Source organism: Cyclopterus lumpus, chromosome 4, assembly GCF_009769545.1.
Source record: "Cyclopterus lumpus isolate fCycLum1 chromosome 4, fCycLum1.pri, whole genome shotgun sequence".
Classification (NCBI taxonomy): domain Eukaryota; kingdom Metazoa; phylum Chordata; class Actinopteri; order Perciformes; family Cyclopteridae; genus Cyclopterus; species Cyclopterus lumpus.
In genome coordinates, this window is record NC_046969.1 from 10,774,250 (window position 1) to 10,918,428 (window position 144,179).

The window sequence follows — 144,179 nt, forward strand, 5'->3', positions numbered from 1 at the left end:
TTATTTCCTATATGCTTTCACTTTTGCCAACACCATCGAACAAGTTAATTGCCACTGGAGTATGTTGTGAGTTCTCTATGATTATCTTCCTCTGACTCATCACTGGAGCCAACTTGTAGGTACCGTGGACTGCAGACAAAAAAAAAAGATAGACAACATAGTTGTATTAGTTCTATCGTTTGTACAAAAGGACAAGATAAACTCTTCCACACAGAGAGCTAGAAAAGCCTGGCGTACTTACAATACTTAATTCAGAAGTTACTCATAATGGATGAAGTTTAACAATCAGAATAAAGGCAATTACAGACCTGGAAGCGTTAACAAAATCAGGTAATCAAACCATTGCAGCGTAATAAGTCTTTTTTTCCGAGCTATTAAGCAACTGCAGACATGAAAGTATCGAGAAAGAGGAAAAACATCTTAAGAGACTGAAGATAGTGAGTCGTTACTATCTGCTGCGATGCAAACGTTATGAACACACAAAGGCAGAACGGGTATAGTCCTGTGCTGTATCCAATGTTCTTGTGAGTTGGCTGTAAATTCTCAAGCTGACTGCCATTCAGGCATTATTAATACAACGCATGAACAAACCAGAAATCCAATGCTCGTGCACTGTTTCCACGCATGAAACAAATCTCATCTCTGTCAAAACTGTATTGCTGCCGTCCAGATGGTAATCACTCTACAGCAGGCAGGCGGGGGCCTTTTGAATTCATTTTTGTTTTCAATGGCTGCTGAATATGTCATCGTTCTCAGAGTCTGTTTTGACAGCCACATCGGTGATTAATACTGTTGTCAGTTTGCAGATGAAATGACATGAAGTGACCTATCCACGTTCACATCTGTGGAGAGCAAAAATGCTGGGTGGGGGGGGGGGGGGTCGGGTCGAGAAGGAAATCTCCGGCGTATTCATCATGTTTTGGTGCAGTCGCGTGACGTTTGACTCTCTTGTCTTCATAAAATACATTATCAAGAAGGCCTGATCTCACTCTGGGGCACAGTCTTTCATCTCAGCGCTGAGCAGATTACCAGTTGTGAAACAACAGCAGGCCCCTCCCTCTGCCTTCAGCCCAAACCTCTGGTCACGCGTGTGCCCCCACATCCCGAGGATTACCAGTCTGCAGCCCTGCCTTGTTTTTCGGTGATTTTTATTTGTCATCCCCCTTGGAGCCGTGCTCACGATGACAGAAGTCACCGTATTTAGTTGTTTGCTTCCAACACGTTTTACTGCTGACATGTCCTACAGGACCATGTGTTCGTGTTTGTCTCACACCACTGCTCCCCACTGCTGGGATGGCCCAAACACTTTCATTTATGAACGTTCAAACATTTAATTTTCCTTTTATCGGAGAGTATTGAGATCAACTGGGGTGGTGTCAGTGGTTTAGAGGCGTAATTCGTTGTAAATAGATGTCCGTGGTTTCAGCGCTGGCTCTGGGGGTTTAACGAAGAGTGAGCCGAAAAGCTCATGTTGAATGCCACCTAATGAATGTCATGCAGGTAAAACAAAAGCTATCAACCCAGAGAGGCTTCCTAATACATTACGTAACTTTTAGCTACGTATCTACTTTGCGTCATGTTTTCTTTTTTCTTCTTCTTTCTAACAAGATTAGATGTGGCTTTTTACATGTTCCCGTGTCGGTGTTTGTGAAAAGACAATGAAGGACGTCTTGTATTTAAACGATGACGCGTTGGTTTGAGCAGAATTCTAACACCACAGAGAGGATATCTCGGGAACACGACGGATGTGAGTTTTATCCACATTGCTGCATGAAATACGATCGTTTATTGTTTAATCATGCACTATATAATGAGATTAATGCAAGATGAGGTGCTTCAAGAGTTCATGGAGAAAACTGTGTTTGATGTTAGTTTTCTGAAGTGCTTATTACAAGTAAAATCCACCCTGAATCAAGCCCCGAGAAGAGAGCAACATTTGACTAAATCCTGTGAGAGTTTTCTATTTGTGTAGGTGAACTAGACTCGTATACAAAGAAACAAAGACATTCACGTTTGGGCAAGTGAATACACATTCAGTGCTGAATCTCTGGGCTCATTTTCTATTTCAAGGCTAAATTAGATTTTTTTTAAATCCTTTTTATTGAAAGTAGGAAGTTTTGACATGATGCTTTTAAAATGTTTCTCATTTAGTTGTTGTTTCTAAAGGGTCGCATGTTACACAACAAAATCACCAAGCTTCCAATGAAAGTCACATTTTTGGCACAAAAAAACTATTTTACAGACATTTCTTGCGCTAATTCGCTGCAGACTTTTTAAAGATCAAATATTTCCCTTTATACATTAGCTGTGTCCCAATTCCATACTACAGTGCATACTAAAGTTTTTATATATTAAATGTGTCAGTATATTTAACAACGACAAAAAATAGCAGTTTTACTGGCATGCATCGGTGCATCTATTCAGTGTTACTCACCAAAACCTATTATGAAATAATCATCTTTTATCTCTAACAAGCATGTTGACTGTGATTTTCCTTATAAAACACAGTACATTTGTTTATTTGTTTGTTTGTTTACTTGCCACCAGTCTTCTTCTTCTTCTTCTTCTTCTTCTTCTTCTTCTTCTTTACCTTTTGCTGGTGTAGTAATGTAAAACCATTAGCACATGTGAATCACATGACCCATGTGCATGTGACGCTTGCATGTGACGAGAGAACCACCACTCATAAAAACATAAATCCATGGTGCTACTGGGGGCTTTGACCACCAATCTGATTTGAGACCCTTTAAAATGATCACAATCTGTTTTGGTTTTACTGAGCGACTTGCAGATCAAGCTCGGCCCTCCTCCAGTCAAAAAGGAGGTGGTAACGAAGCTCAAGCTGTTTAGTAACTGCCAACAGCTGGAAGAAGAACAGCTTCTGCAGTTTAGTCACAACAATACTCGTTAAACTGGTGTTAGCTAACAACCATCCACACATAATGAGTGAGACAACCACCTTCTCCAGAGTTGGTTTGAACAATCTGATTAAATGGTTCTCGGACTCATTTACACTCGGACAGGGTGGTGTCACCAGGGTCATTGTCTTTTGGAAAAATTAATGTGACTTTAACTTGCAAACCAGAGGCTCCTCCCACTTCACATCTCAATATAATATTGGTTTGGGACACAGCTACTGCATTGTTTTAAGGTGGGTTTCTTCTTTTAAAGGAACGATCCACCTATGAAAGTCTTCTTTCAGGTTTCTCTATGTGTAATGCGTGTTGTGTGGAAACTGGCTGCTCTAAAAAAGGTTTGCCTATATATCTGTGACCACAGTCTCCTTTCCTTTGCAAAAACTCATGCGTTCTGGTCTGCTGGGATTACGATCAATGGGGACCACTATGATACTACGATGAATTCCTCATTGTTGAATGGCGGTACAAACGGCAGCTGCAGACAAAAGCCCTCGCTTGGGACCGACACCTGACATTTACTGCCGATGTTTTAGATAGAGAACTCTATTCAGACTCCATTGTAACTGTGATTTAAAAAAAAGATATCAACATGATGTCCCATTATGTTTGGCTTATCAACCACTCTTAACGGGATAAATATACCAATATACAAGAAAATAGGCCGAGAAATAAAAGGTGTGTCACCAGAAGGACCCGTGCATTCTTTAGGGTGGATTTATCTTTTAATTGCCGTTTTTATTCTGAAGAACTGGACGGACTCAGCTGCTTCTCTCCTGTTGCTTTGGTGTAATGGATACCGTAGGTGAGGTTGGAGATGAGAGGGGGAAAAAGTGAAAGGGAATAGGTAATGGAAGGAGCCAGAGGAGAAGGAAAGTGTAAAAGAAGAAGAGAGAAAGAGGAGGGGTGGATGGGCGAGCGGCAAAGCTTGACACTGGTGTATGAATAAAAATGAGCCTGGGTGTGGAGAGATTACTCTTTCTTTTTGTCTCACTCTCTCTCCCCGCTCTACCCGGCTGTCCTCTTTCTTCTCCGAAAGCCCACAACCTCTCTGTACAACTCAATCTGCTGCAGTCTGCATCTCCACAGTTTTAAAGGCGAGCAAGTTCATCACTCGTTGTATTCGCTGATCAACTATTCGCAGACATGTTGTCTTTTAACTTTTAAGGGTGTGTTGACGAGTAACACTTTTACTCACACAACAAACAATGCAATGTGTTGTTGGTTTTCAGAAATAATCTAAATAATAATAATAATAATTACTATAAAAGTAAAGGTCTTCATCTCATTTTAGCTCTTGATCCATGTTTCATCAAACTACCCCGAACACAAACAGTCTGGCTGTAAACTGTAAATGCAAAAACGTGTTTGTTTTTTTTCCTCCTTTTTATTATTATTTAATTTAGAATTATTTCTTTCATTTTCTATTGCTCGCCATACTTTCTGTATGTAATGTATATTGGTTTCTCTTGAAAAAAAAAAAACAGCTCAGTGACCAGCTGTAGTTTGCCTTTCTCTGTTTACCTACAATACTGTTATAGGTGTTACTGCTCATATAGTCAGAACATCCCTCTGTAATGTATTATAATGCTGTAATATAATGTGAGTATGCGCACGCCTGTGCATCTTTTGTGTGTGCGCGTGTGTATGTGTGTGTAATATAATGTGTGTGTGTGTGTGTGTGTGCTGTTCATCGTGCAGTTAAATGTGTGTACATTGTGCGTGTGTGAATTTGTAGCTGTTAACTTTCTGAGTCTTCAATTTACAATGCACTGTTTGTCAATAAAGAAGACAAATCAATCACATTGATCAGCTGTGGTAATCGAAGTGTTTATGCTATAAGTTAACCGGCTGCTTTGGTAGCTTCATATTTAACGTTCAGAAAAGAGAGACGTATCGATCATCGAAAATCTCGGCAGGAAATCGAGTAAACATATTTCCTGAAGGGTCAAACTGTTTCTTTGATAACTCCTGAGACATAATTATCATTGTTAGAGGTGTGTGGCGTCTCAGTGTCGCACTAAAACTTCAAATACATTGGACAGTTTGTTCTTAAGCAGTCTATCAGGGTGACACATAGTTAACTGGGTAGGTCAGATTGTTAATAATGCTAATAAAAATGTATAACAGGGCAATTCAATATTCTTTGCTTCTGGAGGCAACATTCACTCTATACCTCACTCACTAGACAACATATTCCTTAGTAGATTATAGAGGACAACTGCATTCTGAAAAGCAATAAAAAAAAGGTAATAAAACTCTATAATGACTTTCACTCGTATGCCAGAAGACTAAATTAATCATTGATGGAAGTGAGAGTCTGTTTTGTTAAATGTGCGAGTATCATGTTTTTGACTATAACTCTTTGTTTATAAATGGTAAAGTTTACCACCTGGGAGGACGACTTTGAATGATCCACTTTAGTTCTTCAGAGCGTTATAGAAGCATTTAACACATCTGAGCCGAGATTTACAAAAGCTCAAAAACCCACACGGCAGGCTAAATTGAATCACATTTAAAGTTAGATTCACTTATGAAAGAAATCTATTACCTGACAGCCTGTGGAGTCTGCTGCAGTGTATTATTCAGAGCAGTGAGAGCCCCATCAATTCATACGGAAAAGATTAACAGCACAGGAACTATTGAAAATTGCTAATGAGTACCATAAATACACGTTAGGAGTGTAATTGACATAAAGCCGTTAACTGTAGCTAAGTGACGGCAAATTAAATTTGATTACAATAAAATGTGGCCTATGAGTTAAAAGTATTAAATACATTCTCCATTTATTTCACTGAAGCACTGAATTGAAAATGCAAGTCAAACGTCCCGATCCGCGACATCATATGAACCTGCCCTCCAAAACAACTCATAAAAGCTTTAAATTATCTGCCACCTATCATTAAAGGATCAGACACTGTCAACACATATCAGTAACGGATCAAAACCAACAATAAACAGTCTATTTTTTCTTCAAAAAAACTAATAAAAATGCAAGAATGAGACGGACCATTGCACTTGGCAACATGAGCATTTATTTTGTATTAATCCGAAACTGAAAATAATCCCCAACAAATATGCTAATTTGTTAGTCCTTTGTGGTGAAAGGAAACCCATGTTTACTGGTTTTAGAAAAAGGGATGCAAACAGCTGTTTTAGACTTGTATTGATGTAATTCAAAACTTCATCCAGAGTTGCATCTTCATCCGGAGGTAATTATTCACATATTTCCTGCCTGTATCTCATTGTCTTCTTCAGTTAAGAAAAACGGGACAGAGCTCATATTTTATGGATGATACTGTGTGTCTTGCACCAACACCCTATTTCAAGGGGTAATGGGTTTCAGTAGTATAGCATGTTAGGGGGGAGGGGGGGCACACCCCACGGGGTGTGGTGGCATGACTTCATCGCCCGATGGAAAGAGTGAGTGGCAAAAGGAGGTGAAGAGATGGGAGGAAAAGAAAGAAGGTATTCTTCATGGTGTGTGTGTGTGTGTGTGTGTGTGTGTGTGTGTGTGTGTGTCATCTTCACACAACCTCACCAACACATTTCTGTCTTTGCTCTCCTCCCCCAACAACCCCCTGGATACATCATTGACTCTCTCCCACCCCACACTGGTCCACTGGCGTGAGGCATTTTGCTCTCCCGACTTTGTACTTGGAGATGTCCTCTCTGGCTTCATTCGCCTCTATCTTTCCCTCACAGAGCTCTCTGCAGGAAAATGATGAATAGTGAGTGCTTTTTTTCCTCCCTTTTTTTTAAATTTTTTTTTTTAAAGGAATGAACGGTTATCTATTATTGAGCAGCAGTCAGCAGCAGCTATCTCTATCTACTAGGCTGCTAAAATAAATATGACACTGCACTGGAGGGATTTGCACAGATCTGAACTGAGCCCTCTCGTGCTCTTGAGTTACACGTTCACCAGCAAACCAAAGCTCAAAGCAACTAAGAAATAAAATTGTATTTTTTTGTGTCAGTGGCAACATTACAAATGGAGAAAATAAAGACATGCTTTGCTTGTCTCATATTTGGATAAAACCCTCTTGCTAAGTGAGTGAATGTTAACACCACGGTGAACCAGGCGGTTTTATTTCAATTTCTTTAGATTTACGCGTTGATGCAGTATTTCACTTGAACCAGACTTCTCCTAAATCCCCTGTTTCCATTTTACCTAACTCTTCCAGTCAACTGCCCCTAATGAGCTTCCTGCCTTCATTTACCTGATTAGTATGCAGGCCCCTTGTTACTCAACTACCGCAGTATAACCAGCATCCTCTCCAGTGGAGACTCCAGCCTTCTTCCCTGTGTTGCCTGTTTTAGTTGTTTTTGACCACTTTCTTGATGCTTTTACCCCTTTTTCTGATGAGTTTGTTCATTCTGTCTGCTGACAACTGGGAATGTCAATTAAGACTGTTCAATGAAATAAAAGATGATTTTGCGACATTGGATTTTCATAAATACACCTCTGACTGGTTGATGAGACAACCTTGTTCAGGATAGAAACGCAGAGGCACAAGAGTGCTACTTGCAGGTGAAAAGCCAGGCAGAATCACTACCTTGTGGAGTTGCCATCTGCGAGGTTCAGAGACGGGATCAGGAACAGATTCAAGCATTGTGGGAATTGGCAGTGGAAAGGCAAGAACGTGTAATGTCACCTCTCTGGGCATCAGAGGCTCGAGCTGGTGTGCGAGGCTGAGTTTAACATGAATGTGCAGTTGTTGGATTAGCACGATGCCGTGTTGGCTTCAAGGACAATCTCAGAGGGTGAATTCAAATATACACGTACTCCTCTGCACTTGCAGAGTTGTTGAGTTAAAGTACGTCTATGAGTCTGTGAGCTTTTCTGCATATGAATAATATAATTTCCTGGCTCCAGAGAGAGCTGCGCTAATTCTGATAAATGTCATCAAGTGATGTCACTTAGCCCTGACCGGCCAACCACAAATGATCACACACCTGTCATTCCCTAAAAACACTCAAGCTGTTACGCGTAAGCGGGAATCAAGTGATATTAAGAGAGACCTTCTAAAAGTTTCCATTATAAAATAACCCCCCAGGGCCTTCAGCAAAGAAATTTAGCCCTCTGGACCTTTTCTACTGCCACTATTTCACACGGATCTTAAATATTGCATGTTTAAATGTTTTTGTGTCATCGATTATTTGTCCAGTGCAGCCCTGGATACCGCTAATAACCCCCCCCCCCCCCCCCCCACCCCCACCCCCCACCCCCAACCCACGGCATCGTTGCGTTGGGTTCCTCCACATGTTTGCTCTGTCATTATTATTGTCGGCACCACTAGCAACCTGTAAAAAAGCATTAAATGAGTTTTGTTTGAAGTCCGGTCTCATGAAGCGTTTTATCCGCTCACAGCCCGGCAGCCTTGTGGACTTGATATGATGACACTGAGCACTGAGTCACTGTACTCATGACCACATTTTTGATTGCACTGTAACTTTTTAACTTCCTGAACTGTGTGCCAAGATGCATCACCCCTGCAAGCTTTGTCAAAGTCAGACCTGCAGTGTCTCGAGTGATCACGTCTGAGGTAAAGATGTTGACCTTTAATTATTGCACCCCATTAGGCTAATCACTTTAATTTGTAATGAATACAAAATGAATACAGAAAGCTCAAAGTCAACCACATTCACAGTGTTGGAGTGTGGGGCCTTCACAGTTTAACAATTTAAAATTACAGTCTGTGATTTTGCAGCAACTATAGGGGCGATGTCAGGAGCAATAATCTTTTGATAACAAATAAGCATTATTTTGCTAAACAATGTAGTTCTTCAGCAGCATTTAGCTGGATGGTTTCCGAACAACACACAGACACAGTGGAAAGCCTGCTCAAACATTGGGGTGATTATTGATATGTATCTGGATATTGCCATTAACTGCGCAATCGTTGAAGTTGTGTTCAATCATGTCGGCACTCTTTGCTGGTACAGGGGTGTTTTACCCTGGACAGGTGCGTTTTAATTCCCTCCACAGACTCTCTAGTATACCTAACTTGAGATGAAAGGAGAGAAAAGCTCTCATCATGTTGCCTTACCACATATGAATCTGCTCACTTTCCCCCGAGCTGTTGTCACTTACCAGCATTTTTGTTTCATAGCCCTGTCCCTTTGCTGAGTAACCAAGCTACAATATAACAAAAGGTATTTCACGAGCAATTGACAACATAGCTATAGAAACGTGAGTGTAATAGATTACAAATAAAACATGCAAGCCAGCTAAAGTTATATAGTTGACATTTGGAAAATAAATAAGACTTGTTGAGTGGGAGGAGGGGAGAGGGGGGGGGGGACAGCAACAACAACAACAGGTGTTTCTCTGGTGTAGCGACCATTTGCTCAAACATTAAATCCCCAAAACCCTGTTTTCTTTAACCGTCACCTTTTTGTTTGTGTGTGTTCATTGAATGACAGCGTAGACCGTCCGGGTGGATGATCAACTCTCTGTTCTTGACCTTTAATTTCAGTCGTCTGCATTCAGTTTTTTTATTTGACTCCTCATCCCTCTCCGTCTCGTCCAACCACTGACCCAGTAAATCAAAATTCGCAACAAATTCGGACGTTTTGTAATAATTAGTTTGACGCAGTAATACTGGTGTGAATGCGGCTCGGCCAATCGTAACAAAGAACCGAAACCATCTGTTTCGTAATCAGTTTCTTTAAAGACGGAAAAAAAATGTAACGATGTATCATCATCACACCAGCTCTAATATATATTAAACATAATGACAAACAGTTAAGGAAATCCCAGAAACAGCATCAGCAACAGTGCTATGCATTTCTGTTCAGAGTGGCCCTCGAAGCAGGAAGTAAACACCTTGCTTTCCTGTGGTTTATGGCATTCCTGCCTCTTTGAACCGCGACCTGCCTTGTGATGTAAATCGTTTCTGACCTCATCATGTCACAGCTGAACAGAAAGGGCTTCCAGTGATGCACCGCCGGGTCGGATGACATTACTGAGGGTTTGTATAATTAGAGTTTGGTTTGGTATACAATGTCTTCAAATCAAATCTTCTCTTGAATTATTTGTGTTTGCATTGCATTGTTTTCTCCACAAGCGTTGTGATTTCTTGTCAATGTAAAAAAAGAGACGTAGAAATAATGTTTGGACCGTAATGGTATCTAAATTTGTTCCAGAGACATCTGGAAAAAGTCCATAGTTTTTGGAAAGTCTCAAAGGGTGCTTTGTGCCAGAGGATGAATAATTTATATTCAGTGCACGACTGAGCAATTCATTACTAAATTATCCTTGCTTTGCAGTGTGCTATTAATGAATCCAGTATTGTTTTTTTGCATTTTGACTAGATTCGCCTTATTACCACATCCAGATGTAATTATCAACTTTTTCAGGGACTCGCTCTCAGCACCTTCATTTGAGAAATTTGGGTCAAATGTAAGTTTGATGCTCAACTCTCTCAACTTCATCTAAAGTCAGTATTCTCGTAAGTCTTCCCTGAAGTTGACGCAGAGGTAAGACAAACAACTTTGTCTTCAACGTGGTTCAATGCCGACAGAGATTTATCTAAAATTAAGATTGTATTAATATTGAATGTACTTACCTGTTTATAGTCAATAGCACTATGAATGTGTAGTGCGTCAAGTAAAACCTAGAGTCTAAATCAGTGTCAAAGGTCAAAAGGTCACCATGCTATCTACTATCTGTCTGCATATTCACACTTCTCTTTTCCTCTTCGATCCTCTCCATCTCTTCCTTCCTTCCACCACATCCCCCCTTTACCTTCCTCTCCCATCTCTCTTTCCTGCGTCCCATTGTTCGTCTCTACCCTGAAGCCTCTGAAGTTTAAATTTAGCCAATGATTCTTCTGGCGGGATCAGTATTTGTTTTGCTTTCTGAGGACACACTCATTGTTTGCAGGAAGTAGTTTAGTCTAATCTTATTTTTACGGTGTGAGTCTTCTGCAGAGAATATTTTAAAGTATGAATACGACCAAACCAAATCCTGCTTTAAAACTAACACTAGCACAGTCCAAGTACAGGCAACTCACTCACTAAAGGTTTGAATTTAACTTTTTTATTTAATTGTATTCGTTAGTAAGAGTATATCTTGTTATTTCTCTGGGTGTCTCGTGGGCATAAGTTGACCTGGAGCCTCATTTATAAAACTGTGTATATAATTCACAACAGAAGGTTGCTTACTGGCCAAACAAAAAGTGCTTACACCCGTAAATATTCAAAATGTACAACAGTGTGTACCCAGGCCCCACGCCGAATCCCCTTTATACATCCCATCAACTTAAAATTGCCGCACAAGAGCGAGCTTCTTGCCCCACCCTTTTAGTATGTCCATAAAAAGTAAAACGCCCCCAAATAATTATTAATCGATACCGACTACATGCAGAGGAGGATGACGAATTCAGAGCAAAATGGGTGTAACAGGAATGTCACCCAGAGTGAGATTGAAGTACTTGTTGGGAAGGTAGAGGCAAGAGAAATGTATTGTTTGGTGGACCCAAATGCCAAAAAGGTTACAGAGTGGCAGCAGCATGTGACGGAGTGAATAGCCTACTGCCAGATCAGAAGGTCTAGGAAAGTGGTCCAACATAAAGGTCTAATTTAAAAGAGTGTTTGTGCCACGGTGGAGTTCAACTCCCTTGATGAGCGACTGGGTGGGGTAGTGAGGGAGGGGGAGGGGTGGGGAGAGGGGGAGGGGGATATGCAAGAAGCAGCAAATAATAAACCCACATAGATAATTTTAAATTAAATTTAAATACATTTTAATAGATAAACCATAAGGTTTTCCGACTGCAGCAGCAGCAGCAGTCGTGGTGGTGGTGGTGGTGGTGCGAGGAGGTCCCCAAACATGATATCAAACGGGTCTGATTCATTCAGGCTCCCTCATTGTCACCAGATAACAATAACAACAACAATAACACCACACACACACTTACACCCTGCAGTTTGCCCGCCTCTGTGTTCACTTCAGACTGCACTCACATGTTGATTTGATGATCTGACCAGAAGAAGGAGAGAGCGAGAGAGAGAGAGAGACAAAAAAAGTGTATCGCCATAGCAACAAGGTCGGTAGAGAAATCTGGTTCTCGCTTTTAATCTTTTTAAATCATCTTTGAAGAGATGGCTCAGTCACAGTGTGAGAGAGAGAGAGTGAGAGAGAGAGAGAAATACTCTGAGTATGAGAATGAATCTCTACCGTCATTGTGGCCTCTTTCCACACCTTCTCACACTCACACACCCCTTCACTTCCTCCTCTTTTGTCAGGGTACATATCTCTCTTTCTCCCTGCACAACGCCACGTTTCAGAGTAGCAATCAGCCGGCCTCATTTGGCCCCAATCTCCTCGCGTACCCTGAAGAGGTCCAGGCATCCCTTCACAGGCTAAATTAAATATCTAAGTAGTGGGTGCTTTGTTGCAACTCGGGTGGTGAAAAGTCGAGATTAAAAACAAAAATTCTTACAAACACGGCAAAGTTGAATTGATTGCTGGCGGATTGAAATCCAGTGTGCATCCTTTGTTGCATTTCATATCCTCTTCTCTCCTACTCACCCATATCTCCATCTTTGTTTCCCCCTGGTTCCCATTCTCCAGTAAACAAATGTCAAGTCGTCTCTGTTCGCAGCGATTGAAAAAGCCGACAGCTTTGCTGATATGAGCATCATTGTAACTTCTCAAGGGCCTTTGTGCAACATGAAGAATGAGTCGGTGCCTTCTGGTTTGCTAATACGACCGATATATGATTCGGAAGAATATTAAAAACAGAAGACGTGCATATATTAGCAGTGTAGTCTGCATATTTTTCTCTGTGTGTGTCTCCATTGCAGGATCGTTGCATCATGTTGGAGTTCATCTTAGTGCTGAGTTCAGACTGACTCACAAGCAGAAAGCTACTTAAAATGATAATCTGTTTGCAATTAGTCATTGATTACCTGCTTAACACTTTAGTCAGCACAGGAAGGAATCTATCAGATCGCTCCGCTCAACCATGAATCATCGAATAAGGATTCGCAGATTTTCTTTCTTTGAATTTCGATCACTTTTAGCTTCTGGAGCTTCAGAAAGCATCATTTTCGCCTGTGGCTTCCCTTATTTTATTTATATTCTTCCTCTTTAGAACAAAGTCTCTTTCTTATGCCGTCTCTGTGCTGACGTTAGGCAGAGGCCGTGCAGCCCCCGTACGGTCCCCGGCCTTGTTAATATTTCACGTGGTTAGAAGCAAGAGCAGACGGCTGGTTTTCTCCCAAAAGGAAAGTCTTCTCCTCATTTAACCTCCGGCAACAAATCTCCATACTAACCAGCCCAGCCAAAGGCGTGACTATTGACACACTGATTGTTGCAGTGTGGCTCCCCTGTTGTTTTCTTCAGCACTGTGCCACACCTCGTTGCCATGCAAGATAACAAAGACTTTAAAGGTGCAAGACCCGAGATCAGGAGCATTTGAATTGCCTCTCAACGGCTATCACTCATAGCTAAGGGTGCAAAATGTGGCCATCGTGCTGACGGAGCTGCCACTGTTTACCTGAGAGAGAACTGGAGGCTGTGCTTCCACAACAACAGTCAGCTGTATTTCGTTGTCTGAGAGGCGGCCAGTGGAGCACACGCTCATGTGTTGTGGTTCTCTGTTCAGCTGCAATTTCTATTAAAAATAGCCCAAATTGTGAGTTGGATGTCATTTATACATTTACACGTAGAAATCGTGCCTCTTGTTGAACATAATTCATCACCTCATTCAAAATGCAGTTTTTTTTTCTTTCTAGATCACTGATCGGCTTTTATTTTTTTAAATGTCAGACCAGTTTAATAACTCTGGAAAAAGTGCAAGCATGTTCAAAGTGTAATGAATAACAAGTCTGCAGCGATGAAAGGTAATATAAAAAGACTCAACTTGTCAAGACCGAACAAAGATCAGAACCCAAATGCAAGACTCAAAGCAAAGTAACAAAAAAAATCTCAGTTTTAATTAACTGGAAACAAACCAACAGAAAATCCACATGAACACAAGTAACATAAAATCGTGACCTGGATACTAAGGAATTCCATGGACATGGCTGGTACTCTTGGAACAAGAAACAAGATGAACTGGCCCAGGACAAAGGGAGACGCAGACAATAGATACATAGGGTGAGGGCACAGGTGGAAACAATCAGGAGCGAGGCAGCCAATCAGACCAGAGGAGAAACACACAGGGGAAGGAACAAGTTGCCTGAAACAAGAGGAGAGCTGACCTTCAAAATAAAACAGGAAATCACGAGACAACATGGACACAAGACAAAAAACCTTTCCTGGACATGACACAACTTAAATGTGTTATAAACTAAAGAGCTGATTACTGCATTACGGTCGAGACGATTTTTAAATGTATTGTGAAGAGTTTTTCTATTATTAAAAGGTCTTGGCAGAAGTGCTTCTCTCCTGCTTAACCAAACACACTGTTTATGTTTGATTGACAGCCACGGGGGCAAACTGAATCCCAGCAGGGGAACAGGAGACAAAGTAAATACATTTACAGAAAATGTACTTTACAATGAAAACAACGTAGACGGAGAGCCAGCAGCTTTCCGACTGGTTAATGCAAAAACATATATAAATATAAATGGCTTTTTTCTTTCTGATCTATTCTCAAAGGACAACACAGGATATGTGATTTACAGATCTCTTGAGTTTAAAGTATTTATGCTGCTGTGAGACGTGAAGCTTTTCACTGCATTAGTACACCCAAGTAGCCAGAAAGGCCCAAAACAACAGCAGTTAAAACCCTGCATGCCTGGTTTCTTCACAGGTTCATTGGTCCTGTTCCAGATGTTGACACCATGCTGGAGCTCTTTCTCAGCCCAACTCTACATCCCAACATCTTAGCCAAATCTGGTAGCCAAATATGGGCCAGACGTGGCTAATATGTGGTTGTTTGATGCCAGAACACAGATGAGTGCACCCACTCTGAGCTGATGACAGGTTCAGGAAGACTGTCAGACTATATCGGACGCAAGCCTACATTTGCCGGGTTAATTTGCCGAGCTGTACTTCATGCTTTATGACACAAACCAGGAAGAGATTAATGTTTCTTCATGCACAAACATAACTAACGCCTCAGTTTCTCACAAAGGCAGATGGTAAGAGGAGTGAAAGACAGATGGAAAATTCCCCTTTCTATCCGTTTATCCTCTTCAGTAAAGTAAGAAAGAAAATATTTTCCTGAAAAGACAATATTGTCTTTATTGTGATGAGGTGTTGTTTCACATTGAAAAAATTTAAAATGTACAATTTTTTGGGAAATATGGCCTAATAGAATAGAGAAACAGTGAGAGCATCAATGGTTGATAGACTCAGATTACCAATCGTCTGGGCCATCTAGCACATTGTTTTGATGTCGCTCAACAGAGTTATTTTAAGCCCAATCAGGATGATTTTGATTGTCCTTAATCTAAATAGGTGGTTTTGTTGCCTAAACCTAACTTTTGTTTTGCAGCGTAATCTCGTCACGAAAAATAAGCATGAAACCAACAAATTGCATTTTGTGATTTATTTTACAAACTGCCATGAGAAGAAAGAAGAAACAATTTAATGTTCATGCTCACCACTTCTCAGAAAGAGAGTAGGGGATATAGGATGAAACATGGCAATTCACTTTGAAAAAGATAGTTATTAGTTATTCTTAATGCTGCTCTTCCAGCAGTATAATGACGACTCCAGGGATATTGTGGCCTCAAAGGTAGAATAAGGGTCAAAGGTCATAAGAAACAGCTTATCATGATAATAATCTTACTTTACTATTCTGATTTCTGGGATGGGTGTGTGAAAGTGAAAAACGTTTCCTCCATGGACAATCAACTGAGCATGTTGAGCTTTGTGACAGGTTTGAGTCTCGGGCAGGCACCAAAGAGGGCAACACAATCATGAGGGCAGTAACAGGTTTTATTTGTTTCGATTACGCTTCTGGTAGCGAACGATCCAGGCATCCGCTACCCTCTCTTCTCCCCCCTCTCCAGCTACTCCTGCTCTTATATGGAAGACAAACACACATACACAATTGATCCCAGCTGAGGCTGATTTATACATCACGACACCGTTCCCTGAATCCCCCCCCCCCCCCCCCCCCGCTCCACCCACTCTGCAGCTGAGCCTAACCACACCCCGCTGCCTCAAGCTTCTTGCTGCATTCACATGGAGACAAAGACCTTTTTCTTTTTTTTACAGGTTTAAAAAAATGAATATTATTATTATTTTTTCTGTCAACTGCATATATGCAGTTACTACACTAGCTACTATGAATGGGCAATATAGCCAGACCCTTATAATCATTACCTTTTAAATATATTAATTTAAAAAAAGTGGGACTTCTTAAATTAATGATTCTGTTTTTTTCAGGTCAGCCTTATTTTGATTTCTAAATGAACCTTTTGTTCTTTATATTGAATCAACACACACAATTGATTATGTTACTGAGATTAATACACTAGTAGTTGTGGACACACACATTAACCTCTGCAGAAATAATCATCTGTCACCAGAAATATGGCAGAAATATATGTGGCTTCGTGGAGGATTTATGGTAGTCATTTAGGGAGAGGTTTACTGTTGCAGGAGCCAGGGAGGAAAAGCATGGCTGATGAAAAATAGTCTGTCAATCCGTCCGCCCTGTGTAGAATCTCAAACCTAGAAATCTGATGGTAAGAATGAAATATTATGGGAAGTGTGAAGTATTTCAGTGTTTAGCTATTCTGCTCTGTCTGTCCTCATTATCTCTGTCTGTCTGTCTGTCTACCTCATTCTTTTGTCTCACTTTCTACTTTTCTCTCCACTGACTGCTGTCTTCATCTCTCTGCCCTCCCAGTCTCTCTTTGTCCCACTTTTCACAACTAAAGAGGAAAGGAAGAGAGGAGAGGGTAAGGCGATGGTGAAAGGGCATTACCCATCTGTATTTTTTCTCTTTCCTTTACGTCAAAATTTACGAATGTTCAAATTATTTATGAAGATAAAAAGCTAAGTAGCTTAATTGAGAAAAGGGTTGTGAAAGTCTCACTCAACTCAACATACTGCGTTATATATAACGACTCAAGAATCATTTAGGTGCTTTAACATGGTCAGAACAAACACTGGCATGAACATTATAAGGCGGTGAATAGCAGGGAACCTAATTAATTTGATTTGACTTTAACTGAAATTAAACTAGAGCGTTTAATTTGATTTAATTTGTATGGCAGAAAGCGGGAATGATTTCTAACACAAACTATTAAGCAATTAAGCTTGAGATACAAAAGATTCAAATCAAAGTTGACAGAAAGAACAGCACGGGGTGCATTTAGTCTGCTATACATTCCACCTAATTTGATTTGCTAAAGTTTGATAACTAGGAAAGAAATTGGAAATGTACAATCTTTTTTTTTTACAGAGAAACCGTAGGTCTTATAAAGCATTACATTCCTCAATAAAAGGCATCACAGAACTCGTAAATTCAAGTGGAAAAAGTGTTACATGTTTTCTCTTGCCTGCTGTAGCCAGTAATCTGATATAACATTTAATAATGTTTTTTATCTGATTGCAGGCTGTCGAGAGGCGTAATACCTATAAACTAAACAATTGTTTAAAACGATTGTTTTTAAAGTGGACAAATTGTGCTGAAATCCTTTTTTGTGGAGTGTCAGTCAGCACCATTTACTCGTAATAAGCAAAATTTCAGCAAAAACTTAAATAAACAACATCATAATTTTTCATTGATGAATGCGTCAAAATTCATGGCAAGTTAATTTGATTAATCATATGGTTAAAGCTGAGAAATGCTGAAAAAGACATGACTTTATATTTTCCCTCGTGGTTTTAGTTGTGACTCGTTGTGAAACAGGTATTCTCTGAAACTCTACGTGGTTTTAAATGTCTTACATTTAACTTAGTGAACTCTGCAGAACCTGTTAGAGTTTGAATCACTGAGTGTATCATGAAATGAAAGAAATCTGAATTTTGAAAAAAAGCTCAAACAGAATACAAGTAAAGAAATGTATTAACATACTTCACAATTCAATTTAGGCTGAAAGTAGAAAACCAGAACAAAATAGCAAAGCATGCATTTTCAATGTAATTTCATAGAGCTGCTGTATGCCTTCAACAGCATACAACGTTTTGATTGAAATGCAAGTTTAATATATATTTAACACATTTTCAAAATCCTTTCATTTTGACACGTCAACACATCGCAGCTTGACTCCGGTTCGACTCACTGAGCTATTGTTATCGTCCTTCTACAACTGACAACCTCCTGAGTTGCCTCCACTCGTCTACATCAGCACCGGTGTTCTTTCCCCTTGTCCTTCTCCCTGTACACCAACAGCTGCACCTCCAGTCACCAGTCCGTCAAGCCCCTGAAGTTTGCGGGTGACACCACCCTCATTGGACTCATTCCTAGTGAGGATGAGTCCGCCTACATGGGGGAGACCACCACCTGGTGACCTGGTGCGGACTGAACTACTTAGAGCTCAACGCTCTGAAGACAGTGGAGATGGTTGTGGACTTCAGGAAGAACGCAGCCTCACCCGCCCCCATCCCCCTCCCCCGTCACCCTGTGTGACGCCCCCCGTCGACGCTGTGGAGTCCTTCCGTTTCCTGGGCTGCATCATGACCCAGCTCCATCACTAAGAAGGCGCAGCAGAGGATGTTCTTCCAAGACCATGATGGTGCACTTCTACACCTCCACCATCGAGTCCATCCTCTGCTCCTCCATCAGTGTCTGGTACGCTGCAGCCACTGCCGAGGACCAGGGCAGATTGCAGCGCATCATCCGCTCTGCTGAGAGGGGGACTGGCTGCAATCAGCCATCTCTCCAGGACTTGTTCGCTTCAAGGACCCTGAAGCGAGCAAGAAAGATTGTAACCGACTGCTCCCACTCTGGACACAAACTGTTTGAGTCCCTTCCATCTGGCAGGAGGTTGCGGTCCATCAGGACCAAAACCTCACGCCACTCAAACAGCTTCTTCCTGTCGACAGTCGGGCTCATGAACAGAGCCAAGGTCCCCCGCTGACTGACTGTCATCCCCAGGACCATCACCTACCAGTTGCTCCCCTGCACATCCCTTCATACTTAAAATACAGTTGACACTTTTCACATACACTCACAAAGTATTATTTATCATTTACATGTGCACTTTATTTAAATGTTATATTCTGTCTTTTATATATATATATATATTCTGTAAATTGAACATACTCATATTTCTTGCACTGTGTTTATATTGTATCATTTGTCTTCATTGTCTTATTGTCCAATGTCATGCACCACCCGGCAAGACAAATTCCTTGTATGTCCAACATACTTGGCAATAAATGGTTCTGGTTCTGATTGTGATTGTGATTCTTATTGTGATTCTGATTGTGATTCTGATTGTGATTGTGATGGACTAATTGGTTAAACATCAGGTGAACTCAGTGATGAGACCTGAAGTCATGGTGCAGTGTGCAAGGGGTTGTCCGTGGTGCTCATCAGACGCCGCTGTCCGTGGTGCTGACAGCATCGAAGCGACGCTTGACTGCCTTCATCCAGGTGCAGCACTCGCAAAAGCACTTTTTAACACCTCCTGCAAGCTTTTTTGCTGATGTAATTGATCGTGTCATCTCTTTTCTCCCGGGGTGAACCCCATCCCACTCTCCAAGACACAAGCCCTGTGCCTGCCAGCCTGATAGACAGTCATGCCACATACAGAGTTAATTCAAAAGCCTGCTCCTGAACGAGATGAAAGATTGTGTTTGTGCCAGTGACTTGAACCGATTCCCTTGATGCTGTGACACTTGATGCCTTCTTTGTTGCAGGAATTTTAGTCGGAAATTTGATTTTCCGCAGGTTTCAGCTCACCGGAAAGCACCAGAAAGTGGAACTTTTTGAGAGACACACATTTTGTGAAACACACACCCACACATGAACACACACAACAACATGCCTCTTTCCCTCCCTCCCTTCCTCTACCACACACTCATCCACGTGTGCATGAGCCTGCACACAAAGTAACACTGACGGAATAATGAAAATACCTCTGCACTCATGCTGAGATGAGAGCTTGCAAGTGGAAAATAATGACATCTATTGGGAGTCAAGAATCTTTCTGTGCAACACACACACACACACACACACACACACACTCACTCAATAATGCACACAGAAGTTGATAAATACACTAATTCTCTTGTGCATTTTATGCATATTGGATTGAAACAGTTCTACCAGTCTTTTCAGTCCAAGTTGATTCAGTGTGTGTTTGGCCTTCATCGAAGTGTTGCTGCTGTGGAAATGAACGTGACGTCTCTGTGTCACCTGTGGTACCTGAGGTGCTGCCATGGCAGAAGCTTTTCTTGGCTCAGGAGTCCAGTGCTGCTAGTGTTGTGCCAGTTTTTCTGAGTCATGCCAACAAAATAAATGAACCTGCTGAATGTTATTGTAGCTAACTCGGGTGTACTGGAGAGTCATCCGTTAATATAGAGTTCCAGTAGGTTTCCCGTCTATTTTTAAATTTGATAGGTTTTTTTCTTTTATTACGTGACCAAGTCTCCTCTCTTACTGGAGCTTTCACAACAACGGGAACCATAATCCCGACTGCAACACAGAGATAAGGATAGGGGATAATCTCCAGATACTGTGTTGTGTAGCAGCGAGATGTGCAGTACAGGTAGCATGTGATAGTCGTTTGAAAGTCCTATTACCTGGCAGGTCGACAACCTTAGTACCGTGGGATTTTCCAAATTATGTCACCAATAGCTCTACCCTGAGTGAGTCACTATGACATTTGAAGGCAGAAACCGACCAGAATAGTGAGTTGGAGGGGCTACGTTTGTACATGTTTTGATCCCAGCTGGTAAACAAGAGGAGAAATTAGCTGCTTGTGGTATAGAATTGGTAATAAATGCATCTCAGTGGTACATGTTTGGAGCTCGCTGGCTTTTAATCTTGTTCTGGTAATTGCATTTTGCAAAGAGTATAAAAAGACCAGACAATCTACGTGCTATCAGACCAGTACATTCTTGACCTTATTGGAGACCGCAGTTGAGAAAACAACAACATCTATTTATCAGCTGTTCTGGAGCTTTTGATCATATGATCTTCATCAGCAGATGCAATTTGGCTAGTTGTCCTTTAAACAATTAAGATATTCATATGAATCTGCTCATGTCCGAACAGTGCAAGAGACATGGTGAGACAATAAGGGAAGATTTACTGTTTTACAAATGTTACCTCACCAAAATAAATCTTGCTAAAATAATGGTATGGATATGCCTAGTATGGGTCAAGCTCCAAAAGTTATGGATCCAATTCTTCATTTTCAAAAAACGAGGTCAGACCTTATTTCTTTTGGAGAGCCAGAGGATGTCGGTAAAGAATACACAAGATGATTTGGCAAAAAAATTTAACCTGGCTCCACTTTCGCCACAATGCATTTCGACTTCATTAAACAAGGCATTGCATTGGCCAATCACATACTTATACATGCAGAGTTTCCTGGCAGATAAACTACAATTTACCTCACTATCGTCACGCCAAAAGAAACTTATTGCATCCGTGGTAGCTGTCCAGGGTTGTGATATTCTGTCTTTCAGTATCATGAATCGCTGGACAGGGTTTGACTGTCTGATAGGCCTTTAAACTCACAGATCTGTTCCTGTTAATTTGAACTTCCTGGATTGTATCCCACCAGTGCTTGAAACAGCAACAGATATCTCCAAATGTGATATAGAGTAAGCACTGTGTCATAATGCAAAGCTGCAGGACAAAGCAGGAAATGAGCAAAATGTTCAATCATGCTCGAGCTATGCTTTGACATTGACCTTAATGATGGATGCAGCCATTCTCCAAGCATCATTTTATATCTGTAGCCTTTCAAATCAAAGTCGTAGAGAACTGGGAAGCTTTGAATGGTTGTAATCAGCTTCTCGTCCATTTTTTCACCCACCATTGTTCATGGAACAAAATTATAGTGATGGGGTTACAGCGAAGTGTGAGAATGTGATTGGCTGTTGACGGCCCATTGATTCAGAGAAGTTCAATTGTGGTCAACTTTTCGTCTTTAGGAGGGTTTGTGTGACATCCACACGACGGCCAAGTTTGGTTTCTCAGCTCTAAAGGAAATTTGTAGTTTTTCCAGTGACTTGCTGATTATGGTACCTGCCGTGTGAATGCAGGGTTAGGAAGGAATAGGACATTTTTCACAGTTTTTCACAGCAGTAAAAGGAAGCAAGTGTGTGTTGTATGAATACTAAAACTAACACACAAGCCACAATAAACACAATGAACGAAGTAAACAAATGAAGTAAAAAAAATGAACAAACCAAGCAAAAGACGTATGTCACTCCGTCTTTATAGAATGTGCGGTTCTCTTTATCACTCTTAATCAGTCTATTAGTGAGAATTTACCGTTCCATTAAGTGTTTTAAAACCTTGTTAATGTCCCACTGTAGAGAGTGTTTGGGTGTGTTTTGGAGTAGGAATGTTAGGGTTGTGTGGTGTGGAGGACCCAAACGCACGCTCACGCAGCAGTTTGCAAAACTCAAAGTGAGGATCTTTATTTTCCTAATGAGTCGGGGGGAAAAAACAGCAAAGAATAAAACAAACAAAACAATGATCAGAATAGTCCAGCGGATCCAGAAGTGAGTCTTCCTTCGCTGGAGACGGGAGGGCAACTCAACCGAACTCTAGTCCTTGGTACGAACGGGATCGGTAGAAACCTGGTGTTCCCAACATGCAGTAAGGAACCAGACCGGTGACCAGAATGATCTGACAACCCGCCAGGGAATGCCATGGTCCTTAAAACAGCTGGCAGCACTTAGGGCAAGGAGACCCAGCTGAGCCAAAGGAGAGGGGCGTGGTAGTGGGCGGAAACCTGAGGTGGAGACTGTAGAATCAGACAGGGATCCTAACAAGGAAGGCACAGACTGTGCTCTGACTCAGCAGACAAGAGTGGAGCTGCATGTTAAAATGACTAAATGCTAAATGCCAGCTCAGTAATGAGAAACTGTCTGAAGCTGTCAGATGGAGCCTGGACCGAATGCTCCACTTTGATTAAGACACCTATCGTCTGTGTCCCGCCAACACAAAACTGACTGCTCTAAAAAGGTCAGGTTTTCAGAAAGTGTGAAACATTTGTTAATTTACCTGGTGACATCTATGCATTCCTCAACGTGTGTGTTATTATTAACAAGTCAAAGTTTCAAGAAGTTGGAGTGCGAGTGCTTTTCTGAACATTGAACGGCCTCATTATGCAGCGGACGATTACAATCTGTATTTCTCTGAGAAACAGGAGGGTTTGTATTCAGTTTTTTTTTTTATCAAACTCTTCTCAAACTATGACTCCAGAATTGACAACTTTTTCCAGTGTCGCATACTGGCATTTTAAATCTTATCTTTGGAAACATTAAGGTTGTATTCCTTCAGATTTCAGTATGGGTTAATTTGGCAACACCCATTCTATCAAACAAACACATTACTTCAATAATTAAATAATTAATCTCACGTAGATTTAAGTTGGGTTACCTTGCTCAAAAAATTAAGTTTTGCATGTTGGTGGACGCACTTTTGATGAACATCATTGACATTTATTTGTCATAGTGTGTATGTAAGCATATGTTTGAGTAAGCATATTATGTTTTCTTCTTTTGTATATGACTGTGAATATGTGTATGGGATATATATATATATATATATATATATATATATATATATAATTTGATTATACTGTATGTTATTGTTTCCTTCCTTCCTTCCTTCCTTTGTTTTGTTGTTGTCTTTGTTTAAAAAATAGACTCCACCTTGATAGTTTCTGGGCCAATAGAAAGTACCCGGACAAAAACTAGACCCGGACGACAGCGGTCAAGTTCTTGAGTTTCTGAAAATGTTTACTGGAAAGGTTCCTGCAGTGAAAGGTGGCCATTTAATTAGTGTGTTTGAATGTGCAATGTTTCTATTGTGCACACTGGTTATTTGAGGTTTTGCTGTCCTCCCAAGACAAAAGCTCTTATTTATTTTAGCCTCAAAATGACATATAACCACAAAGGTGTTTATATTCCTTTACCAAGCCAATCCTTAAATGTCCCCTGTGGACTTCTTATGTGTACAAAGACAATTGTGTGTATCTTTGACGTCTAAGAAACGTGTTGAATGAATGAAAATATATATTTGAAATCCTGCATTGTTTTCCGTCCACAGTTGTCTTATTCTTCCCTGGTTTTGTTTTTGCATAGCTGCATATTTATTATCTTCCTTTTTCGTACCGTTCCTTCAACACAGCATTCTCACAACAAAGAACAGATTTCTTTTGTCTGTCATTTGATTTGTGACAGTTTTGGGAAGCACAGACAAATGATGTTGACCTGCTGCATCAGATCAGTAAACAAACTAATTGTATTCGGGTTGATTGTATTTCATAGTATATATCTAATCTTACTGTATTATGTTAGATAATATTGCTTCGTCTATCATTTGCCTTCAACCAGCAATTCAGTCTTTCCATGAGCTCCATATAAAACCTGAGCTCATTCTATTTTTTGGTCATTGATGTTCATGTTTAATTGATGTTCATTCAGACCAGAACACATATTGGTTCATCATTGGAAGATTCTCCGACCCGGGTCGGCATCAGCCTCTCTTATCAAAGCCGGGAAAGCTCTTTGATTGAGCAGGCAACACAGAGTCAGTAATGATGTTCTCAGTGGAGCATCCCCTCTGGAGTGATTGCAGGCTATGTTTGTTGGTGTTGTTTAGATGCATCAATCTCACCGCTCGATGGAGTGGACTCCTGCTGCCACTGTTCAGCATTCAAATTATCTTCCAGTCAATTATTCACAAAGTTGAAAAGAAAAACTGATGTCGTTTTTTTTATTTTTTGTTATTCCAAAGAAGTGACACGTAATCTGTGAACAAAAAGCAGAAAGTCACCGGAGCAGACAAAGATCAAACTTCCCTGCTGTTATGCACAGAAATGGAGTGTATTTTAAATTTCAAATTGGGATATCTTAGGGGACTTTTACTTTTTTTTAAAGAATGTATGAACACACACACACACACACGCGCGCGCGCCCTCTCACATATATACATATACCCCTCACACACTGACAAGTATAGAAAAACCTCATTAAGATCAAAGACTTTCTGTTCATTACTCTGTTGCTTGTCTTATCCTTCCCTTCATTCACACTTACACACACACACACACACACACACACACACACACACACACAGCAAAGTAGAAAAATAATTACACTGTGGTTATTTTTAGAGTGCTTTCTGTGTACATCATTATTACTTGCTATATCAATGCATTTCTAAGCTTGTCATATGACCTAATGGTCGATCATGATGATAGATATTAACTAATTTACAAGTACTGTACTTAATTAGACTTTATAACTTGAGAGTTTCTGTTTCATGCAACTTTATGTTATGTAACTTTAGTACAGCTCAGTAATTTGGTGCTGCCAAAAAAGCTAGAGGATCCCAACCAAAAAACAATGGTATGAAAAAAACATTATGGAGCCATAACTCACTGTTTGCTGGGCTTTATGACTCAATAATCTACAACATACTGTAGTTGTAAGAAGCAGCGAAAGAGTTTAACCTCGAAGGCCTCGAAAATTAGAAAATACTCAATGTAAATGTTCCTTGATTTCTGTGAAATATGGATGTTTTGTTTTGGTTTTGTTTTACTTGTCAACCCACTCAAATGGCTCTATTTAGATTGTTTGTACATATACTGTTCTAACTATCTAAAATAGTGTAGTTACGACAATAACAATACATTACACATGTCATTTTATTGTTGTAACTAAACTATTTTAGTTAGTTAGAGCAGTATATGTTGTTATTTCATGGCTTCATTACTTTCCAGATTCTTTTAATTTTTACATTTTATGAAATACATGACATTATTAAATATCAGTTGAATCTTTAAAAAACTGCAGCAGGATATATATATATATATATATATATATATATATATATATATATATATATATATTCCTGTGTGCTTAATTTTTCCCTAGCTATTAGCAATGTAGTTTTAAGCGGGAAGCTTTTTAACATTATATGTTTTTATTCATTTGGGCTTTTCTGTGTGCTCGGGACCCCTCCTTTATAACTGGTTGCCCACATTCTGATCAACAGGGTTCATAATTTATAGGGTTTATAATTGACTCTATGTTGAAAGTTGTATGAGACATTGGTGGAGTGACCTACAGTGGGGCCTAAGCCAAGAGTCCCACGACCAAATCAACCTCAGCAGGAGGATAATCAGGGAGACGGGGCTGCAGGGACTAACCTGAAAGATCCTGAAGGTTCATCGATGCCAGATGGTGTGAACACTTCATGCTGCAGCAGTACCTCCAGTTACAGAGGGAGCTCCTAACTAGGAGGGGAATTAATCAATTAAGCAATAACAGAGTTGGCATCTGCTGTCCAACGTCTTCAGTAATGTGATAATATTGAACAGCACCTGACAACAATTGAGTGCATTGTGGCAGCATACCTATGGCCAGAGTGATTATTTACCCTACTTGGTGTTCCTATGTGGACATGGCAGTTATGGACACCTTAGATTACCAGAGGATAAAAGAAGCCATTCTCGTCAAATATGAAATACAGGATGATATATACATATATTCAGAGATGCATAGAACTGGATAACAGACAGAATGAAACAATCTTCTTTTTGAACTGTTTGGCCTGAGGCAAAGAGCAAGGAACAAATTGCAGAGATCTTAATTCTGAATCAGTTTGACAGATGTCTGTCACCAGAGGTCCGAGTGTGGGTACAGGAGCCGGGACCAGAGTCCGCCCAAAAAGCAGAGGGGCACTCAAGACCTACGGCCAAGGAGCCCAACCCAGGACCACAGTAGCCCGGTGTCAATGTGTCGGCGTGTGTGGTAGCCATTCAGGGTCAGGTAGGTCTAAACCAACCTGTTATATATAATATTGTGTTTATTTATTTAAAAAATGGACAATAGACATTAATCAACACTCAAACAAATATAAATATCCCTGAGTTGGCTGAACGGCTATTTTTCATTGGTCAGTCCTTTTGCGTAATGTTGTTTGGCATCCTATAATAATAAAACAATCCAGTACGTAAATAAGTGTGAAGACATTAAAAGCATGTTACCTTAAGCTGTATTTCCTTGGACCTTGATGGTACATTGCAAAGAACAAATATATTCTCGTGCTCTGTGACTATGTGACGAGGTACCCGTGGACTTTCCCTTCTGAGGGATACCTCTGTTCGACACATGGCCTCCGCTCTCCTACAGCTCATTTCTAGAATTGGTATTCTTTCAGATTTCTTTTCAGATCAAAGCCTGTAATCTCTTGTCTAACACGGGTGAAGATATTGCTGGAGATTTGGAGAATTCTGACAACCCCCTACCATTCAAAGACCAAATGTTGAGCATTTCAACCAAACCCTGAAGAGCATGCTTAACAATCTACTAATGTGATATTATTTCCACAGGGGAAAGTTTTCTGCAATATAAGTACCTTTACTTGTGATACTTTAAGCACATTTAGTTGACATGCATTCTGTACTTTAGGTATTGTCCTTTTTTTTTTTAATGTAAAGGATTTGAGTCCTTCTTCCACCATATGTGTTGTATTTGAAAGATTTTCTGCTGTGTTATTCTTCTTTTATGTGGTCCTGCAATGCAAGATAAACTGTGGATTAAAAAACATCATACGCTTCTTTTTGGCGATCACATTTGAGCGACCAAACCCAAAAAACTACGGTATTTGATATTGTTTGGATAGAATAGTTACAATTATAATCATTACTATAACCTTAGAGTTCATCCATAAGACATTTGATATTGATTTTGATTTGAGATCAGCAGTATCTATTTGAGAAAATAACCACGCATTTTTGTCAAACTTTTTGGCTCATTGCAACATCCAAAACAAGACATGCAAGCTGAGGTTTGGAACAGTGACAACTGACTGCAGCTTTTGGCTCACTTGCACATAGTTTCAAGGCACCTTTTGCATGCGTGTGTAAAATCCATCTTTTCATGTGAAATACAATTATGTCGTGCCACTGGGAGGGGAAATCGTGTCAGCTCGGGTCTTTCACACATGAGTAGTGAGAGTTGAGACAAGTCAATGCTCTTCCCTGATGACTTGCGTCTGACAACCACGTGGGTTTTTTAAGCTTGCTTTCTTTTGCTCATTAAATCATCAGTAACCTTAGATGTGTGAATATGATTATGCTTTATCAAAAACAGTCCCTTCACACCAAAACTCCAATGTGTATGTTCTTTGTACCTGCCAACAAAGGGTTACGTCTTACTCTTCTTCACCAACACGGTGTGTGTGTGTGTGTGTGTGTGTGTGTGTGTGTGTGTGTGTGTGTGTGTGTGTGTGTGTGTGTGTGTGTGTGTGTGTGTGTGTGTGTGTGTGTGTGTGTGTGTGTGTGTGGCATGTAAATAGCATGTAGATGGCACACCTGCCATTTCAACACTTCAAAGCTCTAGCCAGATGTGAAAGCAAAGGGACTGGCTCCACAGGGACCCACAGTGGGAGGTAACCAAACAGTTGACTGTCATTATTCACTATAATTATACATGCAGAAACATAATGGCCTGAGCCCAAATGCTTTAAATCATGTACCAGCCCCATGTCTTCACATGTGGTCACACTTTGATGGTACAACCTGCATCAGCCATGTACTGTGCAGGTGGTGTTGTTTCAGTACTTCTGTTACAAATATGTGTGTCACAACCGTCACTAGACGGTAGTGCTTTTATTTTTGTTGTCTTGTCACTTCCTGTTTTACTTTGAAATCATCCTCCTGTGTCATGTCTGCTGTCTTTACTTCCTCATATGTGATTACCTCTCCCTGCCCTGATGTGTTTCACCTGTGTCTCGTTAACTCCCCTCCCAGTGTGTATATATACTCTGTGCTTCACTTGTCTCGTTGCCAGTTCGTTTTTCTTCACCTGTGAGTCAACTTACCAGCGTTTTTCCTGACCTGATATCCTGTTCTGATTCCGACGTCCCTTCGTTTCCGAGTAAGCCCGATCCCTGCCTGTACCTCTGCCGAGTTTGACTGCCTTCCTGTGAATGACCCTGGACTGTTTACGTTGACGATTCTACTCTCCCCTGAGTGAGACAGCTGCTCTCACCACAGCGGGTCAGAGCCTTGCCGACCGGCCTCAGTCCCTCCCCAGTTACATCGGGAGAACCTTCAGCGGTCCTTCTCCAGAGACTCTATCCTGTTGCAATATTACCTTTATCAATAAAGGAATCCTTGTGAACTTTACTCTCTGCCTCGGGTCGTGCATTTGGGTTCTTTCATTAGTGCTCCGGCGTGACAGTGTGTCAGGTTTGAACACTTGTTAGACATAGACATGTACAAAAATATGAAGAAATTAAAGTCATATTTCACTTTGCCAGAATACGTTTTATAGGAGGTCAATATCTAGCCTCTTGTACCTGCAGTCAAAGTCAAAACCAAACTTATATTTTTCGTATTTCATAATGTTGTTTTTATAGATTAGCAAAGTGGGTTGTTTTGATAGACACTTTTACGAGACTCACACATCCGCAGCGTTCACGGTCATGAAACACTCGCAGATGAATCATCAACAAAAACGATGAACAGATGTTTCAGAAAATATCTGGTTCTTTGGAGAAATGTCAAAGATACAAACCTAAGTACAAGAAAATGTTGGTGCGGTGTTCCAAAAGTTGAACTATTGTTATCTCGGGGCGCAGCCATCGCACCCTGAACAGTAGGCGCTTGGAAATTCTCGCACGTGTCGCTCACCACGTGTCTACATTGACAGACATTGGTTTCAGGCTGTTCTATTTGAGATTGTATGGATCAATTCAGCAACAATTATGCACTCACATGCTTTCTAATTGCAACAAAATAGCGTTTCTGAATTTGCAGCAGCTCTGGTTGCGCTTGTCATCTTATCCCGATAGCAACTCATGGACTGAGTCCGAAATCAATCTCTATTAACTTTATAGTGCGTTACAATGGTTTTAATTCAACGTGTGACACTATTGCACTACATATAAGGCCAACTGTCAATTTTCTATACTATACTACTATATTCTATAAGTATGTATTCTAGTATATACGGAATAGTGAATGAGTGAACAAGATACTGACTTTGGACACAGTTATGTTTTATCAACAAAGGTGAAATAATTTTAACTCGTCAATATATTACCACTTAATTATCAAGAAGACTCTTGTATTTCTATGGTGATAAACATTGAGGATAATATTTAAAAGGAAAACGCCAGGCTGGTATGTTTATGAACTCTTTCGGATGTAGAAAAGCATTTATTTTATTGGAGGATGTGAAGTACTTGATGTTGAAGCGCTCTTCTGGTTGGCATGTTGTGTATTGCTTGTCATTATATACGTTTCCTCTTTTAGTGATAGTCAACTCACTACTTTCTCTATGTTTGGCATCAGCCAAAGGGAGGCTCATCTCAGAAACAGAATCATGTTACATGGATTACAGGGCCCCTGTTCGCCTAAAAGACTATCCTTTCGGCTCTCTTCCTCCTGACCAACACCCTATCTCCCTCCACTTGCTTGGCACGGTCACATATTCCTTTTTAATACCACAAACCGCTTCCCATTTCAGGGTTGATAAAACTGCAGAACTGTTCCTCTCAGAAGCCACTGAAGTGTGTGTGTGTGTGTGTGTGTGTGTGTGTGTTTATATTATCCATTAATGCTTAATATCATTGGCAGAGAGCACAACTCTCCATTTCCTCTCCTACAGCATTTAAGGGTTGAAATGACTATCATCATGTCTCCTGCATGCGGCTCATGTGCATCCTGACTTTGGACAACCACTTCAGCAATATCATGGCAGGAGTGCACACACGCCTTAAAATGGATTTCATGTTTGGCTCTGAAATGCCTCGTGCAAATGTCACACTTAAATTTAAGTGTGTTCTATATTTGGAGTGTGTGTGTGTGTGTGTGCGAGCGAGCGACCGAGCTTGTGCAATTTGATGGAAGTTGACACATATTTATAGCAACCCTTTTTAAAATAAAACAATAAGGTTCAAAGTGTTCATGCCATGCCATGAATTATAACACTGTCAGGCTGATGGTCTTATCCATTCAAGTGAAGATAATCAGACAGGTAGAAAACTGGGGAGAGTGGAGAATGACATGTAATACACACTCACGCAGACGTAATTCCACACATACAACCGCATGTTACACACACTCACACACACGCACACACACACACACACACACACACACACACAAACACACACACACACTGAGAGAGAGAAAGAGGCAGCCATGCAGAGTGATAGTCAGACAGAGACAGACTTTCTGGGTGTGGTGCCACGATGTGCATTTGTATTGTACCCTAACCGGTCATCTTTATTTAAACATTAAACCAGGATCAATCCAGCTGAAGTGAAGGAAAGGTGAAATTCAGGTGAAGTGAGCTATGTTCTTAAATACTGGTGACATGCTAGGTTTTTGTTTTATCTGCAAAACTAGAAATCTTTAACTCAATAATTTGTTCTAGCTGGAATAAAATTGTAAGATTTAAGGAGCAACCTTGTGGCAGAGCACCAGCTGAAAATGTACATTTTGCTGACGTAAGGGCCTCACAGTCTCCAAAAACCTTTCATTGTGTCCTCGCCGCATTTTCATTGAAGACTAGAATAGTTGAAACCACATCACCCAAATTCACAAAATAAAAAATGTTGTCGAACTAAAATCCCTCTATGACAACAAATGCAACACATGCATGGTATATAAGTTGAATCTTAGTTAAATTGAAAATGTGCAGAACAGGACAGTGTACAGTCTCCTGCTCAGCTGTACGCTGCTGCAAGACACAAAACAGCATGAAAAACGATTCAATATTTGATAGACATTAAAGAGAGAAAAAATTGCTTAGTGATTTTCAAAGACTGGGCTGGGACTAAGGTGGGTAGTGGTAAGATTAAAAGATTACTCCAAAGAAAGTGAAAGCAAAAGATAATTGAAATGGCGATGTGCCAAGTAGCCAAGTACAGTCTGAGAAATACAATGTAGGCTTCAGATCAGCGGCTTGTTGACAGAAAACACACAGGTACAGTCTCTCTATTCAACAATCTGACAAATTGCAGTTCAGGCTTAGACTTCAAGAGGAATTCTTTTTTGTTTTTTAAACCGAGATGCAAAAATGTCCTGGCAGAATTTAAATGTGTGAAAGCTGATTAAAACATCTCACCCCAAAAACAAAGACTGCAGACGTTCAGACTTCGGAGCAGATGGACATAAAAGGGAGGAGAGGTGTAAAGTCTAGAAATATCAAAGTTTAAAAAATGGTTAGTCATCAAGAAGCTAAACGCGGATGGCGAGCGTGCACGTACGCACGTACATGCGCGCACATGTGCACATATTCTTACACATACACACGCTGGCTGAGACATCCAGAGCATCCTCTGTGTGCCAGGCTCTATCCTCCAGGGTGAGTTAGTGGTGCTTTTAAGTGCCGACATCAAAGAGGCTTGTATGGGTGTAGAAATAGGCTTCAGGGCTGAAAAAGTTTTAGTTGTCATGAGTTTAATACCCAGTCGGTTAGACAAGGTTATGCATTGACTCAGTGACTTCTCCCTAACCCCTCTCTTTCTTATACGCACACGAGCACACACAGAGGAAAGAGTACATGGATTAAAACACAAACGCCTTCAAACACCATCGTAAACACATGCATTCTAACACATGTGAGCAGATACACACCTGAAACAGAGCGGGTACCGGTGAAGACCTTTCCCAAACAGCCACAAATAAACTGCCAAATAATTATTTCATTTGCCAGCGTAACTGGTTCTGACGTCCAGCCGGCAGTGGGCAGCAGGTGACTGGTCTCCAAACGTCTTAGAGTTGGCCGAGGAGTTAAAATGAGGAGTGGGAAATGCATCACGTGGGCCAGACTCTGGAGTACCACACAGGGTACTTCAATCACATTCAGTGATTGAGCCGGTCTCTCACACTGTGCGTCATCATCCCGGCTCTGGGTCTCTATAATACGCCCTGACATGACTATGTTCCTCCGTATTTTCTCTCTGCGACTGCAACTGTGCTTCCTCCATCATTTAATGGCGATGCAATGCATCTTTGCTCCATGTGTTTTTCAAGTCTATTTTTTTCTCACTCTAAATTGTATGACAGAACATTCTGTGAAGGATTGGGTCCCATACAATCAAATCTGCATCACTTAATACTTTTTTTTATTTAACATGGAATCAAATGAACACGTGTGAAAGAGGGTTACTCAAAGTGACAAAACCACAGAGGATAATCACCTAATTATACGACCTCTTTTAGCTCATTGTTTTTGACTTTACAGCACATTCACGTATAACATGGTGTCCTTGTTCTCAGCAAACACATTCCCATAACACCGCTGTGGAGAGAATCTAACATCTAGCCACTTAAGACGGCCCAGTGTACTGGATGATTGTCACATGTCCTCCAACGCCAGCCTTTAGTGGTGTTATAAGCAGTGTGCCCTCCTGTAAATGCTTATTGGCGGATTGTAAAGGTGTGCAGGTCGGACTGGTGGGTGGTTGAGTAACAATTCTGCCTTCATTGCGTGTGACTGATGTTTCTGTTCTATCACACATATGCAATTGAAATAGCCATGATATCGCATGAGGAATATTTCTATATTTGGTACAGGTTTAAAGTGTTGGCACTCATTCTAAGGGTTTCGCAGAATTCCCAAAGAGAAAAGACAAAATAGTAGCCGCAGCCTGTAGATTTAAATACAATATAATGTAAGTGGAGGAAAAATAAGTAACTAACATACAGGGATTTTTTTATTATGGAAAGTAATATAAGGAAATGTGGGAAAATAGCTCCAGGTCCTTGAAACTGTGCTGTTTTTAACAACCAAACCCAAAAAACTATTTGATATTGTTTGGATAGAATAGTTACAATTATAATCATAACTATAACCTTAGAGTTCATCCATAAGAAATGTGGATTTTCATTTGATTTGATTTTGATCAGCAGTATCTGTGAAAGTTTAGTTAGTTCACATTGCAACACATGATGTTCGGAAGCATCCTTGGTGGCCTCAACTGTTTAAGTCAAATAACCATAATATGTTCAAATAAAAAAATATCCTAAATAAATACAAATAAAAACATTAAATAAAGCTAAATTGTACATTAAAGTGCAACAGGTTAACACTGTAGTATTGTTTTGTCTCTCCTCTTGTTGAGCATACAGCAGCAACATGAAACTCCTTGTTTTACAACTCCTGTTTCAGTGCAGGTGTCCTGCTCTCATCTACTTCCTGTGGCTTCAGAAAGAGAAGCTGAATACATGACGGGGAAATTAAGAGTCTAAAGCTGACTACTTTATCCTGATGAAATGACAGGGATTTGTGACCCCTGCTGCAGAGAATGCCAAGCAACTGTGAAAGCTTTGTTAACGTGAGCTCAAAGCTTGACCAATTACAGTGAAATGTAACGGGTTTAGCATCAATGTCCATGTTTTGGCCACAACAGTGTAGGAAGCAGCTTCTCCAGGGGAGAAAAAGTTTGAAACCAATTAAAGGGAATTATCCCTCTTCCTGCTCTCTCTCAATCCTAATGTCCTCCCTTCCCTGTGCAGACTGTGACCAATAAGATGAGAAAAAAATCCCAGCAGCATCTTGTGAAAAAAACAAAAACAGTGAACAGAGAAAGAGAGCAACGGGAAGACAAAGGCAAATAGTGTGTGTGTGTGTGTGTGTGTGTGCGTGCGTGTATGTGCGTGCGTGTGTGTGTGAATGAAAGTATGCAAGATGGAGATAAGGAGGATAATTTGCAAAATATAAAGGCAGGCTCCCATCTTGTAATGTTGGTCTATTCATTCATGCATATATGTGAAAGGTGAGCAAAGTAATGATAAAAGGCAACATGTAAACACTCAGACTGAGAAACCCAGGTGATTAGAAAGAGAAAGTGGAGAAAAAAAGGGGGCTTATTTAGTTCTTAAATATGCAGTGCAGTAAAGAAGCAATTATTTCCCTCTCCTACTGGCAGGTGATGTTACACATGAGGTGATTTCTGCCAGTATTTCAACCCAGAAATGTTGCTCTTGTTGGCAAGGTGTGAATGTCTGTGATACCTCATTTAAACCGAAATTCTCCACTGAAAACAATCCTAATGAACTTCCCTGAAACCGCATTTGGACCTTTACTCGTATAGTGTCAGAGTGAAACTGACACTGCTAATAACTCCAATGAAAACCTTTGGAAAAAGGTATTTTGGACCACATCAAACAGAAACGTCCTGTCCTCCTCTCACCCCCCGCGGGCCCATGCCTGCAGCATGTCGAACAGCAGCAGCCCCATCGTATCTGCGCCTGGGCATCACGACAGCGCAGCATCTCTCCGCAGCGAGCAGAAGGGGAGATTACTCTGCGCTCGCATCAAAGGAGGTTTGTCTAACTTGGGTCTGGCGTTGTGCTGCTCGAGCGAGTCCTCGGAGCGGCCTCGTGGTTCTTATCTCTCCCCCACAGACTCCTTCTGCTCTCTGCTGCAACACAACTAGCTGCCGGTAACGTCGGCTCTGCACGGTCAAACGTGCACACAGACAAACACTGGTGCACATTCTCTTGTATGAAATCGCACACAAACTCACGCACACAAAGACACACCCGCACAACATTGTGGCTGATCTCTTTCTTTCTTTTTTAGCAGAATTTGTTCTGCTGAGCGAGTCCTCTAACTCCTCCAGCCTCTGTTGAGAGCTGAACCTGGATCAGTGAATATTTGAAATGGGCTAAATGATTAACCCTGGACAGACACTTGGATTTGATGTTAAATATTACTTAAATACTAGAATGTACTGTAGGTGATCATTACATTTTCAGGTCATAATCCAAAGTATTGGGTAAGCTGAAATGACCTGAAATGTTGACCTAAAGATGGTGCTTTCTAAAAGGTCAGGGGATCATCCAAGTGTTTACAAGGCATCCTTATGATGACATGAATGTATGTATCAAATTGCATGGCAATCCATCTGATAGTTGTCCAGAAGTCAAGGGAAAAAAGCCATTACATCCTTACATCTTCTGGAAACCATAAATATATGTCAAAAATGTTGAAAAGTGAAAACTTTGATCTTCTACAAGAAAAATATGGTGATCCCCAAAGTCACTTTGTGGTGGACTGAACAACCAACATGGCCATATCTGGAGCCACGCTGCTAATTTATAAAAAATGTTTTATTTCTACAGACAAGATTTTTTAAAAACATTTATGTAGTTTGTTTTACACGTCAAATCTGTGTAAAAATATCTGAATCAAATATGAAGTGTGTGTGTGTGTGTGTGTGTGTGTCAACTGCAGTCACAGACAATGGAACCAATCTCACTGCTCCAGGAGTGTGAACCCCACCCGTAACACACCCAGTCGAGTCTGCATTGAAATTAAAAACAATATTTACTTATTGAACATCCCACTTATAAGAAATTCATCTGTATTAATTTTTGTATACAACAAAATGATCTGGAACAGCAGAAATAATTCCCATTGCTTATTTACCATAGTGAAGTAAATTCAGTCGGATAAAGGGTCAATCTGAATCTGTTTTGTTTTTTCTTCAGTAAAATCAAGACGCAAAACACAAATATCAGAGTTACGAGGTTCTAATACAGCAACAAGTCTAAGTAAGTAATTAAGTAGGTAACAGTGAATCATTAACCCAGTTCTGACTGGTGGACCAACCAGATTTCCTTCCAGTACAGTACACCAGACTAACAGTGACCCCTTGTGGTGAGATGCTCATATTGCAGCAACTAAATATGGCTCAATGTAATTATTTGTTACAAGTTATAATGTAAATGGGACTGTTGCTTTAAACTAGGCCTCTTAAAAGCCCTATGTGCATCTTTAGATCCAGAACACCACCCCTGCACTGAGAATAAAATAGCCTTTAATCGTGTTTTTGTATGCATATAAACTAAATTATATGTTTATCCACTCCATTTGTAGTAAAGAGTGCTCCCCGAGGTTAAATGAATCACTGGAACATTCATTCACAAGTTTCAGCCCTTTGACATCAGATAAACTTTGTCCTTGGCATCATTTCAACATCTCCGTTCTGTTTTCATTCCAAAAGTCACTGCAGGGACCGAACGCAAACACAAGAGAACAAACTTACCTTTACACCAGCTACTGTCTGGAACCTCCGTCACCATGGACAAATCTCTCTCTGCATTATTACTGCTATTATCTCTGCTATCTATTCACACTCTGGGTGTGTACGCCATGGGTTTTGCACTGTCGCCTATTGAACTTGCTCCCATGCCCTGTAATGACAAAGCAGTGGAGAAGCTGTCTCGTCTGGCTGTCACTTACATCAACGAGGATCGCACCAACGGCTACAAGTTTGCCCTCAACCGCGTTGCAAATGTCCACCTGCACGCTCAGGTCAGTACGCAGACTCATGCCCTCTTGGAAAAGCCATGGGGTTGTTGTAATATTCTGTCAGTTGGTTATTTGTTCATGTTTAACAAGGAGAGTGAGTTGGAAAGGTTGTTCTCCCTCCTGTTGTTGCTGATATATTAAAACATCCCTGTGAAAAAAGGAAGTCACACACTGATAGATTTAGCCAACCATGGCCAATCTTGATGTCAGTGGGATCCCATTTAAGAAGATGTGTGTTTTGTTGTTACAAATGACTGCGTACAGTCAAACTTTTAATCAAAAACCTCTCTCTTGCATTGTCCCAATGTGCTGATTCTCACTCTGGGGAAGTGATAATGAAATTAAACTTTCTTTTTCAAGGACTTATTGTGGTCCCCAGACCCTAGTTTGGGAACCGCTGAACTACATCAAAGATGTGAAAAATGTCCGCAATTACATTAGCGTGCAAACACTGAAGAATGACAACAACAATAAATATTTGTTGTTTGCACTTTGTGGTGAATGACTCATCAGCACATGTCGCTAATAAATGTAACAATCAAATTGATGTACAGTGTGTCATAAAATGAGAAGCCACCCTCTTTCACGCCTCATGAAAAAAGGCCTTTAGGACTGAAGTGAGTGTAATAAAAGTCCAGGTCACTTCGGTCCAGGACCGCTGGGACAGACCTTACACAACAGGCTTCATGAACTTCATGCTGTCAGCCGCTGAAGGCTGTTGCAGCCCGGCTGTGGGATGGATCAGGTTTTAAGAGTCCCAGTTTAACTTCATGACCTGAAAAGGCTGTTATTGCACCTGCTCAAATTGTTAATGTCGGTTTTCAGTGCTACTGCTGAAATCAATATTGTCTTAAGTATTCTGGGGGAATCCACAGAGCACCTCCTAGATGGTTCCTTAAAGATGTAACTGCCCAAAGGAATGTATGTGATAGAAGACTCGTCAATATATATTAGAGCCACAGATGAAGCGTGTGTAATGCTTCTATTTAAATATTGGTGCATGTAACAGTACTGCTGGACATTCTTGTACCTGCACTCCCTTATTACTTGTGTTTGCATTGTGCCTGTCAGGGCCCAGCAGGGAATGTGTATTACCTGGACCTGGATGTCCTGGAGACAAAGTGTCCCATCGGCAGCCCGAAACCATGGAAACGCTGTGACGTCAGACCATTCATGGAAACAGTAGGACACGGACACACACACACACACACACACACACACACACACACATGTGTGCTGATCCACATGTTTGTGTTTGTACTGTCCTTATCAGGACTCTTGCTGACATAAAGCTTTCCCTTAACAATGCAAAAAAAGGTCCGTTTAAGATAGTCACAATGTCTTGAAAACACTCTATTACCTTTATCTTGAATGAATGGTTTAGATTTTGATACAATAGCATTACTTTTTATCCTACCTAATATTTTGCTCATTTGCAGAAGAGGATTTGTTAATCTTAAATTGTAACCCTTTCACGGGCCTGATTCTAACGTTAAACCTTAACACCAGGTCTTACCCCTCAAACAGCCCTTTGAAGAAGAAAGACCAGAGAGTCCCCTCTCCCAAGGGCCATAATTTGGGTTATTGCAAAGATAGAAGCACAACAAGAGCACACACGCATTTAAAGTCACTTGGACTTGTTCTCGATATACCAAATCTATTGTAAAATTGCATTTATTGGTATAACTGGAGTTTCTTTATATTGTATTTTTTAAAGCAAATCTCTGGCATCTGTAACACCACCATGCTCCTCACAACAGAGGGATACTCCTACCTGTACAGCTACGACTGCACTCTTGTCCCAGGTAACATGGATTGTATCAAAAGTTCTACAATATGATATTAAAAGGAGCTTTGATACCAGTAATAATGGGTTATCATCCTTTGATGTTCAACATATTGTATGGTTTTGTATCTTAACGAATTAATGGTGCGTCTCACTGATCTTGCAACGGCTGGTGCTGGTTTTAAGTAATATTTGTGGTAGTAACATTGCTCAGTGTGCAAGGCTTATCATAAAGATAAGAAAAATCTATGAGTTGACGTTTCTCTGTGTAGACATTTTAAGACAGGCGTAACAATATTAATAATGGTTTACTGGCACAAATGGAACATTAATATATTACTCCTGTGCATTCCCACTATGGCAAACCTAAATATCGGGCATGAGAAATGTCTATTACCAGGAAACTCAAAGTATAACTGATCCATTTATTATTTCGCATGAAGGCCTTAAGAACCTACACAGGAATTTAAGTTCATTTGCAAATATAGATCTCAACGTCGTAAGTTGTTTTTAACATTGTTGTATACCAGTATAAACACCTGTATTACTATAGTTGCATGGGGGCTTTAAGAAAGGATGCTCCAGAACTTGTTTATTGTTACTAAATAGTTCTAATAACTGCTTTTATTCATTGTCCATGCGTTTCTGCCCAACATATTCTGCACATGATAACTTATTGTTGTAATGCAGTCCAAATGTTACATTATATTCTCTGCGTCTGATCCCTGTAGATCTCCCAGAGAAGCTCCAGCAGACCTGTCCTACCTGCCCCATCCTGCTCCCAGTGGAGAGCCCACAGGCTGTGGCTGCTGCTCAGGTCACTCTGGCATCCTATAAGAGGCAGTCACCCGTGGGTGCAGGGCTCGGCGTGAAGAAGATCACCAGAGCTGCAGCACGGGTACGACTGGAGACGCAGTTATTAACTCTGATTGGACAAACACCGCGCCGGGGGCTGATTTTATTACACAACAATGTGTTGAATGTTACGTTTATTAGGAAATGACACTCAAGGAAAATCTCTGCGTGTACATGAGCAGAAGGAACAGTGCACCTTTGGGCCTCCGTGTGCCAGATGAGTACCTTTACTGCACAAATACCATAATCATACAAGAGTCGGCAAGGTTGCAAAATATTACTGAAGGCACTTTAGACACTTTAGGCCTTTTTGGCGAGAAAATGAGAAACTGAATAGTCCGCTTGGCGATGAAACCTCAGAGTATTGCTATTTAATTCCCCTAAGGTAACATTTGGTGGTGCTCTAAAACCAAGATGATAACCTTTACATACAGCAACCATATCAAGTATCCATCTTTGTTTATTTGTGCAGTTTCCCCTCTTCTTACCATGTTATTGTTATGTTTCAGGTTGCACCTGTGAAAGCCAGCTTTGTGGAGTACATCGTCCAACAGTGTCCAGAGGGAGTGACAGAAAGAGGCACCTGCCAGCGGCTGACGCTCGAGTCTGACACAGAGGTACAAGACACCGAGAGTGAAGATAAGACATTGATAAAACACAAAATACATACCATATTAGACAAGTATAATGTTACATGTGTGTTACACTCTGTTGCATATCATTATAATCCTGTTTGGACACATAGAGATGTTTCTTCAAAGTGCAACAACATTATCTGAAGGTGCTCCATTAATTAAAAAACATATTTGGTAATTTACCATCTGACACTGTTATGACGCTAATTAATGTTGTTCAGTAAACTTAAATCCACATCAGTCAGGCAGCATATGGTTTACAGCATATTGATGCAGCTGTATTACTTGATGAAATGACAGATTTATTTCTAATCTGCAGTTATTGATTCTTTTATCAAACAAGCCTGACAGGTCCTTATGTTATTATTATATATATATTTTTCTCCCTGCTCTATCCTTTTGTTTATTTTTCTTGGTGTGACCCAGTATCTTAAAATAAATTAATAAAATGTCTCTCTCAGACTGCAGGTTTTTGTGCAGGATCTGTGCACGGGGACTTGGAAGTCAACCCTGATGTCCAGGTGTCCTGTGAGATGTTCAAAGCGCAGGTACAGGAAGCTGTCGAAAATATTTACCAATCGAAATCAGAAACATATTCGTAGCATTCATTGTACAAGGTATTTGCCTTGGTGTTGTGGTGCATAACAGTCAGAAGTGTGTTTTGGACCAACACATATCTCTGAGTGAATTAAGCCAAAGTGGCAGCTGTAGTTTCAAAGTTGTGTGACAAAGTTACAACAAATAGGCCTACATGATCAATACTCCATCCTCTAACTACTTGCTGCTAACATATTTCCACAGTTTTCTGAGCATTCATGTCCTTTCTTAACAAACACACAAAGTAAATGAAATTCTCAGGGATACTTCGACCTAATGTGAAATCTGACTCAAAGACCATCAAATACAGTTATTGTCATTCTTTCTGGCAGTACTTTAAATACAGGAAAATGAAAGCAGAGCGGTTTAGCACTCATAGGAGAAACAACACAGCCCAAAAAAGAAACGAACATTCAAGTGCATTAAACAATGTAAGTCTGTGTTATGTGTTATGAAGTGCAGCCCCTTCCCTCTGTTGATGTTGATGAATGTGTTATGCTGTTTTGTTTCAGGTTCTACTAAATCAACCTTTAAACTTACAATTCATCTTTCTAAATGATTGCCAGTGGCCATATAATTGTTGTCATGTCTTGTCTTGAGTCTCTAAATGTGTGTTTTGCTTGTGTGTGTTTAAACTGATGTGTGAGATTTAAAATGGGATGCTTCTGTGCTATAATCGTGTTGTCTTCTCACTCCTTTTGAGAGCTGTGATGTGTAAAGTAATATTGCATGACTGAGACTTGTTTCGCAGCCAACAAGAGTGCGTTTGTGAAATATCAGTGGAGTGTGATCTCGTCTCTTTGTCTACAGAATGTGGACTTCCTCCGACCAGTGCAGCCTCAGGGTCACGACTTCCCCCAGGACCCTGCGATCCCAACCTTCCCGACTCTGATCGAAGACCCAGAGAATGATCCTCTGTCTGTTCCCTCTGACCCTACACCACCCCCTACTGTTCAACCAGAGCTTTTTGACCCCACGACAATTCTTCCTGTGCCCTTTGACCCCCCTGTGGTGGTTCACCCCTGTAACCCCCTCACCTCATCTTCCAGTGAGTCTGCTGAACATCTAGTAAACCAGCAACGGCGGCCACAGGGTGCTGATCCTTTTGCTTCATCCTCTGAAGAGATCGGAGGCCCTGTAGCACTGCGACCGCCCTTTAACTTCCGCTACCAGAGGCGTGACCGCAAGAAACGGCAGGCCTTGGTGGAGACTTCCCCCTCTCACAACCCCACCTTCCTGTCTGATTTCCCCAGCGGGCCCTCTCCTTTCCGCTCCTGTCCTGGTCCGGCTCGATACACCACAGTTTAGTGCTGCCAGTGAGGGGGTGGACCGTTAAACTGCTCGGCTCCCTGCCACTGGAGGCTTGTAATAATTTGTGCTAATGAGAGGAATACCATCTCTTTCATTGGTCCTGAAATTACTTCTCTGCTGCTGCTATAATACTGCTCCCAAAGCAGCCAAGCCTTAAACCATATGTATTTGAAAATGGCTATTTGAATAACTACTTGAATAAATCTTGGTTTGAATCTTCTGTCAACTGCTTGATGAACTTACATTATTAAGCTAACAGTCTGACAATACTTATAGGGTGTCTGTTTTGGTGATAAAATGGCCATACAACTTTGATTTTGGAGCAGCACTTTTTAGAAGCTCAAACAATGAGTCGATTCCTGGATTGAAAGAAAATGTATTCGTGTCACAAATCGTGACAGTGATGTGTTTAATTGACTCATTTAATTTAGTTGCAGCACTAAAATATTTAGGTGCAATTTTTTCTTGCAACCCATGTATGAATTCACATTACGCCATGATCCTAAGTGCAATTATTAAATTTGTTTAATCTACTGTTGGAAAAGAAGGCAAAGAATAATAATGATAATAAAGAAGGAAAAACTTTTCTGTGAGACAAAGTGTACTGTGAAGGGATACAAAAGTATTGTAAGGGAGCTCAAACATATTTCAAGGAAACAAAAAAATACATTCTCTGCAAGAAAACAATATTATTGCTGTTTTTCTAGCTTATTAAAAAGGTCTGACGGTTCTTTAAAGGTAAGAAATGATCAGATGCACTGCTGACTTTAAATGTAACAATTCAGTTATGAACTTCATCTGCCAAGAATCTGAGCAAAATGTGTAATTTCTACAAATATCTTTTTTGACATGTTTCAGCTTTGAAAGGAAACTATTTTTCCCAATCTGTGTCTCATCCCCTTTGTTTTAGCAAATGCTTAAAGATGTAACATCGTACACGCAGACGATTCTTCGCCAAAGGGCGGAAACTTTGTCAAACAGCATTGAGGCAAAAGAAAAGGGCAAACATAAGGAAAGTGTGAAAAGCCTGCAGCCACCCGAATAATGCCTTTGTTTACAACAAGAGCTATTGGAAAGAGCAGACGTACGCAGACAAGAGAAGCAGTGGAGATGCAATAAGTCATCTCGTATGTGGCTGGAGTGTCACTCAGTCAGATCTCCAATAAAACAAAGCATCCCTGTGTTTCTCAGAAACTTGCTCTCTATAAACATAAGCAGACAAAGCGCAGTCCAAAGCAATGACAAATACAGCGATGAGACATATTCATCAGGACATGAAACATAGCCAAGATAGAGCAAAGCCCACAGGTCAAGAAGCAGCAGTCTGTCTTCATTTAAAGGAAAGTGGAAACTCTCTTGGGGACAGCAGAGTACACCATTTTGACAGAAAGGACGAGGCGGTTTGAAAGATGAGTGAAAAAGGCTAAAATAACCATCTTGCAAAAAAGTGAAGGGATGTGACACTGTTGTTGTACTTCTCAGATCTTCATTCACAGACCACACTTTCATGCCAAACCCCTTGATGAGATAATGCTCACTTTTTGTATAACCCCAGACTGGCACATTAACATTGACTAAATTAACAATTCCAATTAACATTGGTCAAGTCAGGAGAGATAATGTGGCGTGTAGATGGGGGTACATCATTGTGTGACAGTTGTGGGATGTGGCATCTTGAAATGTGCTTCCCCTGAATTGAGCAGTGTAAAAATTGTATAATGGAAAACAAACATGAAACGTTGGGATTAATAGTTCATTATTGATCGAAACATCAGTTGACAAACTCAATGTCACCACATGGTCAACGCAGTAGCTGTTATCAAGCTTTTGATGTCATAGTATCTACTTCAACAGATTTAGTAGAAGACTCAACAGATACTTCCTAAAATATATGTATAACTTGTCTCTGTTGATTGCTTTTGGAGATGAGAGTTTTAGAGTTTGGCATAGAGGCTTTTATTTCAAAATGGTATCAATTGTAACCTCTTGTTGTTGCAAGCGTTTCCCTTGTCAACGTTTAGAATATATAAACACATGTGTAAATATATTTATATGGCAAGGTCAGTTGTTTAATTAAGATATATTTTGGAAACACAAGGCCACTGTGTGCGACAGAGGGCGACAGAGACCTTCAAATCTAACTATCTGTGTATTGCAACTTGCTGCTGAATTAATTCCGGCTATGTGCCGCATGTTGCTCTATAAGTTGACTCGAAGTCATCAATAAGAGCCTTAAAATCCCCCCACCCTCCAAACGCCACATGTAAAGCCTATTTGTTACAGATCTGATCAGTCGATTGTTTTTAAGTAGCAATGATGGCAACATTTCCGATGGAACCTGAAGGCAGCAAACGTCGACTCCTAATTGGAGTCAGATTTTCAGCGCGAGGAGTGGCTTGTTCAACTTCTGCTTCCCGAGACAACGCAGTCATCTTCCTCTTAAGATGGTCGAGCGACTAGTTTGGTAAACAACTGGGCGAAAAGATTACTCAAGAAGTGTTTAAACCGGTGGACATATGTACTGAAAGTGAAGCCATGTATTCGCGTGCTTCAGTTTGAGGTAGGTGAAAAGAATACCTGGAAAGTTTTTTTTTTTGGGGGGGGGGGGGGGGTTCAGTCATGTTGTCGCGCTCCCTTCTTTTTTTCTCTCGTTAAAGCGTAACACGTCAACGTGAGCTCGTGTTTCTCGCTGCGTCGCCTTTTCTCTTTCAGTTTTTCCTCGCTTGTGTCTCTACGTCAACGGACCAAACGCGTCTCCCCACTCCGCTCCGGTTCTCTGCCGTTAAACGGGTCAGGCGAGCGTGTGCTGGCATGTTCACGCTAAACGTGGGACTCATTTTCAGCCTTCTCGTCTGTTATTTCCCCAACAACAGTCATCATCGTAAAGCATGTGTCACCATGGGACACAACGCTAACTGGGAATACGTTGAGTAACTCGCAGTGTTTTTTTCCTTGAACAAAAAAACCCCGACATAGTTTTTTAGGACGCACCATTGCACGTATTAAATGCCCTCATTAAAATAAGTTAATAAATAACTTTAAAGAAATGTGTTTTTTTTTTATTGTAAATTCTTCATATATTTCTAGATCAATCTCGAATAGTTATTCCAGAAAGGCTGTTGCAGCTGAGTTTTTATCATTCTATTTAACTTTGCGTGTGACACGCAGGTTTAGTGTTGAGTCTCTAATGATGGTTCCTTCAAATGAAGCTTTCTTCAAAATACAATATGGTTTCCACTTTAGAGAGCATCCCTTAATTGGACAAGGGTCGGTTGTGTGTATTCATATTGAAATGGTTATGATTTATCTCTAGCACATGTGACTAAATGACGACACCAAGCTTCCAAAGAGCAGTTTTATTCTTGCAGTTCTTTTCAATTGTAGCTTTCCACACAAGTGGAAAAGAAAAAGATCAAAAGAAAATCAAGTAATGGCATTTATGATGTGATTTAAACTTGTGACCTGCAATAATGGCTCTCTCTTTATTTGCAAAATTCCCACAGATCATTCATCTCAGCAATTCAGAGATTTACACTAGCAATAGTCAAACTTTTTCTGATGTAATACCCCACACAATTGACATCAAGAAATTCATATGGATACAATTCAAATTGAGAGGGCAAGCATTTGGTACTTTCTCTTGCTGTTTTGTTTTTACAACAGGGAGTTCTCATTTCCTGTTGAATTTGTCATTCAGTGTTTCGTGATATTTCTTTTGAGACGTTATTGTACAATGTTTCGTGGTTAGAGGCCCTGCAAATGAACTGTGGAAATGTAACAGCATTTTGTGTTGATATTCCTTTGGTTTCATCATTATGCTTCAGCGCCATCGGCAGCATTACTGTGCATTTACCAGGGGGTTGTCAAAAACGGGGGCCAGCATATGATGACTGTGACATGTTTGAGTCTCGGGCAGTCACCAAAGAGGGCAACACACACAATCGTGAGGGCAGTAACAGGTTTTATTTGTTCTGGTTACGCTTCTGGTAGCGCACGATCCAGGCATCCGCTACCCGTTCCTCCTCTCCTCTCCAGCTACTCCTGCTCTTATACGGAAAACAAAACACACACACACACACACACTTGATCCCAGCTAAGGCTGATTTACACATCACGACCGTTCCCTGAACCACACCCCTGCTCCACCCAGTCTGTAGCTGAGCCTAACCACAACCCGCTGCCACAATGACCTTTCTTTGTCTTTACTCTGATGGCTAGCTACTACCCACATTTCAAACGCCACATAAAAAAAATAATGTAAAACATGCAGACTGATTAAAAAGTTAAGTTATCATTTTTGTCAAAATGACTTGTGTTAAATTAATGAAATAAGATGTTTCTGGTGGGAAGGTGTGATGGTGTGTGTCAGTGAGTGTTTACTCTTGCTTCCCAGCTCCAATTTCAAGATAAGAGGCTGGACAAAGATAGTATTGTATGTCAGTTGAAGTCTTGCGTTGTCTTTTGGAAACCTTGCGTGGCGGTATTCAGCCTTTCCCAGAGACGAGTCTTTGTCAGTCTCCAGATTCTTCAACCCCGCAGTTGACAGGGATCCATCATGTGGTTCAGTCTGGCTCTTGTTGGGACTTCCAGGCTGACAGTCATGTATGGCGGCGTTTCTCTGTACTGCGTGCAGGACAGGGAGCATTTACTTCATGTCCGCCAGAGGTATGCTGCACATTCAGTGTCACAATAACCGTATCTTTATGTACTATCTGAACATGAGATGATTGCAAAATGATCTGTTTTCATTGCCTCGTATCTAAAGAAAGTTACATATGCTTGTGCTTCATATTCTGTGATAAAAGCCTTATTAATGCTTGAACTTTGATAATGGATTATCCTCATAATGGAGATGGATGAGAGCTGAAACATTTAGTCAATTCATCGATTAGTCCAACACAGAATGATGAATCAATTAATAGTCTAAATATTGATTAATGCAAACACTGTGGTTACAGCTGCTGAGAAACACATTATTGTCAGTTTAATCAATTCTGAAAATTATTGTTAGTTGCACCCTTAATGGATTAAAAAAAAATTCTAGGGAAATGTGTAATTTGTTCATTATAAAAGGGATATTGAATATAATCAGTTAAATGTTCAGAACAGCTTGTGCTTGATTTATTTATGGGTATATTTACAACAGTGTTTCAGTGGCAGTAACGTGACACCTTATTGGCAAACTGCTGAAGGATGCTGAGCAGACCACAGGAGGTCTTTACTAACCCAAATGTAAATATTTCATGGCATGCCTGAAACAATTGTCAGAATATGCACCTGATTGCAGGATTCATTGTAGGGTAGAGTCGACATTTTAAATGTACGGAAGTCTGTGCACCAATCTGATATCGGGTATTCATATAATTTATCAGCTCATTAAAGCAACATCAAACCCTACATCCTACCCGATCGGCACTGCACATGTGCAAAATAGTACTAGACACATGTGGTTAAACACTCTTGTGTACCCTATATCTTCACTTATAATTACATTGTGAACAACTCATTTCTGTTGACATTGGCAGGAAGAGTTACGTTTGGTGTTAGTAAACAGCTGTTAACAGAGATTATTGAGTAATAATACAATACAATATAATGTGAATAAGAATTAGTATTTGGCTAAGGTAAATTATACAATGTAGTTTTTGGCAGAGGAAGCAGCTTTAATGTAACCTGGGTTTATCTAATGCTGAAGCACTATATTGGTTCTTCCCCTAGAGGGCACATTGGTGCAGACAAGTGGATTTCATTGAGAATTGAGAATTATGGAAATCCAACAACAAATAATGCATCTCATTAAAACGTATACAACATCATTTTTGACAGGTCGGCAAGACAATTCCTGTCCATTCTGCCTGCGGCTGAATGATCATTTGTGTTGAGCAGATAGCCCTTGGTTTCACTGGGGCCACTTAAAGTTGCTATAATTACCACTGAGATCTGGCCTAATTGGAAGTGACACACACCATCAGGTGGCTTAGGGATGCAGGTTACAAAGGGCTAAATCATAGAGAAATACGACAATCAGCTAAACCATTCTCTCAGTTTTTTTTCTGCTTGCGAACAATGTGTTGGTAATCTGTGCTCACTTAAACAAAAGGTTTCTAACCCCAGCTCGGGACCATTAAGGTCAGTGTGAATGCTGAGCGGATTAAGTCCTTTGTTGTGCTGTTACCACGGGTTAGCAGAGCGCTTTGACGGACAGCAGCAGACCCAAGGGAGCCCTGTTTTCACTATTTTTCGGAAATTGGTACACTGTGGCTGTGTGCGTTATGTGTATGCACGTGAAGGAAGAGAAGGTAAATGCTGTTGTGCTAAAAGAGCTGTGTTTGCTCCAGAAAGTGATCGGGAAACGTGAAATGTCCGTCGTGTCAAACTGTCTTAAGTGCATCAGAATGGGCAGAGGCAACAGGTACGTGGGCTTGGGCGTTGATATGTCCCTTTGCATTGACTCAAGCTAATGAATTGTTCTGTTGTCAGGAAGCACGGTCATTTAGACTAGGAACTGTGTGATTTGTATGAAGCCACAATTGGTCATGAATACATTAAGTAAATAGTAAATACATAACTCATGCAGGATATACAATATAGTTTGTCTTATTTGTTTGGGATGGCAGACCTTGACCCTAACTGTAATAATCAATTTCCTGAGGCATTTTGTTAAGTCAACATGGAAGGGGAGTACTCTCGCTACCCTTGGAGAGCTAGCTGTCTAACCCATTCTTGTTTTAATGGGTGTTGAGAGATATCGGAAAAAACAAGCCTCAAGTCATAAACCTGTACTTATTTAAATGAAAATTTATGCCGGCAAAATGTAATTTGTTTTCATATGATATGCAACAAAATCATAAACACCTGTCCACAGAATCAATCAATCAGATTCTCACCTCTCCGCCATGGGTAAGACCAAAGAGCTGTCTAAGGACGTCAGGGGGTATCAATAATGATGAGAAAAAGGGATGAGCCCAGAACTACACAGGAGGAACGTGTTAATGATCTCCAGACAGCTGGGACCACAGTCACCAAGAAAACCATAGGTACACACACTACGCCGTCATGGATTACAATCCTGCAGCGCCTGCAAGGTCGCCCTGCTCAAGAACATATACAAGCCCGTCTGAAGTTTGCCAATGAACACCTGCATGATTGAGACCAAACTTGAGCTCTTTGGCATCAACTCGACTCGCTGCGTTTTGGGTGTTTCTCTGCTAAGGAGACAGGACTACTTCACCGTATCAAGGGGAGGATGGACGGGGCCATGTACCGTGACATCTTGGCCAACGACGTCCTTTCCTCATCCAGGGCACTGCAATTGGTTAATGGATGGATCTTCCAGCGCGACATTGACCCAAATCATACGGCCAAGGCAACAAAGGAGTGGCTCAAGAAGAAGCACATTAAGGTCAAGGAGTGGCCTAGCCAATTCTACGGACCTTAATCTCATAGAAAATCTGGAGGGACCAGAAGCTTTGAGTTGCCAGGCAACAGCCTTGAAACCTTAAGGATTTAAACCTGCTGACCAACTACAAGAAGTGTCTGACCTCTGTTTGCCAACAACGGTTTCTCCAAGTACTGAGCCATTTGTTGCTCGGGGATCAAATACTTATTTCACACAATCCAATACAAATCAATTCATAATTTTTATATGATGGGATTTTCTGGATTAAAAAAAAAAAAAAAGTTTCTTGCTGTTAAAACAAACCTGTTATTACAATTTATAGAGCGTTCATTTCTGTCAGTTGTCAAAATCTGATAAAATATTTATTTCCTTCACCGTGTGTCCAAAGTAATACATACAGTAAGCACTCTTCTGAGTATACTAATGTAAACTATAATTTACCTCCTGATCCTTATGTAGTATGAAGTTTTTCAGAAATGTCTTTGAGTTTTGGACAAGGAGTTCACATTCGTGTCTCACGTAGATCCCACTTCCTGCAGGATGGAGTCATCGTGTCTGGACCTGGCTCTGGAAGGTGAGCGGCTCTGTAAGGCTGGTGACTATCGTGTCGGTGTGTCCTTCTTTGAGTCTGCAATCCAGGTTGGAACCGAGGACCTTCAAATCCTTAGTGCCATCTACAGCCAGCTGGGCAATGCCTACTTTCACCTACAAGAGTATAACAAAGCCCTGGAGTACCATCGCCATGACCTCACACTTACTAGGTAAACAGTTTTACTTCCTTAATAATTGTTTTAAAACCATACCCTCCTTTTGCACCCTTTTGTCTAGATTTGACAACCTTGAGAAATTCCTGCTAAAAAAAAACCATTTAACCGTGGTTAGCGACTGTGCATCCAAGTTGTATGGAGATCGACCGTGAAGACAATATATTCTGAACAACACTACAACATTTTAAATCCCCATCTCCCCCTCTATGATTAAAATGTGTAGAATCGATCTCCACTGCATCGCTGCTTGCGACTGTAAATTGCTTTCTTGCCTGTTGTGTTTCTGAACTCGTACATTTTTTTTTCTTCTTCTCTGAAATCCCAGAACAATTGGAGATGAACTTGGTGAGGCAAAAGCCAGCGGCAACCTTGGGAACACATTAAAGCTTTTAGGACGGTATGATGAAGCAGTGGTTTGTTGCCAAAGACATTTGGATATCACCAGAGCCATGTATGACAAGGTGGGCCATGTTTTAGTGGTATTCTAGAACTACAAGGAAGTTATTTAGTTGCAGCTGAAAAATGTATTTAGTTCTTTTATCTTAATAGACTGACACGATTCATTGACTAAAAGGCCCGTTTGCTTTGATTAAAATGAATGGATCCAATTTTCAATCGATACCACATGACTTGCTCAGCAGCCACAGAATAGTTTTGGCGTCCTCGATGACGGCGAAGCGTCGGCGCAGCAACATCTAGAATAGTTTGCCAGCCTGCATGCACACACAAGCAGGTCTGGTGTCAGTGTATTTTAAGTATATAATTACAGCACTGGTCACTCTTGTTTCCGTCTGTGAAAATCTGGTGTGCATGCTGTAGGTTGGGCAGGCTCGAGCGCTGTATAATTTCGGGAACGTATACCACGCCAAGGGCAAGAGCATCTGCTGGACTGGAGCCGAGCCAGGAGACTTCCCAGAGGAGGCCAGGATAGCCCTGAGGAAAGCTGCACAGTACTATGAGTGAGTTGGTATCATCAAAAAGATTATATTTGTTGTTTTGCATTTATTTTTGAAAGTCCTGAGGAATGACTTCCTCAGACCAAGACCTTAACTGCAGAGTCACTGGTTTCTTCCCATCTGGCCCAACCCACATGGGATTACAAGAAAATGGCTTTTTTACAGATCATGTATCTTCGGGTAATACTGATACAAAAACAAGAGTGGAAAAGTTACATCATAAATATTTCTATGTTCTTAAATAACGTGGACACATTCCAAATGAACTGTGCATTGAGAAGAACTACAGTTTTTTTCTGATTAAGTGCTTTCTTTTCCTAATTTAAATGTTTCATATGTGAACAGTCAATCTCTGTGCATTATCCAAAATACATATAATGTGTTTTGCATTTGAAATAAATAATGTACATCATACTCAGTACCATATTCAGATTTTATCAGCAGCCCCACTGCTCTACTTTTTGTACATTTGCAAGTCAAATTCCTCAGATATAAATTGTAACCGACTCAAAGCTGATTGGTTTTGTAACAAGAAAGTTGTTTCTGACTCTCATATTGGCTGCATCAACTTTTACATTTTGGCAATGTTACCAAGTTGATCCTGTAGGTAAAATATTGCTGATGCCATGATGGTATTGGGCAGTATATATAATGTTGATTGCTTAGTTTAGTGTTGACCATGAAAATAGTGTTTTGACAAAATAATTTCACGTTACTCAAAGCTGGCTTATTTTTTAATCCAAGTTTGAAATGAAGTGCAACCTGGTTCTGGTATCCCAAAGTCACTCAAATGTATGTAACACTATTTTGTCCAGAGGGTATATACACTATCAAGCCTAGTTAATTCATTAAAATGATTGTTTCTGTTGTGATGGCTCTTACGTGGCCTGAAAAAATAATTTCGATGAAAACTAAGCAATCAAAAAGCATCAATGTGTTTCTTTGATGATGATGATGTTGTTGGTTTTTTTTTTACAAAGAGCAAACCTGTGCCTGGTGATGGACTTAAGCGATCGGGCAGCCCAAGGTCGTACCCATGGTAACCTTGGAAATTCTTACTATCTTCTGGGTGACTTTGAAAAAGCAGCAGATGCACACGAAAAGGTAGGTGGCAAATGCGTGTGCGTGTGTGTGCGTGTGCGTGTGCGTGGTATCAACAATGTTGGCCAATCGTGCGTTCTGTGCTTGAACATAGCGGTGGTGGGTGAGAGACTGCAGCTTGAGTGAATTAAGTTTTGCTTTTGTTTACATGTTAATGCTTTTTGATAAAGTATTGTCTTTCTACTCATCAATGGGACCGTAGTCATCTAGTAATCTTTACTTCACCCAGTTCATCGCAGCCTCTGCTCTCCATGCTGACTTAGTTATGTGTGTGTGTGCTCGTGTTTGTTTGTGTTTGTGCTTGGAGGAGCTCAGCCCTGACGGAGAGAGCAGAGGAGATGCACACTGCAGCGTGATAATATATTATACCAAAACATTAAAAAGCAGTACCGGTTACATTTTTGAGGTACCCATCCCAACCTTCACGTAACGTAAACATGTGAAAGGTTCTCACTGGAGCCGGTGAAACATGGTGGACTCTGTGACAGAGGAGCCGCTGCCTGCGTCGACATAAATAGCTTTTCCTAAGCTAACGAAAACATAGTTATGCCTATTGTAATCCATTTATGACAATTAACCCCCTCCCCCATGTTACACACTGTTCTTTCAAGAGGATAGAGAAGTTTGTATCCACATACCGTTTGTTCGCTCCCACCTCATAATTGTGAAGGAGTTGTCCATCTTGATTTCCTTTCAAATGGTTTCTTTTAGTCTGAGTAATGTGCGCCCTACTGTTTGTCCTGTTGGCAGCGGCTGCTCATCGCCAAAGAGTTTGGGGATAAGTCTGCTGAGAGACGGGCCCACTGTAACCTTGGCAATGCTCACATATTCCTCAGCCAGTTTGAAGTGGCGGCTGGTCATTACAAGTGAGTAAACGAGTGAGGCTGGAGGCCTTTCTCACATCGTCATGGTCTTTGACAGATATCTCTATCTCTGTATGTCTTTATCATGCGCGGACAAAACATTCACCGATCACAATTTTAATTTTCGCACAGTCCTGATCCTGAAATACTTTTTCGCAATAATTGGTTTTCTTTGAAACACTGTACTTTATGTTCTTCTATTTAGCATGTTCAAGCAGTATATGGCCATTTTATAAATTGGTTGAAACTTACTATAATGCAGTTCATCAGCAGGTATAACTCCTCCTCCGGGCATTCATAAGTGAAGGCTAAAAACAGAAAATGAATGATAATATAGTTAGAATATAAAATACATGGAAGTTAACATTGCTGACAAATACTCTAAATGAATAACAATAAACACATTTATAAACATAAGCCACCAGAATCAGATGTATTTGTATCTGCAGTTGCTGGCAGGTTGATGGTATTAAAAGAAAATATGTAAGCACAATTAAATACACATAAGCACAATTAAAAGTGAATAAGCACATAAGGAAAAAAGATTGTCCTTCAATCCGCGTACAACTACATGAAGAAAAGTGTTGCGGTGTTGGTTATACAAAGAAGACTGTTTAGAATACAACAGTCATGTATAACCACCACACACCTGTATAGACATGTAGTTGTTCAGAATCCAGAAGGGATTACGTTCCAAAGTTTTAATCCCGTATTTTCTTGATATAGAGGACCATGGAAGATTGCAACAAAGAAAGTAGTGGATAGCTCTCATTCTCCTACTCCCACCCTAGACATTCTTTGACCGTCTTCCTCCTCTTCTGTTTCGCCCTCAGGAGGACTCTGCAGCTGGCCAGGCTTTTGAAGGACAAAGCCGTGGAGGCCCAGGCCTGTTACAGTCTGGGCAACACCTACACACTACTGCAAGACTATGAGAGAGCCATTGATTACCACCTCAAACATCTGGTCATTGCTCAGGACCTAAATGACAGGTATTGGCAATAAAAGCCATTTGTTGTCAGCTTTCTGCCAAACTGTCTTTGAAGTATAATGAGACTGTAACGTTTTCAATGTGGGTGGCCTCTGAACTAATTACCTGCCACAATTTGGTGGTGATACTGCCAACACCCACGCAGCTACAATTAAACACCAACACACTGAAAAGCAGAGAGTCACACAGAAACAGCACTTGGGGTCTCTCTTATGGGGATTAATGTCATCAACACATAACAGCTGTGAGATGCCAGAAAAGATGCATATGGATCTTTTATAAAGCACTCTTTATTCTTTTATAGATAACATTTTAAATGTGCAGATAGTCAGTGTGTATAGGCTTTCCCTCTATTACATCTCTGCGAACAAAGCAATGCTGTTCTTCTTATCGTGGGAGGCCTCGTCTATTTTTACAGTCTGAGGAAAAGGAACCAAGATGTCTGCTAAAATATACTTGCACAGTCACATTGTCATTGAAGCCATATATAATGTATACAATTAATGTAATAGGAGGGACAGAGAGAGTTAGCCAAATTCTGTGATTATTGGTTTTGAAAGTGTCTCTTTACTCATACAAATATTATTTCCATTAATAGAAACTTATTCTTGAACAAAGTAATAGAGAATATGTGTGCCCATACGTGAGATTGAATTTACTCAAAATATCGACTTGTTGAATTCCAGCTGTACCAGCTCATGTTAGGATCGTGTTTCTTTTTCTTTTTTTATTGTACAGCATGACAGTTTGATGAATGCCCCTCCTATTCTTGCGTAATCTCAGCTAAAGTTGATCAGCCTGTTTCCCCTCTGTCTTGTTGCAGAGTCGGTGAAGGACGAGCATACTGGAGTCTGGGAAATGCCCACACCGCCCTGGGGAATCATCAGCAAGCCATGTACTTTGCAGAGAAACATCTGGAAATTGCCAAAGAGGTGACCATTTACTGTTTACCTACTCCCTCAGGGTGCAATCAGTAGCTGCCATCAGGCCACACCCCTCTAGTGGTTGCATGGGGAACAGCAATGAAGTGTATTTTTCGTAAGCATCGTTTGTATGTCTACATTCATGAAGGATTTTTAGAGACAAACAAACTGCAAAGCCAGTGTAAAAAAATAATTGACAGTAGTTTATTTTGTCTTTGTTTTGTAGTCATATGCTTACATTGGCTTTGATGTTGCAGACTGGAGACAAAAGTGGCGAAGTGACAGCAAGGATGAACTTGTCGGACCTACGGCTGGTCGTAGGTCTGAAGTCCAACTCCAGCATTCCCCCCAACATCTTCCGCAACACCAACACTAATAGCTCTGCACTGCCATTAAGCTACCAGGGTTACCCCAGCCTCCAAGGTAACTGTGCACTCTCCAAAAAAAGCATGTAATTTTCAGAAGATTTTGACAAATCTATTTTGGAGCCGTATTCCATTACACTTGTGAATCTGTGTACTTGCATTTTTAGATGCATGATTTCCAGAAACTGTTAAATGATCTTTATGCACACATTTAGATTCCCGAATTTTCCCGATCTCCAGGAGAGGCCATCTTTCATTGTCAGTCTTTTGTTTAAGGTTCTGTGGGTTTTTTGACCTAGCAGTGCTATGGATGCCCTCACATGTGCACATAAACAATGCAGTAAACTCCACAGTGCACCTTAAAAACACAGTTTTCCTGTTATGTATAAATATTAAGTTGCCACATTAATGCATTTTGTATCTTTTTTTTCAGGGGTCAAGTCTTCAGCAAGGATACTCGGCAGTGCAGAGAACCTGGGACTGAGTCCAAGTCCAGACAAAAATCAAACTGGAGATTCATCTGCTCATCCAGTATGTATGAAATTACTTAGTATGTATACATTTCTTACCTTGAACTATAGAACATTGTCCAAATGCAAGCACCACTCTGTTTGTCATTATAAATGGAAGTTCTTATTTTATTTTTAGATAATCTACGCGGCAAATAATAAGGTTCTTTTTTTCCACTAACTGCTGTTGGAGGGTGCAGTTCTCCTGAATTTGGTTCTTTGCAACTGTCTTGATTTTAATTGCAAGATGAATTAAGTCAGCCTTGTTCTCCTGCTCAAGGAACATGTTGGCCAACACAAGAAGAAACCTTTGTCATGTAAAATATAATAAATGTTCCTTTTCCCAGAGAACGTGTTCACCCAACCCGTAGTGTTAACATGGTTAAACCACTATGCACTTTGAATGTACAGGACTGGGAAGAAGACGTATTCCCTGGATCTTCAAAAACCAACACAATCATGGCTTCCACGAAGCTCTTCCTCTTCCATCGGCTGAAAAGCAAGAAGCAGAAGAACCCCAAATCCTCTCCTAAAGACCAGGATGAAAACTGCACCGAGCACTCGGCTCCTGAGCTGGAAGCACCGGTGTCTCCAAAGGTGTTTCTAAATATACTCGGCCGTCCTGCTTACTCATAACATCCATGGAACCCACAAGATGAGCAATGATGATTCACACTCGAGACCAGTTTAAAAGTGAAACATGTGTCATGTGACACAGCCTCAACATTGTTTCCACATACAGTTTGAAGACTGCATGAGGAAATGTTTCTGTGTTGCAATGTGGGATTGTGTCTAGCTCGTATGTTACAAAGCAATATCGGACTTCAAAAAAGTCAAGTTCAGTCAATTTTAAAATTGATAGTTAATGAAAACGCCTTTTTATATTAAACTATACACTGGTGTGAGAAATTCCCTCTCTGTCCACACACAGTAGCATAGAGATTACAACTTGCATTTTGTTGTGCAACCCTTTTTTGCAGAATGATAAACTGAAAGTCTAGCTTTCACTTGTTAGTTTTTAATTTAAAAATCTTCCTTAAACGTATACCAACACTGAGTGTAGTACATATTTGCAGATGAAAGCAGTATATCTGTTTATCAATAATTAGAAAATGGCACTTATTCTCTAGACTGTCAGAAAATAGTGTAAAAGTGTCCATCAAAATTACCCAAAATTAATAAACTAATTTGAAGAATTCCAATACGTTACCTATCAGACGACTAATTGTTTTCGCCCCAAATCAAAAGTGGCTTCTGTAACATGAGTTAAGAAGTAGGAAGTGACTCCGTGTGGTCATGCTGTTAACCCTTTCGTTCCTGTATTTTCATTAAATGCCTGCCTGCTGACCTGATCGGAATAATAATCTATTGTCTTGTCATGATGTTAAATACATTTTTAATTTGTTTACACTCTAGCCTGGATCACGGGACACCATTGGAGAGGATGGCTTTTTCGACCTCCTCTCTCGTTTCCAGGGCAACAGAATGGACGACCAAAGGTGCTCCACTGCTCCTTCCTTTCCCTCCTCCACCCCACCTGTAGCTGAAAGGAAACGTGAGTCAACCCCTTGTGTTCACACCATATGTAATAGTACCATTTTGTGACTTAAACACAAGTGAACATTTGTTACAAGTTATTTTCTTAATAAGCTATAAGTTTGTCCTTCATTAAAGACAAGCCAGTTTTGCTCCTATGGTGTGAATGCAGCATGTGTCCTTCACGTAGTAAATATTGTGCAATCCTTTGTGTTGCTGTGTCAAAGATGACTTAAAGTAATAAGCCACCCAAAATCTATGATTTGAGTATCAAACACTGTTTCTTGCCATGAAGTGTAAAAGGTGTGTGGTGTCATCCTTCACTGAGCAAAGCTTCTGTGGACCTTTTTACTTTTTGCCCACTTGAAAATAGTTATATTTGAACTCCTTTTATAATGGTCATGAATCCAAGCTTATCACAGCATTCATGGAACATGTTTTATAGCCCACCATAAACTATAATGTAAAAAGCAAGTATATGGGGGGGGGGGGGTGATGCTCAAAAGAGAGATTTTGGTTGGAGCGTTGCTTTAAATTGCATTGAATAACATCTCATCCTTTTTGAAACTCATTTCTGTTGTCGTCTTTTTGTCTACAAATCAGAATGAAATGGCGAGTAAAAAGGCACAACTCACAGTTACAAATTGTAACGCAACATACACCATTTGTTAAGCATTCCACCCAGATAAGAAGTACCTCTGTTTCTAGCTATTTTGGAGTGCGAAACACCGTTGCAGGATCCTGGTCATTTCCTGGAGCTGCTGGCCAGCTCCCAGGCCCGTCGTCTGGACGACCAACGAGTCAGCCTGAGCCATTTTCCTGGCTTACGTCTCAGCACATCCAACCTGCTTCGTACACCCTCCACCTCCAGCACAGATCAACTCCCCCCTCAAGGTAACACAATATTGCAGATTGTCGTCATCTCCATCAGTATCACTACTCACTCCGTGTCTAATGCTAATTTCTCCTCTCAGCCCCGACCTCCTGCACAGATTCGCCTCACATACCCTCCCTGTACAGTCGCCTCGAGGCCAGTGCTGAGCAGCCTGAAGGGGATGACGTCTTCTTCGATATGCTAGTTAAATGCCAGGTGAGGGAAATAAATCCAGTAAGTTGCCTCCTGCCCAACCAGACAGTATTTAGTTTTTCACAGAACAGATATACCATGGTAATTTTGTGAATAATACCCTACTAAATGTTAAGAGATGTCCCGAAAAGAACTACATAGTTTGGTAATTTCAGGGAGAAAGACAGATAAATATGAATAAGAAATGTATTCTCTATGCATGTTTAATTGTATGCTTCTCTGTGGACAGGTTTAACATGGACTTGAGCTATATCCCTTTCAGACACTTTTTTTTGTTAAAGTTATAGATGCTCTTTTGAGGAGTTCAGTACAGTTATTGTAATTATTTCTGGGAAGGTGTATACAGAGTTAATTTAAACATTTCAGCACTGGGGGGAAAAAAAAACATCTTGGTGACTTTAGTATTTAGTGCTCACACCCAAATAAGCATATTGATTTCCTCTCAAACACTTGCATGTGTACATTGTCTTTACATAGTATAAGTGTCTAAGATCCCTAACTAATGTAGTAGGAGCTTCCACTTTGTACATGTGGCTACTTGTGCTCTTGATATGCCTCGGCTCATATAATTGGACTCACTTTCGTCAATGCTTTAGGGCTCCCGACTGAACGACCAGCGGTGTGCTGCTCCACCTTCTAAATCTAAGGGACCAACTGTTCCAGATGAAGATTTTTTTAGTCTCATCCAGCGTTCCCAGTCCAACCGGATGGAGGAGCAGCGAGTCCTGCCACCTCCTGACGTAACCCAATCCAAACCCGACTGACTCCATGAGTGAAAAATCACTTCGGAGACAAGATGAAGTAACAAAGCTTCCTTTTTTTTTTCTTTATCAAGTTGATTTTTTTGGAACCTCAATACTTGCACAAGGCTGCAAGAGACACTAAGGAATCAGGGTCTCAAACATTACAAAACGGGTCACTGTAAACATAGGAATTTAGGTGTGCAAGACATATGGACTTGTTTTAAGATGTCTGACAGCATCTCTGGGTAGTCATCACCTTTTTTGTGGTGCCCAATGCTGGGTGTTTTTATCAAAGACCTCCCAGTGGCGTCTGCATCAAACCATTCACACAAACTGGGTTGTGTTGTTTGGACTAAAGGCACCAAGGGACATAAGCCAAACTGAAGGGATTTCTGCTTTATGATGATGGACAAGAAGAAGATTATATGAACCTCTCAAGCTATTAAGCAAATTGGAATGCATATTCTGCCTATTTGCGATTCCATTAAGGCTTTAAGAGCAACTTGAGTTGATCTCTCCAACAATAACTCAACATTTTCTCTGGGAAAATCAAGGTCCACATCCACCGCTACTACTGCAGTAGTGACTGCTTGAGCCATTTATGGCATCTATTGGCCTCCCAATATTGCTTCTCAAGACTTGTATGGGCGGAGCTATTATTGCCATGACCAGAAATGGGATTTTTATTTTTTGCAACATTACAACAAGGAATGAATTAATGTGAGGAGAACATTTCTTTCTTTTAGCTTTTGTATTGTAACCTTCTCTTGACAATGGAGAAATAAAATCTTGCGAGTTTACAGTTCACTCATTTATTCAACCTTGATTTAACCTCAGTGTACAACATTGCCAAATGACATGTCACAATCTCATATGCGTATAAATAAGTGGATTTTAAAAGTGCTTTGTGCGTCAACTTCATTAGTGTCATTTCAGCACTGAAAAACTGCTGCTTCACATGAAATCAATCTCTTGAGGAAACCAGTGGCATAATGTAGAAGAAACCAGTGGCATAATGTTAAAAGTTGTTTTAGGACTGAATATACTCATATATTAAACTATGATCTTTTTAATATATACACATTGAATGCCTTTTATGCCTCTGAAGACAGCCTGTCCTGATGATTCCTGCACCTGAAAAGAGAAAATAGCTCAGCTTAGATTCAGTTATGTCCACCAACTACATGGAGTATTAAAAAAGGGGTTTGGCACACTGCGCTTGCATCCCCAGTTTAGTTAGTGCCGATAAGGGATATTACAATATTAGACTATGCCAGTGTGAGCTAGACCTACCTGGTAATGCAGTCGTTCAAGAAGAAGCCTTTGTTCTCTTCACATCTGTACATTCCAGAATTCGGCAGATCTTTACAGAGCGATATGAATCTTTGCAGCTCTGATCTCGGCTTTCCACTCTGCCTCTGCATGAGGAGCAAAAAGTGAGTTAATACCGTTAATAGTTTGCTATAACGACTGCAAATAAAATATTACTCTTCGCCAAACATTCAGCATACAAATCATCCTCCACATTAAGGGAGGGTAAATAATAGTGGGTTACAAATATCTAAAACGAGTAAACGTCACCTTCACTGTGTAATAGGTGTCGGCGATGATTGTGATGAAAAGGTTGAGGATCATGTAGATAAAGAGCGAGATGAAGGTATAGAGGTAGATCCTGCTGAAGAGCCACACCAAGAGGCTCTTTTGCTTCATCTCCAAAAAGGTGGCGAACATGTCGTCTCCGTTGATTAGGGAGAACAGACACTCCGACACCATATTCAAGGTCCGAAACTAAAACCAAAGGTCCAAGAGAAGAAAGGGTATTACTTTAATCTGTCCAGATGAACCACTGATGGAATGGGTAACCATATCTTTCACCTGGGTAAAAGTTACAGTACCACAGTGTTGAAAATACTGTCACAAGTAACTGAAGCTAAGTGTGAATTGAAGTGGATAGTACCAAAAATATTGATTATGTGGAATAGTTCATTTCATATTCATTATATTCTAATCAATGATGCATTTATATCTGAATTACTTTAATGTTGCAGCTGGTATACAGTGCTAATTTAACATAAGTATGTACTGCTGTGTAGCTTGTAATATAAGGGTATACAGTATTTTACAAGTACCTCAAGATAGTAATTAAGTAATATGATTGTTATATTCCACCACTGTGATTAACTACTGAAATAAAAAAGATTTAGAATTTGAAAATATGTTCTAGTTTGGCTTTTATAAAAATACAGCAGACTTTTCTTTGCATTATGTAAACCACCCTTGCCTTCTCATGATATGGGCCCAGGACAATCCAGCCACAGAAGCAGTAACTCATGTAGATTATTCCAGCACAGCAGATGAAACGGATTACATTTGGGAACCCCGCCCTCATCGTCAGGATGAGAATCTGAAAATGACCACAGACGACTACAGATAGTAAAAGATCAGAAAAGTCTTCTCTTTTAACGGTTCCTGTAATTTGGTGCAAACATCAGGAAAAGGCCTGAAATAAAATTAAAATAAAGACCGTAGCATGTAATGAATGCCGAGGTACGATGTTGCACTGCTAAAGGAAATAGTGTGGTCCCAGAAGATGTTTGTATTGAAACACTGGCAGGTCCATCTTAAACCTCATGAGAAACAAAGTTTATGAAATGAGATTACTTGGTAGAAGAGCAAAGCTGAGGACTGTTACTGTTGCAATGTACGGGATTGTCTATTGTAAACAATGTGGCTTTGGTATTGTTGAATGATTGCATCCCATGTGACACCCATAAAAAACAAAAGAGCATGCGTTATGAATGATCTGGACTTACATTATACTTCCTAAAGTAGCCCATGTAGCGGATGATACCGATCCAGACAAACATGGTACCGGTCCCAAGGAAGATGCTGCAGACATCGTAATTAGTGAGGACCTAAAAGAAAAAGTGGATCTCTGAAAATGTGACAAATAGACTGAAGGGGTTCATCATGCACAGTGGAGACAGCTTCTAATAGACTCACAATGTAATATTGCAAAACAATTGATATCGATCAACCTCAGTCACACTATAGAATACACATTACCTTAGTCTGGATCTCTATCTTGAGAATGGAGCCAATGATGTTCAATATGTCGGTAACCATGATGAGGATGTACCAACCATTCAAAAACTCCAGCCTGTCCGACCACGGGACTTGACATCCACAATGTTTCTTGCAGTAGTCTGTGTACTCCTGTTTACAACAGAGTTAAATACAGGTAGTTGTACTGTTAATATCTGGAAAGAGGTTTTTGGTAAATAATATTTGCAACCAATTTGTTATGTTAAATATTAAATAAAGAATGTAAGTACATGTATTTAAGTAACGCACCTGAGCCCACATTTGAGCTACTTGTGTTTTACTTGAGTATTTCTATTTCATGTCCCTTCATAATTCTACTTCACTACAATTCAGAGAAATTCTGGAGAATGTCAAAGTATAGTATATAATAAAGAGTCATAGTATAGTATGACATATAAAGTCATCATTTATATTAATACAACATGGTCATAGTTTAGTTCTGAGACTTGTTTTTTATTTGCAACTGCTATCCTTCAGTATTGATTTAGCAGGTGTGACCTCCACTTTATAAACACTGTACTATAATGAGCAAATAAAGTACAAGTTCGAGGACCTTACAAATAAAGTACAAGTTCGAGGAACTTACAAACTGCAGTTGAATCCCATTGATCACTGAGCGTGTGCAGAGGGCAAAGGAGGCGATGCACGTTATAATGACGAGGCAGTCAAACAGCACCGTCGGGTGTATGTTTCTAGCAGCTGGAGGGAACAAAGAGATTACGATTACTCTCACCTGAGCACGACGAACATCTTCAAACTCATTTCATAAGCGGCAAAGCCTCGGGCTTAGAGAGCAGCCAGAACATGAGCTGCAAGCGAGATGATTAATTTGTACACACTAACTTCAGCTCAGCAAACGTACATGCTCCAGTTACTTTCAAGTCTCGGCATTCATTGATTTCAACATCGCTTTCCAGGTCAACCTTTATCCTGCCGCTGTGCACTTGGTTGTCGAAAGTTATCTGTTCACCGGAGTCATGTTTGAGGGAGGAGAAGTCATTTTAGAAAAAAGGACGACATCCTGGAAGTCAAACCCCACAGATTATCATTCACTTCACAGCTCCTTGAGATAACATTGTACTAAGTACATAGCAGGCATGATAAAATATTGATATGCCTAAATTTGAAGACTGCTCAGAATTGGGTCCTCGGGTAGTTTCATTATATAAACACAAGTTCCGGTTATGGCAGCAATGAAGTGATCAGATGTTTAAAATCATTGTGTTTAAAGTCTGATGCGATCCACTGGTGTTTATTGAGCCATGAAGACAAGTCAAATGACTTACAATAATAGTAAAGTCGTAGCAGTCTGGCATCTCTCGATATCTCACTGTCTGTAAATTTATTGCCTTAAGGACAAATGTGATCTTGACAGAAAGCATCCTGGAAGACAGAGCAGATGCATTAACTGAGGCGCTTCACATCCTGTATGAAACTGTGCGACTTTAATTAAATGTTCATGCGCAAACCTTTTGAAATGCAATTTGAAATGTGGAAGTGCTTTCCGCAATGTTAGATGCTCCATCGGATAAACATTAAAGCAATCTGTTAGATGCCACAACAAGAAGAAAAAAAGACAATCAAAAAAATAGCAACAACTGTAATCCTTAAACATGGTTAAGTATTCTGTTTTCCCATGCATAACTCCAATAATCAGGCATACATACCATTTATCACGTGGATATCAATGTCAAAGGTCTCGTTGCCCGGGGAGATGGTGGAGTTCTTGTAGAACTCCTGACACACTGACATGGGGTAATTTTTATCATATTCCTGATTCCCCACTGTGAGGCTGTGCAGATCTCCATACTAGAAATTAATAATTGACATGTGTTACAACAGTTCAGCGTTCGATTTATGCTGTCAGAATCTACAAAACTAAATGACAGATAAAAAACATGAACAAAGTTCAATCCCATGACATCTTGTCATGGCAGCTTGTTAAGCTCTATGGCCACACATGCAGACAGTTATATAAAGCCAATAATGATTTACAATAAGGAAAATGTGCATTTGAACAAACTGATGCGTCAAACAAATAAATTCATGCCTCCTTGGTGTTTCTCACAAGGAAGAAAACCAAACGAACGCTAGTAGTTACCTGTACCAGGATGTAATCGATGTGATCATAAACGTCCGCCTGTCTGTAGACAGCATAACTATCCATGTCTCCATCATAATCTTTCAAGAAGAGGTTCTTGAATGTGCTCAGATTTTCCTCAGTGAACAAGACAACCATCTGGTTGCTCAGCCCGAAAGACACTAACTAAGATGAGGGAGGGAGGGAGAGGGGGGGGGGGGGGGGGGGGGGGGGCAGGTGTTATCCGGGTGGTGAAGCCACACAATTCACATATGTTCAGGTCATACATGAGCTTTTTTCACCTGGATAGTAATAATGGCAATTTTGATGATTTGCAACATGAGTTTCCATGGTTTTCGTCCGCGAGCGTGGTACTTCTCACAGGGGTTCATGAAGTAAAATTTGATTTTCCTCCTGAGACACTCCACATCTTCCAGATATTCCACAAACTGATGTTCGTGGTGGGGGGAGTCACTCGGCTCCTCCATATCTACAATTAATAAATGGATTTACATTCAATACAAACTTGTGTGACAACAATATTAAGATCAATTTAATGTGAGGAAAAAATGTTAAATGATTGATCCTTTTGTTTTTCCATTGACATGTTTGGACTTGAACACAATGGTGAAGCCTTGGTGGCACCAATAATCAAAAACAACAGTCAACTTCACAACGAACATGCACAAAGAAAGTGTTTAGTTTATGTGTACGTCTGTCAAATGTAATGCAACCAAATCCAATTACCATGCAATAAATTCTTTTTGAAGGTTATAATGTTAATTTGTCTATTAACACTGTTGTCAGGGAGATTGTGATTCAACTTCTTGAGACCTTAGTGTTGTAGTGTTGGATTTTTGTTCAGTCTATTTACAGACCTAAAGGAAAAATAACACTAGATAGAATAGAAACACTTCCTACTATTATGAAATACAACACCCTTGCCCTCCAAACTTTGGCCTAACAAAAAGGTTGATCACTTGATAGCGATCAAAACTGAACATTGAGCATTACTAAACTTCCGGAAAATATGTAGGTTATTAATGAGAATAAGAATAATCCATTTCATTTATATAGCGCTTTTTAAGGTACTCAAAGATACTTTACATGTTACATTCATACACCGGAGACACAGATACGGGGAGCAATTTAGGGTTAAGTGTCTTGCTCAAGGACACATTGACTAGGGCAGGGATCGAACCGCCGATCCCCTGATTGAAAGACGGACCTGCTAACCACCACTGACTCGTTTTATTTCCTATGAGGAAAACATGAAGAACAACAGAAACAACACATGGCACAGCATTAATATGAAGCTCTAAAAGGCTTTAGTTGTCTTTTCCCACGTTGCAAATGGATGATCAAACTGTGAGGAATAAGGAAATGAAGTCAGGTGTACCTGCATTATTGAATAAAACACAACGGCTCACATTCATGAACCTGATCAGCTTCCAGCTCCGGCAATCTATTATTACTTGTCGTGTAGATGTTCAGATTATATCCCGTAGATAATATCCAACAGTAAACAGGAAATACATTGAATTTACACTTACCAATATTGCGCATCATCTTAATCAACGTATTGTATTGTTGTGTCCTAAATGTTTCGGTCTAATACAAAACTATACCTTGGGATGTTTTACTGTGAGACTCATGACTGAAGTAAAGTTATTAAAATGAAGTTCGTGTGTTGCCTTGTGGTCAAATTCCTCATGCAACGTGTGGCTCAGGTAACTTCTTACGCCATTTTACTGCCAGGACCTGATTGGCTCTTGGATATGCTAGTCAATACCCCCCGCCCTCCCCCTGCACACGCACACACACACGCACACACTCTCCTGTAACCACTGGCAACCAAACACCACTACGGATGAGCGAAGAGGAAAGCGTGTGTAGAGGATTTCAACCTTCAATAGTTTAACAATCGGTAAACGACATGTTTATTATGCATCATTTAGCTTAAATGGTTGATAAACGGTCGCTGTGACGTTCAGGAGCTGCATCTCCAGTGGGATTTTACGCTGACAGCCAAGAGATGGAGCTGACTCGCAACAAACAAAACAGTGCCCATGCTAAGCTAACGCTAAGTGGTTAGCAGGCAAGTAAAGATGCTCCACTAACATTAAAGTGAAGTTATTCTGACGTCTTCTTAAAGCTGCATTATGATACTGTCACGTTAAAACAACCGTGGAGTTATACATAGCTAGCAGTGACTTCTACATACCTCAAAGGGAAATATTTACTATATTTTTTCACAACTATGGTTTATATTTCCAGATCAATTTAACCTAAAGTTTATTAGAGAACAAAAAAAAAGCCAGCCACATGAAGGAGTAAATATTAGCTCCAGCTAATTTCAACATACAATTGCTGCTCACACGTCAATACATCAGTAATTATAAGTAAAGTGATAACATAATACTCTGACTGAGCCCATTCCATAATTAAAATGTGTATACTTAAAAGTTAATTTGTGTAGCAACGTTCAACAACAAGTGCTTTACATAAGACTGCCAACTTCTTTTTAGTGTCATCACTGTATCTTTATATAAAATCAAGAAACAGCTATTACACTATTGAATAAACTAATATAATCAATGACATTGACATGTATGATGCTGCTTATAATTATTCATGTACTGCTGAACTTTGTTGAGACATTGTTTCTTTTATCTGAAACCTGATTACGTCCCATATTCCCCACTCATATCATCAGTTATAACCTCAGCTAGTGTAAACTGATGTACGCCATAATATGGCAACATTTTGTTATCACAGCTAAAGCACATTTTAGAGAGGCTCCTCGTATTCTAGGATCCTTCTTTTCAGTCTCAGTAACAATGAAAATTCTCTTTTCCTCCACAAGATGTCGCCACAGGCTTTGATAATGATGTTCTGCCTCTGTGCAGCCTGTGTGTGGATTGAAACGTTCACTGACAGTTGGGCAATCAAATAGCAATATGTATCGATACGAGTCAAGAGTTTGGTGTTTTGATGAGAAAGGTAACACTGTGTTGTATGAAACGTTCTCCCTCTCAGTAGTGGAGCTATTCTAAGAGCAAGGATGCCACCCAAGAGACCAAAAAGTGCAACAAGCAGTGCAGGCAAGAAGGGGAAAGCTAAAGGTGAGTGTCTGAATAGTAATATGGTATTAATGTGTTTGAACGTATGCATGTTTGTCTCAGGACCATCTAATGGAGAGACATGGTGACCGGACTGTTTCTTCTTCCCATTTAGGCAAAAAGATTGCGTCACCTGCACGTGTGGAATATCCTGGTGAGAGAAAGTTATTTACTTTTTCACCTGTGTATTTACCCACTCCTGAACTGTTGTGTAGACGAGACTATTACAAAAAATACCTTTTATTACTTATGTATTTACTTAAAATGTAATGCATTCACATTATCAACTTGAAAAAAAAGGTTAACAATTTCATTAAAAAGGATGGGGTGAACTGAGCATAGTTTTGGCTCCGCTCTGTATCGATGCAACCATCTCAAATTAAACAACTGGTTTGTATGAGTTTGCAGATCCTGAAGGTCATTTTAATTATCCTAGATTATACTAACTAGAAGTCCCGTAAATCTCACCTGGCCTTTGAATGCAGATAACTAAAGCCATGAATTTAGTTTATACATTTCAAATTGATCAATTTGTATTTGATTACCTTCATTTATCTGATAGGGCGGGGTTCTTTTAATGAACACTATATACCATTTATTCAGATTCTTCTGGCATAATGTAGTTCACCTAAATCTGACTTTGAAGTCGAGATGTAACAAGCATGGCTGAAACTAAACATTCTTTGGACATCTTATCTCTACTCGGCTGTGGGTCCCATTGTCATGGTCGACTTTACTGGCAGCATACCGGCCCTAGAGACATGCGTTTGGTTTAATGCCTCACCAAATGTATCTTTATCTTACAGATTAGATCACTACTGGCTCTTGTGGGAGTTAAAATTGATGGTGTTAAGATCGGTTCTGTTTTGTTGATTTATTCATTGATATCAACGATTTCCATCTTATACATACAAATGAATTCAAGTCTGTTAGATCTCCTTATTGAACACATCCTAAATAGTTTTAGTCTAACCATAACCTGACCCTTAACTTAACCTAAAACCTTATTGTTAACCTGGTGGGGACCAACTCTTTGTGGCTTACTGACACAAATATAAATGCAGGTTTTTTTCACCTCTGAACCGATTTTCCCACGGACATTGATGACATAAGCGATATGTTATCTCATCAGCTGATAAATCCCCATTGTTCAGACTTAAATTAGTAAAATAGTATCACCAGAGATAAAAACAGGCTGCTATCTGTACAATGCATTGTGGTGCATTACACATATCTTACCGTAGGCAGTCATAAATGCTAGCTGTGAGTGGATTATGCAAGGGAAAAGTAGCCAAAAAAATTTCAATATCTCTTCAGCACTGCCAACAAAAGTGGTTTAATTTCATTCTTTAGGGTTATGGAACATTGAACATAACACTCTCTTTGTCTCTTAAGCAAATATTTGCCAATGAATACGAGTGCCATAGTTGACACTTAACTGTGTGAACTGAAGGGTGTTAGTTTCCACTACAATGATTTGGCGCGAGGCCGATATGGTGCGAGTGGGAAAGGTTGACACACCCAGCTGGGAAGTGGTTTCTCAAGCTGTGCATTCCCCGCATCCCCTCAGCAACCTTGTGGAAAGACTTTGAAACTATCATTATGCAAAACCCAGTTTACTGTAGTATGGCCTGAGACGTGGAGAAGTCTGCGTCGTTTGTTTAAGAAGTCAAAGTGTAGTTGTGACGGTGCAGCGCTATGCGCTTTCATATTGTAACAATCCTGCTTAGACGTCTGCAACGGAGCAAATTATGTCTCGAGTTGCTGCGATATTGATCTGCCTCTCACAGACGCACAATGTGTGGAAATTGTGTGTAAGTTGTTCACAAGGATTACATTTCATCCATTTGTAGGGTGGTCCTCCCTGCAGGGCGGGGCAGGGGAAGGATCAGAGGCCCAGTCCGGAGACAGTGGTGACTTTAAAGCCAGAGTCCAGTGTGTGAATCTCACTCTATAAGAGACGTTTGGGCTCATAGTTACATTCCTACTCATCGTGCTTGGACCTCTGTTCTCTACAACTTCATCTCTGCGTAGTATATATTACTCTTCTTGTTCCTGCACCACACTGTATGTTGTTTTTAAATATAAAAACGTTCATATGCAGGACATTGATCAGATCATAACGCATTGATATTTTTGTTTTAACTGGTCCATTTTCAGGAACATGTCTTTTCGATGTGCAGACGACGACAGCAATTCGCTGTGTGCAGTCTGCAGAATAGACAGAACACATAACCATTATAACTAAACACATGGCTCATTATTATCATTGTCAACACATCCACTTGTGATTTCAGATTGAACCTAAAGATTGACTTTTATGAGGCCTTGTACTTTATACTGTATATACTATATACCATAGTATACTATATAGCTGTAAGGAGAGGAACATGAACTCTGTGTGTCCTTACTTAAAACATCAAAACGTGCCGAGTGATCAACAAGTGATGCCACTATTGAGTAATTTGGCCAGTCCAAAAACAGTTTGTGGTTTTGAGTCCGATGTTCTGTCTTCACTCGTATTATTTCCTCTCATCTGCCGTCCTTCTCGTTTATATTGATCGTGTCCTCGCTCGCCAAGGTCATCCCGATGACATCTTCCCCATGGTCCTGACATCAGCCACCCAGGAGCTCTTTGGTTGCCTCGCTGATGAGGATGTCACAGAGGAGAGCCCTCACAAGCTGCTGAAAAAAGACGACATAATACAGGACTTTAAGACAAGAGCCGCGGTGTCCGATTTCAGCCCTGTGAAGCAGATTGTGCTGGTGAGTCTGATCCATTGTCGTAGAGATCACTCAGACAATACCCCCAAGACACTGTGACGATACAACAGACCCCAAGTTAAGGGCTGTGGGAACAGAGAGAGTAACCAGTTTAACCTCATTCCCACACTGTCTCTGAGCAACATTTATTATATGAAAAAATTAAAAAAATGAAACTTGACCTTTCTTATTTGGGACTAACCTAAGGTCTTATCGGGTGATGTATGTGATTCGCTTTTTTCTTTATTCATAAAGTCCACAACATCAGTCCTCAAGTCTGAAATCCACATCTCAGTCTGTCATCTACTAGCTCGGCCAAATGACTGCTGGACAAAGTTGGCAGAATCAATTAAAATACAGCGCATTCGTTATTTCTAAAGACACGCTGTCATGAAATAGCTGAGTGTTGTGAGTTCTATTCTTTTATCTGACAGGACTACCCGGACGCAGAGCTCTTGCTGGTTTTTGACAGGGACTTCACCTATGGCCAGAGCTTCTACCTGGTCCTGACACCAGAAGCTAAGGAACGAATCTTAAACGTAGGTCGACGTAGTTTTGGTTTCGGTAACAAGGCTCACTTCTTTCTGTTGTTGTTACTCATGTTCTGTTTACTACTTTGTGTTTGCAATGTGGCGCAGTAGGGATTCTACACTAACTACATATATCAATATCACTAATTATAAGAATAAATGTGCCATGTGTCATTTAGCATGCAGTATTTTATGGTTAAATTCTGTAGGCAGGAATGTTCACTCTTATTTACTTTCCTTTTATACTGGAAGTATTTAACCTATTTTATCACTCACTCTATCAGCAACGGCTGGTGTCAGAGTCCAATTTGTGTGACGTTGTGGGCGGATTTCATCATTTCTTGTAATGCTCCCTAGGTTCTGCAATCACCAGAGCCTGAGACACAAGAAGTGTTTGAGGATGAAGTCATTAAAACCCCAGAACCAAAGCCATGGATATCTCTCGGCAGTGAGCAGGAAATAGATGACGAATCTGTCAGAGAGACCAGAGAAAAGGTACTGCAGTAAATAGCAAACACATCACATATGACGTCCACATTTATCCCATTCACCCGTGTCCTTCCATTAAACCTCTTTATTATGTCTCCGTTTTCTCATCAGCTGCGTTACAAGTTCTCCAAAGTGAGGAGGAAGTTTGGATTACCAGTCTGTTTTTCTGACCGCAACACTGCGGATGCTAAGGATGGCTACCTAGAGTGTGCTTCATACCAAGACAGCAGATTCAGCATCAATCAGATGCAGAGGGACTGCGGGATTCAGGCTGTTTCCAGACTTCAGAGCAGCAGTGCTCAGACACAGTGGTATGCCAGCAAACCAGTACACATACAACTTGTTCCACAGTGGGGGAAGCACTTACTGGGCCTGCCAACACCTCAATGCTTTAAGAAAATAAGATAATAACACTGACTATTAAATACTTTGTGAGATAAGTATTATTCAGCAATGCTGAATGATGCTTATACTCATAAATCCGACATATTCATGAAATTTGCATTCACCATGTACAATTTTTCTCTCTTTATTATTTTAACAGTAACTTCACCTCCGCAAACGTATTGTACAGTTATTCGTCCATTTCACAGGAAGTTGCCGAGGAATATCTTTACCCAGTGCACGCCAAGAGAGTTAAGTTATGAAGAAAAAGAGAACATCCTCCAGTCTGAGAATTTGAAGAATTTTTGCAACTCAGTGACCCCAAGGTAAGATGACATATTCCTGAAATTCAAGGTGTCTTCTGTCTGCTGCCTCAGGGAGTATGTATTGTATAGGAAGACTGATCCAAGACAATCCAAACTCATACATTACTGTATCAGCCTCAGGGTCCTCAAACCCAGCCATTATTACCACTGTGGGAGCATTAGAATATATATGTTATAAAAAATACTTTTAAGACACATTCACCTTCTCACTGTACTTGATTTTGAGTATGATTTTGTTATAGTTGCCTTCACAGCCCAGACTTTGGGTTTCAAGCGAAAGTTTCAATGTTAAGTTGTAATCTTACACTTTACCCTCAACCATCCTTTGTGTCCAGGTAAGCAATAAGACAACATTTGGAGTATAAGAAAACTTTATACTGCAGCTATGAAGAGATTTAATGGAGGAAAATAAAACATAATGCACAGGTTTTTGCCAGATTTGACATAATTCTACTTTGTGTGTTTCTTTCGCAGAACTTTGCAATCCCTTCAGCAGGAACAAATCATGAATGTGTTCTTTGATGACTGGAAGGCTCTGGGGACAACAGCTAAAGACTGGTCTGGGAAGGTTTCCGAAGGTTTGATGATTTATCAGTTCTTCACCAACCAGAACTACACGAAGGACAAGAAAATCAGCAGCGTTCATTGGCACCCAACCTTCTACGGTAAAGTGAAATAATCTCAGTCAGTGAAAAGAGGTGAATTCACCAAAATACTTTATAGCATTTAACTTCAATATTTAGCAAATCTTGGTTTTAAATGTCTATCTGTTTGAAAAATGTTGTCAAAGATAGTGTCGATGGACAATGTTGGCCACAAATATAACAACAATACATGATATTCGTTCTCCCTGCATTTTATCAATGACAAGCATTTGTATTTCATCCGTTGTAAAAACATTAACGTTCTTCACTGCTGCTTTGTAATGTTGCCCAGCTGTCCTCACCCATAGAGTAGGCTTTTTTAGCAATAATAATAGCAGTGTCAAAACTATGATCACTGTGAACATATCCATATTCAAAGGGGGATCAGAGTTAAGTCCCATCAGTTCCTCAATCAGTAAAGTTAAACCCTATTTAAAGTCAATTTTCCCGTTGCTGTTTAGTTGATACATTGTACGATGTGTTTCTTTTGATAGGCGTGATAGCTGTGGCTTTGACAGAAAAAAAGGAGAAGCCTTTGAACGAGTCCACAACGCACGTCTTCAAAGCTTCTCTCATTCTCTTCTATAGCTTCTCCGACCCCTCTAATCCTCAGGTATGGAAACTAGTACTGAGTGTACAAGCTGGACAAGAGATTGAAAAGACCATATGTCTATGTCTCTTATTGACAGCATACAAGCTAATTTACACCTCCTATCTGTTTGAGACACACTTTGACCCAAAAATGGCTGAAGGGATTTGCTTACTCCTGCCATCTAAGTTTTTTATTTGCTTTAGCAACATTTGAGAGGCTGTATTGATTTGACAGAGGCACTAAATCAATGAAACTGAGCTGCTAAATCACTCAAAAGTAATATGAGTTCTGCATGACGTTCGCCTTCACTGGTGCATGCGTCATGCGTCTGCTGGAGCAGTGATCAAAGGGTCAAAGGGTACTGTGTAGAGGAAACCAGAGACATTACATCTTTGAAATACATATATTTTTTTTAGTGTGGGGAGTAAAGTGCTGTAGTTCAGTCTTGCAGTTCATTTTAAACTCCAGGAGATTTAAACGTGATGCAGAAAAATGACTTCTCTGTTCCCCCTTTTTTCCTGATGAAATGGAATCTACTGTATGCACTTTGGTTTTGTGGATTAAAAGCTGAACTTTGCGTGGCGAGACTAGAAAAAATAAATACTCAGGATGGCAGGCACCCAATACATGGGTCTACTTTGAAATATAATATTTCTGCCCTGTGTATGTGGGTTTCTGTGTTGTTTGCAGTTGCTGCTGGAGAGCCCAGATGACATTTCTGCCTTTGAGTTTTGCCCCTCTGATCCAAATATTATCGTTGGCGGCTGCATAAATGGCCAGGTGCTGACTTTGACTCTAATCTGCATCTCTGGTTTGCTGCATCTGCTGCCTTTTCTGCCTCATACAAGTTTGTGTATCGAACCACTTTTCCATGCCCCTCTTTTCCTTTTAAGGGAATATTCTTGAAATCAAGCCTCAGTCTTCTTCATGGTAGCCTGTACAATTCCAATGGTTTCTGCTGTTGTTGCTGTTTTCTCAGGTCGTGCTGTGGGACATTTCTGCTCACGTCACGCACTTACAGGGAACACAGCCTGGTAAAAATGTTTCTGTCATCACTGACACAATCGTAAGTACCCATATCCTTTCTCTAATGTGCACCGTGTTGATACACTAACGCTTGGTGTTCTGTATCTGTGTTGGCGTATTACATGTTGTATCAGTTACCGTAATTCTTTGGCTAGTGATGATGTCAGCTTGGTTTATTCAAGTATGGGTTCTCAGTGTATCAAAGCATGCATCATATTTGCTGTAAAGACAGGCTGTGCTGTATGACAGAGTGAGATGATGATACGTTGACTCCTGAGTTCTCCCCTCATCCTCACTCTTTCATTAGATGGGAATGAAGTGGCCTAATGGTCCTTTTCAAGCCAGCCACAGCTGTCAAAACTAGTTCTACAACCCTACTAATGCCAGGAGTAAATCTCAAAGCAAGTTATGGAATTAAATGACTCCACTGCCAAACAAAAAAAAAGTCTAGAAGGCCTCGACTGAAACTCTTGACTGAAGACTCAAACATCTGGCTTCTCTTGTGGCCTAACATCATAGTAAACTCATATTTTCATGGCATAGCTACCCTGTTTAGAGGGCATTATGTAGAATAATAAAGAGAGGGAGGTAATAATGCGTGACAAAAAACAGGGCTCAAATGTATCCCACAATATTGCAATTACATAAACTCCTTCATAACCTGTTGAGAGATCCACAGAACAAATATTAAAGCCGTTCTGTCCCCTTAGAACATCTTCCGCTCGCCTGCTCTATTTAAATAGACATATATGCCCTCATCATCCAGCCCCCGTTTGCTTTGTGTGTTTTTATTGCCTCTACAGTGGGACAGCTGTCTCCATCCCTATTCTCAGTATGTCCTTCTCTTTTGCTCTCCCCTCTACCGCCCGTCGTACCTTTGTCTATTCCCTTTGTCCTTGTTTGCTCTTCCCCAGAGTCAACAGCATCAGATCACATACTCCAGCTGTTACACAAGCTTTCCATCCTCCACCATAGTTTGCCCCATAGAAGATAACACACAAGCAAATCAGATCACTCCCCTCCCGTGTGTTTGCAATGTAAACATTGGCAGTTGTATCTGCTAAAAGGCTTTATTTCGATATTGAGTGCTGTGAAAGCTACACTACACCAGCACCTGTTGCTAGCTTATCAGATGAAATAAGAATTATATCCCATCCTGTATAGATTTCTGTTCTGTTCACACCCTTTAAATCTGCAGGTGTGCCACAAGTGCTATTGAAAGAACTCCTTTTACACATTCTGTGCATGTTTCAAGATTGAAGGCACAATATTTGAACTTCTGTGTTGCAACAATACATCATTTGTTAAAGTGTTAAAGTGACCGTTTTAGGATGTCTGTTTACCGCTGTATAAAGTCTTCACATTCAGATTAAGTTGCCAAAGCTCACTGGACTCACTGTACATGCTGAGCCTTTTGTGTTTGACCTTCCACCAGGACCGCGATGACAACAAAGAGAATAAGACTCCTGTTGTGCACTTCTGTGCAATGTCTGCCTTTGAGAGCAGATACAAAGCACCAATTACTGATGTCCAGTGGCTGCCACCAACATTTGAGGTACACAGAGCTGAAGGCCAGAGGGGTTGGAAGGAGGAGTAACAACTGCAAATCTGACGTTAAATAGTCAGAACACTGTTCACGTAAAGAGTTAATTGACATTTTCCATCAGGAGTGCATTAGGTAGTTGCTGGAACTTTCTTCTAATCACTATTTCATTTGGCCTATCTTGATTTGTAAAAGGTGTTTTGTATGACTACACAGAAAAACATTCTTTAATGTGTTTTTTTTTTTTATCTCAAGCCTCTTTTATCATATCTAAAGTAAACATTGTGGCATACTTAAGGCAACTAGATAATAACACATTAAACACTTAAAATGTCAAGTATCTCATTGCTGTAATGATTTATATATATATATATATAGTTCTTAAATATTAACATTTATTTGATCTGGTTAAAAGCCACTTGAATGTAATTAAGTCTAATCGAGGTAGTATGGTAACAGTGAAGTAGTCAGGGCAGAAAAAACGCTATGAAGGTTATAATGTAACATAATGAGGATATCATTATAGAAATTGCATGCTTTAACAGGAAGGTACGGAAGGATGACACTGACACTAAATATTGCTTATTTATATTAGGATTTGTATCAAGAGGGTTTTTGTTCTCATACTGACAAACTTTCCTGTTTCCTTTTCATTCTGCAGAACAGCTGCAAGCCTAATAGTGGCCCATCATCTAAACATGCATTGAGCTGAAGTGATATTTGCTGCAGTGACACTATGGTGTTTGGTCTGTAAGCCAGCGTTAAGTATTGTAGTGATAAGATAATGGTAGCAGCCATAAAGCACACAGCAACAATGAACTATGGTCACACACAGATTCGCTACATTATAATCGTCCATAGAACATGTGGCATGTGGCTTTGTGTTTCTAAAATCGTATTCTTCAAGGAACAATGAATACATTAGAATTCTGGTGTCCTACTGGTGCGTAACAGACCTGTCTATATAGCCAGTTGTAATTTATTATGGCAACCACTGGCACTCATCTGGATAAGTGTAATAAGGCAATCATCAAAGTGCACCCGAGCATATTTTTCATTATTATCAGCTCTTAGTCTTCTTCTAAACCTGACAGACATTTGTTTTGCGACTCACTCTCTCTCATTAGGTGACCAGGACGGGCTTACCAGTGCAGAACAAGTACAACATTTCTACACAGGTTGTCACCTGCTCCCCGGACTGGTAGGTCTTACAGGAAAAGTCTTGATTTAAAATGGTCAATTAATGAAATGATTGCAGGTCAGATTACAGGTCCCACTAGATTCAGTCGTTCTCTCTGTACTGGGCACTGTTTGCAGTCACTGGCAGCCACCACATTTAGAGAATAAGGTGCTTTATACCTTTAGTTAGAGAATGACAAAGCCCACAGGACTACAACAGAGTCAGTCAATATTCACCTTGTGTGTGTTTACTTACAAACACGACTATGTTAATTGTTCACTTGTCTTCCTCTCCCTCTAAAGTGCTATAATGTTCTGGGATGTGCGAGTGTCAAAAGTGAGCCAGTCAGCGTCAGACAGTAAGCAGAATGTGGTTCCGAAGACACCCTACAGTGTCCCCGACACTTTCAAACACCTGGGCCACACGTGGAAGCCTCTGTTCAAGGTACTGCAGGGTTTAAGGGTGCAATACAAAAATGAATGTCGAGGGGAATGTATTTCCAAAACTAAAAGTTAGGCTGTATACACATTGTGATAGTATACAGCAAATAGTCATTGTGTTCAGTAGACACACGTTACGTCCACCAATACTGGCAGAAAATCATTCTACCAGCAAATAGAAAATGAAATAAAGGTTAACATATTAATGCGTGATGATGAAGCAAAATGTATTTATCGGATTTATGTAGATGTAAGATTACACCAGCATTTAAAAAAAGGCCCGTATTTTTGGAAGAAGAGCTATTAATTTATATTAGCTGATCCCTTCTTGTTATTTTCAAGAAAGCCAATCACATTTCTTCTTATACAACCAATTAAGCAATTGTTTTTTTTTCATGAAGCCTTTGAGTTTGACTGATTCCCCAAAGTACAACATTTTAAACCACTGTGAATTTTTGACATCATTTCTAACTTCATTTTAAAAGCTCTGTTTATATGTATTCATGTACAGATGTATATGTGAAATGGGGATCATTTAATGTGTTTTAGTGTGCGGGCGCTTGCTCGTAGTCCTCATATGTATTTCAAATAATGTGTTGTCTCTGTCAGTATCTTCAAATGTCATAAGTTGTCTTCCTCTCTGCCATGTCTCAGGTTTCTCTGCCAAAGATTGATATCAGTGGCGAATATGTTCCTCTGAAATTCAGCCTGGAACATTTCACCTGTACGGCTAATAATGCAGCCAGGACCCCAGGTGAGGGATGTTAGCCTTCAGGCTGGCTTGGTGTGTTTGTTTGTTTCTGTCTGTTCACTGCCTCTCCCTTCTACAAACAGTCACACACATGAGCCCTACTCAATTACAACACGTTGTGCGATACACAAGTGTTCTTGTTGGATGCAAAGAACCTCTTAAAAGTGGGTTGTAATAACTCACTCACACACTGACTCCATCACCTTTAGAAACAAATGACAACCAAAGAAAAACTCAATAAGTGAATTTAAAATGCCAAAACACACACAAATATACACTTACAGCATCAAGAAAACCAGCTGCATTACTCCGTAACTGTCAAAATTGCAAAAGCTATGTTTTTGGCATGCGTTGCATGAGTTGTCATATTTTTCATTTTACTCTTTGAACCCTCACAGATAAAGGTAAACACTTTGTATTGACACTATTACTGCACTTTGTGCATTAAGAAATGTGAATAGGCAAAGTAATGAACATTACAAACATGCATATTCAATGTCTAATAATTCTCAAAAGTGTGTGCATGGCTGCAAGTCTTTTGGGGGGGGGGGGGGGGGGATCTTTAGTTCTACTTTGGATGGTTGCACAGTGATCAGTAGGGTAGGGGTTACTCAGCCCTTGGGTACTCTCATTCTCTGTCTGCCTCTTCTCTCCTCCGGTTTCATAGCACTTTATTAAGGGATACTTAAAAAACAAGGCCCTCATGGTTGCAGAGCATCAGCTCCGCTGACTGTCAGCTCTTTGCAATATGCTGCTGCGGCTCCTTCAGGGCCAGAAGACGGTCGTGTGTGTCCTGGCTGGTCAAGAAGAGACCTGTCTTTGTCTGGCTGAAGGGCTGCCTCTATAAACACAGCTTCGGGTGCTGGCGGTTATAGATATAATACGTTCACTAACTGAGGCAATAAATCTGTTGCAGCCCTTTCAGGCAGTCTGTTATTAAGCTTTTACATAATCTCTGTGTGATTAATACTTAGCTTCAAATATTTGACTTATGGTATTGAGTCTACACTGTCCGCCTCTGAGCTCTATATTCAGCAAGTTTGCTCTTTTTGTTATCTGTGATGCTGGAGTCACTTGTCATCGCTGTCGAAAAGCTGCACCCTGCCCTGCAACAGTAACACATGATTGTTTTTGCGAGCAACCCCTCGTGGGGATTAAGCAACAGTTGAGCAGCAGTGCAGTGTGGGGGGAAAGTGAGACAATGTCTACATCTGTTGCTGTGCAGTATCGTCTGTCTCTCATCTTTACACACATCTTAACTGGGGGAAAGTGGATTTAGAAGATGATGATTGGGTAATCTGAACTGACCTTCAAGATCTAATCTAGCAGAGTGAAGTTGAGACTTGATTGGGAGCCGCCTGCTGATAAGGGGGTGTGAACGGATAGTCCTGTACTGTCTCTGACAGACAGTTGGGCTTTTGTGACGGAAAGGGCTTCTTCCATCATTGGCAGTCCCTTCCCTTTTTCAACCCTCCCACCCGTCTCCCTTACTGTCTCTCTTCTTTGCCGCGATCCCCACACCCACCTCCACCTCCTTTGTCTCCCACTCCCCTCACCCATTTACCCATTCACCTCAGCCATACCCCTCCCCACCTCCTTCTCTTTTGTCCTTCTGTTGGTCTTGTTCATGGTCAGATTACAGAGCAGGCTGCACCAATGCCGCCGTTCAATCTCTCTTGTTTCCTTACTTTAAATAGATGTTGTTAATGTTCCTCGTCTTTCTTTCCTGATAAGTCACTTGTGTTCGTTCCCTTATTGTTGTGTTCCCCTTTGGTTTGGGATTATTTTTCTTTGCAAACAAGACCCAGACTGACTTACTTTCTCCACTCTTCACTGATAGAAGCAGCTAATGAAAATGATGATAGCTCAGAGGTCATCCCAGCCTACAGCCAGCTCACAGTGCCCTCAGCTAAAACACTCAGTACTCTGGAAGAAGTCAATACCAAACTCTTTATTGGAACAGAGGTAAACAAAACAAAAAACAAAATATGAAAAGGTGTGCAGTTTTTGTTCCTTGTTCCCTTTTAACATGTTCCATGATGTGTATGTTGTTACTGCCAGGACGGGGAGATTATTTACACTGACTGGAGACTGGTGAAGGACGTCTCTGAGCGGCTGCACAGTGAGTATTCTGGTTTACCATTATTACAGTTAAAAGAAACGATTAAAGATTAATTGTATCCTCAACGTTTTGAGACAACTGAAGCAGTTGGCAATAATAGATTTAATCCTAAAAAACAATTCTGCCCAAATTATAAAAGTTATAGAAATCGCCACGATTACTGTTGGTAGTACTGCTCTTTGGTTTGGCAGCCAATCTGAATGTACTCACCATTGTTGCTTCTGTGGGAGCAAATTACTGTCAAATATAACGTGAGCTTTCTATTTCTGTCCCTCCTCTCTCTCAGGTGCTAAGCCCCTCCACTGTTTTAGCATCCATGAGAAGGTGAATTCGATGCAGCGGTCGCCCTTCTTCAACGACATTATTTTGACGACAGGAAGCTGGAACTTTGCCATCTGGAAGGAGGGAGTCATGGTAACGACACATGTCGCTTAAATTACCGGAGCAGACAATGCAACCAGTTAAAATCCTATCCACATACTCCTTTGAATTATAATGAAAATAGATTAAACATCAAGAATCAAAGTTATCCTAGACTTTAAAGAAAGTCAATACTACATAACAAAATAAAATGCTTATTATATAACATATATCAGACCAGAATCGTTGCATTTTAAATCCATTGACTCTGTATGACGTCTTATACTCCGACATCCAGGACGGCCCCATCATCCTGTCACCAATCTCAGAGCAGGAGTTCACTGTGGGATGCTGGTCCCTGTCCCGACCAGCTATTTTCTTCATCGGGAAAGTAGATGGCAGCATTGAAGTGTGGAACCTGCTGGAAAAGATTACTGAACCTGCGCAGGTCAACGCACACGTCACCAATGCCAAGATTACCTGCATCAAACCCTGGATAGCCTCCTGTGAGTTGTGGTGCACAATTGAGTGGTTCAGATACACGTCTGTTTGGCTCCCCTACAAATGCATTACCTATTTTATTATGTTTTGATTCTAACTTTTGGGAACCTCACCCAAAGCACAAAGGTTTGCCTGAATGAGAAATAAATGTAAGTAAGCCTGTGACCTAGTTTAGACGTTAAACAAGACAACAAGATATAGCAATCAAACTTTATTTCTATATCCTCTTTAGTATCTATGGACATTCAACGTGCTTTATAGGTGACAAGCTGATAATGACTGAAAACAGTGAAACTATTTGAGTCTGAAGTAATGTAATGATAAAAAACAAGAAAATACATAGAATACATATTTACACACTAAGAAAAAAAAAAATGAAAACACATTAAAAAAAACAATACAATAAATAAGAATAAAATAGGGAGTAAAACTATTTAAACCATTAATATAATTTAAAAAAATGAAACATATATTGACCATAAAACATTATATAATACTCTCTGCATACATGGAAACTCTCTTTCTGCTGCTGCTACGTCGACATGGACTGTGCCTACCTCTCTGTCCATTTTGTTTATATTGTTTACAGCCTTGGTGATAAGTTCCTTGTTGTAAGATTCTTTTGAACCATGAAGCTCATTTACTGGACATCTTTTGTACATACAGCCAAGCAGCACTTCCTGGCTGTGACTGATGACCTTGGAATGCTCCGTGTTTTTGAAATCCCAAAGTTACTCTATGTTCCCTTCAAGAATGAGGTAAGACATTAAAGAAGGTTATGAGTTGTCTATTTACTTATTATTTTTGCAAAAATAAATAATAACGTACCGTTGATCAAGGTTAACATTTAGATAACTTATCCAACACTGCAGCATGCATGGTTCAATGGTACCAAAACCTCCAGTGTTGTCACAATAATTGTGATTATGGGCTATTGTGTGGGCTATTAGTCAAGAGTGTGCTTGATTCGAAGCCTGCTAACAAGTGCTTTTCTCTTTTGTCTGAATGCAGAGTTTGAGGTTCAAGAAATACCTTGAGGTGGAGGAAGAGAGGTTGAAGGATCTTTTGAAGAGTGATGAACTGTGGGCAAAACCGGAGGAGGAAGCTGAACAACTCACAAAGAAGATGGTGAGTGTTGGAGTCTGACTGAAGAAAGAAATAACAGGCTTTGTGCTCCTCCAACCATTAATATTGTCCCTTGAAGTGGCCCCGAATGAGACCTTGTGTCTTCTGCTACACTCTAACCTCACTGACAGACACTCGTATTACCGAACAGTCGGAATGTGCACTGATACCAACACAAGTTTTTTATTGCCCCAGTTAAAAGTGTGTACACCAGTTCTAAGCTGATAGTAGTAATGCTGTAGTAGGTCATCCCTCTCTCTCTGTCTTCTCTGTTTCAGTTTATCTTATTTCCCCTCTTTGTCCCCTCATGTTTAATTCAGTCAGATCATTATTTGATCTGACTGAATTAAACTGATTCACTGAGAAAAGATTTAGCCACTAAAAGACACACTCGCAGTGTGTCTTTTAGTGGCTAAATCTTCTAATCTCAATGCAGATGGATTTTGTTTTGTTGCAGTAATCTCAGGTTGTTTGTGTTTGTGGATATTCTCGTCTCGCTCCTCATACGTTTTTCACAAATGCTGTTTTGTTCACTTCCAAACGTTGTGGTCACATGACGAGCGCAAGACAACTCCGGACACACACATGATACATGAAACAGTTTTTCTGTCAGTGTGAATGCTGGTGGATAAGCTTGTGAGTGTGGAGGTGGGCATATATGCACAATGTTGTCCTGCATTTGTCTTGTCTGGTCATGATTGCAATGAAATTGATGACATAAAAGTTATGATTTAACAAAACTGACCCCTCTGGTGAAAGGAAATTTATGAGCAATATTTTGCAATATTGTAAGACAGTATTTTAATATGTACTTTTCTCAACCCAGCAAAATTGTAACTTCAACAGGAGAAATAATAGGAATTTGCTCAAAATGATTACAACAAATTTACATGTGATCAATTCAATTATGAGACTAATGTTGTCTTCAAGTGTTCTGTCCTGAAGCCACACACGGGTTGGCATACATAGAAGAAGTCTTCTTCTTTTAGGACTGCTGGAAGATGTAGTCGAACTTCAATTTGAAATGAATATTCAGTATTTGCGTAGTTAATGAAACAAGGGGCTCGAATAACATGTTACCGAGATTGAACCTTAACAGTTCTGCTTCAAAGAGAGGAAAGTGTCAGATCTTTGGTCAGCAGAGTTTTTAAAATGACTCTAATTCTTCTACGATGTTCGTCTTCAGAAATCTGACAAGCCGTTGAAATCCCTTGTGGAGGATGAAGAGGAGTGTAAAAATCACCGGATTCTGCAAGAAAGCATCCTGAAGGACACACAAGATGCCTGAATCACACACATCCACCACACATCTGCATTGTTCACTTTTCTATTTATTTATACATTTGATAGCCTCCACTGTTTTTTTAATTATAACACTCTATGTTGACTTCATTATTCTAAAAAAAATTAGTTTTATCTTTGTTGCAGTATTTACAATATTTGTCATTACTGCTAATGTCTGAATGTATTTTTTTGTATTGAAAGATGATTCTATTTGTGAAACATGAGAACATGTCAATCGATTCTACAATCGACATTCAGGCCATTTTTTGGTTGGTGCTTCCGAGTCAGACATGGATGGTTTTCATCAAACCCCCATCTGAGATCTGGTTACAGGGTAATGCCATCCGTTTGCCCCCTCGTCCCCACCAGTCCCTGAGGATAACGTCTGGAAAACCTCAAGGATCTGACCTTGGCAGGAAGTCATTTTATGGCTCCATAACTTCATGATACTTATTTGTTGTTGTAAATCAATGTTTTATGGCTCATCCTGTGTGTTGATAGAGAAATGTGTTATTAAAGTCACAGTCCTCCCTCTGGCACTGAGAGTAATGACACAAACACTGCTGATGCATGGGTTAGACGTTGGTGATGAGGCTGGGCGTGAGGGCGGCCCCTCAGGGTCAGACCCCCAGCACTGGGGCTTGTGCTCACTAAATGTGTGTTCCTACAGCTCCACTTACCGAAGGTCTGTCTCGCTGAGTGTAATGTGGACGGACTCATTTGTAGTGGCGGCCCACAACTTTACTGGTTTGGTCCAGTCTCACCTCATCCGCAATGCGTTCAGCTCCCAGCAGCCAGCAAAGCAAGCTCTCAAAACCCTCTTGTACGCCACTTACTCTGCACCAAATGAGCAACTATAACCAGTGAACATTGTGGAGCATTCAACAGCCAAAGAGACAGATGTTTCCTTCTGGAGTCGGGCGGAGACGAGGGAAACCGAGTTAGAAGTAAATATTCGCCAGGTGGCCACAATCAGACTCTAGATTGATGCGAATGTTGCTCTCTACCAGCTAAGTTGTTGAGCACAAGATGTCGAGGTAATGATGTCAGTGTTGGGTGATAGGAGAGCTATAGCTATAGTCAGCAGCTGTTGGCAGGTGATGGACAGCAGAACAAGCCGCCTGTCTGCAGAGGGCTGCACCCGAATGAGTGGCCTTGAAACGTTGTCTACAGGAACAAGGCAGCACAAAAATAGTGTGTCATTCATTTTAGTTTCAATTTTCACCACAAGAAGTGCGACTTTTACTTTTGTCACATTGTTCACAACATTTCTCAGAATGCTGTTTCTCTCTGCGTATGCTGCAACGAGGACTCTCTGGACTCTATTAGTTTCGCTCCTTCATGGGGATAAAATAAGCACGCCTCAGAGTGCTGGGTCCTTCTCAGGTCAAGAGCAGCCCAGAAAAAATCCGTAGTCACAATCTGCCTGGAAAAAAAGCTGTAGGGACTGAGGGAGGGGGGGTCGCTGCATAATATAGGGCAGATGTCTTTTGCCAGGTTTTCACACTGTGTCTGAGATGCCTCAAAAGGAAAGGGAGAGGATTGAGAGAACAGATGCACAACCTCAATACACACTTTTGAACACTGGGTGAGAGGGGGAAGGAAGAAGAAAGAAGAAAAAGAAGATGGCAAGAGAGTTGTTCCCCTCAAGAGGCGTGAGCTGTGGTCGACATCAATCTGGCCATGACTCATTCACGTGGACGGTCCTGTCACGGAGCGGAGGGGGTGGAGGAGGGTGAAGAATGGGCTGATGTGAGGGTGCACAGAGGCAGGCGTCCATATGGCCCCTGAGGCACCGACAAGGCCGAGGTGACAAAAGGGGCTTCTGCTCTTCAGTCGTCCCCTCAAACCTCTTTGGGAATTCTGTTTTGCAGTCCCTCTCTCTGCGGAGCCTCTCACTTTCTCCCAGGCCAGCTCAGGAATGTGCTTTCTAAAAACCAACACACACACACACACACACACACACACATACACACACATAGAGGGAGTGTCACCCTCTCTGGTTAGTTATTATTGTAATGGCTGATGCATATAATGTTGTGCAATTGAGTAAGCTTGCTTGCAACTTAAACACCCGTGGCATTTGAAGGTCCACATACATATGCAGAGACGCATGTTACAGATAAAGCTCTGCTGCTTTGCATTCACTCTTCTCTAATGTTTTGGACAATGGGCAACAGCACAGCCATAAAGCCCCCCACCCCAGAAATGAAGAGTATTCATGATGATGTCAGATTTTCCGCAGTTGATTTCTTCATCTAAATCCAAGAGATTACCGAAAACACAAAAATAAATCTTTAAACTAAGGGCCAGGTGTCTATATGGGATGGATTGTCAGCAGTCAATTTTTTTATCACCAGTTCTTTCAAGTTTTCAAGCCAAATCCTGGGAAACAATGTGAGCAGATGCTGGGCAGGAGGGGCTGTATATCTGGCCTGGCGAATTAAGCCATTGCCTTGGCATTGTTCTGGCTGGCCTCTTAGCTGCTACTGCTGGGGAGGGTGTCAGGTGGGATGGGGTGGAGCGAGGGTCTGCTGTCTAAATCTCCCAACAAGGGGGCACCCTGCACATTTCATAATCATCCAAGTTGGGCCCCAGCAGCAGACGGAGAGATACAAGTCACACAAACACACAACGTCACAGGTGGGTTGCCTCTGAGACAATGATAACCTCAAAGCAGCCGCTGAATGGCTGAAATTATTCACAGTTAAATCATCAGGCTATGTTTCATTGCTGCAAACTGTAAAAGCTATTTCTCTTTAAAACCTGTGAGAGGTTGTTGGTAGGTTTCATTCGTTGACCCTTGACCTCGTAAGAGATCAGGTGACCAGGGCACTGCGGTGGAATGTTCCCTCTTGACTCCTTTTCTCATTTTCTAATTTCAAAGCTCTCAACAGTTTGGATTCTTGTCATTTTACCAGCCCCAACCCAATGTGTGTGTGTGTGTGTGTGTGTGTGTGTGTGTGTGTGTGTGTGTGTGTGAGAGAGAGAAAGAGAGCATGTGGACATGTGTATGTTATCTATATAGTCAAGAATTGATTATAGAAAACTTAAGGTTTACTTACTATCTTTTTGTCTAGAGCTTCAGTATCTAACAGTGTTCATCAGCAGAATAACTCGAGCAACTCTGAGAAATCTTATCCACAAAGCAATGAAATGCTTTTTTTTAATACTGAACTGTATATATTGATATACTTATAGATGTGTTCTTTCTCAAGAGATGGTTTCTTTACATAGAAAGCAAAATGTACTGAAGACTGTGATATGCAGTTGAGAGCGCTGAAAAAAGTCTACTTTTTCCAAGGAAAAGAAAGAAGAAAAAGGACTTTCATGCTCATTACAGTTCCAATGCCCCTCGCTTATTTTTGTAATACGATTTATTAATGCCTTCTTTATATTCTTTTCAATCTTTCCACTTTTAATCATTAGTATACTGCCCTTGTTTACATGTTCTTTTGTTAAGTACCTCAGTTATTCAGAGTTCTTCCTTCCTCACTCAAGCATGCTGTGCCAAGCAGCATGAAGGACTGATGTTCTGTCGCTTGGTCTACTTCAAAAGAAGGCACTTCTGTGAGGAAATATCCACAATATTTCTACCAGAGGAATTCAGGTTCAGATGTACATTGAGAAGTTTTTCATACGGTTTCTTGGCATAAACCCAAACCAGGATGGTCTCTTCAGAGTGGGATCTGTCGTCTAAACTATCAGTCCCATCAGAGCAAACACGTGGAACCTTGGAAACTTCTACGTATTTTTCAACATTATGTCATCAAGTGATGGCAACAGATATACAGACAGTGCTTGAAAGATACTGTAACAGAGCTTAATTAAATTTAGTAAAATCTTCACAGAATACTAAGTAGGCCTACAAATTGTTGTGTCTTTCGAGAGGGAATTATTGCTCAAAGGAATAGTTCCACATATTGGGAAGTCTTCTTGTTTGCTTTCTTGTGAGAAGATCAATACCACTGTTGTATCTGTGTGAATATGAAGCTACCACCAGCAGCTGGTTAGCTTAGCTTAGCACAAATACTAGATACTGGGAACGGAAGTAGTCCGACACAATCCCTGTCATTTTAACACTTCAGATTTTGTATGGTTTATATAAAGTGTAAATCAGTGTGTGTCAGAAATGAGATACGGTGAATATAGCCAGCTTTGGAGAGAGCTAGGCTAGCTGTTTCCTCCTGTTTGCAGTATTTGTGGTAAGCTATGCTAACCGTCCGCTGGCTTTAGCTTCATATTCATCCTACAGACATAAGAACAGTGTTGAATTTCTCATTTGGCTCTCAGCAGGAATCCAAATCTTATAAGCGTAGTAGGCCTACCCCTAAATGTGGAACTATTGCTTTAAGAAAAGAGGCTATCCCAGCTAGTAGTCAGCATCAAGGAGACAGCAGGCAAACTAAGTTTTACTACTGACAGCTGAAGAGTGCTCTGCTGACAGGAGGCAGGCGATAGCATACACTAAAATACCAACTGTGTCACTCCATTTCCCCTGCAGAGAACAAAGTTATCAGCGTGCCTCATTTCAGCATGATGCTATAGGCTGGTTGGAGGATGAATCACTACAAAAGGTGTGCCACCTGCAAGTTTATCAAACCATGGAGGCCCAAATCTTCACATTGAGCCCGACCACAGCTGCTGTCAAAGCTTCTTTTCAGTCTCACCTTTCACATTTTTCTCTCGTATCAAGCGGAGCAAACCCTCACCCTCATCCTGTCCTCACGCTGAAAGGAGATTGCTCTCGTCTGGAGGAGCAGGAGGGGGAGAGGTGATGAGCAGCTTACCTCTTGGAGGGATTAGCCTTATTAAAATGAAATAGTCTAGTCCTGACTGACAGAGCAATGGAGGTGGAGGAGGGAAGAGGCAGGGAGGACAGAGGAGAAGGCCTACGTTGTGTGAGGCCCGTCCCCTGAGGATCTGAAGCACCGCTCCTCTGTGTTCTCCTTCCCTCCATTCTTCACTTTCACCTCTCGCTCTCTCCTCATCTTATCCCCCTTTTCCTCTGGTCCGCTCTCTTATCATCACCGTGGTCCAGAACAGGCGGATCTGTCAGCGGTGCGTCAAGAGATCTGCCCCAAGGCCCTCAGATGAGCTGCCAAGTACAGGGGCCAGATCGTAGGGGAACAAAAGACCCCCCCCTGAAAAAAAACACATCAGAAAGACTGGGACCTTGCTAAAATGTGTTTAATAGCCCGACTATTGAAGGGCACTGCATGTATGGAATGTGTGCCCAGGATCACAGGTTCCCAGCAATTACCCAGGCTTAGCTCGCCCATGTTCATAAGGAGTGAATGGGTAGTATGTGTAGAACATTAACCAGCCCAAGCCTCTCAGAACACGTCCAATGAAAAGGATTGAACGTGCTGAATATGACTTTATAATTTGTACCTAATGACATGTACACTGTGCTAATCATCTTTAAGCATGTAAAGCCACGCTTGAATCAGAAGACCAGAGTGCACACCATGGTTGTGTCATGTGCCGAGACTCATTGAGACACAATATGAGTCTCTTGAGCACAGGATATGTTTCTTCCTCTGAAACAACAAAAGAAACCGTTCAACCCTCGAAAAAATAGAGTATCTCTCTGCAACAAATCTCCTCTTTTACACTTTGTCATCTTCTGGATGTAAAATGGACCATGTATTTCTTGTCTGAAGAGACCTCTTGTTTGGTTGCTTTGAGACTGTTCACCTTGGCTACACACACTTCTTGGTAAACGTGGAGCTGAGAGAGTAAACACTTCCACATTTGTTATTGAACATGTCCATGGGAAATACAGTAAGGTTTATACAGGGCAGAGTAGAGATGCTGTTTGAATGTGGCACTTGTTTCCACAGGATGGGATTACTGCAGCGGACTGCATGTTGCTTGCCTGAAATACTGTAGTTCAATCAAATTAATCTGGATACATCAGTGATGCTAGTTTTATATGACCAGCTGCTTTACTTTAAAGACGCGCAGATTTTAAATGTCTGCCCTGTTGTTTCATCTTGGATAACACTGCTCTATACTGTAGAAAAAAAATGAAACAAAGATGGTATGTTTTTGTGGTTGGCTGGTTGACTCAAAGAAGGTCAGCAGAGATTAAGGGAGCAGGGGAGGGAATAAGAAGAAGGGGAGAAAAGGTCTGGTTTCACATGCAGGTGGCTGTCAAGGATGTTTACCTGAAGACACCCATATCTCGTGTAGCTCCCGGATTAGAAATGAACAAAAGTTGAGTTGAGTTCACTTCAGACAGACGGCCTGATATCAAGTGGCTACCCTGACTATCCAAACAGGCTCTGCTGTTATTATGTCTACCTCTGTCTCCATATGGGATTTCACTCTTGCTTTTATTGGGCCTGGAAGAAGTACTTTTAAAATCGGGCACCTGAGTCCTTTTATTCCCCAGATATAAAATAAAGAGGGAATTCCAAAATATAAGAAACAAGAATTCCCTGTTTTTTCATCCTTTTTTCGTCATCAAAAGACCCCAAAATAAGTTTTTTCTCACGGGGACATTATTCTCTGTGTTTAAAATGATATACATTTAAAACAATCACTTAAATATTTGGCTCCATCGCCTACAAAAGTTTTTACGAGCGTTTAATGGCGGTAGATGTCTTGACTGGGGATATAAAACAGGGCTTTAAGGTGCAGACAGGTATGTGTACATGCTGTACCCTCGAGCTTTCTCATACCTGTTCAAGGCAGTCATAAAAATGTGATATGAACCTACAGTAGGGACATCAAACAAGGCTGAAAACCATTTAGTGCTGAAAGGCCCATGGCTGCTCTGACTTCTCATATTAGCTGCCAAAGATATGTATCACCTCAGGTGGAGCTGCTGGTGCGCAGTCCTGATTTTAGATCTCATTTTGGAAAAAAATACTTTAAATGACATTTAACTGTTTCTGCACACTGCTTTGAAGCCTGTGGTACATGTTGTTCAACATTTAGGTTAATTCTCTCAGTGCCATGGGCCATGTTTTTTAGTTTTTTTTTGTTGGAGCCACAGTGAAAGTGCAACCTTCACTAACCCGGCTAAATGCAGCTGCATTCTGGGAATGTCCCTGAAGCTGGAAGTCGTTCTGGGAGATTCCCACAAGTCAACAAGGGCAATTCCCAAATGTATTTACTGTTCTCTGCTGAGGCTGGGTTACCATGCTCCCACAGCAAAGAGATGAATCTACGAAAATAACAGAGTCCAGTTTCCTGAAGTTAAGGTCAGATTTTCCGACTGGTTTCCAATAAAACAAAGATGGTGTTTAGAATGGTTTGAGAAAATGTGGCAGCAGTCAAGATGTTTAGTCATTTAAACATGAGTGCTGGGATTTATGGGCCACATGCAGAATACCAAGTTTTGTTTTTAATTTTATAACACATTTATGAATGAATTCAGGCTTGTTTATGGTTGTAGGTGTGAGGTGTGAGATGTGAACTGTTCCTTTAAATGTATTATTGACTGTGCACATGTTTTTTCTGGACTGTGAAATGTTTTTTGCTTTGTTTACATCACTGTATAATCAGATCTGTGAAATACTCTTCCACTTTGAGCAAAGCTTTAGGTCAAGTGATTGTTTAATTATGGTCATTCAAGGTGATATTGCAACTTAAACCTGGCTGTGCATTAATAAGGAAGTAACAAGTAGGAAATGTCACAGATGAAAGCTCAATTAATGATGGACTGTGTCTGCCAAAAAAGAGTCATAGTCCACATGTAAATGTAAAATAATATACTTTATTATGATCATACATTTCTCAGGATCAATACAAAACACTTTTTTTTGTTTTGTTTAGTGATGCCTTCCATGTGACATTTTCTCTCCAAAGGACAAAGAGGACAAGACAGAACATGTACAATCCAAGATGTAACACACCCAAAAAACATTATGCAGTTGCTGAAATATTCTGTGAAAAAGACGTGAGAAGTTGGAAGCTGAGAGGATACTAAAACGGACAGGAAGAGTACCTAATGTGTTGCCACTGCAAAGGAAAAACTAGTGTATTTCTTTGAGGATCACTCAGTTGGTCTTCGTGAAAATATCGCAGTCAAATTCAATCTTTAAAGTGTTTGCAGGCCTCTTTAGCCTCTTTGAATTAGCCTCTTTGAATGTCCTATTTAAGAAACACAATCTAAATGAGATCAAACTGCAGGTGATGCTCTTCCACACTGGTGTCTGTGCTGTAAATGAATGTGTTTGTGTTGCCAGTGCAGACAGATGGTTTGAAAGGAACCCGCTCAGACGGACAGCAGCAGCCACAGCTTCAGCGCTATAAAGCAGCAGGACTGTGAACAGACACCATGCTGGGGAACAACAGTAAAAAATATGAATGGAAAATATATAAATACAAATGCAAACCCAATCAACTGTCCATCTTCTCTTTAAGCCAAATCGAGGGTTTCACACTTGAAACTGTCGAATGCAACTGCCAAATCGTTTCACACTTGCTTTAATTAAGAAAAAGAAAAAATGCAAACAAGACTGTAGATAACAATTTGAGTTGCACATGTTCGATAGTGGAAATAAAAGGCCATATTCTAAGATGATGCCGAATATATAATGTATAATATGGAAGTTTCACAAAGTACATCACTGTTAGCATTTAAGTCCTCTGGAGAAAAGCTTGACCAGTGCAGTCATCCGTGTATTGAAGGAACAGGGTGACGAACAAACATACATTACAAAATAAGTCTTTTTTACACATAAATATCAAATACAAAGGCATAAGAGAAAGAGCCTTGTTTATGTCAATAAAGCTTTTGACCATGCAACGTTCAGTACCGTAAAAAACAAAAACACCGATAATCATCATGAACACAGAGCTTAGTCCACCACAGACACAAAACAATGTCAAATATATACACAATACAATACAAATATCACTTTTCTCTGCAAGAGCACGATTTTATCACATATTTTACAGCTAAAGTTGTACCATTAGTCCAGCACAGATGTGTACAGGTAGCTTGAAGGGAGGAAAAGCGACTACTTCTACACTACACAACACTACGAGGTCATCAGAAGTATTTAAATACACCATTAAAATAGAAGCTGTAAAAAACAATATACTCCGAATACATTTATATAATTATATACATATACAAGTTAAATACTGATCACGCTGAATCCCTGGATTGCTAATAACGTCCTTTGTCAATTTAGGCAGCTAGCTAAGTCGTACTAACCGTAGCCCAAAGCTTTCACTGCTGCTCTGAAGTTGTGCTTCACATTTCGGCTTTGTGTAATTCACTGTTTTGCCAAAAAAAGACGGGAGAAGCAGAAAGTGGTGGTTGGTGGTATTTAAAAGAATAATTCCACATATTGAGAAATGTAGCTTATTTGCTTTTTCTGCAGAGAGGTAGAAGATTGATAAATGAGCTAATCTAAGCACCGTGTAAAGACCCAATGCAAACACAGGGATCAGACAGGAAAGGGTTGCATCCAGTCTTTACGCTAAACTCAGCTAAACTAAGATAAAGGTTTTCTAGTTCTAGCCTAGCATACATTCACAACATGTCATCATCAATCTTCTCATCTAACTCTCGACAAGAAAGTGAAAAGAGCTAATTTACCAAAATGTTGGGAGTATTGTGTTATTTTATTGGGAGTAAGTCAATATGATGCCACAAGAAACCCATTTTTATCTGTTTTAGTTGCCTGCTTAAGATCTAATACATCTCTACTGTTCAGAGATAGAGATGTATTGTATGCTTGGACATGGGTGTCTAAACATCTCACACAATACAGAACGTAAATACATTTCAAGCCATATCATATTCTTATTTATCTTTCATAGGAGGTTTCCGTGGCGGCTGTTTATCTCTTGACTCAGTCCACGGTCCATTTTACTGTATGAACTATAATGACAATCTACACTACTGCCTGCCTTATAAGTGCATTATTGTTGTACAACATTTTGTGTTTTATACCTCAATAGAAAAGCTCTCTGCTGCCTTAAAAAAGGAAATCCACCCTCAAACAGAATGTACACGGGTTCCTCCTATGATCTTGGTTTGTATTAATAAACACTGTGTTTACATGCTCGAGATTTCACATTCAGCATTGGAGACTTATTCTCTGGTCATAAAGAGCAGGGTTCAATAAAACAGGGGAGTATTTTTCATCCGCTGCCAAAAGTGATAGAGGCCCTGAAGAACCACCATTTCCTCTGCACATTCTTTAATAATTTACTTACAAATGTTTCTTGGAATCAAATTCTTAATTGCAACGCCTAATGTATCCCATACTTTTTGGCCTACCACTGCGTTGTTGTGTAAGTGTCCAAAGTCCAAAACTTCAGAAGCCCGCCAACAAAATACTTTTGGCGAAAACTCTGGAAGCACTGGGATGTTTGGGTAGGAAAACGGTCAATTTGAAATAAAGGAATTTTGCCTGACAAAACATCAGTATCACCGCTTAAAAGATTGCATGAGTTCCCCATAGTTCCCTGTCTGCTAAAAAACACAATACACTTCAGCCTTTTTCGATGTAAAAACATATCTCCACAACATCACAGAGGTTATCCTGGAGGTTGTCAACACGGTATCAAGATCACACGAGGGAATGCATTGTATTTCAGGGTGGAATTTCCTCTTGACATACCACCTTCACACAATTAAGGCACCGTTTAAACCCCTGAGGGGTCAATGGGTTCTTCTAATAAGAAGAGAAGCAACAATAACAACACGGAACACAGAACCGGACTGAAACAAATGTACAACATGAAGTAAGAACTTTAAGGAATGTCTATGGGTAAAACGCCAGAAGTGCCACGTTGCATTCCTTCTCACCTCGTCCTTTAGGTTTGTACAGGAGCACCGCGCCAGCATCACAGGATCTCCATGGAAACACTGTTGCTGTATCCTGAAGCACCTTGAAGGTCTCCCCATCAGTCTCTATGAGTGAGTAAGTGGATGTGTGTGTGTGTGTGTGTGTGTGTGTGTATGTGTATGTGTGTGTGTGTCACTGTAGCAGGAGTCAGTATCCAGCGTTGAGCTTGTTCTTGTTGAGCTCTCTCTCCAGGTTTCCTATCAGGGTGTCGATGCTCTCCTGCAGGTCTCTGAGGTTGACCCTGTTGCTCAGCACAGGGCTGATATCCTGGATCTTCATGTAAGCCTGGTAGGTGTGCTCTTTGGGCAGACAAGGAGGCAGGATATGGTCGCACATCCTCTCCTCCTCCATGTCCTCTAATGGCTGCCCATTCCCTGTCTCACTCTCTACTTGCTTCTCCTCCACTTCCTCTTCTTCCTCCTCTTCCTCCTCTTCCTCCTTTTCCTCGTCCTTCACCTCCTCGTCTCTCGGAGGCTGCTCCTGCTCGACAGGAGCAGCCTCCGGGCTTGTGACCATCTGCCCGTTATCTTCCTCTGCGTCCTCAGGCTTCTCCTGCACCTCTTCAGCTGCCTCTGTGTCCTCGGAGGGCACGTCATCATAGTCCGCCTCCTCTCTGTTGGGAGGCAGCAGAAATTCACAAGGGAAGTAGCTCTCGCCGCACTCGCTCCAGTCGCCAGCGTAGCGGTTGCTGGGGCTGTCCAAGCGCCCCGGTTTGGGTCGCAGAACACCCGCCATCTCCGCTTCAGAGAGGTTCAGGACCTGCGGCCGCTCTTTTCTCCGCCGTAGGGGAGGAGCTGACAGCAGGTCAGGTGAGGCCGCAGACAAATAGGCTGCAGGGTGCTGAGAGGAGGACCGGCCATGAGGGTCCACAACTGGAGGAGAGACAAAAGGCAGGCAGAGTTAATTAAATGTATAAAGGCCATTTGAACTAAAATCCTTCAAGGAATCGTTCTACATTTTGGGAAATACACGTATTTGTTTTCTTGCAGAGTTAAATTAGAAGATCCAAATCATTCTGTCCAGCCAGCAGTTTGTTAGCTTAGCTTAGCATAACGACTGGAAACAGTGGGCGACAGAAAGAAGTGCTCGGCAGCTTTTATTTACTTTTGGAAAGAATATTTCCCATAATGATAAAATATTTGTTTAAAGGGTTAGTTCACCCAAATTACAAATGGAAGAAAAAAACATTTTAATCATAGACCCCTGTTTTTTACCACCACCCCAATTTTCAAAACCAATATCAGCAGAGCAAGATGTCAATAAGAGTAAGTGACAAATACTATTTTTGTAGTTTGTAGGAAGTGACCTTTTAAGTCCCCTCTAGTAACTTCATGGTCAACATGACATTTAAAAAACATGCCATTTTTTGTAAAATAACTGAGACCACAGATTTATGAAATTAACTTCAATCTTTGAAACAAAGATATCTGGAGAAGCCATCAATAAGTTCATTCAACGCTCTGACAAAATAATGTGAACATGCCATGCCGTGCTCAAAGTCAGACAAACACATGCTCAAGTCACGCCACCACACGCTGTGACTTTGATGCCATCCTTCTGTGCTATTTGTTATCAACTGTTGACTAAACCAAACTTAAAAATGAACTAAACTCAAACCCTGTTTGGTCATTATGAAAGAATCATCTGACTGTACCACGAAAGGGAACAGCGAGCACTCCACCACAACCAGCACCGCCCGGTTACCTGTCTGTCTTTATCTCTGTGTACCTACACTTGTTGACATGATCGAAAGGAACAAAAAACAAGTGTTAAACGTTATGGCTGTAAGTCATGTACAAGAGGTACAAAACACAATACTGAATTGTAATTACTCGAGAGGTGTATGAAAAAGGTTTCAAATATTATCATTACAAAAAAGTGATGACTTGTGACCCATGTTGACTGCATTTCCATCATCAGGCCTGGTTGCTGATACAGTCGTGTTTATGTGCATGCCTTGCAACTCTCCTGAGGCTAAAGACTGAAGCAATTATCACCTAAAACAAACAGGAATTATCCCCCTTTAAGAGACAACGTGTTATTTAATTTCAGACATGATTCACTGATATGACACGATTTAAAGTTATTAGCTGTCAGCAGAAATAAATGAAGGCAGGAATCAGACAAAAATGCTGCTCCTTGTGTTAAAAAGGGCTAAATGTACTAATACCAACACAAACAAATGCACACACACACACACACACACACACACACACACAGACATTCTCCTCTTCTGTCTGTCTAACCATCTGCTCGCACATACAGTTGGCGAACTACACAGTTCACGCCAAACACACAGCACCCCCTCAGCCTCTTCAACACACTCATGCTCTCGCACACTACCTGTAAATAGTGTCAGTAGTGTCAGATGTCCTTGCACTTGCCCAAAGACGTGCACACGTGAGGCAACAATGCCTTGGCGGGTCAGGTATGTGTGTGTGTGACAGGCGTGAAGAGGCGGCTGAAAATATCCCATAATGATTGTAAAATATTAGGGTGAAGCTTCAGGAGCTAAGGTTAAGCCTGGAATGTCTTTAATTATAGTCCAGGCGTCCTACGCTCTGAGCTGGGAGAAGCAGACAGAATGGAGACGTTACAGAGGGTGTGAACAAAGGCCCGAACCTGGACTGAAAGGTCTGTCAAGGTTATTACAGGTCATTATAGGTACTAACTGCGTGACGTCAGCGGCAGACTTGAGCGCAGGCTTAAAAACTATTTTTCTTCAGGCCACTTGACCCCACCTTCTTCCCTCCATTGTCTGCGTGCATGTTCATCTATCCTCTAAAAGAAAATTGTTTTTACACTTTTTTTCCCCTTCAGCTTTTGAAATTCTACCAGCAATTATCGGATTCACAAATGCTGACTTATTCAGTTGCCGTGCTTCCCTCTCTGTGTGGTTCTTCCCCAGTTGACGTAAAGGAGGGTGGAGGGGGCTCCACTTCAGCAGTTGACACAGAATGTGTTCAACGTGGGAGTCTGAGGATGCATTTAAATTCGGAGGCGAGACCAGACACACAGAGTCAGTTCTTCTTTTGGACATCAGTCAGCAGTTTTGGTTAAAGCTGCAGGTGAAAGAGAAGAGCTCTGAGGATTTGAATCCTCTGTCCAAAGTGATGCTGGGCACACTTTGAAAAGATTTTTAGAAATACAGCATACATGTAAATAAAAAGAAAGAAGTATGCCTCAAGATACACTGACACAATGAGATACTTTTAAAAACCAATACATTATGAAGAAACACTTTCTTTCAATTAAGATACAGCAAGCAAGCTTAGATTTAGATTGATGACCGTTCTTATAATAAATTGGATTTAAATGGAGTTTCAAACAGTGTCATCACCAGATGTTTAAGAATGTCTGACCAACAGAGGAACATGACAGACAAACGGCCAACTATTCCAGTAATAAGAGTTGTCCCATAGCAGCAGTAATGGATCTAAACACGTGTCGGCTGAGCAGAAATGTTTTGTTTCATTTTCCACAGTAGCTGAGACTACAACAGCCATTGAATAACTCACACATTGATTAGAGATGCAGTGAACACAAGGTTTTAAAAAAAGGAAACGCAGTGGGTTGAGAAATATCAAATTAGTTGCTGTCACCAATATAAATCCTCCCCCCCCCCCCCCCTGCAGCTCTATTCTTGACGCCCTCCTGAATAATTTTTGAGTCGATTGATATCTCACACTGAGCAGACAGCTGCAGCTGTGCAGGCAGACAGATGACATGTGTGTGTGTGTGTGAAAAGCTGGTAATGGGTCTCTGTCCTTGGTTGCTGTCTTATCTTAAGACAGGGTGCCACGCCTCAAAAGTTTGGTTTACATTGGGGCTTAGTGGCTCGGCTCTGATTGGCTCAGTCTGCCATGATGAAGCGCTCTGTGGAGGGTTTCATCTCTGAGGAGCCAACAGATGGTGGCCAATGTCTATCAGCCGTACTTGTGCCACTGGTGGAAAACCTCAAGGATCAAAGCAACCCAGTCCTTTAACAGCCCTTTGTAGAGCTGAACCGCAGAGCTGCCGTTGATTCGCATAAGCCAGCAGGGCAAGAGGCTGTGTGTACAGACTAACTGACGTTTGTCTGATGTATATTATCTGATAGTAAAACAGAATGTGCTTCAAACCAAAATACCTTGTGAAACAGCATTTAACATCATAAAATATGGTCTAAAAATTGACAACATTCATTCACAAATGTGACAATCGCTCACCAGGCCAGAGCTGGAGCAGGTAGTGCAGGACTTCGATGTGTTTTTTGAAGTGCAGCGCGCTGGCCAGCTCCTCCGAGTCAATGAAGACGCGGTTGGTGTGGCACGACGCATCCTGACGCTGGCTGAGCAGCACCGGGCCGAAACACACCGCCAGGTTCTGGCACGTCATCTTGTTCACTTCCTGGCAGGACCCCACCAGCTTTAGGTGGTCAAGAAGCGTCTGCAGTGTCATCTGATACACACATAAGACATAGACAAATATGAATTATGATTAGTAGTTATAGTAGAACCACTGGCAGCAGCAGAGCTACCCTGCAAAAATCCACTTCATCAAGCTATTTGTAGCAATACTGTGTGCATGTACTGTGTACTGTATATTTCCAGCAGATACATAACAAGAGATTGCAGCAAAGATATATTTCAGGTAACTTAGGAACCGTCACCGTGACATTGTGTATCGTTGTTCACAATGGGATCCTCGTTAAAATACTTGTTTATGCTATTTTTGTATTATGTAAACCAAAAAAAAGAATTCTTAAACTCAAAAGGTAACACTTTAAAATAACTGCACGCTATGAAGCGTTAGTTAAGTATGAGTAAAGACTTAATTCATCATTTATAAAGCATTATTCCACACTTTATAAATGATGGATTCACCATTTGTAAATGAAGTATTATCTAATGCTTCATAGCGTGCAGTTATTATAAAGTGTGTGAGTGAGGACCAGAGAGACTTCTCTAGCCCACTGCTGCCTCTAACATGAACAAATATTACAGAGACAAACAAATATAAACGCTGCAGTTATTATAAAGTGTTACCGCCGCCACTAATGTGCCCCGATTGTCAAAGCCTACGTGATAGAATTTAAACAGTAGTGATCTGTAGCATTGTCATCATGACCATCATTATCCCGGTCACAACCACTTCTGTGACAACATTGTGCTGAATGTGAGCGCCAGCAGAGGGGGGATGCCGGCTTTGCCTCGCTCACCCTCTCCACGTCTGGCAGGTTGTCCAGCAGGCCGACGGTGTGCTCCGTGTCGGCCTGGTCGTTCTCGCAGCCCGCTGCTGCTATCCGCAGAGGCCTCGTGGCCATGCACTCCAACACCGCCTCATACAGCTGCTTGGTGATCAGAGGGTAGGGCAGCTCTCGCAAGTAGTCCTTCAGTACTCCTGAAAGGTTGGAGGGGAAGAGAATGCAGCGTGAGGAAAAAAAAAAAATATATATATATATATATATATATATATATATATATATATATATATATAAATGCAGCAATATAGCGAGTGGATGTTAAATGTCTCGGGGAATAAATAAACAAGTTCTTTTGCATCACAGCTGAGAGTCGTTTTCCCACGCTTGGACTGAGAACACAGGCGGCTTTAATACCTGACAAATCACTCACACTATATGCCCATGAAGTGTTTTTAATCTCCCCTCAAACCACTGAACCCAGCACACTCTGTTGTTTGCAAAATTGAGTTCCCAGTGTTTCCTCGGGCGATACTGTGGCATCTGCTGAGATTCCTGATTGGAGTAGGTAGAGAACGGGGGCGGGGCTGAGTTATGTGACGTTGCGTTCACACCTGTGACTTCAGCCTCTTGTAGGTCAGACAAAAAGCTACGGGAAAACTTGAAACCCACGCTCCACTAAGCACCTGAAATATTGCTGGCATGTCTTTTCATGAAAAGCAAAGAGACAGGGGGAAAATGAATAACTCTGGGGATAAGAAAGGATCCTGGCAGCGTGACAGCTCTTTGTGGCGAGCGTCTGCTCTCTTTTCCCTCCGCATGATGCTGTATAAGATTTCAGAGACGGCTGGGGGCTGTGTAATCAGCAATGTTGGTTATGCTCCAAAGTAATACACACAAATGTCTATCTCATATAATTATATAAGACCTATGGGTTACTGTCACTCCAATGATGAATTGACCAGCTTTTTTTTTTTGTTCTGCAATGCTACTGTTGCTTAAAATACGATGCTTGAACAACATTTCATGAGCAAGCTCACCTGCCAACATCCAATCATGTCCCTTCAAGACGGCTTTGTTGAGGAAAAGCCGTACTGCCATGCGCTGTGTTTCTGTCACTTATCCTACCAGCTGTTAGGCTCAAAACGTGCACTTCAAGCCAGAGTGAGAGACTTCCTGTCCCTGCTGTCGGCACCATTGGACCCTGACAACCTGTCCCAAAAGGTTTATTCTCCACTGAGATGCCATCGACTGCTGCTTCTCCTCACCAAACGTTCATGCTCAAGATGTCTATCATATAACGTCTTGGCTTTATTTGACACTATCAGAATGCTGTGATGCAGCCGAGGCTTATGGCTGTTTTATTGATCTCTCGCATATTAATACATTTGTGTGAAATCCTCGCATTGTTCAATTGTATATTGAGTTTGGCACAAACATTATGATACATCCATGCGGTTTATTTATGCAGCGGTGAAATATGAATATTCAGATTGTAGTGCAATGAGGGTTATGAGCTGAATAGTTATTTTTTGCCGTGGGTTGCTGCATTGTTTCAGAGGTTTTTCATATGACGTACTACAAACATGGGACTCTGATAGTGGGTATGATTGTATATCAGCTTGAAGGATGTGAAGATGAAGACCCATCCATAAGTTTTCCCTCATAATGTTGACTTCATGCACAGTAAACACACACTTTGTATTCAGCTCAGCAGTACTGTTGGTGACATGAGTGTGTTGAAGATGATGATCTTGTGTTCATCAACGCAACATAACATTTGATAAGATAATTATCTGCCACAAGTCATTAATGTGTGTTATTTCAACATGAACAGCTGGGTGGAGACAATGTTTGGAGGTGCAAAGCCTTAGCAACAGTAAAACTGTAAAAAAGACACCCGTGTATTCATGTCAAGCACCATCCGGTGTTCCTGGATCCCAAAGCAGGGTCACAATCCCTTTTAGGAGCTCCTACTTTACCACTTCTACATCACTGGATTCCCTCCCATTCACCCAAAGTGTTTTCCCACTTGCCTATTTACTATTTACAGCAAACTACAATAAGATTCAGACTAAATCTGCTGACATCCCTTTAGGCGCAGTAAGGTGAGTGGAGGGCACAATTTAACGGGCTCACTTTTTAATCCCAGTAAGTCTCTGCTCTTTAAGAGAGCCTGAGGCTTAAAGCTTTGCAGTCTATTCTGAACTGGCATCGTGGGTCCATCACAGAATAATCTAATACAGCTGACTGATAAATGTTTGAAAAGGAACATTAGATTTTTTAATGTTTTTAGGTAATGAAACACTTAATTTCCTTTCTTGCAGTGCATTTGCATAAGAGCTTTTGAATAAAGGATTAGAGGATGAGAGAAGGTCTAAATACAAGATCTAAATTCAGTTCAGTTTCTCTTAAGTCTCAGATTAGCATTCGGTTCAGTATCTGCAGAGTGACATTCAGCAGAAACAAAACCCAACACTCATCGGGAGAATAATACTAAGTGTTACATTTATCGGTCCAACATTCATCAATCACAATACCTCAACATATTTCACGATAAATTAAAAAAAGGTATAAATAACCACAACTATTTGAATTCTCATTACCACTTATTTCTTTTGTAGGTGTCAAAAGGTATTCCCCACTACTTCTACTTCATTTTTATCTGTGTATATTTCCACAACTCAAAATTAATCAGAACTGGTATCATTTAGTATGACATTAAACAGTGTTGGAAGATCCTGCACTCAAGCCACAAGTTATCAGGAGTCTGATGAAATGTTTAGTGCAATTTCTACAGGATGGATCGCCATGAAATTTGCAGTACTTTTTATAATTTATTGAATGTGTTTTCTATAGTTTTACTTTAGACTGTCAATGCTATGATATGATATCCAATCTGTCCCCACTAAAATAATAAAAACTATAAAAAAAGATCTATAATAGATATTGTATTGGTTGTGCCAGCTACCATAATAACAGATAAAACAGCAACGTTGCTGTCTTGCTTTTGAAGACCACCCAAAACTCTTTCCTCTGAACTCGAGATACTATGTGACACACACACACACACACACACACACACACACACAGATACAGAGAGGGAGAGAGATATGTTGTGCATTCCTGAGGCAGGCAGTGGTGGCTCTGAAGAAAAAACAACTCAAAGCCAAACAAGCACACAGGCACCATGTCAGCCCTCCCACCCCCGACCAACACGTTGACAGCTAGAAGTCAGACTTCAACACGACTTTGGGGAAACGTTCAAACTCCGTAAAATGTCGCCGCTATTGAAGACGTGCCCTGCGCCCTCAGAGCCAGCACGGCGGATCTGTGGCGACATGCTTCCATGTTTGTTTTTTAATTCTTATTCACTTCAGTTATCAATTATCTTCATCAGGGTTTGGTATGAAATCTGGTCTGATCCAAATGGGATAACGACCCATAAGCACAAGATACATTCTCTCTCTCCTTAACGCTCCTCTACACATGCTGATTTCCAAATCTGATTTCACAGAAATGCTTTGTGAACATCCTCCGGCTTCCCGTTGTCAATCTTTACCGGGACTTTACTGAGATAATAATAATCAGCTCGTTTCATCGCGGGAACAACACAGACTGCCTGGAAGCAAGAATGAGCCATATGTTCCCCCCCCCCCCCCCCCTTATTTCTGCAAAGCGAGGCTTCTTTTCTTAAGCCAGTGTGCAAATAAAATGCAGAGAGGTACCTCTTGATTTGTTTTTTTTTGTCTGAAATGAAAGAGCCTTTGACCTTCTCTGTGCTGTGAGGCAGAACATCGAGACACAACAACAGCAGGACTGGTTTACGTGAGGACTGCTTCATGGAACAAAACATCCCTTTTATGCCTCACACGCCATATAGGACGACGTGTTTCGGCCGTTTCCATTTCGGTAATTTAAAGAAAATACACCAGTCAGTGAGACGTTGTGCTCGTGTGTGTGTGTTTGTCTGAAGTGAGGAGAATACGGCCATTCAGGTAAATCATTAGCCTTCTATGAGTCAGTGCGAGTGTTTACTCTTGAGTCGTAGCCCCTGTTGGTGCCTGATCCACACAAACACAAGGTCACGAGCTCAGGGGTGAACAGGTGTGTTTCAACTGCAGGTGCTTCACTTTCCTTCACAGCCAAGCTGACAACAAGCACACGCTGAGAGTCTGTTCTCTCACATCTAAACTGGTGGGGTTTGGCTCTAAACCAGCAGAGATATGAACCACACATAAATATGTCTCCACATACACAGTTGGCTGATTGAGACCAAACTGAAATGAGCGATGAAGAAGAATTAACTCAAGTGATCCCTTTAAAACATGCAATTAAAGCTTCAGATTATTGCAGCTAAAAGCATTTTGATTTAAATTGATATTTGTTCTAATCAATTCAGACTTGTTCAATGTTCCAAATGTGCCACCAAACACTACAAGGCACACAATGCACTGGGGCACGGCTCTACCTTTGACCTCTTGTTCAAACAAAGCGGAAGGTCACTCCTCTTGTCAGCGCAGCAGTCAACGCCTCGCCTGGAGAACAAATGGGGGTTTGTTCTCTGCCCCCCCCCCCCCCCCCCCCCCCCCTGCACGCCCCCACAGCACTAGGGGGGGCCAGAGGAGATGTGTGTGTGTCGCTGCCTTGTCCGGTGGCACGGCACAGCTTTACACGGGGGTTTCTTCAACTTCTCCGTAACCCACTAAAGAGGAGCAAACCCGGCTCCTGAATCTGGAAACAGCGGTGCTCTCATGCTACAAGTGGATTAATCACAAATTTGTCTTAATGATTTAAGAACTGTTCTGACACCCACACAGGCCTGCAGCTCTTTGTAAAGTGGTTGCCTGCTTCCCCGGCCGGCCCAGGGTTCAGCTAATCCCCCATGCGTGAGCCAAATACCATCTGTGTTTGTTCGGCAACAAAGGGGGCACTTGTTAATGACTTTCCATGTCTTCACTGGTGTACTGCCGAGGGTGGGGGGGGGCAAAGTAGAGAAATAGGCTATGGAAAAGATGAGTCAGGCGAGGCAAATTATAAGACCGCAAACAAGGCTCAATAACTGTGCTGAGTTGTCAACCAGTAGGGCTTGGGACACTGATGATTGAGGACAGATATGTGGACAGGTTTGCCATCATTGGATCTCCTTTGAAACTTTGTTTCCACACAAAGGCCAAAGCAGGTTGAGCTGAGGGTTTCATTTGTTACGGGCGCTACAGTGTCCTCTTAAACTGAACTTGTTCACAGTGATTCATTGTGTATTTGTTTTATCCAACCAGGGTGACCTGTAAGGAGGCGTGCATTCTGAAATAAATTGTTTTCATTTTGAGGTTACACTGTTATACTCTGCTTATGCTTACTGACACTTGATATTATACAGCCTCAGATATTACAGACTGACCTCCATCACCACTCCAAACTAGTGTCTGAAGCCTTCCTTACTGGGTAGAAAAACATCATCTGATATTTTGAGTAATTGAACTATTTGAACTAACTGAACACAAAGGCCTGCTCCAATTAAACTTCTCCTAGTGTTAATAAGGGACACATGGGTATACTAAGTGTAAATGAAAGTGAAAATAAGAATAATCACTTCAAATGCCGATTTCGTTAGACATTTAGGAAAATACACAAATTAGCTTCCTGAATGTTAGATGGTAGATCAGTATCACTCTCATACAGTCAATGTGAAGCTATCACCAACAGTCGGTTAGCTCAGCTTAGCATAACGATTTGAAAGGGGGAAAAAAGGTTTAGAATCTCTATAGCTTGCTAATTAACACAATTTATCTTTTTTTGTTTAACCCAAAAAAAAAAAAATTGAGGTTTTATGTGAGGTCATGTGTCTGTCCTCTATGCTCAATAATGGAAACGTTCAGGTTTCCAAATTGTTGTACATGCAGTGTACATTATAATTAAGAAAAACAGCGCTTTCAACACTTATTTAAATAAAAGTATCGAACTGGCCCAGGACCCTGGTTAGCTGTTGGATGAATGCCAGGAGTCGATGGAGGTTATGAATCCCTTTGGTCCTCCTCCACATCTCCCAACATGCTGCAGCTCGACACTCGCACAGACTCTTTCTATGACCGGCCTCTGAAGTGTTGCACATGAACAGATTAACCACAGAGCAGAAAGACCATTTACTGACCACAAACTGATGAAGATAATTAGTTCTGTCCTGATTTTTCAACAGCGTGTTGCTCATGTTGATAACAGCTTTCTGGTTCTTTTGAGTGAATTGTGATTTGAAACAATTGAGGGCCGCGCACTGAGCATGTTTTGCAAGCTTTGGATTGAACTCTGATCTCCCGATAATCCCTTTCACTACCTCCGCGTTTAAATTAGCCGTGTGACACACCAGCCCTCTTAGCTCATCCGTCTGCTGTTCGCTCATTAGCCTCGAGCCTGACTCTGCACTACAGAGCCTCCATTCGAATCCACAAATGCAGCCTTTATATTTGAAAGACGTAGTCTATGAAACACGAGGTGACATTTCACTTCAGTTATGAATTCAGAGTAGGAGCATTTATTGAAACATGAGGAGATTACGTTTCAAAATACTGGCAAGAACAAGTAGAACGAGGTCAGTCAAAGGGCACATTTTGACAAAAGATTTCAGGACAGTATGTTTTAAGACTAAACCCATGATTATGTCCCAGATGAACATTTTTGCAACATAACCCCCTTATCTGCCTCCCTTCTCCCACGCCTCTGTCCTCTACCACTCACTCAGGCCCATCTGCAACAGCAGCTCGCTTGGTGGAGCAAATTTAGGCAGCGAGCAAAAAACAACAATCCACGCTGGTGCAGGCCCTTTTTTTCGAACCCGCTCAACTGTTAACTGTGTTCTTTGCCCTGCCATGCAAATGCATGTGGATCAAAGCAGGCATGATAGGACGACGCCTATACGAGGCCTCTTCCCAAAACCAACAGCAGCTACTACAATGTCCAGGGGCTCCATTGGTCTTCCTCTTTTTGTGGGAGAAACAAAAATCATGACCAAGTTATTTTCTACAACTTCGCCCTCCCCCCTCATCTGTCGCGCTGCTGGAATCATTACTCACTCCAATGACACGGCTGTTTTTGTAAGCTAAAGACTCTGTGAGATGTGCCACAACTCACTGTTTCCATTTTTCCAATTTCACATCGTCGGAGCGGCAAGAGACTGCAACTCACAGGAGTCTGAGTGGCATTTAAATGGCTGTCTAAATAACACATTGAGAGGAATCAAACCTTCATCACTACTTGTAGATCAATAAAAGAACGTTGCCATCATTAACCAGACATTAACCAGACTGCGTACTAAAACGTGTCCTATAAGGGACAATAAAGAGCATGTCTCAACCACAAAGCTGAAGGAGAAAGAATGACCTGAATGTACAGCGTGGTTGGTGTGTGTGTGTGTTTGTGTGTGTGTGTGGGTGTGTTTGCTGGTGTGTTTGGGTGTGTGTGTGTGTGTGTGTGTGTGTGGGCCCTTGCCTCAGGCCTCGGCTGTATGCTGGAATGCTTTTACTACAAACAGCCGACTCACACACGTACACATGTGTTGACCTATCTGCAGAGGACATGCGGGCTCAGACATGTTTACAGGGGCACCGAGGCTGGATCAATAAATCCATCCTCCATTTAGGTAATGACCTCTTTGTTTTATTATTAATGTAGATGTGCAATAAGAAAACAAACATTAAGTTTCATTATTATCATAATGGCAAAAGTCTAAAATAGAGTACATAGCGGCTTAACAATGTTTGATAATATACAATATAATAATATAATACTGAATTGTTGACACGTTAGGCATAAACACTAAAATAATCACAACATTTTCACAGATTCTTCATTGAACTTCTCCTCTTCTATATTATCTACTGTTTCATGACAGAAGTGAACACACGTCAAAGCAATCACATTGAGAGCTAAAACGATCAAGTTTTCCGATTAAAAAATATGAGGATTTGCTGCTTGTCTTCTTCTTTGATGGGAAAGTGGACATCTTTTGGGTTTTAATGGGTTTTTTTAGGATAAAAACTAACGTTAATTTGGTCTCTCGGAAATTGTGATGGATATTTTACTAGTTTCTGACATTTTATGTACCAAAGAGTTCATCTAAATAAAGCAATGGCATAAGCGGTAATGGAAATAGATTCATGGGTAGCCTGAGCGTATCTAACATTTTGTATTGGAATATAATAAGGAAGTAAAGTCAAGAGGGTAGATCAGAGGGACACCAACCCTCTTTGGGAAAGCCACTTAGTAATTATACATATATACATATACATATATATACCGTGTGCATCTCTCCTCTGTTACCTGTGATGACGTTCACGTCAGGATACGTGTTCTCACACAGCTCCACGGCACAGCTGTCTCTTTCAAACGCCTCACGCAGCTCCTTCTTCACGGCTGCAGATCCACAGAGACGGTAAAGACCCACCACCTGCAAACATACGTGGACACACAAGTAGGTCAAGTATAGGAAACATTGGACAGAGAGGCATTTTCACAACTCTATCGATCAAGTCTGCAGCCAAGACTACTTTCACAGGAAACCCACGTGTGTCTCAAAACTTCACTATTTACTTATTTTTACTAAACATACCGTATATTCTACCTTTCATCTGCTTACTATTGATAGTTCTCTATATTAATAAGTGCACATTTGTTGAGGATGGACCCTGCTCTGTTGCTTATCATGCCTTTATTTATTAGATTTTTTTTTTTTTTTTCTGACCTAGGTTTTATTGGTAGAGTTTATTATTATGTTATACAGATTGTAAAGCCCTGACACACGTTAGTGAGACAAATTAAACCAACTAGACTGAGACAGACTGTTGACGCATGTTTATTTGAAACCTTTAAAGTGATCAAATTTAACTCTTGCTGAACAAAAGTGATAAAACCTCTGACATTTATATCAGCCAAAATAAGCTAGTGTTAATGGCAGACCACCTTTTGCAACACAATCTTGAGTGTACTGACTAAAGCAACATTATATTTGAGAATAATATTGTCTTTTCTATTCACTTCTATACACTTTAAAGCAAGACTAACATGTGTTTAATAGTGGCCAGTTACAGTTAATGGTAAACTGTCAAGTTAGCCTGACTCAGTAACTGTAGTGGTAAAGTTGAAATGAGCAGCGCTGCTTAAGAATTGGTTATTTTTTCTCTCTAATGATATGTAGCCCGACTTTAAAACACTGCAGTGCATAATGTCCAATACCTCTGTGCTTTTCATCACTTGGTTTATTGGAAAATGAAGTTGTGTTTTGCCAAACTACACTCAAGAGGTGTGATAATAATGTCCCATATTTATGACTAACTGGATAAACACTGAGCGCTTCTAAAAACCAGCTGACAGAGCAGCATTACAAATGGAAGCATTACACAATAAACCATTAATGTTTCTTTATCTAATCCTCCACAGTGCGACCTGAAGGAACTCTTTAACAATGTCCTCCAGATGCTGACATTTGATAGTTGAAACTTGGCACTAATGGTCTCCTTGTTTTTTTGGGATTAGTCCCGGCTACAGACATACCATAATTTCTCCTACATGTGTCTGTCTGGTATGTCGCATAGCAGAGCGACTGGTGCGGTTGCCCTGGTAACGCGTTAAGTCAGTGGGCTGTGAATGGCGGGTCGGGTCCAGTTGCACACAAACCCAAATACGCGCACACACACACACTGCTGGCCCTTCCGGGCTCCAGCGTAGGAGCACCGTAACGTCTCCCCACCAGACACAACTATTTGTGAGCTCTCTGTCGGGTCCAGCAGAGATTTCTAACCCTCACACGAGAGGCAGAGAGGAGCTAAGATTAGGCAGGGATTTGCCTTTTGTGTGAGAGTAAACAGAAGTCACTGGGCACAATGAACAACAAGTCCATTGAGAAAAAAAGAAGAAGAAGAAGGAAAAAGAGTCTCTCTTTGGATTCGAGTGCAGGCGGGGAAACAGCTGTTAGCAAAAAGAGGACGGCCGCGCAACACGACAGGTAGCAGCCAAGACCTATATGCCGAATGAGGCAGACACAATGACCACGAAACCAAATGAGTTCCCCCGACAGGAATGTGGAGTCCTCAGTGACTCTAGAAGGGATCAGTTGGCTTTTTTTCTTCTTTTTTTGGGTGTCTGGGATTAGTTTAAAGACTTTATAGAGACATCAAAGGAAAGTAAGGAAAGGGCATTTGAATGTATTTATGCTCTTGAGTGTTTGACCAATCAGTCCACCAAGTTGTTGACTTCCTCTAAACATGACTCTTCTCTTTGATCACCTTTCTGATCGAAGCTAGCAGGAAAACAATGATCTGGTATCAACTTCATGACAGATGGCCTTTCTGGCATGATTCCAGGACATAGTGTACGTGAGCAGGCGATAGGAGAGCAGACATACATACAAGCAATACCACAACTACACAAAACACACAATGAGATCATCACCGATTAATCTGCCAATTGTTTTCTTAATTGATCAATTCATTGTTTGGTCAATCAAATGCCATGTTTCAAATGTCTAGTTTTATCCGGCCATCAGTCTGAAACCCAAAGATATTTAGTTCACAATCCCACAACACAAAGAAAAACAACAAATCGAAACAAACGAGGAACTTGAATGTCTGAATTAGGCACGTAGGTCACATTTCCATACATGTCAAAACGGCAATCTTATCGAGATGGGCATTTCTACCCTAACCCATAACATTAGCAGAAACGCCACAAGGTAATAAGCAGAGATAGATTAGATTCTTAATAATAATAATAATAATAATAAATTCTATTTGTATTGCACTTTATATTAAGCAATCAAAGTTAAAACAAGAACATTTTAAGATAAATTTAAAATAAATTTAAAAGCAGAGCCTATAGAGGATATTTTAGCAGTAAGCTTTCTTAAAAAGGTGAGTTTTCAGGTCACGTTTAAAAGCCTCTACAGTCTGTGGGACCCTCAGATGGTCGGGGAGGGTGTTCCACAGCCTCGGAGCTGCAGAGGAAAAGGCCCGATCGCCCATAGTGCGGAGCTTGGTTCTGGGGACTTGGAGGGTGTTTTTGGTTGCAGAACGGAGGGTGAATGAGGAGGTCTGGAGGGTGAGTAGTTCTTTTAGGTATTGGGGGGCATGTCCGTGAATGCACTGATGAGTGAGGAGGGAGAGCTTATACTCAATTCTGAGTGGGATGGAGAGCCAGTGTAATGATTTCAGAACGGGGGTGATGTGGTCGTATTTGCGGACTCTTAACAGGATCCTGGCAGCGCTGTTCTGAATATGTTGCAGTCTCTGGATGTTCCTGTTAGAAATTTCGATGTGGAGAGCATTGCAGTAATCCAGTCTGGACGAGACAAAGGCGTGGACAAGCTTCTCTGTATCTGTCAGGGTCAGTGTTGGACGGAGTTTGGCGATGTTCCTGAGGTGATAGAAAGCTGTCTTGCAGAGGTGTTTGATGTTGGTGTCAAAAGTGAGTTTGGGGTCCATTTTAACACCTAGGTTGGTGACAGATGTGGAAAGAGGGACATTTTGACCGGAGAAGGTGATACAGGTGATGGTGGAAGAGCGGAGCTGATGTGGTGTGCCAACTAGGATGGCTTCTGTGTTTGAACTGTTTAGCTGAAGAAAATTGAGTTTCATCCACGCCTCTATGTCCTCCAGGCAGGTGGTGAGTGTGGCTATAGAGTGGAAAGCAGAAGAAGTGGGGGTTGTCCTCATATAGAGCTGTGTGTCATCAGCATAGCAGTGATAGGATACCCCATACCTGCTGATTATATTACCCAGGTAGTAAGCAGATAGAGGGTGAAAAGAGTGGGGCCCAGCACTGAGCCCTGAGGGACACCGCAGGTGACCTTGTGGGTGTATGATTTTGCTTTGCCCAGGGTAACGTATTCCGTTCTGTCGGACAGATATGAGGTGAACCAGTTATGTATTTTATCAGAAAGTCCAATGGTGTATTTCAGACGGTGAAGGAGGATGTTGTGGTCAACTGTATCAAAAGCAGCTGTTAGGTCCAGGAGGATGAGTAGAGATGGGGAACCGGTATCTGCTGCAATCATGAGGTCATTGGTGACCCTGACCAAGGCTGTTTCAGTGCTATGGCCAGGGCGGAAACCAGACTGAAACTTCTCAAAAAGGTTATTGTCTTTGAGGTAATCGTGAAGTTGTGCTGCAACTGTTTTTTCCAGAACTTTGGACAGAAATGGAAGATTTGAAATGGGCCTATAGTTGGAGAAAACTTCTGGATCCAGGGTGTTTTTTTTTAGTAGTGGTCTGATGACAGCAGTTTTTAACGCAGATGGGATATGGCCGGCCAGGAGGGAGTGGTTTATGATCTTGGTGATTGATGGAGAGATGGCAGAGGTGTTTGTCTTTAGCAGAACTGATGGGAAAGGGTCCAGAGCACAGGTGGTTGGCTTTGTGTTTTTGATCATATTCTCCACTTCCTCCTGTGTGACAATGGAGAAGGAGCAAAGAGGCTGGACAAACTCAGATGGTGGGTCGGTGGTTGTGAGAGGCAGGACAGCAGTGGCGGAGAGGTGTGAGCGGATGTTTTCAACTTTTTGTCGGAAAAAAGTGATGTGCATATTGCACCTATCCTCAGTGGCCTCAGGATGGACAAGTGAAGGCGGTTTGAGAAGATGATTTACAGTAGAGAAAAGTTGTTTAGAGTTACCGGGGCTGTTGTTGATAATGGTGGAATAAAACTTGGACTGTGCATCTCTCAGAGCTTATGCATAGGCCTTCCTGTGCTCTCTATATGCCTGTTTGTGAACAGTCAGTCCAGAAGCCTTGAGCCGCCGCTCGATGACACGCCCAGCAGCCTTCATCTTGTGCAGCTCGCAGGGTGTTTATTGCTGATGGATTGAGCATTGAATAGTTCGATTTTGACCAACGAATGTGGGATGAATCTCTGTATAGGTCGCAGAACACTGAAATCTGCTCCATGCAGACTGGAATCCCCTCCATGAATCCCCTCCATCCAACCCAGTGCGCCGGGATCTCGACCATAGAGACGGGATGTTTGTAGCAGAGCAGCTCGGCTGGTTTTGGAAAATTAATTTTCGACCGGAGCCTCTGTGAATGTAACGAGGGCGGCGTAGAAGACCAAGCTCGTTGACGATGGGGATGTTGAGTCCAGGAGTAGTTGCAGGTTTTAGTCGGCGGAGTTGTGAGGTAGAATAGCAGAAAGCCATGCTGATCAATGAAGGGTGTTGCCTAGCCACGCTAGCTGCTAGCCCGAATGCCTCTCGGTGGAAACCAAAGTTAAAAGTTAAAAGTTAAAAGTCTCAGATGGAGAAGCGGTGAACGAGAAGCGGCGAACAAACAACGCCAGCGTCCTCTCCGATCCGGAATCTTAATCACACATTGATACATTTCTCCTCATCTTATGCACAAAGAAAGAAAAATCAGTTCATCAAACCACAAAATACTTTGAATTATCCATTTGGATGTTGTCCAAGAGATTTCAGAAGTCAGATATGAATATATATATAAAAAGTACTTCTCATTGTTTGTTTGTTTTTCCCTCATGCTGAACATAGAGAAAAAAAACACTCCTCTTGTAAGAATATCCAGCCAACCGTTAGGAATTATGTGAGCCACAACATCTTTGTGTTTAGCACTATTGAGCTGTACTATAAGAATGGCATCAGATTGTTATCATTGAAATAGTTTTAATTTACATGATAGAGTATGGAATTACAACCCTGTTAGAGAAAAGTTAATAGGGGACAGAATATTGAGAGCCCAATCAAGCATCCCTCATGCTTATGGTCATTCTCTCGTCTGCGTCAGATGCCACATAGAGCCCAGATATGGCTGCAGTCCTTCCACCTTTGAAAAGAGCCATTACAGAATATATACGTAATGGCTCGTGTTTGTAAGCCCAAGCACAGATGAAGCTATTAACGTAATTGATTCAATGTCTGAAAAGGGTTTTAGTCAGCAGGTCATGTACGGAAGGCAGTATGTTGGTTTCTGGGGTAGATCCTTTTAAAACGTACCTCTTTTTAATGGGTCCTGAGTGCTCACATACATAACCCCAGCCTCTCACACAGGCATTATGTGCAGCCTTTTCAAAACACTCACAATCATGCAGTGTCTTAAAAGCTTGGAGAAGCCCTGAGGACATTCATTTCTAAGAGACTCTGAAAAAGAGTCCCCATTAAACATGCACATAATCATTTGTAAAGGCACACCGCTACACGTCTGGCCGCACGGCCTCCAGTGACACAACCTGCAAATTCCTCGGGGATCTGGTGTCAACCCGGTCCTGACCTCTGTCCGCCTGCAACCTGGGGGAGCCCTTACACTCCATGTCAGACTGACACTCTGTACAAAGTCTTCTCTGCAGAGAGTGGTTAGAAGAAACACCGTGAGGGACGGGTGTCAGATGCGGAGTAAAAAAATGAGCCAGAGGGAGAAACTGAGGCAAACCAGGAGAGACCGAAACAGATGGGAATCGCTATATGGCAACACAAAGCAGAGTGAATTACATAAACAGAAGAAATCTGAGCTCACAGGTTGAAAACTATTGGTTAAGGAGAGCTAGAGCTGGCCGTGTAGAGAGCATACTTCCATAACAGGAATCTTTCCTTCTTTCCAATTGGAATTTAAAAAGGTCTTCATGACATTCATGCAATGATTGAATAAAACTTCTCAAGGGAAATGTGGCTCAACCGAAACTATTCCACCGACAAGTAATGGCACTCGTGCTATTTCTTGCCAGCGGCCTGAAAGCCCCCTTAACTAATTGTAAAGACAAGGCACCACTGGACTTATGTCTCGTACGGTGTTGAAATGATAAGTTGATGAAACATGTTTTAAAAATCAACTACAATTTTCACATTGAAGTGATCATTTATCAACCACAAATGCCAAACAGTCTCTGGTTCCAGCTTCTCATATGTGAGACTTTGTTTCTATTCTCCAGCTGGAAAGGTAATAGATTTGGGTTTGAACTGTTCATCGGACAGAATAGTTCAAAATGGGCTCTGGGGATTTCTTTTGCTGTGGAGATTCATTTACTATTTGAGAAAATAATATACATATCAATTAAAAAATGTTAAATATGTGTGAACTCTTGGATGGACACAACAAGAAGTCTGAAGATGACACCTTTTGGCTCTGGAAAACGTAAATGTTCAAAATGATTTAATGGTTTAGTCTATAAAAACTATATCAACTACATAACTAATCAACAGAGGAACGGATGATGAAAACAATCACTAGTTGGTACTCTAGTCTCATGCTGTACCAACTATATACAAGTTAATTATCTACTAGAGACCAGCATTTTTAACTTGGTATCAGTGAATATATGAATTGTCTCAGGTCTTCTGTTTCTACTGCTGCTAGACGCCCGGCATGCTGCACTAGCGGGCAAGGGCGGGGTCTGATTTGACGGACAGGGTCTTTGTCGAGGCCTAATGTTTGTCTGTTGGCCCCAGGCACCCGCTTCCCCTTGGCATGCCCCCCTAGAGTGATCAGTCAGGAGCGGTGGCCAGACACTTTTACTGCCGCTGTCTCAGCTCTAATTAAGAGAAACGCCTCTGCCTTGGCTTCAAAGGCCACATGAAATGTGGAGGTGGAGGGGACAAAACAAGAGGCGATCACATGATCCAGGGCAACACTCCACCATCACCACTACCAGGGCAGTCTCTTAACTCTGAGTCTTTCTCTTCGTTGAATAAAAGAGGCAGCCCCCCCAGGAAGGGCAATACATCTCTTCTGTCCATTTTGCTCAGGCCGGTCATCCAGCAGTGGAACCGGCTGCAGGCCGACCGCCCGTCTTACGGCATGCTGAGCTGGAAGGATGCTAATTGCTCATTTTCTCCTGTAGTGTTTCATTGTAAGTTTGATATCTTTGGGTTTTTTGACATAAAAAAAATAAGACATTTGATCACCTTGAGCTCTGGGAAAGGATTTTCAACTATGAATTACTATTCTTTGTGACAGTTACCAAGAAACAAAAGAATATGATGTGATAATGAAAATAATATATTTTGCTGAAACTAAATAATGATAATGAAATGAAAATAATCAGCACATTTGACAACTAAACAATCATTTATAGAGCATCCATCCATCCATCCATTTTCAATACCGCTTATCCTCATTAGGGTCGCGGGGGCGCTGGAGCCTATCCCAGCTGACATAGGGCGAAGGCAGGGGACACCCTGGACAGGCTGCCAGTCCATCGAGGATATATAGAGCAAAGATTCTAAATATTCCTTGTATGTACCTTTAAAATATATATAATTTAAAACTGAATATGGTTGGGTTTTTAGACAAAAACAATCCATTTGAAGAAAAGTCCTTGGGCATTTGTCTCTATTGTCTGGCATTTCGTAGTCGAAACAATCAATCGATTCATCAGAAACAGAACAGACAGATTAATAAATAAGGTAAACAAAAGCTGGTGCATATAATGACCGGCAGAAACAAAGCTTGTCACAGTGTCACCTGATTGACTCGTTAATCTTTATTTTACTATTGTTACTTCTAAAAGCCAAACTCTTTGAACCACACACAGACTCACCTGGCAGCCTCTCTTCTCGATCTCATTGATGCACTTGCTTATAAGCAGCGGCACCATCAGTCCCGTGTTCTCCCTCTCCACCACCCGCCACGCCTCCACACCAAACACCTGTGGCTCCCTGTCTCCGTCTGGCCCACCATCCAGCGAGTTCTGCCACTGGTCCATCAGACTCAGCTTGACATAGATCAGGCCCCGCGGCTCCAGCTTCACCGCCAGCTGGTGGCTACGCGTCACCCGGAAGAGCGCGGGCAGAACCACCGTGCCGTGGCAGCAGACGCGGTTGCGTCTCGGCATGGGCTCCCAGCTGAACACCACCAGCTTCAAGTGCTGGGCGTTCTCCAGCTCGATGTTGAAGGTGTGGTCCATGTCTAGGAAGGTAGTTCGGCATGTGAGGAGGGCAGTTCGTGCTTTATTAACGGAGTCCACTTGGATGGCGCAATAGACATCTCTGGAGTCAACTCGTGGAGGTTTGAGGTCCTCAGCGCCATAAAAGTGCAGGCTCATCAGTCCAGAGATGTACTGGCTACACTTGGGCTGCTCTGTGAAGCTGTAATGGCGGAAAGCATCAATGTCCAGCTCTGTGCCGTTGAGTTTAGAGCTTCCACCTCCTCCCTCCATCTCCTTGCCTTTCCCTCCCTTCACCTCTGAGGAGCAGTGCTTCCCAGATTTGGCCACAAGCTCCGGGGAGTCCCCATCACTGAGGTAGCCACCTTTACTGGCAGACTTTGAGCTGCCGTTGCTTTTCTTCTTGCTGAAGCTGTGCTGTGTGGACACACTGCTGTCCAGGTGGTAGCGTGAGATCACATTACGGCTGGCCTGCCCACCCCCAGATGCAGATAACCTAGGAGGGCCTGAGGAATGGGGGACAGCCTCCAACCCCCGCGAGTTGTTTCGGGGAGAATGGGCTCTGGGCTCTAAATGACTGCTGCCGTTGCCGTTGTTGCTGTTACTGCTACTCGGGGTCCCCTTGATGCTGAGTTTACGACTAAGCTCCGGAAGTTTCTTCATCTTCATGGAGATCTTCCTTACGGTGCGCGGGGACTTGATCTTGTCTGGGAAGGACCAGTTGATGGAGCTGCTTTTCTTGGCTGGATTTGGGCTGGAGGGTGGGGAGCTGACAGCATTGGGCAGGTCAGGACCATCTAGAGAGGAAAAAACAAGGCAAGAGAAATTAGAAAAAGGGAGACTGGTGCATTTTGATATCAGATTATTTTTTTTAATTTTTTTTGGTTGACACTTTCTGGAAAAGTTTTAACATTTTCACAGGCAAATTCTGTTGCAGGAAAAATATATAGAGAGACACTTTTGGATCACTCGCAGGAACAAATGGGTAGGACCAGTCACAAGTCCTTAAGTCTCTGTAATCACTGGTTGCACTAGACGAGCCACCTCACTTCCATGATTACAAGCAACTGTTCAAATGTCCAGTGAAGGCAGACAGGAAGGAAAAGACAAAAAGCAAAAGCAAAGTGTGCGCGAGCCACGATTTACAGTCTACACCTTCATGGCACATCATCAAGTGATAATAGGTTTAAGTTAAGGTTAGGTTAAGTAATCCACCGACAGACACACACAAACAGGCAATGCTTCATAAACACTTGGGCACTATATCATACGCTTACATTCTATATATGTAAACCTAGACAGTGATTTAGATAGTTCAAAAGATTCAAAATGAAATTGTCCACAAAGAGTTTCCATGAGGCTCCTTTGCTATAAGTGGGCTTCATTCAATCAAACACCAGGGAAATTGAAGTGGAATGTCATTAGCTGCAGCCCCAAGAATAACAGTGGTCTACAAGAAGGGAAATGTCTGTCTAAAGACACCAACTGCTTCAGGGTTGAGCTAGAGTTACTCAGTCATTATTCAAGTTGAAACAAAATCATTTGGATTGGACCTTGTAGGCAGTTCTCGCCTAACTAGATGTCTACAACATGAAATTTCAGGGTCTCGAGTTCCACGCAGGAGTGACAGCCATTGTTTAGTCTACAGGACTAAGCTGTGACTTTAGGAAACTTAAGAGAATCGACGTGGATTTTCAAACAGATTGCTTACCTAACAGGATCCTTTCTGTGGCTGGACTATTCATCCGATAATGATGGAAGGTGCTATACTCAATAGTTTTATCTTAACAATTAATCAAATCACTATGTATAATGTGAATGAATGACCATTGTCTACAGTTCCCCTCAGCCCCAAAGAGTTTGTGAGTGTCTTTCAGCTGATTGTTTTGGTTTTAAGGCCTTCTCTAACATTGCTACCCTTTCGGCCAATTTCCACATTCAAATAATCTATCTGGTGAGAAAGAGAGGAAGAGTTGGCATGGAGCCGATTGAGTGATTAAAGTGACATTTGTCAAAATATGATCATCCTGCTATTTGACCAACGGGAAGCTTGAGCTGGCAGCTCAGCACCATTGATAAGATTTCATCCATGGCTAACCTGCCTTGTTTTACCCAGGATAGGATGTGCCTCACTGCATGAGTCCATTGGAGATTAAGGCTGCACTCCATGTTTCTGCAGGAAGCATTTACCTTCTGTACACGTTGTGGGGGGTGCTGGCACAGATAGTAAACAAAACGAAAGTCCAGGACCTGATGAGACATTGAGACATTCAATTTGCTTATCATTTAATCCATGATTTTCGATTGCTCAATTCAATTATAAATGATTTTGTTTTTTTAATCAGCTAATTACTTTCTCTGCATAAGCCTGAGAAACAATAGAGTGATTCTGTAAGAGAGAAACAAAGAGATACAACGTTGAAAGAGGGAGAGCGAGAGCTTGACCCTGCCAACATCACCAGCTCTATTTTCAGAGGGGACCTGCTGTGCTATTCTGGGGCGAGGGCCCACAAGTGAAAAGAGGGAGGCAGAGGAGGTCCAACAGGATGGAGAGAAGGGTAAGATGGGGGGCAGGAGCAGGGCAGGGTGTAGCCGGCAGATGGGGGACAAAGGCGCCCCTTGTCCAGGGGCTCGGAGGTCTGGATGGACGACTGGAAGGTTGGCAAGCTGGCTGGTGAATGTACAAACGAACACGGCTGTTCTCTCACATTCCTCCCCAAACCATGTTTAGCCTCCTTTCCCCCCTGGCTGAGCCAATAATAGACACAGAGGCGCTCTGAGAAGGGAGAACATGGGTGGAGGTGCAAACTCCCAAAACAACATCTGGGGTGGGGTCGGGTACACAGAGAGCCCTGGTCAGGTCTGAAACAAGGTTTTCAGGAGGGAAATTCCAAGTTCATGATGAAACCTGTGAGTTATTCTACCATCTTAACTTCTCACATGATATTACCAGTACAATAAGATGGACACGTATAATATAAGTAGAATGTATTTAGCTACAAAACTGTAATGTATCAAAACTGCTGTTCAAAATGTGGTTATATAGTAGTATAATGAGTTTATAGTAATGGCACTCCTGTCTCTAGTTTAAACTTGTCAGAATTTAAATATAAAAACACTAAAGGTCACGGGCAGAGACATTTTCTTATTTACCAACTTTCAATAGAATTGTATCATGTAGATATGATCATATAGCCATCGATTTACAACCGTTATGTGATATGAATTAATATCAAATCGTGATGAAAAAGTGACTAAATGAGTTTGGGAAGTACTATTGCAACAGAGGAGTAGAGTGCATTGCATGAATTGTATTGTACTACCTGATTTTGCACATATTTGCCATGTTGTGTGGTACAATATTGTGTGAAATTGATGCAAATACAATACTTTCACTTCCAATACTGAACCAAATAGAGCTTAGGTTTGTTAAATAAAAACGTATTTGTGTCTTTAGTATCAAAGGTTCCTTGATGTAAATATCTGAGTGAAGTATAAATAAACAATTAGTGGAATGACCAACCATTATGGACCAACAATTAGTCAATCACAGTCAATACCTGCTATATCAATATTAGAATAATACTATCATCTTATTTAACTGATTTCAATCAAACAGTATTTTTTTGCAGTGTCATACCTATAATAATGCCAATGCAGGACACAGAGAGACACCATCAATGTGCAATTACTTGACTATATAATACTCTCAAATACTCTCATCTCACATTAACTGACAGCCTTCAAAAGTGAGAATCCAAACAACTACCATCGGTGTCCTGCAATGGTGCAATTTAATTGATAATCAACATGAACTGGCGCAACATCCACTAGCCCTGTAAACTGTTGCCTGGTTAATGACCGTGGCTCTACACACACACGCGCACACACGCACACAGACACACACACACACACACACACACACACACACACGCACACACACAACCATGCAGCTGTGTCCTCTGTAGCCTTTGGCCTTGTGGCAGCAGCCAGTAGAGTAACGTGACACCTCACTAGCTGAGGTTCAGGGGCGATGGTTTGACACCCAATCCTCCAGGGCCATGTTCCAGGGTCAAAGGGCAAAAGGTCTGCATTTCTCTGGGTGAGTTAGGTAACTGTGTGCTCCCCCATCACTTTAACACACACATGCACTTACCATATTACTGTAACACAAAGTGAGAGTGCATGTAAAAATGCATGCATTGAGACAAACACACACATGCCCTCGATGACCCCGCAGCCCCCCTCAGGCACCCGGCCACTGACACCTCTTAACAAAGCCCAGGAATTTATGACGGGGGCTTTACACAACGCTGGCACCAGACAGGTGCAGGAGAAGGGTGTGTGTGTGTGCGTGTGCATGTGAGGGACAACCCGATGATTATCAGATCGGGCTGGTATTTGTATCGTCCATCTTGAGCCTAATTGTCCATCGAGGCAACAGCAAGATGTAAATAATCGGAAAATGTAAAATTTCCTCCTGTGATACAATATTAGGGAACTTGCCTACAACAACGTGTGTTTGTGTGTGAGAGAAAGAGACACACACAGCATACTCTGATAAGCCTTAGAGGGAGACAATAATCTGCTCGCCCTGATTACCCCTGTAAAACAACTTGTATTCACTTGAGTGTGTGTACGTGCGTGTGTGTGTGTGTGTGTGTGTGTGTGTGTGTGTACAAGCTCGCGCGCCAAAAATGTGTGTGCTAAATGTAAAATCTTTAAAAAAAACAGGGTGTGCTGACAAACAAGAGGAGTGTAAATGAACCGGTGAATGGAATACTTGTCCTGTAGTTTCTTCACTCTGGCTCTGTGCTGCTTCCTCTCCTTTTGGCTCTAAATCATTCAGTGCTGCAAGGCCTTTCAGGGGCCGCGGGAGCCCGGCCGTTTCATTACAATGGTTACAAAACCCCTGCTAATATATCCAAGCATGCAGGTCCTCTCACAAGCACAACATGGCCCCCTGCCAAAGTAGCCCTCATGTAGCCTAGCTCGCCTGTCACTGCAGGCATTCCTGCTCTGCTGCGGCTCAACCGACAGAGTGGCTGCTCATTCTGGACAACCTGCAGCGACACGACCCAAACAACAAGGCTACGCGATGAGTGTTGACGATGGACTTATTTTTTTTTAACAGCTCGAAGCATACAATACAATCTGAATTGAATGATTTTCCGAGGGAACACCTTCGTTGCAATAAACATCAATTACAATGTAATGCTTTTAATCACACAGAGTGGAATTTATTGTGGATGGCACAAAGAGGCAGAGAGACACTATACTTTATAAGATAAAATAAAAGTGCTAAAACAACAATTCATTCAAAATAGTTTGACAAATGACAAACATGAAAGGGTTTCTGTAGTATAAGAGTGGAGGCACCCCACCGCATCTGCATTAACAGTTATGATCATTTACTTTGACTATACTGTTGTTGGTTCCAGACCTTCAAATGTGAGGTTTTCTACTTTTTGTCAAAGTAAAATGAACATCTTTTGGTTTTTGACTGTTAGTGCAGAAACAGGCAACATCAAAATATCCTCTTGGATGGGAAATTGTCACTGTTGTCTACTAAAACTGAGGATCCAGACGATAAGACTTGAGGTGTCAGTAGGAAGAATGGGGGAAACTGTGGGATCCTGACACGCAGTATGCATAAAATGACGAGCAAGCACTTTGTCCCAAATGCTAGTTTTAGGCGAACTATATTTCTGTAAATTATGCTCAAGCATTTTGACAGTATGCACATACATGTGGAATAGGGATACATCTAAAACTTGTGCAGTATTATGTTTGAAAGTGCCTTCGCTAACGACATTAGCTAACACATAGCCACCTTTAGCTTGCTAATAGCCAACTTCATAATCTTCATCATCCTTTTAGGTATCAACCGCACCCGTTAGACATAGGGTGCTAAAATAATCTTTTAACATGCTTAAATGTTTTGAGCTAGCTCAAGGCTTTTTGTTAGTGCTTCAGCCCTTGGTCGAATATTCTGGAGCCAATTATTTTTCCCCTCTGGTGGGCGTGTTTTTTCAGAATATGACCTCTTGTGTGCGTTCTCTATTGTGATCTCCAATGCATATATGACCAAATACGGAAGGATGTACAAAGATATAATCCTTTACTCATCAAAACAGAGACCGGAACAGTTTTCTCCAGCTGCTCTGGTAAAGAAATGAAGAGCAGACCAGAAAGAAACATCCATGAGAAAACCACGTGACCCAAACTCCACATCTAGCGCCAAACTTAGGAATCCGCTCTGGTTTTGAAGTGCTGCTCTCACAATGTTGCCCCTCCGAGTTGTTGACTTTCTCCAGACCCAACCGTGCCATCGTCAGCCAAGATTAGATTCCGGGTTTGAGCTCAGAGGCTTGAACTCTCATGTAACTTTAGCAGCCGGGGCCAACTCTCAAACGCAGCAGGGAGCGTGACCAAAACAACCCCCAGAAATAGCTCTGATCCCATTCTGAGCGCTGGCCAAGTCAGATTCCCCAAACAGGCGCTCCAGAACAAGAGATTGGGAACACACCATGCTCACCACCCCCAAAGTCCATCAATCATTATTCTCCATACAAATAGAGCATTCAGATGGACAAAAAGTCAGTCAATAGGCAGCACACGAGGAGTCTGGAGTGTATCCGGTGAGGGAAAAAGAACCAGCCAGCCGGACAGAGGGAAGCTATAGTGGCAGAGAGTCATCTACATCTGCACTGCTTCATTAATTCAGCAGGCGCTCTTATTCGTGCTCAATCAACGAAAGGCCTGTCAAATCTTTAGCCCTGCACATAGAGTGGAGTCTGTAAGGACTCGTATTTGATGCGACCAAAATAGTGGAGTTCAACACTGTGGCTGCACTCCTTGTGTTCTGTACTCAAAGACTTTGTCAAAGCTTACATCAAAGGTCGTTACTGCCTACGAGGCGTGGGTACATCTACCAAAATGTGGCAACTCAACACATGATGTGGTATCCTAAACACACATACAGTCGATGCGGTAAAGATATGGCTCGCTGTGGCGGTACCGATGATGCTTCTACCAACAAACCCATGTGTTGAGAAAGGTTTACACGCATATATAACACCTTGAAAGACTATAGTTGAGTTGTTTTAAACAAGCAAAACAACTGGAATGGCCCTCTAGGTGTATCAATGGTGATGCAACATTTTTTTTTAATACCGTTGCATCGTGATTTTCTTTGGCCTAAAGAAATAATATTGTCATTAACCACAAGCCAGAACTTGGCAAAGTATCTTTCTGAACAATAATCTTCCAACCAATACAGACATTTTTATTTTTATTACCTTTATTATGGTGTGGTAAAATGCACGTATTTCCTTTTCTTTTAAGGCGTACAACAAGCTTTCCTGTCAGTGGACAACTCATATTATGTAATTTAGTGAGCTGAAACCGTAAATGTCCAGTTTATCAGTGAAAAATATATAAAAGCTTTTATTCAATGTTGTTTAGGTAATTATCCATGTCCCCTAAAAAACAGGCCCGGCTTGACCCTGTAAGTGATGGGACAATGAATGCAGGGTGGAGTGAGCTCCTTTTCACTCTCAACCATCCTCCAAACCTCTGGACAAATGTGAGTGGAGGAGGCGCGCAGTGTCCTTCTGCAGCCAAGTTAAGGAGTTAACAGCAACCACAATACACACACACACACACACACACACACACACACACACACATCAATGTCTGTAGGCACAGGAGGCTTCTAACTAAAGCAATATTTTACCTTCCCACCTTTTCTTTTTATTTGGCGCATTGCACCCACAACACACACAAACAAACAACAACCAGTAATGAGAGTTTCCTCTTTGATGACACGTCGCCGGGCTTGTTGCTCTTTTTAGTTGCAGTAAAGTGTGGGATGGCGTCGCCAAACCCACAGGAATCAATTGTAAAGTCAACCGGTAACAGAGAGGGAGGCAGTTCCGGAGCGGGAGGGAGAAGAAAACACAACAACACTTCTGCTCCAGCATTTGCACAGCAACCATTCAGAGCACCAATAAACCCATCACAGACCTGCTACTCCCATAAACGTTATTACAGAATGTAAACACGGTGTAGGTATATGAATGCTAGCAGGTAGTTAAAATGAATCACTTTTTTAAAAAGGTAGACACCTCAGTGAACATTAAAAGAGCCTTTCTGTTCACAGAAGCTCAGAACAAGATTTCTTCTCCGTTAAAACTGCTGAGCTATCAACTCAAGCCTTCAATTATCTCCACTCATCTGCTTCCCCAACATAATAAAGGCCCTTATGACACCAGCTAATTTCCCCTGTACTGCCTATTAGGACTGAAACCTATCAAAAGGAACAGGCCCGAAATAGCCAAAATATAATTAGCTCCATGCGCTATGATTAGTGCCTTTCCGGTCCCGGAACACTAAGACTAATTCAGGACTGCTTTAATCCTAATCCTACAAGGAGAAACTCTGAAGAGTTTCACTGAGCCACACGTGATGTCAGAGAGAGCCAGGAGTTTGATGCCAGTCAATGAGCATCAAGGAATTGATCAGGAGCCAATCAAACCTGCGTCCTTGTATGGAGATTTATTCTGGGAGATAATGCAACACCTCAAGAGGTTAAGAACTTTACACTCTGTCAGAAAAAACGTTTCTTTACATGTATATGTATATATGTACGGAAAACTGAAGCCTCCATTATATTCTTTTATTTATGGGAACAGGTCTCAATAACTTTTAAATGGCTGTATTTCACAGGGAAAAAACATGTCTGAGCTCATTTCATGCTCAATTCCTGCAGTAAACTGTGGCTGTGAAGACTAAAAGCTTAAGTATTAGACTTCGCTCAGCATATTCGAAAGGATTCAGCCTCGCTTTATGCTCCTACAACTAGAAATGGCTGTTGCGTGCCACAGAAAAGTGTTGTCAAAAGTTGTAATTATAGGCTCAGCTCAAGATGTGCCAATTGGTTCAAACTACCATGTTGCCACATCAGAGAGAACAAAAAGTCGGAAGTTAGAAAAAAAAGTCTGAGCTTATTAAGAGACAGGGAGCCGTGTGCTGGCTGTCATCATTACGCCGTCGCTGGAGACCAGAGTTGTCAACAATCTCCAAGCACACAAGTAAAACAAAAAGTCCAGAGAGAGCACTTCAATTAATTTATGTTAATTCTGCTTAAACTCTGCAGGTCTTTCAGCATTTTTTTTGCATCTGCATTATACAATAACAGCAGTGCTAATGAGCAAGCTTTCAAGGCGAGAGTTCTCTAAAGAACCTTTAAGAACCATCAATTTACAACGTTCACAGCCCTTTGGGTGAGCTGCAATCACAAGTAAATAGATATTCTTTCCTAAAAGGAATGCCGGTTGAATTCCTCCTGGCCAATGTCTGTCTGAGTTTAAATAATGAGGAACACTGATATGGAGTGATATGAATAGACAGCCAAAGCTCCTGTCTGCTCCTATCAGAGCAGAACTAGAAAGAAATAGGAGCTATATGGCTACATTTGTATCTTAAACTCAGCAATACTCTATTTTTGGTGCCATAGCATCCTCAACATAACACCTAAATACTTTATAGCATTCTAATTAAACCAGGAATCACCTGCAGCTAAATAAGTCTGTTGATTGGAAACAATTTCAAAGGCTGCAATTTGCTCAAGGTGTGCGCAACCACAAAAATCTGCTGAGAGTCTGAGAGACAAAACGACAGACAATAATTGGCCCTCGAGCTTTGGCCCAGTGATATGAGGGAAAGACTGAATGAAAAGGTAAACAAAAAGCAGGAAGGGAAGAAAAGGTAGAATGAGTGGAGGTGTGCAAGTGTCTTTTTCTTTTCTCTTGTGCTTTACCTGTGGCTTTGCTGGTGGAAGGCCCCTCCTCCTCCTCCTGGGGTTTGCACGCGAGCATCTGTCTGTGCAGATGTAGTGCCTCTGTGGAATGTGCAGCATTCCCCTGACTCCCATCTCCTGAACCACCACCGAGGCTTTCGCCGACTGCCTCCGGCCCGGCGGTGTTGCTCCCGCCCCCCGGGTTCTTGCCACCGTGACCCGCATCCCCTCCCCTGCTGGGCCTCCTCTGGGACTCGGCGCCAGGGGGAACCCGCAGTCGAAAGGAGGCTCGCTGAGACATCTCCAGTTCATCATCCTCAGGGATCGGGTTGTACCAGATCTCTCCTTCATCATCTGCGTCGTTCTCCTCGGCTGGGTCCACGCTCCGAGGGTGAGGCGACACCTTGGCCTGACCAACGGTAATCTGAACCAAGACAGAGGTTACCTGTTAAACTTTTGTTGTTGTTTTGTATTGAAAAGGGAACCATAAACAGTTTGTCATTTTGAGGAAAAGACTAAAGAAAGCATGATGTCACCTGCACGAAAACATTAAACAACCACTGTCCCAAGTAACTTTTCTTTCTTAACGACATTTAGATGAGAAGATTGATACCAGTCTCATGTATGCCAAATATGAAGCTACGCCCGGCAACTGGTAAGCTAAGCATAAAGACTGGAAACAGGGCAAACACCTAGCCTGGCTCCATCCAAAGGTAACAAAACCATCTGCCAGCACCTACGAAGCTCACCGGTCAACACGTTATATTTGTTTGCTTGCTCCATGGATGAAGGACAACATGTAATGTTACAGGGGGGGAAATCAAACGATAAGCATATTTCCCAAATCTCTAGGAAGTGACCTTGAGGCTAACCTGAGGCAGGTGTAGGCGGGCTGGTCGTGATGAAGCTCCCCCTGAGTGTCTCAGGTGGTCTGGAGAGGGACTGGGAGGAGGTGGCGGCAGATGGGAGCCCTCCTCCTCAGCTCCCAGCATTCCCTGCAGCTCATCCTTGGTGCAGGGATTCTTCCCAAGGGAGCTCTGCTGCAGCCAGTTGCGCTTCTTGGAGACAGTGATGGTGGTGAGCGGTGGCCGCCATGACGAAGACTCACTGGCCCTGCCCACCTCCCGGCCATTAGCACAGGGGGTTTGGACATTCTCAATGAAAGCTGAGGGTGTGACGGAAAGAGAAAGAGTGAGAGTTACAACTTTTTGGCAGAAAGAAAACGCAACTAATCCTCTTCATGATTAATTAAGTCATTATTGATTAATCTGACGTTTCATTTCAGACTATTCAAGTTGAAGAAAACATCTGCATCAAGAAACCACAGGTGTGGAAATGCTGAGTAATGTCATTACATTAGGTTTTATAGTTTTTCTCTTTCATTCCTTCTCTTATTCCTGTCTCAGCCACTTTGTTTTGTCTTAATTGATTGTGATATGCTTTATAACTTTAGGATGGACCATTGGGATTTGATTTTTATGAGCAAAGACAAGCTTACAACCACACCACCACAGTCCCCTTGGAGCACCTCCCCCCTTTTCTCCTCAGTGATTTCTCATTTCAGGAGTGTCAGCTTTCATGAATACGTGGGCTTTGGATTCAAAAGAGATCACAGGGAGATAGAGGGATTGAACACATGCATATCTTCCATCATAACTTGGAAAAGAGTGAGAAAACGCTGATATTACAGCTGTCAAAATAGAGCAGAGAGGGGAAGGTTTGTGTGTGTGTGTGTGTGTGTGAGGACAATAATTGTGATGGTGATGTGGTCCCTTAATATCCCAAAGAGGGCATTAAAAGAGCTGCATAGCAAGTGTGTTGATGCATTATTGGATTATTCTTTTTTTCCCAATCAGAAAGTAAGAACTGTTTTTACATTAGACATTAAAAAACACCTTTGAAAATCATCTGGCTTGCTTTTATTTTTACAGGGTTTGATGAGAAGATACAGCTGGAGAAAAACAACCTCTGAGCATGTACGTGCGTGTGTCTGTGTGTCTGTGTGGGCGAGTGTGTGTGCGCGTGCGCGCGTGTGTGTATGTGTGGGCGAGTGTGTGTGTGCGTGCGTGTCTTTGTGTATGTGCGTGTGTTTGTGTGCCCGGCAGAGCGAGGTGCTGAGGGCAGGGTCTTGCTCTGACATGTATAGCAGGCTGGTGTAAAAGACTGTTTTGATCCTCAGCGGCTCCCAGACGAGCCCCTCCACATGCTATAATGACAACTTCTCCTTTCCTCAAGGAAATGCATTTTCATACGCGCCAAGATATAGCCACCAAATTACACACTTGGGAACATTTTCACTTTACGAAATCAAAATCTAACAGAGGGCATCCTGCATGTGCATGAGTAGTTGTGGTCTTAAAAATGTGAATGAGTCCGAAAAAACTACAATGTGTTTTGTATTTTTAATCCAGAGCAGTCCAAGTGAAGTGAACTAAAGTACATAAAAACAAATCACATGGTTTCAAATTACATAACTTCGACTCAGTCGATTGAAACTAAGGTCTTTTCTTTTGCTTGGTTGCTTTTATTGACGAAGCCCTGAAAGCGGCAGGGAGAGAGCGGAGGGCTCCACTGGGATTTACTTTTCTCTGGAAGTCAACCGGCCAATCTGAACTCTGCTTCCCTGTGATCTACAAGGCGATTCTATAAAGCAACTCTTCAATCTACAATACCTCCAAATTGGGTCAGTTAAGAGAGCAAAAACAAGTCTAGAATGTTATTTGTTCAAATATTTGAGAAATATGAGCAATATGAAAAGGTGGGATGAAATTGCTTCTGGGATGCCATTCTTTTGTGCTCCAGCTGATTATGTATATAAAAAAACTGAGTAAATAAAACAGATGTCAGTTGCAAGAACAGAAGCCACAAGAACGCAACTCATCACCGACCCTCTGTCATCCGTTTCATTTGAGTTCAAACAGACCTCAACACTTCCTGGATATAAAGGACATCTTTAAGTACTTCTTCATTCCTGCTCCGTTTAATACAAGGAAGGTTTCCAGACAGAAACGTGAGCCATTAGTTTGTTTGAATTAGCCTCGATGATAATGTGTTCATGGGCCTGCAGTAGCCAAAACATGTGCCGACTGCTGAGTGAAGGGGGAAACACGCAGTATGTTCCAGGGGTTAATGTGTAGGCTCAAGCTGGCAAGCTGTAATAATCTGTTCTGGTGGTTAGTTTTCATCTGTTCTGGCCTGGAGTTCCTTGTAACCCTTTAAACACTGTCCGCATGCAGTGTTTTTACTTAGATTTGAATCAACTATTGTAGCCTGGAGTACAATAGTAATTAGATATTTTTGAACACTAGCCTTGTGGTTTACAAAAGAAATCTTAGAAGGCTTTTAAGAGGAAGACAGATCCAAAACAATTGAGTCTTTAGCCTTGGATCGAGAGGTTCTTCTCTTCAGATGAACCACATCAAATGAAAACACACTGGATTTAAAGTCATTTCGAGGCAAATTCAAAAGGTAGAAGCTCAGTTTGTTTTACGCCCTTACCAAAAATTAACTATCGCACACTTGTGGATGGGGAAGAATAAACAAGTTGGAGGAAAAAGATACAGAAGAACTTGAGACGGGGGAAAGATGTTTGAAAACCACGAAAGATCCAAAAAGTGCAGAATCTCCTGCTGACGCTGATCTGGTAACACAAGACTAAAGAGAGCCGAGATGGTTATGCATGGAGTTGTTGTCGGCATGCCTTCGTCTTTCAGGGGTCTTTCATAACTGGAAGAGGAAGCATGTTCTGACACGAGCGGCATTCCAGACCACAGCTCCGGGTTTACAGCCTCGCTGCTGTCTCCTTCCACTGTCACACTGCTTCCCAGGAGGAACACCTTCCCCGGAGCAACGACAGGGCCCTCGTGTTAACTTCTTGAGAGAGAATTGAGCCATTTTTACATGGTGTCAAATATCAAACCTTCACAACACTGTCTGGCTCCTCTCAACTTCTCACATCAGTGTGTCAGCATTTCCCCCTTCACTGATTTTTTGATAGGAAAAGCTATCTATGAATGATTGATTGATCATTGATCAGACAAAATTGATGACAGCATCTCTGAGTCCGTTTTTTTTAAAATAATCTGTAAACTACAATAATATGCCGATAGCAAGGGGAACTTTTTTTACAAGATAAGCTAAAGAAGTTAATTAAAATACTCAACTAAAAATACATTTTCTTCAACACCGGTGGAACAATGAGGATATGGTGTTTGTATCAGCTAAATCCATTAGCTGATTGATTACTAGTAAATTATTTAAGCAAAAATGTCTTAGGCGCTGGGATTTGCATGTTTTTCTTTGTCCTATTTGATTGTAAATGGAAAATGTTGGGGTTTTGGACCGAACAACATATTTAAAGACATCACCCATGGGCTTTAGGAAATTGGGGTCTGTATTTTTCACAATATTTGGGCTTTTTTTATTATTATAAGTAGGGAAGGATTGCTCGAATTCTTGAAAGTTGAGTCTTTAAAATTGTTGTATGTTACCACTTATGACAAGGTAGCTTTCCAAGGAAGAGAAAGAAACAGCTCCTTCTCCCTCTGGATGTTATATAGCAGGAGAGGCCGATCCTATGCTGAACTCCAATCAACACAATGCACAGAAAAAGAGAAGAGAAATTTCCATAAGGGAGCAAACACCTCCTGGCTCCCTGTGCAGCGATGGCATGAAGATGATGTGTTAAGGGCACACACACCCCTGACCTGAAGGTAGCAGATGGCCAGAGCACATAATACAAGGGTGCACGTCTATGTGAGAACATGAAGAGAAAAAGAGAGGGAGAGGTGGACAGGGAGGAGTGATATGGGTTTGTCTGAGGTTCCGAAAAGAATGCAAACATATAAAGAAAAAGCTTATTTCCTGGTGTTGCTGGTATGGACCCGTGCCACATGAGCCTGACAGTAAACCCAATTATATTCCTGTCTTAATCTTCTGAATCTTTCTCGTCTCTAAGACAAAACGCTAGATCCACTTTCCCATAGGCTTTTCTTTCATTTCCTGAATTCCTTCGCTTTTGATAAGTGCAAAACACACACCAGCTAGTTTTCTCTACAGACAAACACTTTGTTGTGTATACAGAGTTTCATGCCCCCCCCCCCAGAAGGAATCTTTTGCTGTGTGCCATGCATTCCTGTTGACGCTCATTCATATGGTAATGAGGATTCTCAATGTAGATTTTTCTTTTTACACCCATGCAGGGCTGAGATCGTCCAGGGTTGCATCACATGTCAACGCTTGCATCCCGTTGAGGTGTCCTGGCAGCGGAGCCTGCTAACTAACGCTTGTGCACCTTCCTCCTCAGTGCATTGGCTTGAAACCCAAATCCTTTTCAATGTTGCAGCTCTTTCACTGTCTTGTCTCATTGTTTCTGTAAAAAAAAATGAGAAAAATGTTTAAGAAGGGGGACTGTACAAAGGCACATGGACTAACCATGTGACCCAATTAGGTCCAAAACATTAGTAATTGTAAGACAAGTCCTTGAAAGGCCCTTCAACAAAGCTGTGTGCAGTAGCTCCGGATATAACGCTGCCACATAATAAATACAATCCAGAGCGTTTTAATGATAATCCGTCAGTTAAAGTGCAGACGCACCAGGACAAGACCAATTTATGTGAAAAAAAAACAACACCTCTGAAGCTCAGTAACAAGGTTTCTGGCACAACACAGACAACCAAGTGCCACATCGTTCTGATATGACAAGACAGCAGTCAACAGGGATCATATAACACCTGAACTTGTGTCTTATTATAGCTTTGAATCTCCCAAGTAAAGCAAGAATTAATGTAATTAAAATGTTGAGCAATACAGCGGGCCTAATGTTTGCTTCATATTTGAGCAAATATGCCTGTTTACTAGCTGTGATTTAGACTCTTGAGACCTTTCTCGTGTCTGTCCGGTTAATGTGAAGCGACAACCAGCGGCCAGTTAGCTTAGAGCAAAGACTGAAAACAGGGGGAAATAGCTGGCGCGGGACTGTCTGAAGAAACAAAATCAGCCTATCAGCACCTCTTAACATCTCATATCTCATTTGTTTAAAACAAAACAAAAATACCAAGCTAGCTTGGTCTTTAATGCTAAAGTTAAGCTAACTAGCTTCTGAAAATAGTTTAATATCAAACAGATATGAGATGGTATTGATCTTTTCGTCTAACTCTATGACATTTTGGGAGATAAGCTTATTTTGTTTCTGGTAAACTGTTCTTCTAAAAGATGTTGTGAGTTGAGATACAAAAAGGCATTTCCCGATGCTGCTCTTTTCCACGGTGGTCAGTATTTCTAGCCATGCAAACACGCCATGAATATCTGCCTCCCAGCAGTGGATCTCACACTCCTCTGTTTGCGGTTGGCTCACTCTCAACATCAGCAACATTGAGTGACACACCACTCCTGACTTCAGGTCCGGCCAAAACATGAAGCCTGGATACTGCCTGCCTTCCGGCAAGCCAAACCTCTGCCACAGCAAAGCACAACACAACTATAAATCCTCCAACTGCAACTACAAACATGCATACGCACACACCGGAGATGTGCGTATGCATGCTCATGTGTATACCTCACCCAGATATACATAAAACGTGACACGCACACACACACATAGCTGTGGGTGATAAGCAAGTCAGAACAGAAATAAATTAGCAGCAGTCTAATTAAGACAATATTATTGTCCAATGAATTTATAGTAAAGTTTAATTTCCGAGTAGCTGTAGGGGGAGGAGCAGGACTATTTTTAGAATGCCAGGATTATATAAATATTTGCATTCATTTAGAATAAAGCCATAAACTCAATGAAGAGTTTCAAGCCAAGACAAGCAATTCACCGGAGCTTTTGAGAGCTTTGGCATTTCTTTTTTTTTTTTTTTTAAATGGTTCTTTGTGAGGTGCTGAGAGGCCCACAGTGGCAAAATAAGCCCAGAGCTGACCTTAATAAATGCTTAATCGCCCTTCATTTTGTTCATTCATGGCAAGGAATTAAGTGACACAACGCAAACAAGTTAAACAACGGGAATGGCATCCTAAATATTCAATCCAGAGTCTCTTTAAAATGCAAGTTACCAGGGAGCTGTCCAGAGCAAACGACTGGGGAGGAAGGCAACATGACAGCCCAACCCCCCCCACACACACACACACACACACAGACACACACACACACACACACACACACACACACACACACACACACACAACCACAGAGAATAACTGCAGTGGCTTCTCTACTGCTTTGGATTCCTCTGGCCACAGCTGTGGAAAAGTTCAGTGGAGACAGAGAAGGGAAAGCTGAGCAAAATGAGGAAAAAATGAGAATCAAGTGGGGAAAGAGACCTTGGAAACGGATATAAAGAAGTACCCTATCTTTATTTCAAATACAACACAGCAGAGGAAAGAGTTTGAGTTGTAAAAGATGGAGCTATGTTGGGCCAACTACAGCTGGAAGACAAACACAGGCCTTCCCTTCCGCACAGCAGCCTCAGAAATCACACTCTATTTCTAGTAGCACAGCACACTGTCAACAACCGCCTGCACCACATGGCAGCTCATCGATTTACTCTGGAAAACACTGTGAGAACAACACACACACACACACACACACACAAACGCACACTGGCACTCACAAGCGTGCACACACACAAAGCAGTAGAATAAAAAGGTGGTGACATGTCTTTGATCCATACCAGTCCATTTCCACATTGTGTGCAACAAATGTCAATACAAAGTTTCCACTCAGGCAGTTTCCGAATCCTGTGATTAAACTAGCCAACACTTTGCAGTCAGTTCAGGGCAGGATGGACAAAAGGAGCAATTCATGTAGTAAATCCATGCACGACACACAGTGGTTATTATATTATTATTATTATATAATACAAAATATTGCAGGTTACCGTAAATGCAATTAAATGTGTGTATGTGTGTGGTCATTAGTGTCAACTTTTAAGTCAACATGGATGAGAAGTGCCAGGCAAACTCCATCTGCAGAGGAAAAGTGGGTGATATTATTGAAAGCTCCAGAACAGCTACTAAATGGGCCTTGTAGTGAGATTGTTTTGTCAACTCGGTTAAACCAATGTACATCCCACCTAATCCCTGACTATCTCACATTTAAATTGCGCGTAAACAAACTTGTTTGGTATAGCATGATGTCATCGGTTACTGTCAACAATGTCGTGACGCAGATGTTTTCTTGTTCTTTTCCCATCACATCCCAAACACATCAAAGCACCATCAGAAAATCATTTGGCATTTTGTACATGATCAAAAGTCATTCACAAACACGTAAACCAACCCACCACCAACCAACACCATGAGAAAACCCCACTGCAGCTAGCAGAGGAGAGAGAGTTAGTTGTTACTGAACTACACTTTGAGTGATCCGGCATACAAACTTGATGTGATATTAATTCAGTGTTAAAATGCACCTAAATTAGTGTGAAAGACAGAACCCGCCACCGGTTAGAGAATCTAAAAAGGGAAAGCGAAGAGGTCTGAGGTTGCTTGTCCCTTTGCTTTGCATCCAGAAGAGGAGGAGTGCAGGGTGAACCGCCACCAGACGGAGTTTACTATGAGTGGAGGAGGATGACACTAATCAGACGGGAGGATAGAGGGGGAGAGGTCTCTGATGTAGAGGATCCACGGGAGTTGAGGCCACTCCGCGTAGCCTTCCTACCTGGCTGCTGGTGCTGTGGTGACTTGGCCTTGACAGATTTAACCCCTCGGCCGGATGTCTGGACCCCCGGTTTAGACACACCGAGGTTGACCTGAGGACAGGGCCGGTCCTGGCTCTGGCCTCCGCTGCGGGGCAAAGATGAGCCCTCGATGCGCTGCTTCATCTCGGAGGACAACAAACGGCCCTTGTGCATCCACTCTTGCATCTTGTTGACAGTGACGCCGTGCCCCTTGTTGACGGAGTGGGCTCCCTGTGCTCGGGCGTCAGCCGACTCCCGCTTGCCGTCATGGCCCTGATTCGTCGATGCATCGGCGTTGCTGTCTGAAGAACCCGTGAGGCTGTTGACGGAGCCGCCGCTCTCGTTGAGCTGCCCGCCACGGTCTTCGTCCCCGCCAGCATCTTGCAGCAGCTCGTCACTGCTGTTGTTGTTGTACAGCACCTGAGGTTCTGACAGCTCACTCACCCCCGTGGCCCGAACCCAGGCTGCGTCCTTTGTCTCTGTGGCCCCTTTATCACCGCTGACGTCCGCACCTCCCGGGTTCTGAATACAGAGCGAGGGTCCACCTGCACACCTGATGGCTCCTTCACTTGCAGAGCGCCGCATTGTGGGTCTTCTCCCGGTCAGGGACAGGTTCACCAAGCTCTTACTGTTAAGCCTGCCGTTGATGCCTGACTCGAGGTTCCCGCTGAGGCAGAGTAGGAGTGAGTCAGTGTCAGACACCTGCTGGGGGCTGTGGTCACCGGAGGACCAGGAGTCGCTGTCCATGTTTTTGGCAGACAACCTGGAGCACAGGCTATCCCTGGAGTGGCTACTACAGGAGGAAGTGGCCTGCTGCTCAATTAAACCACCATTAATCTGTTGGACATCTAGGTTGATATCATTCATAGCATTGATAAGAAGGTAATAGGCTTCTTTCAGCTGGACCCTGAGCCTGTCTGTTTCCTGCGCACTGTTACTACCATCGAGCTGTCCTTTATCCTGACCAGGCTGTGGCAGCTCTGCCATATCTCTATCATCATCACCTTTAGCACTGATCGTTTCATAAAAAGGCAGGATTTCATTGTCATAATAATCCTCATCCTCGCTACCCAAAGTGTATCTTAGTGACTCCGCAGTGTCGCAGATGGATGCCACGTTAATGTCGCATATTTCTAACTGTGTGGGGAAAAAGGTCGGGCTCTGCGGACCACCTGCAGTCCCTCTAAAGACCCCTGCGTACTCAGGCCCGTAACTCTCAACATTTCTGATGACGATGTTCTCCTCCGTGTTTCTCTGCACGCCGTGTGGATGCTCACGTTCGGCGCGATCGAGCGCGCGTGTCTCCGAAGTTTGGAGGCTGTCAACACTCCGGTTGGCGTTGTGTTCATTCACGGCCACTGCGGCCATGTGCCGGCAGGGTCCTCCGTCCCTGGGCTCCGTGCCGTCACCATCGGCGGCGGCCCGGCCCTCTGGTGGTTTACCGAGCCCGGTGTGCGGCTGCACCTGTGCCCGGTGCGACACGTGATTTGAATTGTCCCCAAACCCGATCGAATCCCCGACGCTGCACTGCCGCGGCACCGAGACGTAGTGTTTACTCTGGACATGCGGTCCTCCGAGCGGCACCCCCGCGCTTCTGCCAGCGGATCCTGGCCCCCGGTGGCTCCTATCTGCCTCCCCACACCCGTGCCCCCCGCCGCGCACGTCTCTTTGAAGTGAGACCCCCAGGAGCTCCTCGTTAACCCGAACCCTGCCCCCGCCGCCGCCGCTCCGCTCCTGGGGACGCGCGGCGGACAACTCCGATGAGCGCCTCTCCGGGACTACAACAACCTCCTCTGTTTGCACCAGCGTGGCCCCGTCAACACAATTCTCGTACGTACTCATTCTCTCCGCCGTGCAATCCAGCCCCGCGAGCATGACTACCGGGCGAGCCTCGTCGGGGTCGCGCTGCGTTTGCAAAACTTTTTCTTTACCTTCTCGGCCCCCATTCGCCGCCGCCGCCGCCGCAGCAGCAGCAGAGCAGTATCCGCCGCCGACCGTCGCTCCTTTCTTGGATTTCTTCCCCCGGAGTTTCGCTAGTAAAGTCCTCCGCAGAGGATCAGCCATTCCTTTCCTTTGCCACCAGTTAATTCCTCCCGGTTTGTTTCAGCACGATGGCTCCAGAAGGAAAGGGCCGAGTGGATTCTCCTCGCTCGCCGCGGTCAAAGCTCGCCGGGCGGACGGGCTCCTCTCCATTCTCCGCTGTCACCTCCGCTCTGTCGCCTCACTCACTCCTGGCTCCCTGTGCTTTAACTGCACCACCTCTCTCTCTCTCTCTCTCTCTCTCTCGCTCTCTCTCTCTCTCGCTCTGCTCTACACGCATACACACGCACTTTGCCCTCCTCCCTCCCCCGTTTCCCTCTCTGCCTTTCTCTCTAGCGCCTCACCTCACCTTCTCCTCATGTTTGCAGTTCAGAATATTTGGCATTTTTTCCCCGGCTCAAAGTTCAGGGACCTTGCAGATGAATTACCGGGAGAACATATCGCATGAGAGCGTATTTAAACACAACACGAAGCGTGGTAATGCTCGACACATTAGGGAAGCAGCATATCATCATACTTGGAAATCTGGAACACGACATTTTTGATTGAATTAAAGCACATTTACAATCTCAGTTACGTGTTGATCAGTAATAATAAAAACAATCTAGATTCAGACATAAATCACGTATAAAGTATCTGTTACTTAAAGTTATGGTGAGGAACTTTGTTCTGGTTATGAAATGCCTCAATATGAACACGTAAACGAGAATGTTGCTTATTTCTACATAGTTATTCTGAAGTTCTCATCTGTGCTACCGGGTCGAATTCAGAGAAATCAGATGAAATCATTCAGGTTGACCAGAAACTCCTTCAGACTCCAACGGGACACAGGGACAGCCAAAATCAACAAGGTCCGTGTTGTAGCTCGTGTTTCACTGAAGAAAAAGTATAACATGTCAGCAAAATGTACAACAAATGAAATGTAGGCTATTATAATACTTACATGTGAGCAGCATTTTCATACTGAAGATGGAGTGTTTAAACTACTTTATATATGTTGAGGTAGTTTTATCTAAAGCAATGCATTGCATTTTGGATGAAACCTTTAATGTGAAAGTTGTCAAATGGAGTCAAAACAATATTAGGAATAGGAAGAAGCCTTAAATGTAAATATGTTTTAAGTACAACTACCTTCAAATGATATGCACTGGAATAAATGTACTCATTAACATACTGCCAGTGAATTCAATACATTTAATTTCACCTTTAAAAAATGCAAATGCGTTTTTTCGGATGAGGAATGCTGCAATTATTATCTGAATGTGTCCTGTTTTGTACTATAGATGTATAAATGTAATCTCATACCCACGATGAGACTGTAATTTGTGATGCTAAGTGAAATGCAGCTCCAGCCTCTCTATTGAAATTCAACACGTATTTGTTCCCAAAATGTGAAATAAATTCTGCTTGCAGTGAGCCAGGACTTCAAATTACCACCTTCACTGGTAGCTGTGGAGGCATTCCAGCAAACAGCAGGGAAAACCACCCTTGTCTCTGGGGGGGTGTAACACGTGCTCTGCAGCTCTGAATCATCTCTTATTTACAAATGAGCAGGACTGTGAATGTCTTGAGGAATTGCTCTTTTCGTAGTTTCATCTTCATTATTACATACCCGCGAAGGCAATTTTTCATCCTCCAATGGCGACGGCAACCTAAAAGCACAGCCGGCCACATGATGGATCGCAGCCGATTATCGAGCTGACACTTTTATCTGAAGTGTATCTTGAGTAATCCTCTCCTCTTTGACCTTGCATCTAACCCATGTCTCTGCTCGCAGCCCAACCCAAGACTTTAAGAGCGTCCGAGACAGCAGAGAAAGGAATGAAACATACTTCACTTGAACCGTAAGCTATTTCTTTGCTGTTGCCTCTACTTGGAATTTGCAAGAGGATGAGGTGCTGAAAAGCTGCAGTGGGTGTATGAGTGCACATGCGCTCTCGCCCTCTCTTCAAGGCACACATACTTAAACTCAAATACCTACACAGTGTGCTCTTTCTGCCAGAAAGAGTAAATGTCTTGTAATTACTGAAAACGGTCGGTGTGTGGGTGTGTATGGGGCTGTTTACCATCTGATGAAGGGACATAATCTAGTGTTTTCCATTCATTTCTTATGGCGGTCACTTGCGACCGGGTGTTACAAAGTTGAGTAAACCACAAACAATTAAATGAATGTGATGATCAGCAATTTGATCATGTTCAAATGCCTAGTGTGGAGGATATCATTAGGCCTTGAGGCAATCAGATGTAAAACACAATATTAATGATTGATTAAAGTTCGATTAAAGGTCAGATTTGACCCGAACACGACATGGTTGAATTGAAAGGCGCTTTGCTTGTCGTTGTGGTGTTTTATTTTTTAAAGAGAGCGATCTGTTTAGCAACTGTACGGGACAGGTTTGCTATTTATTGCAAACCATTGACCGTTTCGTCCACACAAATGTAGGATGTAAAAAGTCTTTGTCCAGATCTCACGAGTCTTAACAGTCGGTTAATTGGATTGATTAGCAGCTGGAATCTGGATTGAAAAATGGAAAAAGCGTGTGCATAAAAGGAGGTCGAGGAGGAAGACATCTGGTCCGACTGGGACACCAAGGATGAAGATGACCCTGAGGACGCAGCGCCCTCCATTTCAGGCCCATAGGACCAAATGAGAAGGATGGAGGACCAGATAAGAAGGATGGAGGACCAGAGGACCAGATAAGAAAGATGGAGGACCACAGGACCAAATGAGAAGGATGGAGGACCATAGGACCAGATGAGAAGGATGGAGGAACACAGGACCAAATGAGAAGGACGGAGGACCATAGGACCAGATGAGAAGGATGGAGGACCACAGGACCAAATGAGAAGGATGGAGGACCATAGGACCAGATGAGAAGGATGGAGGACCACAGGACCAAATGAGAAGGATGGAGGAACACAGGACCAAATGAGAAGGATGGAGGACCACATGACCAAATGAGAAGGATGGAGGACCATAGGACCAGATGAGAAGGATGGAGGAACACAGGACCAAATGAGAAGGATGGAGGACCAAAGGACCAAATGAGAAGGATGGAGGAACACAGGACCAAATGAGAAGGATGGAGGAACACAGGACCAGATGAGAAGGATGGAGGACCACAGGACCAAATGAGAAGGATGGAGGACCATAGGACCAGATGAGAAGGATGGAGGACCACAGGACCAAATGAGAAGGATGGAGGACCATAGGACCAGATGAGAAGGATGGAGGAACACAGGACCAAATGAGAAGGATGGAGGAACACAGGACCAAATGAGAAGGATGGAGGACCAAAGGACCAAATGAGAAGGATGGAGGAACACAGGACCAAATGAGAAGGATGGAGGAACACAGGACCAGATAAGAAGGATGGAGGACCACAGGACCAGGTGAGAAGGATGTAGAACCACAGGACCAGATGAGAAGAATGGAGGATCACAGGACCAGATCAGAAGGATGGAGGACCAAAGGACCAGATAAGAAGGATGGAGGACCACAGGACCAAATGAGAAGGATGGAGGACCACAGGACCAAATGAGAAGGATGGAGGTCCACAGGACCAGGTGAGAAGGATGGAGAACCACAGGACCAGATGAGAAGAATGGAGGATCACAGGACCAGATCAGAAGGATGGCGGACCAGAGGACCAGATGAGAAGGATTGAGGACCAGAGGACCAGATAAGAAGGATGGAGGACCAAAGGACCAGATAAGAAGGATGGAGGACCACAGGACCAAATGAGAAGGATGGAGGTCCACAGGACCAAATGAGAAGGATGGAGGACCATAGGACCAAATGAGAAGGATGGAGGACCAGATAAGAAGGATGGAGGACCAGAGGACCAGATAAGAAGGATGGAGGACCACAGGACCAAATGAGAAGGATGGAGGACCATAGGACCAAATGAGAAGGATGGAGGACCAGATAAGAAGGATGGATGATACGGGACCAAATGAAAAGGATGGAGGACTATAGGACCAGATGAGAAGGATGGAGGAACAGAGGACCAGATAAGAAGGATGGAGGACCACAGGACCAGGTGAGAAGGATGGAGAACCACAGGACCAGATGAGAAGAATGGAGGACCACAGGACCAGATCAGAAGGATGGAGGACCAGAGGATCAGATAAGAAGGATGGCGGACCAGAGGACCAGATGAGAAGGATGGAGGACCAGATAAGAAGGATGGAGGACCAAAGGACCAGATGAGAAGGATGGAGGACCAGAGGACCCGAAAAAAGACATGTTTCCTGTTTATAAATTAAAATGTAAAACCACGAGACTGAAAACATAATTCATGCGCTTTCAGGCTACTCGTTAGCTGAATTTATACTATAGCTTTGAATCACAGTCTGAAGATAAATAGTTGATAACCTGTAATCTATTTTAGTCAGTGTATTTTATTTGTTTTAAATTGTATTATAGCAATAACTAAAGAAAAATTATAATTTAAAAAGACCTTCCTCCAAACAAACCTGTGGCAGGACGCCCTGTGTGAACCGTGTCTCCTAGAAACAACGGGTGGTAAATAATATTGTTATGATTACAAGATGCAACATGCAAGTTATAACATGAAGTGTGATTCTGAGAACAGGTGGCACAATTCTATAAGACTGTCTGCTTCATACATGATCCAGGTTTCACACCAATAACTATCACAATAACTAGAAATATATTGTTTTCAAAATGGTTCAAACTCAAGTGGATGGAGGAGTCTGTCAATCAAAAACCCTCCTCCTTATGATCAATAATCAATTAATAACCTGGGCTATTATCCATATAGTGCATCGGGTTAGTGCACAACCAGAGACAGCAGTTTACAAAGCACTGTTTAGCTCGTATTTATCTTATTAATAGCAATATGAATCATAAGAACAAGAAGAGAGATGCTGTTGATTTGTAAGTACACTTTATAGCGTACAGAAAACATGTTCACCACTATGTTTTCTGTACGCTTTAAAGTGGAACAGAGACAACTTCATGTTCCTGAGTGCTGCGGTTCACACGTCAGTATTATTTTGGCTTTCACAAAGACGGGGAGGATAATTAAGTCCTTTATGAATGTTGAATCTGATCTCATCTGTTCAGCTCTGTACATGTCGATCATTCGAGTGTTCAGAAGAACGCCCTCCATGTTTTGTAAATGTCATTTTCATTGGCAGCTTGCACGTTGACTACTGCTTGTTTTTCATGTTTCACATCCGCATTCTTTACACACACATAGTTACGGTACATATCTTCTTACACCAATTTATAGCGGTTCACAGAAAGAGCACATTTCCTCTGCACACTCCGTGTGCTTTTAATTTGCCATAACAATTCGTACTACACATATTACAGTGGTGACAGACAACAAGAAAGCAAAAGGCATGCGCTCAACCCAGTTTGTGAGGGATTGCACAATCTGAGATGAAGCACAGCTCATCGCTGCCTCACCTCACGTGTCTCCTTTCTGTTTGAACAGGGCATCCGCAACCTCAGCGATTTTGATTATAAAAATGCTTGAAATGATTGGAATCATACAGAAATGACATGTATGGCACAGATCAGTAGATAAATATTAATATTATTCTAATTTGATAATGATTTGTTTTTTACTTTTCATTAATTATTTACAATAGAAGGCTCCCCTGCCTCACCTGACCGCACGTCTCCTCTCTTGGACTGAATCTGACTCCTTTACAACCCTCCTGGCATCATGCCCCACATTGCTTTCCTTCTCCCCCACCTACTACCCTCAGTAAAACATGATAAGCATCTGTTATTGCTCTGCAGGAGCCGTGGAGGCCCTGACGCCTCGGTCTGCCTCCACATATGACTGACTAGACCCTGTCTGAGCATTTATTTACAGGTCAAAACCTGTAGGCTGCATAGTGTGTTTGTGTGTCACAGAGAGAAAAGGGGAGCGGGTGGGGGAGAGCCGAGGGTCAGAACAGAGGCATATGCATCATGGAGGACGCGAGTAGAAGTGTTGCAATTATTCAAGACATACACTGGCGGGCATGAGCGATATTTATTTGACAAAAAACATCTATTTTTGTGCTGCAAATGTCTTGCATTCCTAAAGATATTTGATTTTGTCTTGTGATATCTCTTAGTACCCGCGGTAATACAATAACATGCAACAAGCCAGCACTGCATGTACATGTACACACATGTGCATGCAGTGCTGGCTTGTTGCATGTATGGCAATAGAAAACTGGGTTGTAAGAGGTGGTGCTATGTCACTGAACACATTTATCCGAATGTTGAGGTGCTTTATTTAAAGTTACTGTCAGGAACTTTTAACTAGTTATGAAACAGTCTCAATGTAATACTGATCCCTCACGTGGCCTACGTATGTAAACAAAACCATCAGCGAGAAGATATTTCTACTGCTACATTGTTATTCCTAATGCTTGTCATCGTGCGAAAAATGAAATCCAACGAAATCATGCAGGTTCATCAGAAACTCCTCCAGCTCTAACTCCAACGGGGACTCTGACAGCGACCGGCAGGCAGGCAAGGGAGAACCAGAACCAGGTCTGAGCGGGGGAGACTGTAGGACCTTGCTGCACTATACATAATCAAAACAGATGCTGATTATTTAACTTTTTATTGACAGATTATTTACTACATATTTGTTATTTGGTCGGAACCAATAGCCGTGGCGCTGTGGGGTTTTGGTTCACCACAT

The 144,179-nt window shown here is 41.7% G+C and overlaps 5 protein-coding genes across 5 annotated transcripts; 3 read left to right on the top strand and 2 right to left on the bottom strand.

The window, feature by feature from the left end:
• The first annotated feature begins 37,058 nt into the window (after positions 1-37,058).
• Positions 37,059-42,722, top strand: si:ch211-262h13.5 (uncharacterized protein LOC571127 homolog). The gene is made up of 7 exons (XM_034531439.1): positions 37,059-37,317; positions 38,386-38,496; positions 39,032-39,119; positions 39,832-39,998; positions 40,465-40,572; positions 41,052-41,138; positions 41,998-42,722. The coding sequence occupies exons 1-7, from the start codon at positions 37,084-37,086 to the stop codon at positions 42,493-42,495; spliced, it is 1,293 nt and encodes a 430-aa protein (XP_034387330.1). The 5' UTR covers positions 37,059-37,083; the 3' UTR covers positions 42,496-42,722.
• Positions 42,723-44,766: 2,044 nt separating this feature from the next.
• Positions 44,767-60,542, top strand: gpsm2l (G protein signaling modulator 2, like). Its single transcript, XM_034530312.1, has 15 exons — positions 44,767-45,058; positions 50,437-50,658; positions 50,990-51,125; positions 51,484-51,623; positions 52,601-52,724; positions 53,472-53,587; positions 54,418-54,573; positions 55,396-55,504; positions 55,753-55,918; positions 56,294-56,391; positions 56,781-56,966; positions 57,786-57,924; positions 58,614-58,799; positions 58,880-58,995; positions 59,589-60,542. The coding sequence occupies exons 2-15, from the start codon at positions 50,438-50,440 to the stop codon at positions 59,754-59,756; spliced, it is 2,061 nt and encodes a 686-aa protein (XP_034386203.1). The 5' UTR covers positions 44,767-45,058; position 50,437; the 3' UTR covers positions 59,757-60,542.
• mcoln3b (mucolipin 3b) lies at positions 60,535-66,683 on the bottom strand. The gene is made up of 14 exons (XM_034530313.1): positions 66,474-66,683; positions 65,223-65,410; positions 64,942-65,106; positions 64,508-64,649; positions 64,310-64,385; positions 64,127-64,223; positions 63,703-63,802; positions 63,427-63,539; positions 62,802-62,951; positions 62,549-62,650; positions 62,017-62,139; positions 61,317-61,523; positions 61,029-61,153; positions 60,535-60,869 (listed from the first exon to the last, which is right to left on the bottom strand). The coding sequence occupies exons 1-14, from the start codon at positions 66,487-66,489 to the stop codon at positions 60,830-60,832; spliced, it is 1,644 nt and encodes a 547-aa protein (XP_034386204.1). The 5' UTR covers positions 66,490-66,683; the 3' UTR covers positions 60,535-60,829.
• A 1,301-nt stretch (positions 66,684-67,984) lies between these two features.
• On the top strand, positions 67,985-84,186 carry wdr63 (WD repeat domain 63). Its single transcript, XM_034530375.1, is given in 21 exon segments — positions 67,985-68,045; positions 70,624-70,808; positions 71,240-71,344; positions 71,693-71,830; positions 71,936-72,135; positions 72,418-72,534; positions 73,009-73,199; positions 73,673-73,791; positions 74,461-74,550; positions 74,750-74,832; positions 76,216-76,351; positions 77,467-77,540; positions 77,822-77,963; positions 78,614-78,683; positions 80,551-80,675; positions 80,772-80,832; positions 81,119-81,246; positions 81,491-81,698; positions 82,360-82,451; positions 82,705-82,821; positions 84,005-84,186. Coding segments are annotated over 21 exon segments (2,544 nt in total). The 3' UTR covers positions 84,107-84,186.
• Positions 84,187-94,482: 10,296 nt separating this feature from the next.
• On the bottom strand, positions 94,483-137,523 carry syde2 (synapse defective 1, Rho GTPase, homolog 2 (C. elegans)). Its single transcript, XM_034530380.1, has 8 exons — positions 135,441-137,523; positions 127,651-127,943; positions 126,800-127,202; positions 116,632-117,773; positions 108,421-108,547; positions 100,126-100,307; positions 99,134-99,365; positions 94,483-95,797 (listed from the first exon to the last, which is right to left on the bottom strand). The coding sequence occupies exons 1-8, from the start codon at positions 137,521-137,523 to the stop codon at positions 95,073-95,075; spliced, it is 5,187 nt and encodes a 1,728-aa protein (XP_034386271.1). The 3' UTR covers positions 94,483-95,072.
• Positions 137,524-144,179: the final 6,656 nt, after the last annotated feature.

Excerpts from the sequence above, each read along its gene's own strand:
- si:ch211-262h13.5 (XM_034531439.1), top strand. The coding sequence starts at position 37,084 with ATGGACAAATCTCTCTCTGCATTATTACTGCTATTATCTCTGCTATCT. Across the intron at positions 39,999-40,464 it reads TCACCAGAGCTGCAGCACGG|GTTGCACCTGTGAAAGCCAG; the intron begins GTACGACTGGAG and ends GTTATGTTTCAG. Across the intron at positions 41,139-41,997 it reads GTGAGATGTTCAAAGCGCAG|AATGTGGACTTCCTCCGACC; the intron begins GTACAGGAAGCT and ends CTTTGTCTACAG.
- gpsm2l (XM_034530312.1), top strand. The coding sequence starts at position 50,438 with ATGGAGTCATCGTGTCTGGACCTGGCTCTGGAAGGTGAGCGGCTCTGT. Across the intron at positions 52,725-53,471 it reads CAGCAGATGCACACGAAAAG|CGGCTGCTCATCGCCAAAGA; the intron begins GTAGGTGGCAAA and ends TCCTGTTGGCAG. Across the intron at positions 56,967-57,785 it reads AAGCACCGGTGTCTCCAAAG|CCTGGATCACGGGACACCAT; the intron begins GTGTTTCTAAAT and ends TTTACACTCTAG.
- mcoln3b (XM_034530313.1), bottom strand. Across the intron at positions 63,540-63,702 it reads CTTGAAAGTAACTGGAGCAT|CTGCTAGAAACATACACCCG; the intron begins GTACGTTTGCTG and ends TGTTCCCTCCAG. Across the intron at positions 62,651-62,801 it reads AGATAGAGATCCAGACTAAG|GTCCTCACTAATTACGATGT; the intron begins GTAATGTGTATT and ends TTTTTCTTTTAG.
- syde2 (XM_034530380.1), bottom strand. The coding sequence starts at position 137,523 with ATGGCTGATCCTCTGCGGAGGACTTTACTAGCGAAACTCCGGGGGAAG. Across the intron at positions 108,548-116,631 it reads TCGAGAAGAGAGGCTGCCAG|GTGGTGGGTCTTTACCGTCT; the intron begins GTGAGTCTGTGT and ends GTATGTTTGCAG. Across the intron at positions 95,798-99,133 it reads CCTGCTCCAGCTCTGGCCTG|TTGTGGACCCTCATGGCCGG; the intron begins GTGAGCGATTGT and ends TCTCTCCTCCAG.